This window comes from Balaenoptera ricei, chromosome 1 (assembly GCF_028023285.1).
Source record: "Balaenoptera ricei isolate mBalRic1 chromosome 1, mBalRic1.hap2, whole genome shotgun sequence".
Classification (NCBI taxonomy): Eukaryota; Metazoa; Chordata; class Mammalia; order Artiodactyla; family Balaenopteridae; genus Balaenoptera; species Balaenoptera ricei.
In genome coordinates, this window is record NC_082639.1 from 84,907,786 (window position 1) to 85,051,964 (window position 144,179).

At 37.6% G+C, this 144,179-nt stretch overlaps 1 pseudogene; it reads left to right on the plus strand.

The window, feature by feature from the left end:
* Positions 1-37,886: 37,886 nt before the first annotated feature.
* On the plus strand, positions 37,887-38,482 carry LOC132350802 (bifunctional 3'-phosphoadenosine 5'-phosphosulfate synthase 1-like; annotated as a pseudogene).
* Positions 38,483-144,179: the final 105,697 nt, after the last annotated feature.

Consider the following 144,179-nt stretch of genomic DNA (forward strand, 5'->3'; position numbering starts at 1 on the left):
GGAATTTAAAATATCATTCTGGTTCCTACTCCTGTTTCCAGGAAAAGGGACTACTTCTAGATTAACACTGATGATATCTTCCCTCATCTTCTTACTCATTCTTTTTCATGGAGGGAAAGTGAAATAACTGATTGATGTGTCCACATTTAATGAATGGGTAGAGACAATCTACTAAAAATGACTAAGGATTCATTCTCTTTTCTTCCATCTCCAACTCTGACCAATGTAACTCAGCAATAAAAGTAAGTGTGTCAGCTCTTCCAATCCAAACTTACTTTTAGACAAGTGTCTAGACTGGCAGTAGGTGACAGTGCCAGTAGGCCTATTTACCTACCACTGTGTCATTACTTTCAACCAAATGTTTACCAGTAATTAAGGTGCAATATTTATCTCATTTATGGTGTGTTTCTTGTTTTTTTAAAAAAATCAAAACTAGGATAGAAAAGAGAAGATGGTTATTTATCGACCATGTAAAACCCAAACAGCTCTTATTCATCAAAATCTATTTGTCCCTGCTGATATGGTGACTTACTTCCACGAAACAGCCTGATAACCCCACAAAATGTATAACTGCACTCAGCTCAGGGCACTTCAGCACAAGCAAATGTATTCTCTATATTTGCAATAAGCCAACGGATATACCCATTTGGAGGCTAAGTGAACTTTTACACTTGAAGAAATCAATAATACTCTTTATTCATATTTTTTAAAGTTTGTTTATTTTTCAAAGTTGGGCCCTCAGAAGTCTATAATTTAAAAAAAAAATTCGTTGCCTCAAGAAACTGTCCAATATTTACAAAAAATATTCATAACAAAACCCTGAACTATCATTTTCTTTTTCTTCTATATTTTAAAATATTGCCTGAACATTGCTGAAGTTTTTTTTTTAACATTTTTTAAAAAGTTATTTTGTTGTATATAATACAACATTTATTCAACCTTGACAAGAAAAAAAGAAAAAAAAAAAAAAACCCATATTGTGGGTTTCTCAAATGCTATCTACTGCTGATATGAGAAAATTTTTCACCTTTCTTAAAAATCATCTTTTCCTCTCACTGTACACTGGGAAACCATCTACTTCATGGCTTTGTATTCCATCTCTATATTTTTGACTCATGATATTTGTACAGTTTCATTTTTTCATTAAAATATTTACTCATTTGCTCCATCTTATAACACGTAAAAAATAATTTTGGAATTGCTTCATCCATATCACTACCAAAACAAACCTTGTAAGAAAAGTTCATAATTTTTTTCAGTTCTCTTTATCTTTAGAATGAATTCCTCTGAGGATACAGAATACAGTATTCCAAGGTTACATGGATTAATATTTTTCTTGTTTGTGGTTATCTTTTCAGTGCAATATGAAATTAAATTTATCTGGTTCTGCTTGTCTTCAGTATGAGGTTTCTTTTCATCTCCATCTTTGTTGATTTATTTAATTATATTTATTTATTTATTTTGCAAAATACATGGATCTAAATCAAAACGATAAAATATATACTCAGAGAAACCACAGTCACATCTGTACTCCTTCTACCTAATTCATGTGGTAATCAACTTCATTACTTTCTGGTTCATTATTCCTGTACTTGTTTTAGCTAAATTAGGCAATTATCTATATAGTCCCAATTCTTGTTAGCATATTATATATATGCAGTCACGTTTTGCTTTTTCCATGTAATAGCATATCCTAGAAATTTCTCCTTTTTACCTTAAAGAGATCTCTATTGTTATTTCTATTTATTTGTTTTTTAGCAGCTATGTAATACTCCAGTGTGTGAATGTGCCAGAGCATATTAAACTTTCTATGTGGTATTTAAGTTGTTTTCCAATTTTTTGTTAATGCCACAATGAGTAATCTTGTGCATACATTTATTTGTATTTTTACGGGTTGCATCTTCAGACTAAATTCCTAGAAATGGGATTGCTGGGTCAAAGAGTAAATGAAACAAAAATATAATTGTATAGCACAGGGAATTATCGCCATTTTCTTGTAATAACTTTTAATGGAGTATGATCTGCAAAAATACTGAATCACAATTCTGTATGCCTGAAATTAATATAATATTGTAAATCAACTATATTTCAATAAAAATATACATAATTATAAAAATTTTAAAGAGTACATGAATATATAATTTTTATAAGTAATACTAAATTCCTCTTCACTGTGGTTGTACCACTTTGTACTCCCACTAGTAATGTGTGAGAGTGTCCTTTTTCTCTACCCCTCTCAAACAGAGGCTATGGTCAATCTTTTTTTTTTTTTTTTTTTAACATCTTTATTGAAGTATAATTGCCTTACAATAGTGTGTTAGCTTCTGCTTTATAACAAAGTGAATCAGTTATACACATACAATATGTTCCCATATCTCTTCCCTCTTGCATCTCCCTCCCTCCCACCCTCCCCATCCCACCCCTCTAGGTGGTCACAAAGCACCGAGCTGATCTCCCTGTGCTATGTGGCTGCTTCCCACTAGCTATCTATTTTACATTTGGTAGTGTATATATGTCCATGACACTCTCTTACCCTGTCACATCTCACCCCACCCCCTCCCCATATCCTCAAGTCCATTCTCTAGTTAGGTCTGAGTCTTTATTCCCGTCTTGCCACTAGGTTCTTCATGGTCTTTTTTTTTTTTTTTTCCTTAGATTCCATATATATGTGTTAGCATACTGTATTTGTTTTTCTCTTTCTGACTTACTTCACTCTGTATGACAGACTCTAACTCCATCCAACTCATTACAAATACCTCCATTTCATTTCTTTTTATGGCTGAGTAATATTCCATTGTATATATGTGCCACATCTTCTTTATCCATTGATCTGTCGATGGACATTTAGGTTGCTTCCATGTCCTGGCTATTGTAAATAGAGCTGCAATGAACATTTTGGTACATGACTCTTTTTGAACTATGGTTTTCTCAGGGTATATGACCAGTAGTGGGATTGCTGGATCGTATGGTAGTTCTATTTGTAGTTTTTTTTTTTTTTTAAAGAAATTTTTCTTTTTTTTTTTTTTTTAAAGATTTATTTATTTTATTGATTGATTGATTGCTATGTTGGGTCTTCGTTTCTGTGCTAGGGCTTTCTCTAGTTGTGGCAAGCGGGGACCACTCTTCATCGCGGTGCGCGGGCCTCTCACTATCGCGGCCTCTCTTGTTGCGGAGCATAGGCTCCAGATGCGCAGGCTCAGTAGTTGTGGCCCACGAGCCCAGTTGCTCCGTGGCATGTGGGATCTTCCCAGACCAGGGCTCGAACCCATGTCCCCTGCATTAGCAGGCAGACTCTCAACCACTGCGCCACCAGGGAAGCCCGTATTTGTAGTTTTTTAAGGAACCTCCATACTGTTCTCCATAGTGGCTGTATCAATTTACATTCCCACCAACAGTGCAGGAGTGTTCCCTTTCCTCCACACCCTCTCCAGCATTTATTGTTTCTAGATTTTTTGATGATGGCTATTCTGATCGGTGTGAGATGATATCTCATTGTAGTTTTGATTTGCATTTCTCTAATGATTAATGATGTTGAGCATTCTTTCATGTGTCTGTTGGCAATCTGTATATCTTCTTTGGAGAAATGTCTATTTAGGTCTTCTGCCCATTTTTGGATTGGGTTGTTCGTTTTTTTGTTATTGAGCTGCATGAGCTGCTTGTAAATCTTGGAGATTAATCCTTTGTCAGTTGCTTCATTTGCAAATATTTTCTCCCATTCTGAGGGTTGTCTTTTGGTCTTGTTTATGGTTTCCTTTGCTGTGCAAAAGCTTTTAAGTTTCATTAGGTCCCATTTGTTTATTTGTGTTCTTATTTCCATTTCTCTGGGAGCTGGGTCAAAAAGAATCTTGCTGTGATGTATGTCATAGAGTGTTCTGCCTATGTTTTCCTCTAAGAGTTTGATAGTGTCTGGCCTTACACTTAGGTCTTTAATCCATTTTGAGTTTATTTTTGGGCATGGTGTCAGGGAGTGTTCTAATTTCATACTTTTACATGTATCTGTCCAATTTTCCCAGCACCACTTATTGAAGAGGCTGTCTTTTCTCCACTGTATATGCTTGCCTCCTTTATCAAAGATAAGGTGACCATATGTGTGTGGGTTTATCTCTGGGCTTTCTATCCTGTTCCATTGATCTATATTTCTGTTTTTGTGCCAGTACCAAACTGTCTTGATTACTGTAGCTTTGTAATATAGTCTGAAGTCAGGGAGCCTGATTCCCCCAGCTCCATTTTTTGTTCTCAAGATTGCTTTAGCTATTCGGGGTCTTTTGTGTTTCCATACAAATTGTGAAGTTTTTTGTTCTAGTTCTGTGAAAAATGCCAGTGGTAGTTTGATAGGGATTGCATTGAATCTGTAGATTGCTTTGCGTAGTAGAGTCATTTTCACAATGTTGATTCTTCCAATCCAGGAACATGGTATATCTCTCCATCTATTTGTATCATCTTTAATTTCTTTCATCAGTGTCTTATAATTTTCTGCATACAGGTCTTTTGTCTCCTTAGGTAGGTTTATTCCTAGATATTTTATTCTTTTTGTTGCAATGGTAAACGGGAGTGTTTTCTTAATTTCACTTTCAGATTTTTCGTCATTAGTGTATAGAAATGCAAGAGATTTCTGTGCATTAATTTTGTATCCTGCTACTTTACCAAATTCATTGATTAGCTCTAGGAGTTTTCTGGTAGCATCTTTAGGATTCTCTATGTATAGTATCATGTCATCTGCAAATAGTGACAGCTTTACTTCTTCTTTTCCGATTTGGATTCCTTTTATTTCTTTGTCTTCTCTGATTGCTGTGGCTAACACTTCCAAAACTATGTTGAATAATAGTGGTGAGAGTGGGCAACCTTGTCTTTTTCCTGATCTTAGTGGAAATGGTTTCAGTTTTTCACCATTGAGGACAATGTTGGCTGTGGGTTTGTCATATATGGCCTTTATTATGTTGAGGAAAGTTCCCTCTATGCCTACTTTCTGCAGGGCTTTTATCATAAACGGGTATTGAATTTTGTCGAAAGCTTTCTCTGCATCTATTGAGATGATCAAATAGTTTTTCTCTTTCAATTTGTTAATATGGTGTATCACATTGATTGATTTGCGTATATTGAAGAATCCTTGCATTCCTGGGATAAACCCCACTTGATCATGGTGTATGATCCTTTTAATGTGCTGTTGGATTCTGTTTGCTAGTATTTTGTTGAGGATTTTTGCAGCTATGTTCATCAGTGATATTGGCCTGTAGTTTTCTTTCTTTGTGACATCTTTGTCTGGTTTTGGTATCAGGGTAATGGGGGCCTCATAGAATGAGTTTGGGAGTGTTCCTCTTTCTGCAATATTTTGGAAGAGTTTGAGAAGGAGAGGTGTTAGCTCTTCTCTAAATGTTTGATAGAATTCACCTGTGAAGCCATCTGATTCTGGGCTTTTGTTTGTTGGAAGGTTTTTAATCACAGTTTCAATTTCAGTGCTTGTGATTGGTCTGTTCATATTTTCTATTTCTTCCTGGTTCAGTCTCGGCAGTTTGTGCATTTCTAAGAATCTGTCCATTTCTTCCAGGTTGTCCATTTTATTGGCATAGAGTTGCTTGTAGTAATCTCTCATGATCGTTTGTATTTCTGCAGTGTCAGTGGTTACTTCTCCCTTTTCATTTCTAATTCTATTGATTTGAGTCTTCTCCCTTTTTCTCTTGATGAGTCTGGCTAATGGTTTATCAATTTTGTTTATCTTCTCAAAGAACCAGCTTTTAGTTTCATTGATTTTTGCTATTGTTTCCTTCATTTCTTTTTCATTTATTTCTGACCTGATCTTTATAATTTCTTTCCTTCTGCTGGCTTTGGGGTTTTTTTGTTCTTCTTTCTCTAATTGTTTTAGGTGCAAGGTTAGGTTGTTTATTCGAGATGTTTCCTGTTTCTTGATGTAGGCTTGTATTGCTATAAACTTCCCTCTTAGCACTGCTTTTGCTGCGTCCCATAGGTTTTGGGTCATCGTATCTCCATTGTCATTTGTTTCTAGGTATTTTTTGATTTCCCCTTTGATTTCTTCAGTGATCACTTCGTTATTAAGTAGTGTATTGTGTAGCCTCCATGTGTTTGTATTTTTTACAGATCTTTTCCTGTAATTGATATCTAGTCTCATAGCGTTGTGGTCAGAAAAGATACTTGATACTATTTCAATTTTCTTAAATTTACCAAGGCTTGATTTGTGACCCAAGATATGATCTATCCTGGAGAATGTTCCATGAGCACTTGAGAAAAATGTGTATTCTGTTGTTTTTGGGTGGAATGTCCTATAAATATCAATTAAGTCCATCTTGTTTAAGGTATCATTTAAAGCTTGTGTTTCCTTATTTATTTTCATTTTGGATGATCTGTCCATTGGTGAAAGTGGGGTGTTCAAGTCCCCTACTATGATTGTGTTGCTGTCGATTTCCCCTTTTATGGCTGTTAGTATTTGCCTTATGTATTGAGGTGCTCCTATGTTGGGTGCATAAATATTTACAATTGTTATACCTTCCTCTTGGATCGATCCCTTGATCATTATACAGTGTCCTTCTTTGTCTCTTGTAATAGTCTTTATTTTAAAGTCTATTTTGTCTGATATGAGAATTGCTACTCCAGCTTTCTTTTGATTTCCATTTGCATGGAATATCTTTTTCCATCCCCTCACTTTCAGTCTGTATGTGTCTCTAGGTCTGAAATGGGTCTCTTGTAGACAGCATATATATGGGTCTTGTTTTTATATCCATTCAGCCAGCCTGTGTCTTTTGGTGGGAGCATTTAATCCATTTACATTCAAGGTAATTATCGATATGTATGTTCCTATTCCCATTTTCTTAAATGTTTTGGGTTTGTTATTGTAGGTGTTTTCCTTCTCTTGTGTTTCTTGCCTAGAGAAGTTCCTTTAGCATTTGTTGTAAAGCTGGTTTGGTGGTGCTGAACTCTCTCAGCTTTTGCTTGTCTGTAAAGGTTTTAATTTCTCCATCGAATCTGAATGAGATCCTTGCTGGGTAGAGTAATCTTGGTTGTAGGTTTTTCTCCTTCATCACTTTAAGTATATCCTGCCACTCCCTTCTGGCTTGCAGAGTTTCTGCTGAAAGATCAGATGTTAACCTTATGGGGATTCCCTTGTGTGTTATTTGTTGTTTTTCCCTTGCTGCCTTTAATATGTTTTCCTTATATTTAATTTTTGACAGTTTGATTAATATGTGCCTTGGCGTGTTTCTCCTTGGGTTTATCCTGTATGGGACTCTCTGTGCTTCCAGGACTTGATTAACTATTTCCTTTCCCATATTAGGGAAGTTTTCAACTATAATCTCTTCAAATATTTTCTCAGTCCCTTTCTTTTTCTCTTCTTTTTCTGGGACCCCTATAATTCAAATGTTGGTGCGTTTAATGTTGTCCCAGAGGACTCTGAGACTGTCCTCAGTTCTTTTCATTCTTTTGTCTTTATCCTGCTCTGCAGTAGTTATTTCCACCATTTTATCTTCCAGGTCACTTATCTTTTCTTCTGCCTCAGTTATTCTGCTATTGATCCCATCTAGAGTATTTTTAATTTCATTTATTGTGTTTTTCATCATTGCTTGGTTCCTCTTTAGTTCTTCTACGTCCTTGTTAAATGTTTCTTGCATTTTGTCTATTCTATTTCCAAGATTTTGGATCATCCTTACTATCATTATTCTGAATTCTTTTTCAGGTAGACTACCTATTTCCTCTTCATTTGTTAAGTCTGGTGTGTTTTGACCCTGCTCCTTCATCTGCTGTGTGTTTTTCTGTCATCTCATTTTGCTTATCTTACTGTGTTTGGGGTCTCCTTTTCACAGGCTGCAGGTTCGTAGTTCCCGTTGTTTTTGGTATCTGTCCCCACTGGCTAAGGTTGGTTCAGTGGGTTGTGTAGGCTTCCTGGTGGAGGGAACTAGTGCCTGAGCTCTGGTGGATGAGGCTGGATCTCGTCTTTCTGGTGGGCACGTCCACGTCTGGTGGTGTATTTTGGGGTGTCTGTGGCCTTATTATGATTTTAGGCAGCCTCTCTGCTAATGGATGGGGCTGTGTTCCTGTCTTGCTAGTTGTTTGGCATAGGGTGTCCAGCACTGTAGCTTGCTGGTCGTTGAGTGAAGCTGGGTCTTGATGTTGAGATGGAGATCTCTGAGAGATTTTTGCCGTTTGGTATTACGTGGAGCTGGGAGGTCTCTTGCGGACCAGTGTCCTGAAGTTGGCTCTCCCACCTCAGAGGTATGGTCCTGATGCCTGGCTGGAGCACCAAGAGCCTTTCATCCACACGGCTCAGAGTAAAAGGGAGAAAAAATAGAAAGAAAGAAAGAAAGAGGCTATAATATAGTGAAGTAAAATAAAGCTATTATAAAGCAAAGCTATACAGACAAAATCTCCCCCAGAAGCATATACATATACACTCACAAAAAAAAGGAAAAGGGGAAAAATTAATATATCCTGCTCCCAAAGTCCACCTCCTGAATTTGGGATGATTCGTTGTCTATTCAGGTATTCAACAGATGCAGGCACATCAAGTTATTTGTGGAGTTTTAATCCGCTGCTTCTGAGGCTGCTGGGAGAGATTTCCCCTTCTCTTCTCTGTTCGCACAGCTCCTGGGGTTCAGCTTTGGATTTGGACCTGCCTCTGCGTGTAGGTCGCCTGAGGGCATCTGTTCTTCGCTCAGACAGGACGGGGTTAAAGGAGCAGCTGCTTCGGGGGCTCTGGCTCAGCCAGGCCGCGGGGAGGGAGGGGTACAGAGGAGGCGGGGCGAGCCTGCAGCGTCAGAGTCCGGCGTGACGTTGCACCAGCCTGAGGCGCGCAGTGCATTCTCCTGGGGAAGTTGTCCCTGGATCACGGGACCCTGGCAGTGGCGGGCTGCACCGGCTCCCGGGAGCGGCAGTGTGGAGAGTGACCTGTGCTCACAGACAGGCTTTTTGGAGGCGGCAGCAGCAGCCCCAGCGTCTCACGCCCGTCTCTGGGGTCCGCGCTGATCGCCGCGGCTCGCGCCCGTCTCTGGAGTTCTTTTAGGCGGCGCTTTGAATCCCCTCTCCTTGCGCGCCGTGAAACAAAGAGGCAAGAAAAAGTCTCTTGCCTCTTCGGCAGCTGCAGACTTTTTCCCGGTCTCCCTCCCTGCCAGCTGTGGTGCGCTAACCCCTTCAGGCTGTGTTCCCGCCGCCAGCCCCAGTCCTCTCCCTGCGATCCGACCGAAGCCCGAGCCTCAGCTCCCAGCCCCGCCCGCCCCGGCGGGTGAGCAGACAAGCCTCTCGGGCTGGTGAGCGCTGCTCGGCGCCGAGCCTCTGTGCGGGAGTCTCTCCGCTTTGCCCTCCGCACCCCTGTGGCTGCGCTCTCCTCCATGGCTCCGAAGCTTCCCCCCTCTGCCACCTGCGGTCTCCGCCCACGAAGGGGCTTCCTAGTGCGTGCAAATCTTTCCTCCTTCACGGCTCCCTCCCACTGGTGCAGGTCCAGTCCCTATTCTTTTGTCTCTGTTATTTCTTTTTTCTTTTGCCCTACCCAAGTACGGGGGGAGTTTCTTGCCTTTTTGGAGGTCGGACGTATTCTGCCAGCGTTCAGTGGGTGTTCTGTAGGAGCAGTTCCACGTGTAGATGTATTTCTACTGTATCTGTGGGAAGGAAGGTGATCTCCGCGTCTTACTCTTCCGCCATCTTCTCCGAAAGTCTATGGTCAATCTTTTGGCAGTAATTTGACAGGTAAAAAATGATACATCAGTGTATTTTATGTGTTTTTTTTTTCTCTTTATGACTGACATTGAACATTTTTAATCATATATTAAGGGGTCATTTGTTTATTATTTTGTATAAATTTTTCATGACTTTGTCTATTTTTTTCTTTTTTTTTCCTGTTATTCTCCATCTTTAAGAATTCCCTATGTATTAGGTCAATTTTTCCTTCATGGTCAGTATGTTATTTTCTTAGCCCTCAGTCATAAATATAGTTCCTTATGTAATCCTCTACTGACACTGTTCAATAGAATTTTCTGCAGTGATGGACATATTCTACATCAGTGCAGTGACTGCTAGCCACATGTAACTATTAAGCACTTGAAATGTGGCCAGTGCAACTGAGGGACTGAATTTTTAATTTAATTATAATTAATTTTAATTTAAATGGACACATATGACTAATGGCTACCTTTTTGGGCAGCACAGCTTTAGACAGATAACTTAACTTTTTACCTTAAGAATTTATATGTTAGGTGTGATATAAGTGTAAGGTAGCAGTCAGTTTTATTTTTTTTCCCATGTGGACACTCAATTGATCCAGTACCATTTATTAAAAAGACCCAGTTCTACAGGGTCAAGTTGTAATAAGTCAAGTAACCATAAATATAGTTTTGTTTCTGAATTGTTCTGATCCACTAATCTATTTTTCGATCCTTGTACCATTAACACACTAATATAATTAAAATGGCTTTATATTAACCTTAACATATGGTATTATTAATATTCTTATTTTATTATCTATAAAATACTATCTTGGGCCCTTTAATTTTTTACACAATTTCTGGAATTATATTGTCACTTTACACAATGGGGGAATTTTAATTGATACATCAGCTTGCAGAGAATTCACATCTTAAAATATTGGATCTTGCTATCCATGGACATGGTATATCCTTCCATTTATCTAAGTTTTTTTTTTAATGTGACAATAATATTTTGTAGTTCTTCTATTAGAGATCTTGTGCATCATTTTAGGTGTATTCATAGATACTTAAAATATTTTCATGCTGTGTAAATAGTATGATTTTAAAATATTTCTTTTTTTCTACTTATTTTGTTGCTGGCAGATAGAAATACAATTGATTTTTGTATATTAACCCTACATTTATAAACTTTGCCAAATCACTTACTAAGTTAACGGCTGTATCCATATATCTGTTTGGTTTTGCCTTTTTCAGTAAACACAAACATGTCATATATGAATAATAAAAGTTTATTTTTTCTTTCCAGTCCTTAGCTTTTACCTCTCTTTCTTGATTTATTTCATTGGCTAGGACCCTCTGTCTTGTTGATTAGAAGTGGCAATAGCCATTTTAGGGAAAATTTTCCTAAATTTATCATTAAGTACAGTATTTGCTGCAATTATTTGTAGATAGCCTTTATCAAACTTTTTTAAAAAAGCATCCTTCTATCTCTAGTATATAAAAGCTTTTATTATGAATAAAATTTGAATTTTATCAATAATTTTTCACTACCTATTGAAATGATCTTGACATTTTGCTCCTTTATTCTTTTAATAAGGTGAAGTATATTGACTAATATTTTAATATTTCATTTTATAAAATTTCAAACTTACTAGGAAGTTATAAGAACAATCCTAGAAAGTCTTTATACCCTTTAACTAGATTCACCAATTGTTTACATTTTTCTGAATTCATTTTATTATTCCTTTTTTCTCACTCTCACTTACTCTAAAATGTATACATTTTTTTTTTCTGAACCATTTGAGAGTAAGCTGGAGACATCATAACCCTTTATCGCTAAAATCTTCAGTGTTATTTCCCAAGAATAAAGATGTTCTCATATATGATCAAGTAAACTTAACAATGCACATTTCTCCAAATAATGACTTGTTTTATTTATTTATTTATTTATTTATTTATTTAAGAATAAATGCATTGCATTTAGCTCAAGTCTTTTTGGTATATTTTCTTGACCTTGATATGTTTTAAGAATTCCTACTAGTTTATTTTGTAAAATATTCCACAATTGAGGTTTGTCTAATATTTTCCCATGATTAGATTCATGCTATGCATTTTTGCTGAGAATACCTCAGAAGCAATATTGTGTCCTCAGTGCACCAGCAGATAGATGATGTTAGTCTGTCCCCATAATGATGATACTAACTTTGATCACTTGGTTAAAGTTGAATCTGTCAGATTTTTCCACTGTAAAGTTAGAAATACATTGATTGATTTTTTACTATTAAGCAAAATATGTATTCCTGTAAAAAAGTCTAACATGGTGGTAACATATTATTATCTTTTATATACATTGCTGAGTTTGGCATACTAATATTATTTTAAGATATTTAATTCATGTTCATAGCAAAGCTTGGCTGGTAATTTCTTTTTTTTTCAAGTTTTGCATTAAGATTATGCTGGCCTCAAAGATTAGTTGGAATTTGTTCTTTCTTATTTTTGAAAAAAGTTTTATAGACAGGATTCTGACTTCATTTTCTGTAAATTTCCAGTGTTGGGAGCAAGAAAGTGTTCATAATATTTATTGATTATCTTTTAATGTTTTGTAGGCTCTATTATAATGTCCCTCCTTTCATTCCTAATATTGGTATTTTGTTCCTTTCACTCTTTTTTTTTTTTTTTCGGTTAGTCTTACTAAATATTTACCAATTTGTGGCTTTAAAAAAACTAGCTTTTGTTTTGCTGACTTTATCTGTTATGTGTTTTCTATTTCATTAAATTCTGTTCTTTATAATTCCCCTCACTCTACTTTATTTAGGTTTAAATTGCTGTTCTTTTGCTAACTTCTTCAGATGGATACATATACATCATTGATTTTCAGGCTTTTTCTTCACGTATGTACTTTGAAGGCTAAATTTTTTTTCTCTGAAGATGTTTTTAGTCCTATACCACAAATTTTATATATTCTTTTTTCATTATATTTTAACTCAAAATATATTCTAATATATTATTGATAATTCTTATTTTACTTATGTGTCATTTAATTTTCAAACTTTAGGAGATTTTCTAGTTATTTTTTAATTTACTGATTTCAAACTCAAATCTGCTGTAGTCAGAAAACACACTCTGTATTATTTCAATTATTTGAAATATGTTGAGACTTGCTTTCTGTATATGTAGTCCAGCATATGAAAATTTGGGGAAATATTCTAAGTCCACTCATGTATATTGTTTACTCAGATGCAGTGCTCTATATTGTCAATTAGGACTAAGTCAAGCTTTTTTTCAAGTATTCTGTATTTTTACTGATTTTTTTTTTCTGCTTTATCTATAACTTTCTGGAAATTATACATTAAAAATCTTTCACTATGATCATGGATTTATGTATCTATTAAATGTTTCAGTGTTTGCTTTGTAAACTATGTAATTAGGTATGTACAAATTTAAACTTATTATATATTCTTGGTGGACTGACCCTTTTATCATCATGAAATGACCCTCTTTATCTCCAGTAATGCTTCCTGTCTTAAAATCTATTATATCTAATATTGGCATAGTAATATAAAGTTTATGTTAGTTGCTGTTTAAATGTTACACTGTTTTTTCTTTTACTTAACTTTCCAATATTCAATGTGTCTTTATATTTAAGTTTTTATCTCTTGTAAGCAGCATGTAACTGCCAGTAATTGTCTATACTGGTAATTTTTGACTCTTAACTGGAGAGTTTAATAACCTTATTACTAATTTAATTAAATATTGATACATTTAGGTTTAAATATACTATCTTAATATTTTATTTTATTTCTCTCACTTCTTTTAGCTTTCCTTTTTCTCTCCCTTTCTAACTTCTTTTGGGTTCATCAAGTATTTTTCATTATATTTCCTACTTTTGCATTATTCTTGTCATGTATTTTGATTAAATACCACAGTATATTATTATTGATTTTTATAGTCACTATTTATTTGAATATATTCACATCTTCACCACTTACATTGTTAGTCTTCCCCTCTCCACTTCCATTCTTTCCTATGAGGTGGCATTTCTTCTGTTTAAGCAAATATTTTAGTATTCCTTCTAGGGGGTTTTACTGGCATCAAACATAATATTTTCTGTCTGGCTTTTTGCCCTCATTTTTTATAGGTATTTCCACTAAGAGGAGAATTCTAATATAGCAATCTGTTTTTTAGCATTTAAAATTTTCATACAGGTCTCTTCTGGTTTCTACATTTTTGCTTAAGAAGTAAGTTAAGAATTGTAGAATTGTTACTTTGAAAGTAATTTATCTTTTTCTTCTCTATTTCTAAGATTTTTCCTTTTACCATTACTTTTTATAAATATTACTATAATGTGCCTGAGTGTAGTTTTATTTGTCTTCATCCTGTTGTTGTCTTCTAGTGTTTCTTGAATCTGTGGCTTAATATCTTTCATCAGTTTTGGACAATTTGGGGCCTTTATTCTGGTCTTTCTTCAGTCTTAAAAGTCTGTGCATCACAAATATAAATTCTCTATGTATTAGATGCCTCTTATTTTCTTTTCTATATTCTCAGTCCTTTTGAATAGTTTTTACTGATTTGTCTATCAGAATCACTAATATTCTTTCTTGTGCTTCTTTGGTAGCCAGTTAGTGAGGAAGTTGATCACCTTAATGTAATCAGGGATTAAGCTACTTGTGACTGGTTTTAGGCTTGGTCTTCTAGTTTGCTATTATCCCTAGTATATACTCCTTCAAGAGGCTTAACTAAATACCTAGAAGATTTGATGTAGTCAAATCTTGCTAGACTTTGAACTCCATTTTTAATCTCCAAACAGCACTGTAATTCTCTGCCTCTTTGCACTCTTTGCATCTGTCTGCTTTTAGCTTCTGAGTCTTTCCACCCACACTGCATATGCACTAACAAATGACTCGAAGGGAAAAGCTGCCAAGAATAACACACTTAACTAGTTTTCCTCCTCTCTGGAACCCAGGGTCTCCAAGTTTTTGTTGCCTTGATTGCTTTCTGGTGTGTTCCAACAATTTAAAAAGCATATCCAGCTTTTATTTTTGCTCTCAGTGGGAGGGTGGTCTGCTACAAACTAGTTCTTCCTAGCTAGAGTATGAAATTCTAGATATTTTTATAAATCTATGTTAATGATGACTCCTTCATGAAACTTTTTTCTTATCATCTCATCAGAAATAATTTCTTCCTCCACTAAATTCCTATGAATATAGTGATTAGTAGGATAGAACCTGGAGCCATTTGAATCAACCTTCACCATGACTTTGGACAAGTTATCCAACTTTCTTTTCCCTTAGTTTTCCCATTTTTAAGATGCAGATGAAATGTGTACTTATTTCACAGTGTTGTTACAAAGATTAAATACGATGATATATGTAAAACACACAGTAAGCATTACATAAGTGTTAAATATTGTTAGTAATATTATTAGTAATATGATAGCACTTTTCATTAAGTACTTTGTTATTTGAGCATATATGTACCTGACTAGACTGTACATTTTCTGATAGGAAATGTCCTCTTCATCTTTGTTTATTTCCCAGCCTTGAGATATGCCCACATAGAATGTCTTTTCATTGCTTTAATGAATGAATATAAAATTAACTGTAGACACCTAGATTGGTTAATTCAATGAAACAAAATGGTAATTTGCTTTGAAAAACCCATGGCAAGGGGAAGAAGTTTAGTTATTGCAAATGAGAATTGGATCTGTAGATTTCCCATACCCATTTTAATACTATTTATCTTCTTAAAGGCAGAAATTGGGTTTTTGCCATGTCTTTATTCTAGCACTTAGCTCAGTTCTTGGTTAATGACAGACACTCAATTAGTGTTTGCACAGAGACTGAAGAAATGATCATTCTGTCTTATTTATTACTACTGATTATCTAAAGTTGTCTTACTGTAAGTACTTGTTTATTTAGATTTCAACTTATCAGATCTTCTCCAAAATTGAAAAAACAAGTTCCAATTTTTCTTTGAAGAGTCAGATTTATTTCTCCTTTAGTGAGCTGTATTCCACTGACTATTTTAAATGCCATTTGTATATGATTTGCATCAGGCAGGTGTGCTTCTATTATGCTGAACTCTTATCATGCAAGTGTGACCCAGATGTCCATAGACCAAATAATTTAAACACCTTCTCACATGCTACAGAATACAATGACAGACTTTTCATATTTTTCTTTTAAGCCAAGATTGTCCTTTTAAACTTTTGATCCTCATCTTTATTTTTCACAACATTAGCCAAAGTCTTATGGATCTTATTTTCTATATGTTGCCTTCCCAGATGTCCTTTGATGACGAAAAGAAAATGTTCAAAGATTTGATCTGGACAACAGAGAACCACACGGCTGTGAAGCTCCTTTTTTCCTCTGCTTTGACCTTACCCTGAAGAAAGCACACGTTTAGGCTCAAACTCTTGAAATTTACTGAAGTGTCTCTTAGGATATGCTTTGGTCATAGAAAAAAATCATTTAAATTCCATTCCAGGTACAGCCTCCCTTTACTTTATAGATTAAAGTGGGTAGTACCATTGGGAAGGGAAAGGGAATCATGAGTACTTGAAGTTTATCACAAATGAGAAGTTGGTGAACAAAGCCTGTCCATGAGACTGAGGTTTGTGTTACATCAGTTCTTGAAAGCAATCTGCAAAAAGAAGTACACACCATACAATTGCACCAAAGGAGAAAAATCCAGTACATGCCTCATTATCACCCTGGAAAACGCCAGCACCAGTGGTCTTTCTTTAACCTCTTGATCACCTTTTGACATTTTTCCTTTAAGTCACATAAGCTTTGTGGCTCACACAACAGAAAAATTATTTTTTTAGTCAATTATAATTGATTTTTGTTTTCTTTCTCACAGGTTTTTGAAATGAGGAAAATACATGAGAAAAATATTTCTTAGATGAAGAGAGAAAGGAAGTATCTGCCATAAAATGACTCACTGCCAAGGTTACTATTTTACTAGACAAGAGAATCAGCAATCTTCAAGTAAGTTTTTATAATAACAATGTTAAGTATTCATTTATCTATTCGACCAACATTAATTAAAATATGCTATGTGCCAGATACTGTAAAATGGCAAGTGAATTTATATTTGTCATGATGCCGATTTGATCCAAGTTTGCTATAGTCAGCATACAAACTGTAAAACAATGCTATTGGGTGAGATCATATAAACCCTATACTATAGTTTTACAGGGAAATAAAACAAAACCACTCCCAATTATTTCTCACTGCAACTGCTTTTATCATACTACATACCAAATCATAGAATCCACTGGTGAATAAATGATGTGCAATCCACTGTCCTTATTTTCATTGGAAACATAGTATCCATTCAGTGATTCTTTTATTCAACAAATATTCTGATTCTATTGTATGCAAGGACAATCTATATGACTACATCCTCCACTTCAGCATATTCTATTCAATATATGGTTGAGGTTATTGGGTCTAAGACAGGGATCAATACATTTATCTATAAAAAACCAGGCAGTAAATATCTTAGGCACCAGAGATCACATAGCTCTCTCTTGCAGATGCTGCTGCTACTGCTTTTTCTTCTTCTTCCCTTCCTCTGCCCCTGCCTCTTCCGTTTCCTCTTCAACCTTTTAAACATTTAAAAATCAGTTTTAGCTCACGGGCTGTACAAAACAGGCCTTGGGTGGGATTTGGCCAGCAGGCCATAGTTTGCCAGCCCTTGTTCTAAGGAATGTCTTTATCAAGATATAGGTTGTGTTTAACACTCACTCTCGTCCTCTTTAGGGTCCCTCTGTCACCATAAGGGGAATATTGACCTTCATGTTGCTCTTCCCATCATTCAGTTTCTGCTTCAGTCTCCAGAGGGTAACTGATTAAACTAGGGAACACACATTTATATTTAGGAACCGTTTTTGCAGTGAAACATAATCTTCATGGTTGTAACTCCACCCAAACTGAAGACCCCTTCAATTTTGTGATGCAGAGCAGTTTTTCTCTCTTGATTTAAAATCTCTTTAATGAAATCTAGGGTTTTGATTTTCTTCTCAGATATAGCAATCCTACTCAGGCGATCTTTCATATAAAAGAAACAGTGTGTTTTAAAATATAATTCTTCAGGAACAAAAGCATTGCTATTTTAAAATGTTAATGCCTAAACTCTAGAATCTCTCCTCTAAGATTCCAAAATAGTCTTGAGTCCAGGCTTAGAAAGTGTAAATAGTAACACACACACACACACACATGGATTTAGAAAACACACACTGACACAGAGATCAACACATGTTGTGACAATGAAGAAGGTAGATTGAATTTTGTATTACCGTTCTTGGAATCAATATCACTTGTTTAGTGTTATATCTAATATGTGTGTATATGAGTATGCTGTATATGTATGTTTAGTGTTATATCTAATATGTTTGTATATGAGTATGCTGTATTAGGAATACTAACTGCCTATATTGGTGAGGACACATAGTTATATAATAGACACCCCAAATAGTGATGGCTTTAACAAGATAAGCATTTATTTCTCTCTCACTTAAATGTCCCATTGTAATTAGTCTATGGCTTGTATGGCAGCTCCATAGTCATCTGGGACCCAGGCAATACCTGTTCTTCTGCTTTTTTATCCCCAGGATGCGTCCCTCAACCTCATGGTCCAAGATATGGCTTCAGCTCACAAAGGGCAGGGGAAGGGTCATATCCCTTTCATCAAAAAGAAACTCCAGAAGCAGCACATCAACTTAGCCAGAACTTAGTCTCAAGGTTACAGTAGGGTTGAGAAATACAGTTTTGTAAGAGACATGAAAACATGTGTTCAAGAGGAGAACAGATATTGAGAAGAAAACAACTGTCTTTCCCTATGGTGATCAGAATGTTTTGAGATCAGTTAGAGACATTTAAAACTAATGGAATTATCTATAAAGGAGAAAACCATAGAGGTACTTCTGACACAATAAGTAGAACAAATAAACAGCCATTTAAAGCTACTTGCAAATATTCAGTTAAGGTTTAAGAACCTTAATTAGAAGACACTAAATGACAAAATCAATATAATACATTTTTACATTAGCACTAATTGTGATATTTCTAACTAGCATTATAAACGAGAGGGGACATTTGAACTTTGGAGTACCCCTTATCCAACTTCTTTTTGTCTGGTTAGCTGCATCCCCAGTTTCCTTTGAAAGACTCACCTCTACTCCACTGTGTACAGTCTTGGCGGAACTACCAATAGATGCTCTACTCAATTGATGGTTGTGAGAACTAAGTTAAGCCAATGAAGTTCTTGTCAGATACACTGAAACCAAATCAAAATGACACCAAGTTGGGAGGAAAGATTGCAGTGGTTCATCCTGTCACCTTCTGATGAGCTCTCAAACACATAACATCCCCAATTCCCATTCTATTTGGATCATACATTTATATACACATTTCTTTATTTCACTGAAATACCCCAAATTATTCCAATGAATTCTCTTTTCATTTGTGTTAGGAAGTTTGTGTTAGGAAGGATTATATCTTGCTACTTACAAACAAAACAAAAATCTGGCTATTTCTGAATGATAAACTGTGTACTGGATGTGAGCATAAAATATATATATAAACACACATATACACACTAATAAGACTCTTGAAAAAGAGAACAAAATTTACTGTATTGCCTTCTGTTTTATGTGTACTTAGTCTGTTTTGTTTTTCTGCACTTATATGCTGAAGGATGAAATATCCTACTCTTATTGTATGAGAAACAATTGGAGGAAGTGTTGATAACCGGGAGAGAAAGCACATGATTTGGTAGATGAGGAAAGGTAAGATGAAGCATTTTTAGGCCAGATGGACTATCTATAGAGCAGCTGAATGATCTTAGGAAAGTAATTTTTCTGGGTTATACAGAAGTCTAATATTTTTAAAGCTCTTTTTCCTAAGGATAAAATCGTGCAATACAAATGAAAACACAATGTGTGTATTAAATGCCTCTGGTTGTATGAATACTGAGGGCTTTTTTATGTATGTGTGTGTCTTTATTATTGCTCTTGCATTGTCGTTTCAAAAAATGAATTTCTAACAGAGCCCTTCTGAAAGGTACTTTAGGCTTAATGGCTACAGCAATTCTAAAAGTGTTCGTAGGGTCAAACTGATTCAATTATTTTCATCTAGATAAAAGGAACAAACATTTTTGAGAGCCTACTATGTTGGTTCTTAACCCTATTTGAATATTAGATTCACCAGGCAGCTCTTTAAAATACAGATTTCCAGAACATTTAAGTCCTCCTCCCCATACTGTGATTTTGATACTTCTAGTAAGTGCTAAGGATTGTGCCGTATACGTTATACGTAAGATTGTACAGAGTAGTGGAGCAATTAAAAGGCCAGGCTCTGGGCCCAGATTTCATTCAGATCCTGCTTGAGCACAAATTAGCTAGATAACTTTGGGCAATTTACTTGACCTCATTGTGTTTTGTGTTCCTCTGCTATGAAATGAGGACAGTGTTAGCACTTGCTTCATTCCGTTGTAACTTCTATGTGGTTAGCATTCATTACTGTGGATTACATAATAACTGATTTTAAATCCTTTTAAAAACTTATTGAAATTACTATTATTTTCATTTTACATATAGGGAAACTGAGGCTTAGAGATGAAAAATGACTTTCCTAAAGTTGCCTAGTTGCCACCAAGCTAAGTTACATTAGCAATGATGGAGAATATATGATATAAAATTACTGGGGTGAGTTTTGTTCATGGTGACTTTGGAATGGTTACGGAGTGGCTAGGTAGAGAAGCCTAGTAATAAGTCAATTGTGTCATGTGGCTCTGGGTCTCAGCAGAGTGGTCATGGCACAAGAATATTCATTTGGGGTCTTTGACATGTAAATCGTGATTGAATACATGAGTGGGAGTGAGCTCATTCAGGAATCATATACAGAGGACAGCAGAAGGCTGGGGGCACAGCTCTTGAGAATGCCAACATTTTACAGAACAAGAAGTCAAAGTTGAGATTAAAAGAAGACTAAGAAGCCAGAAACAATAGCAACCTCTGAGAAAGTGTTAACATAGACATTTAGAGAGAGAGAAGTTTCAGTAGGGAATGTTGCTTAAAAGTGTTAAATAAACCTGAGGGTTCAAGGAAAAAGGTGTCACATGGTTTGGGAAAAGTAAATGTTATCTAGGACCTTAGGCAGAACAGTTTCATTAGACTGAATTAGTGGGCATAGCAGGTATGTACATCCCTTCAAGAAGTTTGGTGCTAAAGGGAAAGAAAGAAGATTATAGATAGGGGAAGATACAGATAGGAGTTTAAAAAAAATAATGGGAAAGGAGGTAATGGATTTGTGGCTAAGTGACAATTTTCTCTGACTACTTCTTTTGAACTGAACCACCTCTGAATGAGTATACCATATGTGTGTGTATGCACAGATGCATGTAAATCAAAATTGTAAATATTTTGAAGACTTTGCTCAATGAGCTTATCAAACGTAATCACCTTGAGTCATAAAATGAAGCTACAAGTCAACACTGAGTAGGAAGATTCTTAAGGTGTGACAAATGTTACCAAGTAAAAAGAAGGAAACTTATAGTTTAGCTTATTTTAAACTTAATTGTATGTAGGAGAAAATTGAAGTTCTTATTTTTATTTAATTCCCAATAGTCTAGGATCCAACAAATTTTGGCAAGACATTGCTATCATTCTACGATGGTTTCAAGTTCATTTTCTTCATTACTGTGTTATTGGAGATTGTTCTAAAATTCAATAATTTTATATCACTATGTCAAACACTCAAATTTCTAGAGAATTAATGACTCTTTTTCTAAAATGAATGTATGGAGGTGAAAGCAAAAGGAATTTGTGTTTGAAGAAAAATTGTGGAGTTTTACAGATCATGTACCATACTTCAAAGAGACATGAAGATTCAAGCTTCCTTACTCTTATAGTATCAAAGTATCACATTTAAACAATTTATTTTACATTTTTCCCTTTTTATTTTAAAATTATATCTCTATGAGATATGCCTTAGCGGAAATACAGCTCAACATAGAGTTACATTCTTTTATATGATGTATTAGAATCATTCTATTTCCTTTCAGTTCTGTGAACAACAATCTTAATCCAAAGGTGGTGATGCTAGGTTTGCTGTTGATTTTGAGCTATTTCTTCAAGGGAAAGTTTTAACAGTGAGCCAATTATATTGCTTCGCTCAATGACCTGTAGTGAAAAACATCACCCAAAGACAGAGTAATGAAAATAATATGGGTGTCAGTCCTATTACTAAATGCCACGAGACAGTGGAGGGGGGAGGCCTCTGGAACAACTTCACAGAGTAGATACTGATTGCCTCCCCAGATGAGATTACACTGACGAAGTTGCAAATAAGAAAAGAAAGCCATCTACCAAAATGGATGTAACTGCATTTTAAAGAATATGTGTGTAAAAGAAAACCTTTTATGTAGGAATATCTGAATGATTAGATCAAACAAATATTTGTCAGTGGTCTCCTACTCAAGGACAAAAGTTGTGACTCAGTACTTGGTGAAAGAAATGTAAAACGGAGTGTTTGGCATCTTTCTGTTGAGTTGTGTGATTAGTTTGTATATCCTCTGAGAGCAAGAACTTACACATTCTTGTATTCCCTGCTCAGAAAGTCCCTTGACAATATTCCATGCTAAATACATGTTTGCTATTTAGGAAAATGTGGGCATTATAAGCATACAGATGGGAGTGTCTATCCTGACCTCACTAAATACTAGACATATGGGTCTTTGCAAGTTCCTTAAGTGTTCTGAGGTTGATCTGCTTCATTTCTGAATAACAATATATAGGTTGGGGGCTTCCCTGGTGATGCAATTGTTAAGAATCCTCCTGCCAATGCAGGGGACACAGGTTCGAGCCCTGGTCCAGGAAGATCCCACATGCCATGGAGCAACTAAGCCAGTGTGCCACAACTACTGAGCCTGCACTCTAGAGCCCGCAAGTCACAACTACTGAAGCCCGTGAGCCTAGAGCCCGTGCTCTGCAACAAGAGAAGCCCCCGCAATGAGAAGCCCGCGAACCGCAAAGAAGAGTAACCCCTGCTCACCACAACTAGAGAAAGCCCACGCGCAGCAACGAAGACCCAACGCAGCCAAAAATAAATAAATTAATTAATTTTTAAAAAACCAATATATGGGTTGAAGGTTTGTTGTGAGGAGTAAATAATGCAGCAATTGTGAAATAATGCTATCTCTTAACATAATGTTTAAGACTGATGACATTGAATAAACATTAGTTCTATCCTTTTCTTCCCTTTATGATTTGTTTTTATACTCAATTTTTGATTTCCTGTGAAAACTCAGTGACTTGCATTAATGTCACTGATTCTGACCCGGGGCAGTCCCCCTTTACTGATTCTTGCTTTCTGAGTCCAGGCCTCACATACGTTGTGAACAGCCATGATCCATGCCCCCGGGCCCACCCCAGATCCTTCATTTCCAGGACACTTCACTGCAGGAGCTCTTCCACCACTCCATTTATCCTGACTTGCTCCAAGCTCCTCTCCAGTCTTGACCCAACCCTCTGCGTACTGACACTAATGCAAGGCCCTGGCCTTAACTTCCCACTTCTCACATTGCTTAGTGCCTTCCTGGCCCACTCTGCGAATATCTTTCTTTACCATCAACTCCATTCCACATCCATAACTTTCCTTAAAGTGCGGTTCAAATATTACCTCTTCCAGAAAGGCTACTCTGATCTTAGAAACAAAGAACAAATTAACCCTAAACTGGCATCTGGGAGGTGACCCATTCCCCTCAGGTTTTAGATGTGTCATTTTTACAGTCAGGGAGGACTTCTGTGGACTTTGATGCTTGGAAGATTAGGGATTAGATCCAGGGTCAGCAATCCTGTGTAACCCTGGGCTAGTTACTTCACTTCCTTGGGGCTTAATTGCCTTATAACTAAAATGGAGAGAACACTTTCCTTACAGAGTCTCTCTGAGGATTAAATGAGATGATACAGATAAAACATTTAGCAGAGTTCCTGAGATAAAATAAGTCCTTAGTCAATGGTTATTGCTGTTAATGGGTTTGTATGTGGATGTGTGTGTATGTTTTATTACTTCTCATATTACCTTGCATTTGTCCATATGTTTAATCAATGTTGAATTTGTCATAATTTCTCAAAGAATGAAACTTTATATGTGTCTTTTGTAAATCCAACTCTTGTCTTTCCTGATTAAATACCTAATATGTTGTTGCTATGCATATGTTAGGGCCGAATAATTTCATAATGGATAGATGAATGATCCAGTTTATATCTACAAATGAAATTACTATTTTTATTGTCATGTTTAAGTACTACCAATCAGAGCTCATAAAATGTACAACCCCTAAAACTGAGCAGCTGAATCTTGAGACAATATGAAGATGGTCTTTGAAAGTAAGATTTATTTATATCTGAATATTATTTTATTTTGATATTGTCTGTATTTATTTCACTAATACTTTATTTGTTGATACTTTACAACATTCTGTAAAATTTTTTAACAACCAAATTTTTTGAATGTATGAGTAAGATAAGACATATATATGTATATAGTATAATATATGTATACACACATATACATATATATTTACAGCAGTAATATTTAAAATAACTTATTTGAACTTTTTATTTTTTCATTTGAAACCAGCTTCATCCAAACACCTGCTAAAAATGCAAAAAGACGTTGCCACATACACACATCATGGAGATAAATAGAAAAATGAAAGCAGCAGTAGTTTCCCTCATATATTCCACCAATCCCATCTGTTATACAAGAGACATTCAGAGAAATGGGCCTTAGCATCCAGATACTGATGTTTTAGTAGGAAAAGTCATACAGTTCCTGACACAGAAAGTAGAGCTAATGAGATTTCTACATAGTATGTATCTATATAGTATATGTATCTATCTTAGCTTTCGTGTACCACCCATTGTTCTTGGGTGAGTTGTTAGTAAATGACTATATGCCTCATCTATTTTTACTAGATCAGTATCTCCTATTTCACACTTTGAGCTCCTAGAGGTAACAGCATGGAACCTATATGACAGGTAAAAATGGAATTCCATTTTTATTGTTGTAAAAAGGAAAAGAGGGAGAAGGAAATACTAAAGGGATTAATATATACTGTAATTGTTTATTAAGTGAATCAAAATGGTGAATACTGAATGCTAAATATTAAGCAGCAAATAACAAGTGACCATGAGCATATTTCTCACTAAACCTTAGATTTACAGGACTTCCAGCTCATATAATTAGGCTCCATTTGTGGGAAATAGCCTGTCCTTGCAATTCAATGTTTATGATGTTAGATAAATGTTTAGAAGGATCTTCACCCCAAAGACGTGATGAAGGTGACCTGTTCAAAATGAGAAAACTAGTTATTCCTGAGCATCCACACAGAGTTAATGCATAGACTCAAATTTTTCCACCCAGCACTGCCCTCTCTTATGCCTCTTCTATAACACATCTCCCCCACAACCCATCCATTTCTCCCCTCTTTTCTTATGTGTTCCAGGAGCTTCTGAGTTAAAAGCCTTACCTACAGTTATTTTCTTCTTATCACTTGCCTCATCAAAGGGAAGTTATCTGTAGTCTTTGTCTCCTGAAGAGTCTTAGACAGCAGGTCTGGTCGCTTGACTATGAATATGCATTTGTTGGAGTACCCAAGTGTCCCAAACAGTGGTTCTGTCTAAGGAAAAGTAATACTAATTATTGTAATTTATCCAAATGTCTTAGAATCAGTACATAATCACTATACAACACAGTGACATTTATGCATATCTTATGCAGGTCAGATTAATTTCATTAGACATTTGGTTTACTTTTAATATTGAACGCAGATCATGCCCATTTCATTTTTATGGCTTATACACACCTAACTCTGCACAAAATTTGAAACGATTAAAGGAAACAATGATCAGGAGACCAGAGCCCTGCTCTGAATGCCACCATTAGGTAACCAGTGACTTTAGGCAGAAGATTCCATTTCTTTGAGCATTAGCTTCCACAGTTGTGAGAAGTAAGTAAATAAGAACCTGCTCACAGAATTCATAAGACTTATGAAGTGAAGTAAGAAAATAGATTACATGACTTTATACAAAATATAAATTACTCTGCAACTAAAAACACTCTATAGCATAAGAAATCTGGGAAGTTGAATTTGTTCATTCATTTAATCAACAAATTTTTGATCAGCTACTCTATGAGAGACAGTGTGCTTGGGTTACAGACTTCAACACCAACAAAAAAGGCATTGTCATATCTTCAGGAGACTTATAGCTCATGTATGTAAAGATTTACATGTTAAGTATAGTATTTCAACTTTGACAAATGATACAACGAGAGGTACAAGGTGACATAATAAACAATAATATCTGATGTAGGAAGATGCAGAACAATTCTCTAAGGAAATGATGATGGAAATAAGGTCTGAAAGAAGGGAAGTCAACTAGAGAATGAGTAGGAGAACATTCTCAGCAAGAGAAGAGCATATGAAAAGATCCAGTGACTAAAGGGAGAATGAATCTGAAGAGCAGAAAATGTGGATCATCACTGCAGAAGTGAGAAAGGAGAGGATGGAAACCAGGCCTGCAAAACCATGTAAGCCAAACTAAAAACCTTGGGATTTGATTTATCCTAAAAAGTCAAGAGTCACGTTGACAAAAGTCAACAGATATTTTAAGAAGGTTAGCCAGAGGCATGATCAGAATTTCTTTTTTTAAAAACTCACTCTAGATAGAGCATCCAGAGAGAAGATCAATAAAGTAATAGTAGTCTTAAATGACACAATAGACTGGTTGGACTTAATTGATATTTACAGGACATTACATCCAAAATTACCAGAATACATGCTCTTTTCAAGTGCATATGGAATGTTCTCCAGGATAGATCACATACTAGGCCACAAAACAAGTCTCAACAAATTTAAGAGGATAGAAATTATATCAAGCATTTTTTTCTAAACCTAACAGTATGAAACTAGAAATCAATTACAAAAGAAAATGGGGGAAAAAACAAACACATGGAGACTAAACAACATGATACTAAAAAATCAAGGTATCAAAGAAAGAAATCAAAGATCACAAAATACCTCAAGACATATGAAAATGGAAAGACAACTCTCTAAAATCTAAGGGATGCAACAAAAACAGTTCTAAGAGGGAAGCTTATAGTGATACAGGCTTTCCTCAAGAAAGAAGAAAAATCTCAAATAAACAACTTAACCTACCACTTAAAGGAATTAGAAAAAGAAGAACAAAGTCCAAAGTCAGAAGAAAGAAGTAATAAAGATCAGAGAGGAAATAAACAGAGACCAAAAAACCAGTAGAAAAGTTCAATGAAACCAATAGCTGGTTTCTTGAAAAGATAAACAAAATTGATAAACCTTAAACCACAGTCACCAAGAAGAAAAGTGGGAGGACTCAAGTAAACAAAATAAGACATGAAAGAAGAGAAATAATAACCAATATCACAAAGATATTGAGATACAAAAAATCTTAAGGAAATACTATGAACAGTTATATGCCAGTGCATTGGACAGCCTAGAGAAACAGACACATTTCTAGAAACATACAACCTGTCAAACTGAATCAAGAAGAAGCAGACAATTTGAACAGACCAATCACTAGCAGTGAAGTTGAATTTGTAATTTAAAAAATTTCCCAGCAGGCAAATGTGAAGGACCAAATAGCTCATAGGGGATTTCTACCAAACATATAAAGAAAAACTAATGCCTATACTCCTCAAACTATTCCAAAAAATTGAAGAGGACAGAACACTTCCAAATTCATTATATGAGGCCACAATTACCCTGATACCAAAACCAGACAAAAACACTACTAAAAAGAGGAATTTACAGGCCAATCTCTTTGATGAGTATAGATGCAAAAATCCTCAACAAAATATTAGCAGACCAAATCCAACAATATATAAAAAGGATCATACACCATGATCAAATGGGATTTATTCCAGGATGCAAGGATGGTTCAACATTCACAAATCAATCAATGTGATTCATCACACTAACAAAAGGAAAGATAAAAAGTACATAATCATCTCAATAGACACAGAAAAAGCATTTGACAAAATTCAACATCTACTCATGATAAAAATTCTCATCAAAGTTGGTATAGAGGGAACATACCTCAACATAATAAAATTGATTTATGACATACCTATAGCTAGGATCATATAGAACAATAAAAAAAATGAAAGCCTTTTCTCTGAATTCAGGAAAAAGATGAGGATGTCCACTCTCATCACCTCTATTTAACATAGTAGTGGAAGTCCTAGCCACAGCAATCAGACAAGAAAAAGAAATAAAAGGAATCCATATTGAAAGGGAAAAAGTAAAACTAATTATTTGTAGATGACATAATATTATATATAGAAAACCCTAAAGTCTGATCCAAAAAAACTATTAGAACTAATAAATGAATTCAATAAAGTTGCAAGATACAAGATTAATGTACAGAAATCTGTTGCTTTTCTATACAGAATAATGAACTGTCAGAAAAAGTTAAAAAAAAATCCTGTTTAAAATCACAACAAAAAGAATAAAATACCAACAAATAAACTTAGCAAAGGATATGAAAAGCCTATACTCTGAAAACTATAAAACATTGATGAAAGACATTGGAGACAGTGCAAAGAAATGGAAAGATATTCAATGCTCTTGTTAATATTCTTAGAATGGTCATACTACCCAAAGCAATCTGCAGATTTAATGCAATCCCTATCAAAATACTTATGACATTTTTCACAGAACTAGAATAAGTAATCTAAAGATTTATATGGAACCACAGAAGACCCTGAATTGCCAAAGTAATCTTGAGAAAAAAGAACAAAACTTGTGGCATGACCCTCCCAGATTTCAGATTATGCTACAAAGCTACAGTAAACAAAACAGCATGGTACTGGCACAAAAACAGACACATAGGTCACTGGAACAGAATAGAGATCCCAGAAATAAACCTATGCACTTATGGTCAATTAATGTGTGACAAAGGAGGCAAGAATATACAATGGAGAAAAGACAGTCTCTTCAATAAGTGGTGCTGGAAAGTTGGACAGCTATATGTAAAAGGATAAAATTAGAACATTTTTTCACACCATATATAAAAATAAACTCAAAATGGATTAAAGACTGAAAAGTAAGGCTGGAAACCATAAGACTCCTAGAAGAGAACATAGGCAGAACACTCTGCTGTAAATCATAGAAATATTTTTTTTTTGGATTTGTCTCCTAAGCCAAAAGAAATAAAAGCAAAAATTAAAAAATGGGACCTAATTAAACTTAAAATCACTAGCACAGCAAGGTGGACAAAATGAAAAGACAACCTACTGAATGGGAGAAAGTATTTGCAAATGATATAATTGACAAGAGATTAATATCCAAAACATATAAACAATTCATACAACTTAATATCAAAAAAAAACCCACAAAGCATCAAAAAATGGGCAGAAGATCTGAATAGACATTTTTCCAAAGAAGACATACAGATGGCTAACAGGCACATGAAAAGATGCTCAACATCACTAATTTTTAGAGAAATTCAACTCAAAACCACCATAAGACATCACCTCACACCTGTCAGAATGGCTACTATCAAAAGGACCACAAATAACAAATGTTGGAGAGGGTGTGGAGAAAAGGGAACCCTTGTACACTGTTGGTGGGAATGTAAATTGGTGTAGCCACTATGGAGATTAGTATGGAGGTTCCTTAAAAAACTAAAAATAGAACTACAGTATGATCCAGCAATTCCACTCTTGGGTATATACCCAGAAAAAATGAAAACACTAATCTGAAAAGGTACATGCAATTACATGTATTTACACTGCATATATTACAGTTAAGTGCGCTGGCCTAGAGGTGACACACATTACTCCCACTCACATTCCTTTGGTGAGAACCAGTCATCTAGCTCTGAATAAAAGCAGGGTTGCAGGATGGGGGTGGAGGTAAAGATCTTGGCTGGGCAGCTGCTTCCAAAATCTGGCTATCATATGGAAGACACAGCACAAGATAATGGTAGACATTTAGCTATTTTTGCCACACTGTAGATTAAATGGTATTAAAAAAGGCAAACTCTGTCCCAGTCAGATCGTTTGGAGCAGGAGGTCAGCACACTACGATCCATGAGCCAAATCCAGCCTATAACCTGCTTTTGTATCATCCATGAGCTAAGAGTGATTTTTAAATTTTTAAATGGTTGAATAAAAGAGGAGAAGATTTTATGGCACATTAAAAATATATGAAATTCAGGTTTTGGCTTTCCAGAGTTTTATTGAGATATAGACATATTCATTCTTATACAGATTATCTATGACCGTTTTCATGCTACAGTGACAGAGTTGGCTGGTTGTGACAGAGAAATATGCCTGCCAAGCCCTTTACAGAAAAAAATCTCGACCTTTCTTTAGAGCAATGCTTTAGTGCTAAAGAACTTCTGTGCTTTGAGCTAAAACTCAACTTTAATGGTCAAAGTTTTGAACCATTAAAATAATATTTAATGTGGCATTTTGCACAAAGCTCTTTTATTGATACATATTATTCTCTTGAATTATTTTACACTAGATGTTGTCTGCAGGTCCTAAGCACATATATGAAGCTGTGACACCGTTAAATTACCCAGGTAAAATGCCTCAATATTGCCAAAGACTGACCAGCTAGAGCTACCCATAGCTGTATAGCAGGACAGTAACTCACTTAATCTTTTTGAAATATATCCGAACCACCAAAGAAAATCTGTTAGTTTTTTATGAAATTGATGACAGAAGATACTGACATCATTCCATAATAAGCCTCACACACTGGATAAGTGCCATTACAGAAGCTACATTCAGCATTGGTGTCAACTGGCACTGAAGTATTACAATAATAACAATATTTAGTGACCAGGCAACATTTAATTTCATACCTGCTCAATCACTTGGCTCCTAGTTTGATACCACTAAGTATATTCTTGTGAATCATCTTTCCTAATTAAAGATATATTTTCCAATCCATAAAATGGGAGTATAATTATTTACTGTGTTAATGTCCTACGTTTAACTAAGTAATATATATAAAGCATCCAGCATTCTGTCTGGCACACACCATAGTGTTTAATTGTTAGTTGTTAGTTTCATTCTTATTCCACATTTTTCTCTGGGTTCCCTGTAATGTATCAATTAGCTGTGTAAAAGCTTTCAGAATTCCAGAAACATTTTTTCATTTCTCCAGAAATATTAGTTAGTTTCCCAAGACTGAATTCTTATACCAATACTTCAATGGTAATATTCAATGGTAAGAAAAACACATTATAATTCTTAGTAGAACTTAGAAACAAATGAAGGCACACAAATTGCTATAAAGTAATTTAAGCTACCACGTATAAACGTACCATCGTATAAACGATGCACACAGATTGGTTATGATTTACAAGTATGCTGTGTTTTACAAATTTTGTGGCAATGTCAATGATTTACATTTGAGAACACATTTTCCAAAAGAGATGATAATATGTGTGGAGGTTTAGGTCATAGATTACATAGGTCTAATTATTTCATTTATTTCTTTTCAACAAATATTTAATAAGCATCTACTATGTGTAAGATACCAGGTATTCAAATATGAAAGAATAAAATATAAAATAGTGAGCCATTATGTAACTTAACCTATAGACTCAACTAATTTATATATAAATACATATTGTAATAAGGCCTATCAAGAATAACAACAGTGTGCTAAAAGAGAAGACTGTTGAGCCTTTTTATAATGCTGTATTTAGGGCTTTAGGAAAACTTCTTTGGGGAAATAACATGTCAGCTAAGAAACAAAAGATGAGTTAGCCAGTTGAAGAGTTGGGAAGCATGAGATAGCTCTGCCCTGCCAAATCCACCCTTCTCTGCTCTGTACAGTAAGAGGTCAATCTATAGGGACTGCCTTAATGGGTTGCCTTGTCCTCTGGCTTCTTATTTCCTTTGGCCAGTGGGAGATAGGATAATATAGAGTGGGAAAGAATGAGTTTAGGTATTTTTTCCCCTAATTTTCGCTCCATTGTGTTATAGTGGGTGACTGTGCTCCTCTACTAAAAACTATATAGCTCTTGTCAGTTACCCTTCGCTATACAACTATCCTTTCTAGTTCTAGTATTCATTCCTTCCCATTGCCCTTTCAGGCCTAGGAATAGTAACAGCCTCCCACTCTTACTAGCCCTCTGGTCCTTCAGTTGGTGGCATGGAAGGAAGTACACCAGGAGAATAGACATTGGCAGAACAAATGGCTATGTCAATTGATTACTTTGACAACAATAATGATTATAATGATTATGAGATTAGCTGGAGACTTCAGATGACCCCATAAAGATTACTCAGGAAAAAATTTTCTAAATCCAAATCAGAGCTGAAAGTCATAAAGCCCTAATAATAGCTCTGAAGGGTCTCTCATCTTCCATAGTCACAGGTAAAGTACCGATGTAAACTAAACCCAAAGCCTGGTTATAAGGGCTATATCATGGCAGCACAGACTCAGAGCTTAACTGTCTTGTGCTAAAATCAAAGTACTAGTGGAGAAGGAGTAGAAACTGAGTGAAGTCTATTATGGTAGAAAATGCCAAATGAATCCCATGGAACTCCCCACCTTCCTCCACATCTGTCAAGAAAAGTAAACCTAAAGAAATTTTGCATTCCCCAAGGCATTATAGAGATTAGCAAAGCCTTCAAAAAGACCAAGTATTCTTATAATATCCCAATCTCTTTTAATGTATGTCTAGTTCACAAAACAAATGGGTCATGGAAAATGAAAGTCGATTATCACAGACTTAATCAGGTGGAGATACCAATCATAGGTGCGTTTCTGGATGTGATATCTTTAATGGAGCAAATCAACCCAGCCCCTGGCAGCTAACATGCAGCAATTGACCTGATTGACTCGGCTTTTTTTCTATATCTTTCAGCAAAGATAATGAGAAACAGTTTGCCTTCACAGGTACAAGAGTATAACCTTATGGTCTTGTATCAGGGTTATGTCAACTCTCTTGTGCTGTCATAACATAGCCCTGAGTCCCCTTGATCGTCTTGATATCCCATAGAACATGACACTGGTTCATTCCATTTGTGACTTTATGCTAACTGAATCTAATGAACACAAAGTGGCAAGCACTTTAGATGCCTTAGTAAGACATATGCATGCCAGAAGGTAGGAAATAAGACTATGAAAATTTAGGAGCATACCATATTCAGAGGGTCCAATAGTCTAAGGACTGTCAGGATATTCTCTCCATAGTGAGAAATAAGTTGCTGCAAATTGTATTGACCACCATGAAGAAAGTGGCACAGTTCTTGCTGAGTTTCTTTGTGTTTGGGAAGAAACATAAACCTTATTTGGTAATTTGTTAGGCTTCTCAGTTTCTTCTGTGTGCAAGTTGACCTTTTCATTGAATTATGACTTTTTGGACACAGTGACATTGAAATTGTCTGTGGCCGACAGGGATATCATATGAAGTTTTGCACAAGTCCAATAGGTGAATCACAGCTCAGACCACTAAGATTTGGGAAGGAAGCAATGCCCTTATGCTAGCTACAATTCTTCTTTTGTAAAGGAGCTCTTGACTAGCTACTGGGCTCTGGGCCTGCCCAAAATTTTGTCTATGGAACCCTAGTGATTTGTAATCTATAGACTAGATGTTATCTGATTCATCAAACCATCAACTTAGATGTGCATTATAAGCATTGCATTGTAAAAAAGAAATGATATATTCAACTTGGTTGCCCAAACAGATTTGGAAGGCACAAGTTAACTTCATTGGTGGCTCAGATTCCCAAGGTACTTCTACAGCTTTATCAGCTCTCCAACAACCCACATGTGGAACTGCATAGGACTTCCCTACCCTATGACCAATAAAGGAGAAGAGAAAACAAAACTATGTCTATAGGTAGACCTGCTTAGTATGGTAATTTAAGCTAGAAGTCGTTAGTGACTTTAATATAGTCCAACTCGGGGGTAGCCTTGAAAGACAGCAATGAGGGTAAATATTTCCTGTGGCAGAAATTGAGGTAGTACATCTGACTGTCCACGGTGCATGGAAGGAAATATAGCCTTAGGTGCAGATATATACCGATTCATGAGCAGTGGCAACAGGTTGTCTAAATGGTCAGGGACATGGAAAGAATTAAGTTGTTAGAGTAGTGATTTACGAGAGCGTTTCATAGAGAACTTCTTTTAGAAGGAATACAGAGTGTGAGATTTTTTTCCCACAGGAACAAATCCACCGTGGAGAATGCTTTCAATAGTCAGATGCACAAGGTGTTGTTCCCTGTGGCTATCAGTAAGTGTCTTTCTCCAGGCACCCCCGTGCTTACTCAAACGACCGATGTACAGAGTATTTCTGAGGAGCAGGGTCGAATGCTAGTCATGTGTTCTGTAACATGAATTTCCCCTCATAAAGCCTGATCTTAATATCACCATGCCAAGTGGTCCACCTGCCACAAGCAGCTCCATGTGGCACCATTCCTCGGCAGACTGGCCTGCTTCCTGGTGGAAGGTGATTAAAATAAACTTTTCTGTCATGAAAGAGAGAGTGACTTGTCCTCACAGACATAAGTTTATATTTCAGATACAGAAATCCCTTTACTGTCCACAGCACTTTACCAATACCATCCTTCCAGATACCTTATCTACAGCCATGGCATTCTGCACAATATAACCTTACAAGGGGTGACACATATTACAATGAAAGATATATGCCAATGGACATAGGCCTACATAATTCACTGGCTTTACCATGTCTCCCCATCAGAAAGCAGATGGATAAACAGAATGGTGAAATAGCCTGCTGAAACCACAATTATGGCATCAGCTAGAAAACAACATCATGGGAGGCTGGGGTTCTAGAACAGAGGATGAAGTATGTTCTTAAACTAGCAGCCAATACTTAGTACCACTCTCCCATGGCCAGAATCAAGTTTTACAGGTGAAAATGGTCCCTCTCAGTATTATATCAATAAACTACCAAAGAAAGTTTTTCTTCCCTTCATATTTGGTTTGGGGAATGTTAGTGTGCAGTAGAGGAAAGTTGGTGTCCAGTAGTGGATCTTTGTATCCACCAAGACACACAGTTATAGCCTCATTGAGTTAAAAGCTGAGACTGCTTCTAAAATTTCAGACCCTCATGACATGTAACAAACAGACAGAAAGAGTGTCACTGCATAGTCTGTGATGACACATCATGATTAAAAGTTGAAATTGGGTTACTGCTACCCATTAGGTACAAACTATGAATGGAGCCAGATAATTCACTAAGGCATCTACATATTCCTGGTGCTCAATAATTCTGAACTATGGAAAACTAGGACAACCCAGTAAATATGGAATCACCAAGGATTCAGAGCCTACAGATATGGAGGTTTGGGCCATCCCACCAAATAAATAACACTATTCAGCTGAGATGGATAATGATGGAAACATAAAATGGGCTGTGGAAGAAGGCAGCTACCTTTATCAACTTAAGCCTCATGTCTAACTATAGAAGTAGAGGATATAGTAGTTATGTTTTATGTTAGTTAGTGGCTTCTCTTGCACCCATTTCCTCCCTCCACACTCCCCCACTCCCTCCTGCTGTTAACCTTATATGAAGAACACCGGTGGTGGCTAAACATTACTTTCCAGGTAGGATTTTGATTGCATTGACCTACTCTATGATGAGACATTGGTTCAGGGCGGACATTTTGGGTGTCTCCTGTAGTGGGGAAACAAATATTTCACCTGGACAAACGAGGAGAGGATGCTGAGAGGCAAATGTACTTGGCTGTGCTAGGTATCTTCCATCTGACATTCTTGTTCTTGCTTCACCTTTCTACCTGGGCTATGTCCCAGGTATGAATTGCATCAACAAGCTCCTTTGCTTTCTGGTTTCCATTTGGGTTCCAACTGAACAGGAGTTTAAGGGGAAACAAGAGGCAAAAATTGGGATTTTTCTTTTCTCTGCTTATTCCTTATTGTACCACACCTTTCAGGGGCTATGTTCCTCTAAGGTCATAGTTCTTGTCCTGTGGCCTTTTCTTATGGCTACAGCTGTCTTTCCATCTCCAGATTCTGTTAATCTCTCACTCCCCTTGTTCCTTCAAATCTTTGGGCCACATTAAATCATATGCATATATGGACAATTGATTTAAGACATGTGGAGTATTGCTAAATAGTGTGAGAAAGATGCTCTTTCAGTCAATGATGCTTCATTAATTGAATATCAATATGGAGAAGAATAAAACTTGACCCTTAGCTCAAACCATACATAAAAATTGATTCTAGGTGAGTAGTTGACCTAATTGTCTAGAACATAACATTATCATGAACTGTAAGTAGGAAGATATATTTTTAACTAAGTAACCAAGAAACACTAACCAAAAAGGAAATATCAAATATTAACTGCATTAAAATTAAGAAATTTATTCATCAAAATACATTATAAATTAAACTATACAGTTTGAGAAAACATTTTCAACATATATAGCCAGTAAAGGACACTTATCTGAATATATTAAAACTCTTACAGATCTGATAAAAAGACAGCACAATAGAAAAATAAGCAGGGGCCTCAACAGGCACTTTCAAAGGAGGTTATCTAAATGACAATACAATATAAAAAGGAGCTCAACTTTGTTGTGAAAAATGCATATGAAAACAATAATGTGATACCACTGTAACCAAGCTAGTATGACTAAAGATATTTTTTAATGACAATACTAAGTTTTGGCAAGGAGATAAGGCAATGGAAATCTTTATATACTACTGATGGGAGTATCAGCTGATATAACTACATTGAAAATTCTTAGGCATTATCAACTAAAATTGAGCAGACATAAATCCTGTGTCTCAGCAGATCACTCCTATGTATAATCCAACATAATTGCATGTTTGTAAGAAACAAAATACATGTTCAAGAACATTAACAGCAGCAATTTTTATAATATTCCAAAAACAAGAAATAACCAAATGTCAGTGAATAAATAAATTGTTGTATACAAGCATACCTGGGAGGTACTGTGGGTTTGATTCCAGACCACTGTAACGGAGTGAATATCACAATAAAGCAAGTCACACGAAAGTTCTGGTTTTCTAGTATGTATAAAAGTTATGTTTACACTATACTATAGTCTATTAAGTGTGCAATAGCATTAGGTCTGAAAAAACAATGTAAAAATCTTAATTTAGAAATACTTTATTGCTAAAACATGAAAACCATCATCTGAGCCTTCAGCAAGTCATAATCTTTTTGCTGGTGGAGGATTTGAAATGTGAGAATTACCAAAATGTGACACAGAGACATGAAGTGAGCAAATGCTTTTGGAAAAATGACACCTGCAGACTTGCTGGACACAGGGCCACAAACCATTAATTTCTAAAAACTGCAATATCTGTGAAGCACAATAAAATGAGGTATGCCTGTATTCATTCAATGGAATAGTACACAGCAATGAAATGAACAAACTAAAGGTACAGGGATAAATTTACAAACATAAAATAAAGCAAGAGAAGCCAGACAAGAATATATTGCATATGATTTCATTTGTGTGGAATTCAGAGAACAATTAAAACTATAGTGTTTAGGAATATAGGCTTAAGGAAGTGTTTACCCTATAAGGCATGGTAATGATTACCTTTACAGGATAGTGATTAAAAGGTGACATCACTACCAAACTTACAGAAATAAAAAGTATCACATGGAAATACTATAAACAATTTTATGTCAATAAATTAGATAATTTAGAGGAAATGGAAAAATTCCTAGAAACACAAATTACCAAAACTGACTGAAGAAGAAATAGAAAATTTGAGTAGACCTCTAACAAAGAGAATGAAATAGTAATTTTAAAACTTCCCACAAAGCAAAGCTCAGAACCAGATAGATTGACTGATGAATTCTATCAAACATTTAAATGGGAATTAATACCAATCCTTCACAAACTTTTCCAAAACATAAAGGAAGAGGGAACATTTTCAAACCCATTCTATGAGGCCAGTGTTACCCTGATACCAAAACCAGACAAAGATATCACAAGAAAAAAAAAAAAAAAATCCCATATACCTCTGCCCTGACCCATATCAGAGGTACAGCCAACAAGCCACACAACCAGAATCTAGAGCATAAAGTGCCTAGGTCAGAGCATACCTTCCTGCTCTGCTCCACCCCCACAGGCCTCCCCTCCTCCTTCTAACCTTTGGGGGTTGAAAACCCCGGCACCCTGTGCACTCTCTACAGCCATGAAGGTCCTTGGGAACCTGTACGAGAAAGACATACTGAGCAATAACATGCAGAACTGGGGAAGGCAGAGAGCACCTAATGCCACCTATCAAGCTCACCATGTCAGCAGGAACAAGAGGTCAGGTGGTAGAGACCAGAGGTGGCTTTTTTGGTTGCACAGTTTGGCTAACAGGCTTATCTGGAGCAGGAAAAACCACAGTGAGCATGGCTTTGGAGGAATACTTGGTTTGCCAGGTTATCCGTGCTATACTCTGGTTGGTGACAACGTTCATCAAGGTCTCAATAAAAACCTTGGCTTTAGTGTTGAACAGAGATGAGAATGTTGGATGAGTTGCAGAAGTTGCTAAGCTGTTTACAGGTGCTGGCTTAGTGTGCATTACAAGTTTTATATTGCCTTATACTCAAGATCACAATAATACAAGGCAAATTCAGGAGGGTACAAGTTTGCCTTTTTTTGAAGTATTTGTTAAATGCACCTCTGCATGTTTGTGAGCAGAGGTTATCAAAGGACTCTAATAAAAAGCATGGGCTAGAGAAATTAAATGTTTCACTGGGTTTGGTTCTGAATATACAAAACCAAAAGCCCCTGAATTGACGCTGAAAACAGACTCTTGTGACATAAATGGCTGTGTGCAGTAAGAGTTATGGAACTTCTTTGGGAATGGGATATTGTACCTGTGGCATCTTGTGTGTGCCAGAAAATAAAGTTCATTTGGCAAAAACAGATGGAGAAACATTATCAGCATTAAAAATTAATAAAGTGGTTGTGCAGTGTGTGCAGGTTTTGGCAAAAGATTGGCGCATCTCACTGAATGGCTTTAGCAGAAATGGGAAGTACTTGCAGTGCCTTCATTTTGATTATCTTCTGGATGGAGACATCATTAATTTTTCAGTGCCTATATTTCTGACAGCTACTCAAGAAGGTAAATGCTGGACATCTGGACAGCTTTTGCTCTGATGTAGGAGGGTCACTGTGCAGCTCTTCTTCTTCAAAATCCAGAGCTTTTTTTTAACACAGGAAGGAGGAACGCTGTGCTAGACAGTGAGGAACAACATTCAGGACCACCTCTACATCGAGATTTGTTTTGGAACAAGGAGATTGGCTGATTGAAGGAAATCTTCAAGTCTTTGACCAAATTTATTAGAATGATGATCTTGATCAGTATTGTTTCACTCCTACTGAGCTAAAGCAGATGTTTAAAGATACGAAGGCTGATGCTGCCTTTGAATTTAATTATGAAACTCAGTCCACAATGGACATGCTCCATTAATACAGGATATCAAAAGCAACTTCTAGAGAGCGGCTTACAGGTGCCCTGTCTTTCTCCTTCACCCTCTTGGTGGCCTGACAAAAAATAATAATGTTCCTTTGAAGTGGCACATGAAGCAACAGGCTGTAGTGCTAGAGGAAGAAATCCTGAATCTTGAAACAACAGTGGTGGCCATCTTTCCATATCCCATCATGGACCAACTGAGGTCCAGTAGCATTGCAGAACACTGATGGTCGCGGGAATCGACTTTTATACTGTTGGGTGAGACTCTGCTGGCATGTCTCATCCAGAAAACAGGGAAGGGTCTTTATGAGCCAACTCATAACAGCAAAGAGATAACAATGGCCCTTGGCTTAATCACCTTGGAAATAGTTTCCCTTCAAGTTACAGTTTACGACAAGAAAAAGAAGCATATAGACTACCATGACTCTGAACACCATGAAGACTTTGAATTTATTTCAGGAACACAAATGTGCAGACTTGCCCAAGAAGGCCAGAAACCTCCTGAAGTGTCAGGACTCCCAAGGCCTGGACCGTGCTGATAATACTACAGATGCTTGGAGAAACCTTAAGCTGTTAACCCAGTCACTCTATCTTTGACACTTCACTAAGGAACAGAAGGGACCAATAGTTACTGTTGGCATTTCTTTGTAGTGGTGTCTGTCTGGACACCCTTTCTAAAAAACAGACCATTTTCCTTAATTAGCATCAGTTTTGGTCTGCCCTATGAGTTTTGTTTCGAACTTGTGTGGTACACTGCTAAGTTTAATATATCTTTTCCAGTTACTATGGTTAATATACCTTTAATACAATTTGAAAATCTTGCCTTTTTAATATTATATTTATGCTTCTGTGTCATGACTTTTTCAAGCTGTGATATTAGTTATAATCAATAATATACACATTGAATCTTATTTTTCATTCCTGAAAAAAGGAAAAAGAATCCACTAGAAAATAAATTTGGCTAGACCTTTTTTGGGAAATTTTACAAGACATCTATAGCAATTAGATTTTTGTTTAGCCAGTGAAAATATAAGTTACTTTCTTTATTCCTTCCTTCCAATCAGCTGTGGATCTTTCAGCTGTTATAATCTAAGCATTCTTATGATCTGCATAAACCCTGAGTAAACTTTCTTTATTCAGTAAAATTAAACATTTTGGTTTCTTTTTTTAAAAAGCAAAGCAAACCAAAGATGAATATCCCCTATGAATATAGATGCAAAAATTCTCAACAAAATGCTAGCAAACTAAATATAGCAATAAACAAAAAGAGGTGACAGTGTCCTTCCCTAATCCAACCACTGTGACAAGATTACAATGCCGATCTTCCTTAATTTGTGATGGGATTACATCCCATCCATCATAACTTGAAAATGTCAAAGTTGAAATGCATTTAATACATCTAACCTAGGAAACATCATAGCTTAGCTTAGCCTATCTTAAACATGGTCAGAAAACTTATGTAAAAATTAATAAACAGAAACTTCAATTAAATAGAGTTGGGAGACCAGAAAGGGGAGCTTTCATGCCTTGAGGCCCTACCCACGTACAAAAGGAAGAAGAAAGACTTCTCTTATATCCTGGAAAGGACTCAGCCAATAAAAAGTCAAGGACTCTTTGTTTACTATGGCCCTCCCAACTTCCTTTTCTCCTCTATAGAAGTGTTCTCCCTCCCTTGTGGCGGGGGGGGGGGGGGGGGGGGGGGGAGAGATGTGAGGGAGGGGAGCAAGTGGTGCTTGCAAGTGGTTTGCCATCTTTGCAGACTCCAAATTGCAATTCTCTGCTTATCTGAACCCATCTTTGCTGGAGAGATATATGAGAGTCTATCTATTTCAGGTCAACACTTACATTAGCCTACAGTGGGCAAAATCACCTAACTCAAAGCCTATTTTATAATAAAATAATGAACATCTCATGTAATGTATTGAATACTGTACTGAGAGTGAAAAACAGAATGGTTTTATGAGTACAGAACGGTGGTAAGTATATCGGTTTTTTACCCTCAATACTTCCCAGCAACATGAGGAAGTATTGTACCACATATGACTGGCCTGGGAAAAGATCAAAATTCACAATTTGAAGTATGGTTTCTACCGAATGTGTATAACTTTTGCACCATCATCGTAAAGCCAAAAAATCTTAAGTCAAACCATTGTAAGTCGAGGACCGTCTGTACTCTGATTTTAGACAACAAAGAGCCACCCCTGAAGCAGGACGTGTATTCAATTTCACCCAAACTGCATGGCTAGAAAAAAGGAGGGAGCAGATTTCCTCCCTAAATATAAAGATTCTCTTGGTTAAAAACAAAAACAAAACTGGGGAGAAGGGGAGAATAGATTCAAGGAAGGTAACAAAAAATATCCTTCAAAATGGTTCCAGGCACTATTCTATACTATGGTATCAAAATCATTCTATGTAGACCAGAAATCTTAAAAATTACTTTAGATTACTTTTCACCTGTAAATCAACAACAGCAAAAATAAACAATAGAATAAAGCCTTCCAAGGGAAAAAAAAAAAGTGGTATTTTATTTCCCTATACTTCATGATGGAGCAAAGTCATGAAACTGCGGTGGTGAAGGTTACGAGGGAAAGTCAGTGCACTGAATATATTGTCTATTCCCATCTTTCATTCACATTCTTTGCAGACATTAGTAAGGGTCACCGGAAGCACCCATGCTAATCAAAGAACAAAAACTGTGGTGTTGTATGCTACAGCCTCTATTTGTGGATGAATAAATAGCATTTAAAGTTGCTTGTCTTTCTTTATGTAGCCGATATCCTGCAGGTATTTTAAGGAAATAGTGTTCCTAAGACAGCCACATAAAAACGTTAGTGGAAATATGATTATCCATCATATTAGTCTATGAAAAGATATATAGTTTTTGCAATTTTAAATTACCAAAATATTCTTAGTAGAATAAAGCTATCCCCAAATAAATACATTAATGAAATTGTTTTGTTGCTTAAAATAAGAAGAAAAAGGAATACAATTATGACTTCCACTCTCATCTTGGTTTTCTCACTTCAAACGTACAAAGTATTTATAGCTGCCTCTTGCGTGCAAATGAACAGAAAATCCTGTGTTTGTAAAACTACAGACTATATAAAGATAGATTTTACTTTTAAATCATATTATAGTTAAGTTTGTCATTAACAATTACATAAAAAATATACAATCATCATGTTTCCATTGGCAAAAACATGATATGAAAAGCATTACATGCCAATCTTCAAATTTGTCTTTATATGTGAGGTACTAAATCAAAGAGGATTAAGAGTAATGCACATCAATATAAATATTCTATAGTACTCTGCTCGAAATCTAGAATATGACATAAAAACATTTGAGCTTATTGCTCATAGGATTTATTCAATGAATTTTATTTTTTAAAATAAGCTCACTTAAAACACATATTTTATTGTTCTTTTAAAAGTTAAAACTAAATGCTACAACCTTTTCCCCCCTATTTGTTGAATACATATTTCAAACTCATTTTCCCCATGCTTTAGAGGAAAAAATACAACACCTGAGGTTTAAAGAATTCCACTTATTTAAACTATGTTTTAAAATTACTTGACTTGAGCTATGAAATGTTATTGATTCATTGAACAATAGTATTCCATTCAAGGGATGAATAAGTGTGATCAACCAAGGCTCTGTATACATAACATAGAAAAAGCAGTTCAGATATTATATTAGTAAAAATTATTAGGCAATCCTAATGTTTGAGTTCATAATACCAAGTAAACAAATAATTGACTAAAATTTATTGCTTTCCTTATTCTGAAATTATAAAGATAGTCTCTTACAATTCCTCCAAAACATTTTAAACTGTTGCTGCCACATTTAGGTCTTTAATCCACACAGTATTATTATTATTATTTTTTTAAAAGGAATTCCTTTATTTTTATTATTTATTTATTTATTTTTGACTGAGTTGGGTCTTCGTTTCTATGCAAGGGCTTTCTCTAGCTGCAGCAAGCTGGGGCCACTCTTCATTGCGCTGCGCGGGCCTCTCACTGTCGCGGCCTCTCTTGTTGCGGAGCACAGGCTCCAGACGCGCAGGCTCAGTAATTGTGGCTCACGGGCCTAGTTGCTCCACGGCATGTGGGATCTTCCCAGACCAGGGCTCGAACCCGTGTCCCCTGCATTGGCAGGCAGATTCTCAACCACTGTGCCACCAGGGAAGCCCACACACAGTATTATTTATAGTCTTTTGTTAGAGACAGGGATTCTCATTTTTTTTCTCTATATTGATAATCGAAGTTCTAAATACTATTTAATCAATAGCCTATCCTTCTCCACTGGTAGGCAATGTTGCCTCTGTCATATATAAGGTTTCCATTCATGCACTGATCTATTTCAAGTCTCTGTTCAGTTCCATCGGTCTATTTTTCTTTCCTGGAGCAATGCACACTGCCTTTATTGTTTATAGCTTTATATTACTTACAGTTTATAATAAGTATTTGTATATGGAAGGAGGTCTCCTTATATTGTACTTCTTCCAAATTATTGTGGCTATTTTAGTCTTTTGGACTTCAATATATATGTTATAATCATTTTGTCAAGTTCTAAGTAGGTTAAAAAAAAAAAAAGCCAAGACGTTGATTGGAATTTTGTGTTATTTCACTGCCTCAGATATCCAGTTTTGATGCAAGGGGGGAGGCTGAGGCTTAAATATTATATTCATTTTCTTTGATCATTGAGGATTAGTCAGGATTTTAATTTCTTCTGAATCACTATTGGCTAGTTATATTTCTAGAAATTGAACATTTTGTCTTAAGTTTTCAAATTTAATGACTTGTTTATAATATCTTCTTTTAAAAAAATCTTTTTCTGTTTATGGGGTTATGACTTTTTTCACTGCTAATATTCTTCTTTGATAGATTCTCTCTCTCTCTCTCTCTTTTTTTCCGTGCTCAATCTTACCAGGGGGTGCCTATTTTATTAGACTTCTCAAAAAGTGAGTGTTTGGCTCTGTGGATCCTCTCTATTTTATTTTTTTTCTATTTAATTAATTTCTCCTCTTGTTATTATTTCATTCTTCCAACTTACTTTGGTTTTATTCTGTTGTTCTTTTTCTAACTGCTTTAAGTTGAAAACTTAGGTTATCAATTTTCAAACTTAATAATATAAGGAATAAGAATGTTAAAATTATTTTAAGTAATGCTTTACCTACATCTCCTAAATTTTAGATGAATTGTTTTCATCAATTTTCAGTCCTAAATATTTTCTAATGTCCATCATTATTCCTGTTTAGAACCAAAGATTATTTGCAAGTGTCTTTTATTATAATTTCCATATACATTTTTAAATTAGCATTTTTAATGATTTCTAAAGTAAATAAACTATAAACAGAAAAGATCATCTGTTTATCAATTCTTTGATTTTTTTTTTAAGAACCTGCTTAATGACGTAGAATATGGACATTTCTTATAAATGTCCCATGTGTATTTGTGAAGGATGTACATTCTCTAATTGTTGGATATAGAGCTGTTACTGAGTCCAAGCTTGTACCACTTGCCACACGACAGGTCAAAAAATGGAGAGACAAATTGTTAGGGCAAGAAGTAGTGACTTTATTCAGGAAGCCAGCAGACCAAGAAGATGGTAGATTGGTGTCCCAAAGAACCATCTTGCCAAGGTTTGGATGCTAGTTTCTTTTACAAAGAGCAGGGAAGTGAGGAGGTAAAGTTAAAAAGGTGATAAGCTGTTGCAAATATCTCCTGGTTTCGGCCAAACTCCAGAAGGGATGTGTTAATTCCTTCTTTCCTGCAGCCGTTCATAGGTGGGCCTGGTTAGGATGTTTCCTATGAGCTGAAAGGTATTTTAGTTCAGACATGGGAGGCAGTGTTCCTAGAGATGGGCCATTATGTATACTTTAAGTTATAGGCAGCATCCCTTTAGTGATTAAGTTGTAGCAAAAGCAATAGAATACAAAGGTTAAAGTAAAAGAAACAGATTCAATATGGAATCAGATTTGTTTCTCCCTATTACAGAGCTGTGTATGTGCCCACTGCATCAGACTTGCTAATCGTGTTGTACAAATCCTCCATGTCCTTAGCAATGTTTTTGTCTCTATCTCTATCATGCCTTATGAATGAGTTTAAAACTTCCTATCATGAATGTTAATTTAGTAATTTCTCTTTAAAATTTGGTCAGTTTTGCTATATATGTATTACAATATATTATACATATAGATAAATAAATATATATATATAAATATTATAGTGTTGGGTGTTTATAAATTCTGATTTTCTTCATCTTTCTGTAAGAATTGTACCTTCTATCATTAAATACTGACATTCCTTAGCCCCCCAAAATGTTATTTTGAAGTCAATTTTGTCTAATAAAGAGAGATGGATATATTTACACACCTACACCAGATTATTTTGTTTAGTGTTTGCCTAATATTTATCCTTTAACTTTTCACTATTATGTGTCAAAATGTTTAATGTTGTGTTTGAAAAGAGCATATATAGAGATTTTATTATTTATCCAAACTTGAAAATATTCTTATTTTGACTTGCATGTTTACTCTACTGACATTTATTGTGATCACTAGTGCATTCTGAATTAGTCCTACTACTTTATATTTACCCTGCTTTTTCTTTGCTTCTTTTCTTTTCTCTACTCCTTTCCTGCTTGCTTTTGAATCTCCATCAGGCATTTTACATTCCATTTTCCCTCCACCAATGGCTAGAAAGTTATATGTATTCAGGTAAAACTATCTTTTATAACTAGTCCCCATATGTTAGTGGCTTAACACAATACAGCTTACCAGGAGCTGAAGCCAGTAACTGGTATTATATGTGTTATATATGTTATATAATTATGTTATATATATATATATACATATGTATATGTAGGAACACTTAGATGGCAATCGATAAATTGCTGAAGGCTGAGTGTAGGCTAACTTGAGAGTTAAAAACTCCTAAAGGCCCCATCATAAGGAGGTCCCTGCACTTTCAAGAGTTCTAGTTCCAGGAGCTCTTATCAGAGGGAAAAATCCCCTTCTGCTTTGGGAAGGGGGGAGGGAAATTCCCCCTTTTGTAGCCTTTTGAAATACACCCAGAACCTTCTGCTCTGCATAACAAAAGCCCTGCCCTCAAGGGAAACTACTATTCTGGGAATAAACAGGGGTCAGTTTTCCAAGAAGACATAACAATCAATGATGTGGGCGTTCATTTGTATATGTATGGGTATACACTTATGCGTGTATGTGTATGTGTGCACCTACTAATCTGTTTATGTGTATATATGTTTATATATATGTATGTGTACAATGTATCAATATTTGTTTATCAATCTTGACAAACATACTCATGTAAGATGTTAATAATAAGGGAAACTGGGGTGAAGGTGGGGAAGAGTAGAATGTATATGGAAACTGTGTACTATCTGCTCAATTTTTCTGTAAAACTAATGCTGTTATAAAATATAAATCTGGGACAAAGTGAGAGAATGGTAGTATATATGTGGACATATATACACTACCAAATGTAAAATAGATAGTTAGTGGGAAGCAGCCGCATAGCACAGGGAGATCAGCTCGGTGTTTTGTGACCAGCTAGAAGTGTGGGATAGGGAGGGTGGAAGGGAGGGAGACGCAAGAGGGAAGAGTTATGGGGACATATGTATATGTATAACTGATTCAGTTTGTTATAAAGCAGAAACTAACACACCATTGTAAAGCAATTATACTCCAATAAAAACGTTAAAAAAATATATATATATATATAAATCTATCAAAAAAACAAAAAAACATTCTTAGCTCTCAGGCCTTATAAAACCAGGCTGCAGGCTGGATTTAGAGGGCAGGCCTTAGTTTCTTGATCTCTGATCTAAAAAAACCTTCATTCTGGGGTCTATTTCCATCTTCTTGGAGTATCTTAGAAATGTCTTTGGTGAAGTACAACCAACTCTGTTGGTGGAAAACTCTCATTTTTGTTCATCTGAAAACATCTTGTTTTTATTCTTTTTTTGAATAATAGTTTCGTTGAGAATTCAATTTTAGGTAGCCAGCAAGTTCTGCAAGAATTTTGAAGACATTATACTTCTGTCCTTTTTGGCTCTTGAGAAATCTGTTCTAGTTTTCCTTTCTCTGACTGCCTGTAACACTTCCCATTTGTCTCCAATGCTCTGTGGTTACTGGGATATGCCTAATTGTGTATTAATAAGTGGATTTCTTGTTTCTGTTTGAGACTTTGGGAGGATTGTTGATTCTGAAGTTTTATATCTTGTAACAATTCTGGAAAATTATCAGCCATTATCTCTTGGAATATTTCCTCTATCCCATTTTCTCTATTATTTTGGATTCCATTTAAATATATTTTAAAACTTTTTACTCTGGACTTTCATATTTTCTAGCATTTATTTCCTCTGCGTTGCACTTTGCATAATTTTTTAAATATTTATTTGATTTCACTAAATGTCTCTGTAGCTGTCTCTAATTCAATTAACTCATCCACTTGGACTTTGATATCTGGATTTCTTTTTCCCTCAAAGTTTTATTCAGTTTATTTTAAAATCTGCCTGGTCACTTTCTTAATGATACCACACTGTTGTTTAAATATTCTTATTACAGGCTTTATTTCTTTAAACATTCTTAGCAGTCAAATCCTGATATTCCTGTTCACAACCCTTTGACATTCACCTCTACAAGGCAGAGTCTGTTGCTGGAAACCAGCAGCTCTGTCTGTTTAATTTTTCCTGACCCTAGGAACACACTCAGCCCATGCACAAGGCAAATCCAAAGGATGGAAGAGTTAATGGTCCCAGAAGCATCTTTCTTCCAGTGATGGAAAGGAAGTAAAAGTCTAAATATCCTCATCTTCCTTGTCTCTCATTTGGGATAATTCTGAGGTATGTTCTACACCATCTGGCAGAGTGACACTGGATCCACTTGCCCAAAGTAGAAACTGGTTTAGTATCACCTTGTCTGCTGGCTTCTTTCCCCTTTGCACCTAATTTTCCCAGTCCTTTACTGGTATATCCTGGGGCCATTTACTACATAAACTACTTTCATTTGAGCCCTTCCCTTAGAGTCTGCTTCTGGGAGGAACTCAAAATTTTACCTTATATTCACCATTTGATATGCTCATTCTGTGGAACTCTTGAAGGATATGTCCCCTGTGTTGTTTCAATTTTGTTTTTCCCTCCTGATTCATGATTTTTGTTGACTTATTTATGTGTGTGTGTGCATTTTCCTTGTTATTTTTTGAACTGTAACTTTATGTTTTGCATGCTTTATCTATGAGAGTCTTATAATACATAAGTTATGGGTTCTTTTTTTTTTCTGAAGATTTGTTCTTTGTCTCTACTAGCTTTGTCAGTGTTATGAACCAAAAGTCAAATTATAGTCATTTTTAACTTGAATTTTCCAAATAATGCAGCACAATGCCTTATTTGAATCGATCCACGGCATTTTCTTGAGTGCAGTTGGGTTGCGCCTGGTCTCCAGAACTGCTACAGCTCCTGTGGAAAGTATAGAAACCATTAACAGATAAGGTGGTGATAACTGCAGCTAATACAACAGAGGCAACAGCTGGGGATCCCCATGAGGAAACAGCTAAGGTCTCCAGAGATGTGAAAGTCCAACCAGATCTGAGAAGGCACATAAATTGTGTCCAATGGATTGGGTCTTAGATACAAACTGTCAGAGAAGAAATTTCTTCTACCTTGAGCCCAGGTTAACAGAGCCAACTTGTTTTTGTTTTGTTTTGTTTTGTTTTGTTTTTGTTCTTGTTTTTCCTAACTCACCTTTTCACTGAAGATAAAGGCTCTTTTTCACTGAGGATAAAGGCTTTCACATACCTGGTTTTATTAAGAGTCTCAGTTCCAAGCCTTCATCTTGCACAGACCTAGGACTTTTTCTCCATTAGAAGTTGGGCCATTATAACCCAATTCTGCTCCAACTGCAGCCTTAGCATTAACACTAGCCTAACACTCAGCTTTCCTTTCACTTTTTATTTCTGGTGATTTCTATTAATTTCTCAGGCATTCTTCTATGCATTCAAAAGGGCTTTTAGCTAGTACTTTTGGCTATTGTTCTGTGAGCCTTTCAGGTTTCTATCACATTGTCAAGAAATGATAAGTATCTTTTCTTGTGAAGAAACATTTATGTGCAGTTCAGCAAATCTTTGGGTTTCATTTATTTTACTTCTGTTAAATTAAATTAAAACTAAATTCAGTACATGTTATTAAAATGGACAGTAATTATCATTGGTAACTCCCGTTTTCTTTTTATATTTTTGCATTTTAAAAATTTACTGTTATGAATTTGACTTCACTTGTAACCCAAAAATTTCTTTCAAAGTATACATAAATGTTCAAATATATACATTAATGTCACTTAATACCTATAAGCCAAATTTACATTAATAGTGGTTAGTTTAATCATAAATGTTGATCTACAACAATGGTTCTCAACTTTGGCTGCACAGTAGACTCGACTGTAGGAATTTTTAGAAATAGTGATTCCAGAGAGTCCGATTTTACCTGTGTGAGGTGAAGCCCACACATGGATAGTTTTATGAGCTCCTCAGGTGCTTCTAATGACCAATTATGGCCAAGAACCACCATATAGACCTATTTAGAGAAAGACTCCCCTGTAAGGAGAGAGAGAGATGACCAGACTTAGAAAGGGCAGGTTCCAATACGGTGAAGAATGTCTACAACTTGAATGGGCACGAGTATGTTAACTGTGAGATCCAGTGCTCCTTTATCTCTACAGCTGTGGCCCTGTTCTCCTACCTAAGACCTCTAGTCTGAACTTTGGAATCACCCCAGTCCTGCTCCAGCACAACCTAGGTCCTGTGTCACAGCTCAAGAAATCAGGCTCCTTTCTTGCCCCCATATCTTAATCTCCACCTTAACCTCCTATTTAAGGAAATTGGTTTCTGTTTTCTTCCCTTCAGATCAGTTTCCTGCCTTAATAACCAGGACTCCATCTGAGCTCCTTCATATTGAGGCTGTTTTCCTCTTGCTGGATTCCTTGAGGATTCCTACAGTGTAGTCATTAAGAGCTCTCAGTTCTGAAGCCTGAACACCCTGAGTTTCAGTCCCAGTTCTGCCACATGCTGGGATCTTAGGTAATAACATGAGTTCTCTAAGTCTTTGTCCATAACATGGCTATGGCAATAGTGCCTACAGTATAGCGCTAACGTGATAATGAATGTCTCTCTGCTATAACACCTGGCAGAGAGTAAACTCATAATATCATTATTTATGATGTTATTATTATTATTTAGGGTCCCTTGCAGAAATTCAATTTCTCCTGCTGCATCACCTCAGTTGGGGTAACTTTCAGGCCAGTCATTGCCTAATGCCTGATTCAAAGCACCTGACACTACCCTCCCCCTGCCTTCTCTGGCACCACTGGGTACTCCCTGACTTAGATGGCTCTTTATTCACTCAACATTTATTGAGTGCCTAATATGTGCTAGGACCTTTGCTGGAGCTGGGAATACACTGAGGAGCAAAAACTGTCATAGCCTAGAATGTCACTCCCCACATTTCACTGTATGTTCTGTAATAAGAGACAGAAATACGTGAATTTTGAAAATACCCTCCAGCTACTGCTAAGGATATTTAGCAGTAGCTGGAGGATATGCCTGCTCACTTCATCCCTCACCACACACACACACACACACACACACACACACATCTTGTTCTAGCTGGACATTTGTGTCCATTTTCTTTGCTAACTCAGCTTCCAAATGCTAGTTTACCTGTAGTGAACAAGTCTTTCCTTGCCATCTCCACCAGGCCCTTTTAAGCTCTTCTAAGATTCTAGGCATATAATAGACATAATATCAAACATATTAAAATATGCTCACATCACAATAAATGTGTGATATAGTAATTCCACGTAAGCTGGGCTGAGTTGAATTTGGAGCCGAAATTGTTTTTTTCAGGTCTCAAACTATATAATAGTTCTTGAATTTCTATACACCCTAGACACTGAGCCTACATGTTGTAATCTTTGCCCCACCCACTTCACCATCCTCTCAATTCTCCTCTGTTCTGAGGTGGCTCTCTGTATAACAGGGGTAAAGAAGAAATGAATGGACAAGGTTTTCATATGGAAACTAGGAAGGTGCAAATTTTGCCTCCTTTGCAATTTTGTCCAAGACCTTGGTAGTAACTGATATAAAATGCCAATGTGAAACTATCCATGTATATTTAGAAGGGGGAGTCCAACCTAGTAGGTGCATTTTGGAGCATTTATATAGTGCTTGATATTGGCAAAACATCCTCAATTTCTTTCATTCAACCCCTTAATCTTATAAACTAAATATAATTATAATCCCATATTATAGATTACAAATTGAAAATCAGAGAAAGAATATAACTTGCCCAGAATAACATAGACAGTAAGGGGGAGAGCCAGGACTTGGATGCACACATGATGTCATCCTAATTTTTTTCTTCTGGTTTTATTGAGATATAATTGACATAGAGCACTGTGCACATTTAAGGTATCACAACATAATGATTTGACTTACATACACCATGAAATGATGACCACAATAAGTTTAGTGAACATCCACCATCTCATATAGATACAAAATTAAAGAAATAGAAAAAAAATGTCCTTGTGATGAGAACTCCTAGGGCTTACTCTCTTAACAACTTTCATATGTAACATAGAGCAGAGTTAAATATATTTATCATGTTGTACATTACATCACTAGTACCTATTTATCTTATAACTGGAAGTTTGTACATTTTGACTCCTTCATCCAATTCTCCCTCTCACCTACACTACCTCATCTCTGATAACTACTAATCTGATCTCTTTTTCTATGAGATTGTTTGTTTTTGAAGTATAGACCTACAACACTGTTAGTTCCAGTTACACAGCATAGTGATTCAATATTTTTATACACTTTAAAATCATCACCACGATAAGCCTAATAAGATATGTCACCATACAAAGATATTACATAGTTATTGACTATATTTCCCACACTGTACATTTCATATGCATGACATTTATTTTGCAACTGAAAGTTGGTACCTCTTAATCTCCCTCACCTATTTCTCACCTCCATCCACCGCCTCTCCTATGGCAACAACCTGTTTGTTCTCGGTATCCATAACTGTTTCTGTTTTGTTATGTTTGTTTATTTGTTTTGTTTTTTAGATTCCACATATAAGTGAAATCATACAATATTTGTCTTTCTCTGTCTGATTTATTTCACTTAGCATAACACCCTCTGGGTCCATCCAGATTCTTTGTTCTACAACCAACTTCCTATATAATACAGGGTTCTCCCTCAGTGAGACTAGGAACATACGTATATATGCTCCCAGAGTGCCACTTCTGTCTTCTTAGAGCTTTTCAAATATATCCTTAAAATGCAAGCGTCTGCTGATTCTAAGCCTTGAGTGGATGGAACTGCACACACATGTGCCTATTTAGTGCCAGGACATTCTTTTACTGTTGTTCTCCTGTCTTTAGCAGCAATCCAAGACCAAGGCCCTCTAATCCCATTTCAAATTTTCACTGCATCAAGGTCAGCCTCTCTTTTTTTACCAAAGTCATAAATGCACTCTGCACTGTTTTAAACCAAATAATATCCACCCCGTACAGACTGGGTCTGACTTCAACATTATTGCTTTTTTTTTTTTTTTTAGGTCCATAACTGTCTTAAATTACTGTTCCCTTCAGCAACAGCAATGCTGTGAAATTTTCAGGGACAAGACTTCACTGCCTACCACTGCCTCCTGCTTTATTGTCAGTGGCAATTTCAATTCATTTCTGTGTCACTGTCACTCCAACTTCTATCTTCAGCCCTATGTGGTGTCCTGAAGCTCAGAGTTAATGTATAAACCTTTGCTTTAATAGAAAAATAATGTTCTTTGACTTTTTCTCTAACATGAATAGAGAGCCAGGCAAGGCCAGTCCCAAAATTCAGCAAAAATAAAATTCTTTTCAAAAGCCAAGAGGCTCTTCACTGTCTTTGTGTGAGTTATCGGGAGGGAAGGATTATCATCTATCTACAACAAAATAAAAAAACAGCATATCTTAGGAAATAAGTGGATTAGTTTTTTTGAGGCCTAGCTTCAGTTTCCTGTCTTATCATCGATTGGATGGACCTATGATTTCAGGTAAAGATCTTAATCTCTCTAAGTTTCTCTCTCCACCCACACTCGTGTAAAAATTGAGATACAGCTATTGCTATTTATTTTCCGCTCAGGGATGCTTTAAGTTTGAGCCCAGCGGAGAAGAACATAGTACAAATTGTTACTGCTGACAATGGATCTGATCTTGTACTGAGCTAAGATGAACAAAATGCTCTTTGGGGACGAGAAAAGTTCACCTATGCGAGGTAAATGAATTTCTCTGTGGCTCTAGGGAATGGTGAGATTATTGTATGGTATACTGATGCCCAAAAAAGTTTATTATCTTCAGCCCATTGGTGGATAACTTGCCTGACTTGATACAGAACCCAGTCAATAATAATGTCTTTTTGGATTTACACAGAAAAATTGGATAATATGTGTAGTCCTTTTTTTCTTTTTTTTACTTTGGTATTAATAAGAATGTTGTATCAGAGTCATAGAAGAAAAGGTGGCTATTTCTTAGAGCCAACATCTGCCCCTACCTTGCTCCCCTCCCCAGTCTAGGTCTGTGGGAGGACGGTATCTGAGTTGGCACCTAAAGTTGAAAATAAGGGGTGAAGAGGAGGGAAACGGAAGGCAGAAAAAACATAAATGTTGAGAGCAGATTTTCCCCATCTCTAGGTATCTGTTCCGTGCTTTCTCTCTCTGTAGGTCAAATGCACTGGAAAGAAGGAAATCAATCATAAAGAACTTGGGGGAAAGTAAGAGATTTACAAAATTATACTTATTTCTGGGCAACGGATAGTGTTTCTGGAAATAAACCATGGAAAGGATGAGTCATATGACTTATGGTCTTTACACTCTGCAATGCTTGAGTCACTGCTGTAGAACTGAATGAATCAATCCATATTAGAAATAGGGTCTTTCCTGGAAAATCCAGCTGTATGACTTCATTACCTCTGACCTGTCCCTGAGAATGAAAACTTATCACTCCCAGCTTCTGTCTCTCTTTTCATGCAGCAAGTATATTAAACAAATACTTACATCAAGATAATAATAGTACTGGAATTTTCTCAAGCACTTGGAAAATTACAAATTTATCATTGGTAGAATGACTTTTACTACAGGTTACCTGAGTCTTCAAAACTGTCCACTCTTTATTTAACCTATAAAGAAATAGCTTTTCCTTTCCAGACTTCATAATTTCCACAGTAAAATTGAAATTTTAAGAAAGCATGGTGGCATTTTTTTTTCTTTAATCTAACAGAGGTTACTTTGTTGTTTGTTCCAATATATGTTGAAATTGTAGATTTTCCCACTTCCTACCACTTTCATTTCAGAAGTGTGTCATTCCCAGATGATACAGAAATTTATATTGCTAGATATCTTTATCTTATACAGATTTGTGTTCTTTTTTTATTTGGTCTTAACTTTAAAATATACAGTGAAATAGAAAACAAAAAAAGCAGCTACTGAGCACTTGGAATAATTATTTTTCTATCAACAGTACATTTGCATTAATGGTAAACAAGTGTGCATAGTGATAGGGACTAATCAGTCAAGACTTTTTTGGCTATGAGTAACATAAAACTCCAACTGAAGTTATTTAAATTATAGAAAATTAATTACATCACAGAACAAGTGTTTGGCAGTAGGTTGTTCTGGACTTAATTCAGCAACTCAATGATCTCAATTTTCTCTATGATTCTCTTGGATTTTGCTCATGGTCACTATATGGCTGCAGTGGCACCAAGTATCACAGCCTTACACAACAATATTCAAAGATTTAAAAACCTACATTTTTATTAGGCATCCCTTTTTAAGGACAAGAAAAACTTTCCAAGGTGATCCCAGAAGACTTCTTTTTCTATTTCATTGGCTGGGGTGTTACCACATGTTCATGTCTTTTGCAAACATGGGAATGAAATTATCATGATTGGCTTCAACATTCATCCCTCTAAGTTTAGAAAGTAACCCATGAAGCACTTGGGAACCTAATGCTTGAAAAAAATCAGGATTCTATTAGGAAGAATGAGGGTGGGAGCTGTTTACCAATGGTGTGGATCTGATTGAGGAAAAGCATCAAAAGATGGGGTAGTACCTGCAGGCTAGGAACAGTGGGAACTGTTACCATACCTACCATGAAGAGTCAAGGGAAGGAGAGAAAAGGCTGTGAAGCATGGGCTACCTTGCCCTTCAGAGAGCAAGGCAGCCAGTGCACTATAATTCTGCAGGGAAGAGCCAGGGAAATAAATACCTCGACCTAGCTCCTCTTCCTCTCTCTGGTCTCCTCTATTGACCAAACCCACCCAGGAGACTGAAAGCATGAAACTCAATGACTTGTCCTATGTGTCTGCGTCCTGAGACACAGAGCAGGAGTGTAGAGTTTAAGGAAGAGACGGAAGTCGTCTATCACAACTATCATTAACTGAGCACTTATCCTGTTCCAAGCAGTACGATAAGCAATTGACATGCATCAAACAGGGATTCAACATGGCAACACTAAATAGAATAAAGATATTTTTCACCACACACCCAGAAAGAGATAGCAGCACTATTTATAAAGACCCTGTGAGGTAAAATGATGTGGGAAATGCCCAAGATTGAGTGGAAGAAGCATGGAGGGATAGAGGTCAAATATTGTGAATTCAAGGAAGGGGGAGATTCCCCAAGCCTGGGGAGGGACTGGAGGCTTCCGCTGATTTTGTACATAGTAAAGATTCACACCCAACTCAGTTTTAACTCGCTCAGAAAATGTATTACACATTTACTAGCTCTGTGTCAGGACCGGGGAGGGGAATGGTGCCTGCCATACCTAGGGCCACTAAATGCCTAAGCTCTCAGCCTTCACAAAGACCCCCATAACCAAGCTTGATACAGAAATAGCAGAGCCTCTCGGGTTTCCCTGGTGGCGCAGTGGTTGGGAATCCGCCTGCCAGTGCAGGGAACACGGGTTCGATCACTGGTCTGGGAGGCTCCCGCATGCCGCGGGGCAACTGGGCCCGTGGGCCACAACTACTAGAGCCCACGCAACTAGAGCCCATGCTTCGCAGCAAGAGAGGCCACCGCAATGAGAGGCCTGCATACTGCAACGAGGAGTGGCCCACGCTCTCTGTAACTAGAGAAAGACCGCGAGCAGAAACGAAGACCCAATGCAGCCAAAAATAAATAAATAAATAAATAATTTTTAAAAAAAGAAATAGCAGAGCCTCTCATATTTGAATGGATCATATAGACCTAGACACTGAGCATCTAAATAACACCACAATGAGTCCATGAGTTAAGGCTTTTATTCTTTGCAGCCACAAAATAAGATTCAAACTCTTAGACAACATTTATCTGTGGCTAGAGGCAGAGGAGAACAAATATGAATGATAATGACTGTCTCACTATCCTGGTGAATGAGTGTTTAGAGTGAGATTTAATTTTTATTTAGAAAAACAATATGACATTTCTTATACCCATGCATGATGGAGTAAATCAATATCCTCAATACTTAGATCATCTGCTTTATCATAGCAACTTTGTGAAGGAAGAATTGCTATTTCTCTTTTATCGATAATGAAGTAGGTTTAAAGAGTTCCCATCACTTGGCTATGATCATGGGACTTGTACTTCGGACAATGTGCTCCAGGGTCTCTGCTCTCAATCTCTTTCCCATTTTACACAGATAGAAGTGGACAGAAGTGTGGTTGTCTTATCCAGGCATCACGGAGCACTCTGTATGAAACACCAAATAATTCCATTGGATAATATTTGCTGCTACTGTGCTTTAAATAAATAACAACACAACAGAGTCTATAACCACCATCCCAGGATCATCCCAGTTGATCCTTATATTTGATTCCTGGAAGACAGCCAAAATGCTACCACCATCACCACCACCCATCACCGCATTGTAGAGGAGGAAACCAAAGTATAAAAAAAGGACAGAAAGAAGGAAGGAAAAAAGAAAGGCTACCTAACTTGAGAAACCAGGGCAAGAACCAAAACGCTTCAACTCCTAGGTAAGTACTCTAACCCCTCTCTGCTTTAAATGCAACAAATTTTAAAAATCAAAACCCAGAACATTGGTTTCTTCTTTCCAGAGCACAGACAGTGATTCAGTGTTTGTGCAATGAGACCGAAAAGGCAAAGAGCTCTGTATGTATCAGTGTGGGAATGCCAACAGACTGCTAATAGAAGCTAGAGAGAATGGGTAAATGTCACACAAGGATCAGTGACTCTTTGAGGATCCCTTACCTTTTCAATATGGATCCAAATCCTTAGTACAAGCTGCTACTATGCCACATTTGTCATATCATCCCTCAATTCCATCAACAATGTCAAAGGATGGCAAGTCTTCCAGTCCCTACTAGGACTACAACTCCAGCCGTAAATGCTACATCTGTAACATAAGACTTTTCTTCTGGGCTATATTATTACAGCCTGAAAAACCTTTTCTTTTCGCCTTCTCTATTCTGCCTCTTCCTGGATTACTCATCTTGATTGATACCATTGTGAGTCCCTCAGTTTCCCAAGAAAAAAATTTGAGTAATCATCCTTGAAATTTATTTTCCATGACTCCTCACAGCCATTATCAGCTCTATTCTATTTTTGAAATGACCATTAAATCAGATCCTTCTATCCTTTTCCTACCACCATCATTGTTATCCCCTTAGTCTAATCTTATATCTTCTCTTGCCTGACCTTGCCTGACCCCCTCTGATTTCTTTACCATAAGTCCCACTCTAATTTATTACATATGCTCCTCCCTGAGGTACATTCAGAAAAGAAACTTTTGATCACATCAACTCCCTTGTTTAAAAATTTATTCAGTGATATTCACCTATTGATTAAAACCTAAGTTCCTCAGAATGGCCCACAAGGCCTTTACAATCTGATGCCAATCTCCCTTACCAGCCCATCTCTTCCCATCTTACACCCTCTGCTTATATTCTCATCCTAGTAATTTCTCTTCAGTCCCTGACTGCATAATTCCATGCCTTTGCACATGTCATTCACTCTGCCTTCACTTTTCTCTCTGCCTTAAATTTTCCAACTTATCCTTTGAAACAAGCTGTAATATCATCTCCCTCATGAAATCTTTCCTAATTCTGTAAGCATGTTAGTCAGTCCTGTGTCAGGATTATAACAGTACTTTTGCATGCAACTGGGGGTAACAGCTGGAGCTTTATGTTTATGGTGGGATTCAGCCATACCTCAGCAAGGCTGGCAGCCTGGAGAGGAAAATCTGTGGAAGCTCTTTGCATGAGGAGTCAGGTGCCTTACAAGTTTCAAACCCAGACACTGGCCAGATCCGATTTGAGGAGCGAGGGGTGGGCAGTGAGGTGTACACAGCACTGGTCTGTTTCTCAGATTTCTACCTGGTCCACTACTACCCTAAAATCCTATCTAAATCTTTGGGAATGAAGGTTGCAAAAAAATACAAAGTTATCTCGCTGACAGTTCTGTGGGACACCAAAATCATGACTCACAGATGATTTGATTTTAGCCATGAAAAGCAAAACCATTTTCCTTAGAATTATATGGAAGCAGATCTATGGATTCACTGATCTAACTCTAGAAAGCTAAAAGCAGCTTTGGAAATGGCAGTGCTAGAAGTGTCCATTGCCTGCCTCTCTGTGGTAACAGTGGGGGGCAGAGGGAGAGAAAGGATGGGGTGCAGAAACCCATCCCATGGGGCTATAGGACAAGAGGAGGTTTCAGCTCAGGGTACCCCTGAAGGGGACTGAAGCAAGAAAAAAGTGAGGACTGCCACGAGATAGTTCCAAAAAATTATCAAGGAACCTAAATAAGATACACCTTAGGCAAATTCATCCATTACTTTAACACTTATTCATGTCTGCTCTGTGCATTCACCATTCCAGATGCCGAGGATATGGCAGAGAATAGGAGGGTGAAGATAGATAATAAGTCCACAAGGACAGGAAAAGTCTATTTCAGGTGTCAATAGGTGCAACGAAAAAACAAAGGGGCTTCTGTGATAGAGTCCGGGATCAGAGCTGGTCTTGTTGAGGAGAGGTCACTCGATCTCAGACCTGAAAAATGTAGAAGAATCAACCATGTGATGAGCCTGGTGGAAGAACATTCCAGGTACAGTGAAGAGTGAGTTCAAAGACCTTAAGATAATAATAAGCTTGACATTTCAAAGACCAGAAAGAAGGTCATTATGGAAACCAGTGAGCAAGTGAAAGTGGTATGGGATGATTCATGGAGACAAGTAGATATTGAGTCATGTAGGAACTTTCAGAACACGTTCAGGACTTTGGATTGTATTCTGGGTGTAATGGGAAGATATTGGAGGTTTTAGCTGGAGATAGACATGATCTGAATTTTGATTTTAAAGCTTCACTATAACGTCTCTGTAGAGAATGAAATGTGGAGGGGAGGGGCAGCAGAGGGGGAAGCAGAGAGATCAGGATAGAGGCCACTGTAGTATTTCGGGCAAACAGTGATAGGTTTTCAGATGGAGACAGCAGTGGAAAAGGGAGGGAAACATGGCGGACTTGGAATGTATTTTGCAGACACAAAAGACAGGGTTGGCTGGCACACTGGATGTCAGAGTGGAGAAGAGAGCAGAATTAGAAAACACGGCACGGTTTCTGGCTAGAGCAATTCTGAGAGAAATGACCATTGAAAAGGGGAGAACTAGGAAGAAGTGTATTGGAGGAGGAGGAAAATTGGGCTGTTAATTTTGTGACCTATTAGCAATCCAGAGGACTTTGCATGCAAGCAATTGGATTTAAAAAAAGAAAAAAAAAAAAAAAGACTCTGAAGCCAAGACAGAGGTCATGGCTGCAAAGTTTAGGAGCCATAGAGGATCATGGGTATTTAAAGTAGTGAGAACAGTTCCAGAACTAAGTGAGGGAGAAGACAGGAAGCTAATTGAGGTTCCACAACCTTATGTGGGAGTGTCATTTGTAAGATAATATTAGTGTTTCTTAGAGACACTTAATAGGGGGGTGCTCATTAAGAACAAAGGGAGCTCTATGAGGCACCAAGCCAAAAGGACAGAGGACGGAAGCTGGAAAACATTGTCAAATCTGTGTTGCTCTTTTTTTTTCGTTTTGCTTCCCTAACTTGTGATATTATAGCTCCCGAATATTCTACCTGGTTTTCCTTGAAGATACAACATTTTGTTCAGTATTTTTAACTTCTATGGCATCTCCTTGTCTGATTACAGTAATACTATCTGGGTAGAATTGGAAAAATTCAGCAGTTATTTATTTAACGAGCAATACTTATGTGATTTAAGAAAGACACATATAGAATGGTAAAATGTCTTGCTAAGGGACTAATTTCTAAAGCCAAAAAAGGCAAAATTTCAATAACCAAAAATTATTCTTGAAAATCTCCTAAATTGCCCATAAAAAACAGAATACATGGTTTTAGATATGAACCCTATACAGACACCCATCTCCTATAAAGTCCAAAGCAGTCTACTTTTCCTCTAGTGTTAATAGAATGCTGTGGTTGTACCAGATGAAGCTGTAAATTGTACCCCAAAATACCACAGGCAGAGAAATTCATGAATGTTCAAAGGATGTATGAAGTGACTCCACATTATCTAATACTGGTTTAAGAGTCTCCATGGTCAGATATCTAGATGATAAAGGAGATTTTTCCAGTAGTGATGGAGGGGAGCTTTATGCACTAAGGTGTCAAGAACCATAAGACACAGAAATGAGGCTGCTGAGAACATGTGTGTTTGATTCAGGACCAAAGGTTGAATTTGCATGTTACTGAGCACAGGTGTAGTGATGTGTGAGAATTTGTTAGCCATGATGCAGGCGTAATGTCACATTTGCTCATCGTTGTCTAAAACACGTTTTATATGCTTTGAGTTCCCACTCCAAAAAGCTGGCAAAAATTCAATCTTCATTATCATTGAGGCTGCTGCTACGCAAAGACTCTGGGATCCTTTGTGGCCAAGCTCTCAAGGTCCTCTCATTTCCTGCACAGGAAGTTCACTGCCTCTATGCTCATTGTTTAAAGCAGCAGGGTCCCTTGAGAGTGGGGCATCCAGCAACACAGAACCTCCCAGTTCCTGGGTGCACCAGATAGTGACTCCTCTCAGAGAATCTATGGCTACGCAAGGCAGGAAGTGTGTGCAGTTGTAGAAACTGCAAAGCCCTGACCTGGCCTCTCCCTCCCCCCATCCCCCCACCCCCACCCGAAAGGATGCTTCAACCTGTAAGCCCCGCCCTCAAATTCACTTGCATTACTGCCCCTTCCAGGGAAGACCCAGGACAATCTTCTCATTGAGGTTGGACTTTTAAAAACAAAATAACTTGTCTTTGCGCCCACAGTGTAAAAGGCCCTCAGAAAGGGAATCACTAAGCCTTGGTACGTAGGAGGGAGAATTCATGCCAACAGAAGCACCCTACAGCACAAATTAATGTTTTCAAAATTATCCTAGAACTATTTTTATGATAGAAGGAAATGGTTTTATTAAATGAGGATTGCAGTATTTTACAAATATGGAGAATGGATCTAATGTATTAAAACTACAAACACATACAAATCCAACAGCTTTCTCCAAACTTAGTCCTTTGAGCCAGGCTTGAGCTGGCATATTGCTTTTTCTCACTCCTAAAGAACATTCCCCAAGTAAAAAATTCTTCTGGACATAGACAGGTTAGAATGGCTTTGTTCTTACAACATTGCCCTGGAAGCACAAGAGGTTACAGCTACAGAAAAAGAACACTGGCACTGGCAAGAATCTAACGCCACTTTCAGGCTGAATTTGGTGAATAACAGGATGCATTCTAGTCTGCATGCAGTCTGGTGGGAGACACATACTTACAGCTAGCACATTTGGTATGTGACAGCATATTTTATCTGTCTGCAAGTCTGTCTGCCCTACCAGACTATAGCTTCCTGCCCACTTAAGACTAAAAGCCTGGTGTACAGAGGACACTCAGTAATTGAACCACACTGCCAGGGCTGGGAAGGGGCTTTCCCACTTAGTTTTCAGCTTATTTGTCATGACTCCCCCTATAACTTGAGACCCTCACTTATTTCTTATACTCTGATCCATATACTTACTGGTCTGGTGGGCCAATATCCTTGGAGCTCTCCATGACAAAGTCAGCCAGGCCTCAGCCCCGTGGCCTTTCTCCCTGCAGGGCTAGTCCAGAAGCTACAGAGGATGCTTTTTTATCTTAGGCCCCCTGCTGCTCTTGGATTGACTCTGGTTTAAGAATGTTCCTATAATCCCATTGGATCAGCTTTTCTTCCTCTGTTCCTTATCACAAATCACTGTTAGATGGAAGACAAGAAATCCCATCATTTTGGTTAATGGGGTCACTAAGAACCAAAGTATTCCTACGTTCCTGCCCTGAAAGGATAATTAAAGCCTTGACTAATTAGTGTTAAAGTAACCTTAATTAACTAACCTAACTTACTGCTAATCAAGGGAATCAAGGGTCTTCTGAGAGATTGTGGATTATTTTCTAGTCAGTATACCATATAAAGTAATATACATATATACCCCTAGGGATGCTCTCATTAAAAAAAGATTAAAACTCTTCATTATTAGGAGTATAAAGTTAGAGGTTACATGTTTACTTGTTTATTTATTTATGCAAAGGATTGGACTCAGGACCTTATCCTGCCTTTTTACTCCAGAGCTCTTGCCATGCTTATGAGACAAGTAGGGATTTGGCACGTTCCTTACTTGCTATGGGTTATTAGTCAACCCAAGATAATTATTTCAGCACAATGACGCAGAGGCTGCTATATCTGATTTTCACATTATAGATAGTCACTTGTTATCTGTGTGACTTAGTATATGTCACTTTGCCTCCCTGGACCCCAGACTCCTTGCCTATAAAATGAGGCCAGTATATTAAAGCCCCTTCCAACTTTAACATATCTATTCTATGAGAATAAAGTTACTCTTGACCCCTAAGCACTCTGTCTTGAAAATTAAATAGATATGATATTATTCTATAACACAAAGAGTTATTTTCTATGACTACTCACAACTATTGGCCCTTTTCTTTTCGAAAATTTTCATTATACAATTTCCAAGACTGCCTGATGAGAAAGCAAAATAACAAACTGCCTCTAGCAAATAATTTCAGAAACACAAGAAAGGATCCACCAAAATACCTATCTTAGCTCTAATATCTGAAGTTCCACACTATTTCTAGAATGTAAGTCACCATGCATCTATCGATCATTTGGCGTTGATATGAATGAGTTTCCAAGACCATTTCCTTAGCACAGATTTGGAGTTAGAGAGGACCAAAAAAACCAAAAACCAAAAAACCAGCATTATGATACTGGTGTGAAGATACCAGTGAAAGACATCATAGTAAAAATAAAGGGAACCACCATCATCAGCTTTCTAATATTTCTTCAGTGGGCACCAGGGCCCCAGGGCATCCCTGCTTTTTCCATAATAAGAATTCTTATCTATTGTTGAAACTCAGGAGCCTGTAGTGGAAAAAGTAGTAATAAACACTAGAACTATCCTATAAAGGAGGCTGCAAAATCTCCTGTCCTAAACAGGTTTAAGAATAAGTAAGCTTTCTTTTAGTTTGGGATTGTTTAAAAGAAATCTGCAAAAAGCCTGGGGGTGGAGACGCCTGTGGGCATCCCTTCCAGCTCAGCGTTGTTCTGTTCCCCGACTGCTGGCAGCAGCAGCCGATTCATCACCTGACAGCCACAAATACCTGGAGAACATATTCTGTCTGTAAAAATAGATTCCACAAATTCTTCAAGTTGCTTCATTATGCTTTAGTCCTTGTTGCCTGTTCATAGTGAATGAATGAATGAATGAATGAAAAAGTGAGTGAGTAAATGAATAGCCAGGTAAATTAAAGTGTCTTCTTCCTTTCCACCTAAATAATTACATCTGTTTCACTCATCTGTGTAATGTGTGAAAAATAGACTGGAAAGGGCTTTTTTCGGGCATCATTGTCTTAGCGATTATCAAACTTTAAGTGTCCATAAGAATCACGCAGAAGACTTACTAAATATGCAGATTCTTGCGCCCTCGTACCTAAAGATTCTGAGTTAATAGATCAGGCATAAGCACAGGAATGTAAGCATTAGTAGCACGCAGACGCGCACACACACAAACACCCATACTTCAAAGTTGATTCTAATGTGGGTGGTTCACAGACCACATTTGAAGGAAAACTGCTATATAAGGACTATTGATCTTCTGGTCTGTCACTCTGATTTCAGAATCTTCAAAAAATTGTGAGTTGCAACCATCCGATCTTTGGACCCGGGTGAGTCAAATGGAAGCAAGCAACACCCAAATAAGAGAATTCCAGAGATTCGCCAAAGTACAAAGGGGACTTACAATATCTGACTTGAAAGTTTACTATAAAAATAATCAAGACAAGGTGATATTGACACAAAGATAGATAGATTAAGAGACCAATGGAAAAGAATGAAGAGTCAAGAAATAGAGACATACATATGTAATTAATTTTCAGCAAAGGTAAAATTAATCCATTGGTGAATAAATAGTCTTCTCAATAAATGGTGCTTGAACAACTGGATATCCATATACAAAAAAAGTGCTTCTATTTACCATATTCAAAAAGTAACTCAAAATGGATAATAAACCTAAATGTTAAACTAAAAGCATTAGAATTTCTAGAAGAAAAGATAGAAGAAAATTTTTTGTGATCTTGTTTTAGGCAAAGAATTCTTAGGTATAATACCGAAACCACAATCCAAAAACAGTAAAAGTCGGTACAGAGGAGTTTTCCAAAATTAAGAACTTCTCTTTGAAAACACTGTTAAGAGTAAAAAGACAAGCCACAGGCTGAAAGATAATACTTGTAAATCACAAATAAAATAGTATTTGCAGTCACTTATCTGATAAAGAACTTGTATCCACAGTATATGAATAACTCCCAAAACTCTATAGTTTAAAAAAATGGGTAAAGAATTTAAATAGATACTTCACCAGCAAACATGTATAGATAACAAATAAGCACATGAAAAGATATTCAACACGATTAGTCGTTAAGAAAATACAAATGAATCAGAGATACCACTACATACCTCTTAGAATGGTTACAGTTTAAAAGACTAAAATGTTTAGGATGTGGAAAAACTGGAACACTACAATAAAAGGGATGAACTATTAATATATGCAACATGGATGAGTCACAAAATAATTATGCTGAGTGACAAAAGGCAGACAAAAGAAGTGCAGATTGTAAGATTCTATTTATACAAATTCTAGAAAATAAAATCTGATCCATAGTGACAGAAAGTAGATGAGCAGTTTCCTGAGATGTGGGGAAGTCAAGAAAGGGAGGGAGGAAGGGATTAAAAGGCGACCCAAGTAATCCTTGGGGTTGATACATATGTTCAGTGTCTTTATTCTGGCCATAGTTTCATAGGTTTGTGATACATATGTCAAAGCTTATCAAATTATACACTTTATTTGCAAATTATTGTATGCCAATTATATCTTAATAAGACTATTTAAAAATTGATAGCTATTTAGAAAGATAAGGAAAAGGAGAAATTGAGGAAATAGTAACCTTCAAAAAATTCAAAAGTAGTATAAGAAAGAAGATACTATCACAGTACACTATTTGACTCACCAGTGAACAATATTCTTATCGCTGTGGACATATAAATAATGAATATTTATTTTACTCAACTTATCGCATAGCTTTATCTGTAAGAAAGAAGAAGGAAACATGAGGTTAGGTGGGTTAAGGGAGAGTGTTAGAGAGTTAGTTATCTTGATCTACTATAACAAGAAGTCAGGAGATAATGGATAAAACTATTACATCAAAAAAAGCAGAATGAGCAGATTATTTCGATATATGGAGGTAAATACCAGAAGAAACAACTAGAAGAGTCAAAAGCACTTACTTCTTAGGAGTAGTACTGGGAGACAAGAAGTAGTAAAACAGAGGCCTGCTGGTTTTCTATGCACATGCACACGTGCACACACATGTATAACTTATGGGTCATTTCACTATTTGACTTAAACAATAGTTGGCAGGTAATGCCATGAATATTCTCATATTTCTATACAGCCTAGACTTTATGACTGAATGGCAAACAGGCCTTGGAATTAGAGAAAGTAAATTGCTCTGGATAAGATTTAGAGATTTATCTTCCCTAGAGCCTTTTGCTTATATTCTAAGAGTAATAAAACCCGGAGACAACTTTCCCCTCTCATGCCAGATATTTGCTTATAATCCAGGGTGTTTCTCTCCAGAATTCCTGAAGAATTTGTTTACATTAGGCATAAAGTTCTGTCTCTCTCTCAAGAGGGGAGGAGGAGTAAATTGCCAGTTGCCCAACATAATCTCCAGGTCTCAATATTTTGGGGTTCCTCTTCTGTGGTGCAAAACTTCTGCACATGTTGGTAAATATCTGGGCCTCACTGAATTGCCTTGTAGGGAACTGAGGCATGGATAACCATCTTAACCATGGATAATATTCTTTGTATTCAAATCTCTGGACGAGAGAACATGCACACTGAGAACTATGCATATTCGTGCGCATGTGTATATGTATATACGTATACATATATATGAATGAAACTATGATAGGACAACTTCTTAGCTTGCAAGTAGAATAACATCTCATATCCTTCATAATTTTAGGAATTAATAACGTGAATGTATTATTTCTAAACTGTAATTAGAACAAGTTTAATTTAAACATCGTCTGTTAGATAGGCAATTTTTTAAAAATAAAAAGCCAGACAATAACAGTAATGATGCGAGAAAACTAGAAATCTCATTTCTCTTATTTTCTTCTGGTTGGACTATACACTCTTACAATTGCTTTATTTGTAAAAGTCATCTTATAAAATTTCATATGTGCACACCCTAGGTATTAGTCTTCTTTTGCTGTGTAACAAATTACCACAAATTTACCACCTTCAAACAACACAAATGTATCATCTCTTAGTTTGTGTGGATCACAAGCCTAGGTATGGGTGAGCTGGGTCCTCTGCTCAAGGTCTCACCAGGCTTAAAACCAAGATGTCAGCCAGGGCTCCAGTCTCGATCTGAGGTTCAAGGTCCTCTGGCAAGATCCGTGGTTGCTGGCGGCACTGAACATCTTGCGGTTGTGTGACTGAAGTCCCATCTTCTCACTGATTATTGGTCAGAAACTGCCATCAGTTTCTAGGGACTGCTCCCAGGTCCTTCTTACATGACCTCCTCCATTGTTTCTTCAAGACCAGTAAGAGAATATCTCTCATGCTTCACATATCGTTTTTTTCAGAAAGGGCCCAGCCCCTTTGAAGGACTCATCTGATTGAATTAAGTCCACCCAGGATAATTTCTCTTTTGATTAACTCACCTTCAACTGATTTTGGACCTTAACTGTATCTGAAAAACTGTCTCATCTTTGTCATGTAATATATCCTAATTGTGGGAATAATATTCATCATATTCATAGCTTTTTCCATACTCAACGAGAGCGGCTTAGTTAGGCTGTGTGCACTAGGGGATAAGGAGTTTAGGAGTCATCTTAGAGTTCCATCTACCCCATTATGACCCAGCACACCTGAAGACAGGTACCCAGGGAGGCAAGTACAAGGATGTACATCACAGCATTGGCGAGAACATGAGAACTTTTACCTACCATCCAAATGTCCAAAATAGGAAATGTATAGATAAAATGTAGAATATTCTTAAGTTGGAATAGTAAACAAAAGTTCAACAGTAAACAACGAGTAGCTAGGTGAAATATATGTATCTTAACATGCATGTTCCTTCTTTCACTGAGTATGATAGTAAGTGAAAATATAAAGTTGGATACGTAAAGTTTTAAAATACTCACAAAAGTATATCTTACTTATAGATATACTTTGTTGTATTAGTCATGCCTTTTTATTTTCTGTATTTCTAATACCTTGGCATCAGAGGCCTTGCTATAGTGGCGAGACCAGCCCACCCAGAGCTAGCTAGAGATAGAAAATGACTATAAGCTTCCTTCCTTATACAAACAAACCAACTCAGAGCCCATACCTCAACCACCTCCTCTATTGGGCTTTCACACCCAGGGCCACTATTTCCCTGCTTTAATCATCCCAGAGCCAGGAACCAGACAACTAGGGATGATCCCTGAGCCCACAGAAATTATTCAAGCCTGCTGATCCTAAACCTGTTCCCCCTGCCTTTCCCATTCCTTCCCATGGAAACCACAATGAAGGCTCTTGTCACTGTTTTCCCCTCACTCCCTCTGACTCCTGATCAACCCCGATGTCTCCCCATGTGGCTCTGGATGGTGTACTGTGCCCCTCCCCTTGGGAACTGTGGCAAACTATCTTTTAAGTGGCAGTCATTTCCTGATCTGTTGGACTCACCACACCTAAATAATAATAAAAAATGTATTTTAAAATGATTTTTATGAATATATATGTATGTTAAAGTATTTTTTAGAACACTGTCAGGATACACACTAAACCCCTCTAGGACTTAAAAGGGGAATGAGATGGGGGAGTTGGGATATCAGAGGTTCTCAACTTCACAAGCAGTCACTTGCTTTCATAAGTTAGGAGACTTGAAGCAAATATAACAAAATGCTTAAAACTATTCATTCTATGTGGTGGGTCAGGAGTGTTTATTATATGATTTTTAAAATCTTTATCTCTAAAATTTCTGAAAATAAAAATTGTTTTTTGAAAAGATAATATTGTATATAACATTCAAAAGATGTGGTTAAAAAATAATAATATAAAATAAAAAGCAAAGATAGTATTCTGGTGATCCGTACACAAGTTGAGATGAAATTTGCAACATAAATTAAGGTAAAAAATTCAGGGAGGAGACACAAGAGCAGGTGCTTATAGGTAAGTAATGGTATCCCACACACTTCCATTTATTTATTGACCACCTGTTCAGCATCCCTTCTCAGCAGAGTTAGTGTATCGGTTATCTATTACCACAGTAATGCTGTGTAACAACAACAGAAAACGCAAAACCTCAGTGGCATGCAGCAATAAACACTTGCTGCTCACAAGTCTTCGGGCTGACTGAGCAATTGTGTTGATCTGAGCTGGGCTCAGCAAGACTTACTCATGTGTCTATTGCCAGCCATAGCTCAATTAAGTCACTGACCATGGATGGCTTCTCACATATCTAGTCCCTCTTGGCTCTGTTCCACATGACTGTTCTCCAGCAGGTTAGCTTATTCTTATGGGGAAGAGAGAGGAGAAAGAGAGAGCAAGAAGAAACACACACAAGACCTGTTAAGACCTAGGATCATAATAAGCACACTCAGTTCCCCACATGATATTTGCCAAGGCAAGTATAGACGCAGCTTCTTTAATAAAAGGAGTTTTTAAAAAATCAAGACCATTACTACGATCAATATACCACAGTTTATCTATCTTGTGTTTAGTTTCTCCAGTTTACTTCATTCACTATGAGAATTAAGGAGACACTGAACAGAGAGAGCTCTGGTAAGTGTTTATTTGTTTAAAATGGGTCCTTATGTGTCCCCACTTCAGATAATACCTCAACATGTCAATATCTTTATCAGCTGAGCTAGACCTTCCTAAAGTATTATAACCCAAGAACAGCATAAGTCCCGGTTCTTCAGAAACCTGTCTCTATATACAGTCTGACCAGTAGATTCTGTTAACCAGCAAGAAGGGATGAACCAAAGAACTGTGGGAAAAGATGGTGTGAAAATACTGCATATGACAATATTTCCCCTTAGGAGGTCACAAGGCACATTAGTTTTAGACACTGACGGTCGCCCACCCAACATCCATTCCTTCTTCTTTTTCTTACTAAGAACACCTTGTTTTCACATGAGATATCATGCACCAGTAAAAAATAGTCATTATTCTAGACTCACTTAGGAGTAGGGATAGCCCTGTGACCTACTTCCTATCAATGAGATATAAGCACAAGTTAACTAGGAGGACAACTAAGAAAAATATTCTCTGAAATAAAGGGACATATTTTGCTGTCATCCACCTTATGTTCTTGATGCTTCCCTACTCTTCCTGCCTAGAATGTAAATATAATGCCTAGAAATACAGCAGCCCCCAGGTGAATGTGAGCTTGAGGAAGAAAGCCCCATGCTGTGCAAATGAGGGGGAAGGAGAGTGAGGGGAGAAGCCTGACTGCTAGTGGAACTACCATTCCACTCTGGGTGTAACCCAGCAAGACCCTATGGGGCATTTCTGGGACAGACCCCTCCCCCATATCCTCTGCTGTAGCTCCTAGCTGAAGTACCTAGATAATAACATCTGATGCATCTTGCCTGAGTTTTTTACAGATGCTAAAACCCCCACCAAATGGAAGAAATTAACGACTTGATGACCATGAACAGTAGCCCCCAGACCTACCTGCTCCTAAGGATTGATAATGTTAACCCCTGTGATACCACCCTGTTACCGCATCATCAACTAATCAGAGAACGTTGCACAAGCTGGTCACATACCCTGGGACGCCCCTCCCACATCTTGCCTTTAAAAAAACACTTTGCTAAAACCCATTGGGGAATTCGGGCTTTTGAGCACTAGCTGTCCCAGATTCCTTGTCTGGCACCTTACAATAAACACTGCACTTTCCTTCAACACAACCTGGCGTCAGTAGATTAGCTTTATTGTGTGAGGGTGAGCAGACTCAACCATGGTTCAGTAACAGGGATGCTTATTTCAGCATTTAGTTTTCCTACATGAGAAAAAGAAACCCCTACTTGTTTATACCTACACAATCAGGTTTCTGTCACATGCAGCCAAATGCAAATCTAAATAATATGTGGGTTCTAAGAATTTCTGCATAAAGAAATCAATCTTTCCTAAAGTTATTTACACCCAAGCATTTTTTTAAAAATTATTTATTTTTACTTCATTTGATATAAATTGCCACAAAACAATGTTCCATAGAATATCTGTTTGGGAAATGCAGTTTATCTCCTGTTATAAAAACTTTTATAATTGCCAGTCTGTTTTGCTGCTTAAAGTATTGAATTAATGAGATCAAAGCATAAAACTGGTTTTCATATGGACAAATTAGTTTCACCTTATAACACTAGCTATCTTAGAAAAGACATTATGGATTTATCCATGAGTCATTGATCCCTAAAATATTTATTGGTTACCCAATGAATTCCAAGTTTTCTGCAGGTTCTGGGGATACAAAGATAATTTAATCATGTTTCCAAGTCTCAGTTATCTTAAAGTAAGTGTGACTAAACAATTCATTATTATGTAATGCATCTAACATTCCATTACTATAATTTAAGGACAATTCCAAACATTCAGGACAAGTCATAATTTTTTCTGAATCAAGAATACTGGCTTGGGCCTCCCTGGTGGCGCAGTGGTTGAGAATCTGTTCTGGGAAGATCCCACATGCCGCGGAGCAACTGGGCCCGTGAGCCACAATTACTGAGCCTGCGCGTCTGGAGCCTGTGCTCCGCAAGAAGAGAGGCCGCGATAGTGAGAGGCTCGGGCACCGCGATGAAGAGTGGCCCACGCTTGCCACAACTAGAGAAAGCCCTCGCACAGAAACGAAGACCCAACACAGCCATAAATAAATAAAAATTAAAAAAAAAAAAAAAAGAATACTGGCTTTACACGCTATCAGGCTCCTAGGAAAAACTGGGTTCCTTAACAAGAAAGAGATCTAAGCTAACTAGCCAGCACTGGCATCCCAACTCAGCTTTGACTTTCTTTAATTGTCCTAGGACACACAATGACACATGTCAAAGGACAAAGATATCAATTCTTTGTGAAAACTGTAAATTAACAATGTTGCTGATAAAAGTGAACAGATCTGATATGGAAAGAAGAGGAGAAAGATGTAATTATAACTAAAGGGAAGTAGGGTTCAAATTAAAAGGACAGATACCTTTAATAGGATGAAGGACATAAGCATGTTTTCAAATTGCAGGGGAGATGTTAGTGGAAATGCAGAAGATGAATGTGCCAAAAAGAAGAGTTAGTTGATGGAGCAAAGTCTCAGAGGAGATAGGAGGAGTTGGAATAAAGAACATTGAATTAACCTGAACAGAAATAGAATCTTATCCTCTGATTCAAAAGGAGAGCAATAAGGTGAGAGTGGATGTCAGAGGTATGGATATGAGTTGAGTTGTGTCACAAAAGTATACACTGAAGTCCTTACCCCACTACCTGAGAGTGTGACCTTATTTAGAGAGAGAACCATAGCGGACGTAATTAGTTAAGATGGGATCACCCTGGAGTAGAGCAGGCCCCTAACCCAATATATCTGGAGTCCTTATAAAAAGAGTGACTTCTGGAGACAGACACACAGAGATGGAAGAAGACATGAAGACACACGAGGAATGACAGCCAGGTGACAACCGAAACAGATTGCAGGGATCCATCTACAAACCAAGGAATACCAAAGATTGCCGAAAACTCCCAGAAGTTAGGAAGAGGCAAAGAAGAATGCTCTTCTACAGATTTCACAGGGAGCATTACCCAGCTGATGTCTTGATTTCAGATTTCTAGTCTCCAGAATTGAGATGGTAAATTTCTGTTGTCATAAACCACGAAGTCTGTGGTACTTTGTTACAGCAGTCTTAGGAAACTAATGGATGGATACTGTGGAAAACCACAGTTGTAGCCTTATCTTATTGATGAAGAAGGGGTTCAGGGAGTAGCAGGAAGGTTTAGAAGGGAGTGTTGAGCTGTAGTGAAGTTCTAAACTAATACCTGAAGGGAATGGAAATGGAAGCCAAGCATGAAGATATAAAAATGAGTAATGAGAACATGGCTGAAGTCAGTAACTATGAATTTATGGCAACATTAATATGATAAAAATCCCAGACACAAATATGAATTTAGTACATAATAAAGGTGGTATTTCAAGTCAATGTATAAATGATGGATCTAGCACAATATATTTGACAATTTGGAAGAATAAATAAGGTTAAATATCTACAGACAGAATTGCCTATCCCCTTAAATCTCAAAATAATCTTTAAAAGTTGTTTATAATAATAGTAAGAGAAAATAAAATTTTTTTTAAAACCCTAAATATTAAATAATTGGAAATAGCATATAAATGATATTTGGTTAACAAATTCTCCGTAGTGAGAATATATTATTTTTTTACTTGAAAAAAATGTCAATACATGTTATTTTCAACTACAATTACAGTCTTCTTGTAAAATACATATACATACATAATGTGTCTGTATCTCTATAGAAAATAAATGGTGAAATTCTATCAAAAATAAATGGTAGAACTATAATACAATGCTATTGACTTATCTCTAAATGATGGAATTGGAAGGCTTTCTTTCTACATGATTTTATTTACCAAATTATACAATCAATACATGGCTTAATCATTTTTAACTTTATTTAGAAAACAAAGTGCTATATCAATTGTGATTCCAGAATTTTAGGGTCTTATACACAGCTGTATACATATTTGTGTACTTGAGACCTCGTAGCTACATTAGAAGATGGTGACTCTCACTTCCTCTGCATAGCATGGAACCCTTGTGAAAAGTGAAGAAAAATAATCTGCCCAAGGAATATATGTATGTTTGTACATATACCTATAAATATATATTCAAGTGCAATATCTATTAAAACATTTTTAAAAATCTTTATATATATGTTAGTTGCACATCCCCAGATTCAATGAAAATAGAAGTTCTGCTGAAAATAAAATGTTCTGAAAAAGAAGAAGCAGGTCAGTTTAAGAACAATTAGGCTCAAAAAAGTTTGAGTATTATCTTCCTGGTGGGCGCAGTTGTGTTATATAATCCAGAAAAAGCACTAGTTTGTAGAGTTTTTGAGATGTTTTATTTTAGTGCTTTCATTTTCTATAATGAAATGAGATAATAAATCCCTATTTGTGTCTGAGTATCCCAAAATAGCTTGTAAGAATAGAAAAATCCGACAGTTGCTGAGGAAAAAAGGAAAAAAAAAGTAGTGAAAATAGCTGAATCTGTCCAATCTTGTATTTATCCATTCAGGCTAAAAATGGTGTTATTGTTGAAAAGAAATTAAGAAATTTTCTTCAGAAAAGGAAAAAAAAACTTTTGTGGAGAAAAATGGCATTTGTTTTTCACTAAATACAAATGTGCAAAATTAATTTAATTCTTTTATTGGTAACTAAGTAAAAACATAATAGTGGATTGTCATTCTTTCATTCTGCAAACACTTAGAAGTCCCAGCCCAGGCACAACAGTGATGGAGATGGACTCCAGCAGGAATAAAATGTAGTCTCTGTCCTCAAAGAACCTTATAATCTTCATAAATTAAAATCATGACAAAGGGCACAAACAGGCAGTTCACAAAAGAAGAGAAGCTAATTGTCTAGAAACATATATAAAATATTCATCTTCAGTAGTAATCAAGAAATTCAACTTTAAAATAGCAATGAGATACTGTTTTTCATCAGGCAACTTAGAAAATAGTTTCTAAGAATTTTACACAAGATTGGTACATAAAAGTAGGACCTCTAATTAACTAATAACTAAACATAAATTAGAAAATCTTTCTGGAATATAATCTCACAACACGTATCAAAAGAATTAAAAGTATTCATATTCTATGGCATAAATTCACCTCCAGTAATTTCAACTGAGAAAATAGATGATTGAAGTTCTCATAAATGGATCAACAAGAATGTTCATCACACAGTTTTCAGTAGTTTTTGATAGCTAAAAATATATATTAAGAACCAATATACCATGAAATGGAAAATTTGTCAAAAATATGGCACATTCTTATACTATGTTGCTATTAAAACTTAAGTAGTAAAATAATATTGAATAATATCAAGAATTTTATGATATAATTTGTGAAAAATAAAATCACAAAAATTGGGTTCAGCATGGTGCCATTGTAAATAATTCTTGTGTATATATTGTAAAAAGATATACACACAAGTGGTAAGATATACACGAAAAAGTTAGACTTGTTATAATAGAAAATAAGATTGTAGGTAATTTTATAATGCTGAAATTAAATGTTAATGCAACTGAACATGTAACATTTCTTCTGTTAAGAATTAACTTTTAATTAAACAACTTTTTTCTGTCTATGGTTTAGACACAATCCTTGCATGCTTTCTCAGACTCCATTGACTGCCTCCTTTCTCTCTCAGCTGACTACCCACCTTCATCAAATCTCCCTCCACTCTTATACTTTGATGCAACACCATACATGGGAGTGTGGGATTTGGCTTCCTGAGAAACTCCTGCAGAGCCAGATGAAAAATTAATTATTTCCCATATGATAAACCTTGCCCAGTAAGAACTAGGAGATGAGAGAAAGTCAGACAGATTAATTCTCACTTCTTTCTCTCATACATACATTACATTACTCTGAGGTGTGAATCCTCTTTGTAATCTGTCTGGTGAAGTCTCATGTACTGAGTACACATGTGAGCTGAAAAATGTGCTGTCTCTCATCATGAAGTGTAGTTGTCCCTCAGTATCCTCAGGGGATTGGTTCCAGGACCCCACCACAACCGTAGATACCAAAATTTAGGGATGCTCAAGTCCCTTATATAAAATGGTGTAGTATTTGCAGATAACCTATGCACATCTTCCATATACTTTAAATTATCTCTAGATTATTTATATCTAATGCAATGTAAATACTATGCAGATAGTTGCAAATACAATGTAAATGCTATGTAAATAGTTGCTGGTGTGTGGTAAATTCAAGTTCTGCTTTCGGAACTTTCTGGATTTTTTTTTTTTTTAATACTTTTGATTCAAGGGTGGTTGAATCCACAGATGCAAAATCTTGGATACAAAGGGCCAACTGCAATAGATTTGAATTAATGTATTTTTTCTTGGTTCTCTTCTCTTTTTCTTCATCTTGATTGCCTTAGACTTGTACCACCCAGATAAAATGTCAACACCTTAAATTTTCCCCCAGAATCTCTAAGGCTAATGTAGTCAAAATTGGAAACGGAGATATGCACAAATATCCATATTGCAAATATATTACAAACTCCAGGTGAGAGATACAAATTGAGTACTAGAGCAAATACAGTAAGAGGTCACTTTCAATAGGGATTTGGGTATATTCTCTTAAAAAGATCACCTAAGTTGGACTTTACAACATGAGTATGATTTTTGACAATGGAAATGTAAAAACAGTTAAGGGATTCCATTGACCTGAAGTCTTGTCAAAATTAGAAATTTGTATTCAGCTACATAGGAAAACTAAAATAGCATCTTCTTAACTAAATAGGAATAGATAATTCCTATTAAGTTTGCAAGTAGACAGTTTCTGGCATTGCTTGAGTAGTTCAAGAATTAAGGGCCAAGATATCTGCAATTCTCTTGGACTTTCCTTTGGGGTGAAAAGATGGTGGCTGTAGCTCCAGCTATTACATCATACTCCAGGAAAGGGAGGGAGTGGGGAAGACAAAAATGGCTCATCCCAATTAAAATGTCCATGTTTTCAAAACCTCATTTTTTACTCAGAGCTCCACCTAACAACATCTGACATTGATTTATTTCTAATTGACCAGCAATGTGGCATGTGGACACCCATGTATGAAAGTGAAACTAATGAATGAAGTTTTCAGCTGGGCACCTTGAAACTAATAATCAAGTCAGGATTTTGCTACAAGGAAAGAAGGAGAAAATGCATACTGCAAGCAAGCAACTAGCAGTATCTACCACATTATATGAAGGCCTTGGGAATGGAAAGCAGCAAGCCAAAGAAAGACTCAGAGCATCTGGCTGCTTACGTGCTATGAAGAGTGCCAGAGAAAGAGAGAAGTCAAAGACTGAAGTTTCCAGGCTGTCTGACCATGAGGATTATTATCTACTAGCACTGGTTTGCCATGACTAACTGAGTTAGTTACTTAACTTTTTCAAGCATCAGTTTCCTCAACTGAAGATGGTGATACTGTATATTATGAGTGTTTTGAAGTCCATATATATATACAACCAAGAAAATTGAAAACTTATGTCTACATACAAAAACCTGTATATGAATGTTTATAGAGGCATCATTTATGAGTCAAAAAGTAGAAACAATCCAAGCGTTCATCAACTGATGAATAGATAAACAAAATATGGTAAACCATACAATGGAATATTACTTGGCCATAAAAAGGAATGAAGTACTGATACATACCAAAACAGTGATGAACCCTGAAAACATTATGCTAAGTGAAAGTAGCCAGTCACAAAAGACTGTATATTATATGATTCCATTTACATGAAATGGAAAGAATGGGAAAATCCATAGGAATAGAAAGATTAGTGATTGTCAGGGGTCAGGGGAAGGAGAGAATGGGGAGTAACCACTAATGGACAGAGGGTTTCTTTCTGGGGTGGTGAAAATACTCTGAAATTATATGGTGGTGATGGTTCTACAATTCTGTGAATATACTGAGTAAAAACCACTGCCCTCTATACTTCAAAGGGTGAATTTTGTGATATGTAAATTATTTCTCCATAAAGCTCTTATTTAAAAATATTTTGTAGAGATCAAATATGATAAGCTATGTGAAGTCCTGGACATGATGTCTGGTATAGAGTCAGCTCTCAATAATAAATATTAGCTATTACTATTTTAGATTGGTTCAATTTATGAAGTTCTGGGTGATGATAAAGTCACTGAGAAAAAAATGGGTGTGTGTTGGGCTGCACCCTGCAGGCAAACAAGGTCTGTGCTTACCCAGCTTTAAGACCGAAGAAAGAGCCCGGAGTCAGCAACAGAGACATCAGTGGTTTAATGGATGGGGAGCTTACATGTCTGAAGCAAGGTCCTGGAGTGACAATACCCCATCGTATGCAGCGGTGGCGGACAGAAAGTGGTAGCAATCTTCACTCCCAGGGGGTGGGGCCAGTTATAGGGGAGTTACCAGGGAAATCAGCAAAGGGGCACGCCCCTCACAACCCCTTTGATAAGAACAATCACTAGCTGGGGACTGGGACCAGTAAGTAGGAAGGTCAGTCAGGTGAGTAGGGTGTAGGTGAAGCAGGCACTGGTCGGGCAGGGGATGTACAGAGAACAAGAGAACATCCATCGTGAGTGGCCTGATCATACAATGAGTCAACTTGCTTTTGTGGAGGAGAAAGTGATCACAAATTATGGTGTGGGATCCCCTGTTCTATTGTGACATCTCATCCTCCTGAGGCAAGCTAAGGGGGGCACTGTCTTGGTGACACAGGACAGAACAGGGTGAGTGCACAAACCTGGCACTTTCCTGGCCGGTGTTTGTCAGATATGGACAGAACTTCCCATTGTCTTAATGCTGGATCAGAGAAGTGCAGGCTTCCCTGAAGCCAATCTTGATGATAAGAAACTACCAATGAGGGGGAAATTTCCCACGGAATGTCAGATGTTTTAACCAATGTCGTGAACACAACTCCTGCTACCAAGAGAGGAAGGGGGATTTAAGCAGAGAAGAACTACTTTAAAGCTGAGCTTTCCACACAGTCTGGATCTATGTAATCCAATAAAAGGGCTTAATGCTTTTGCAGTATGTTCTGAAGGAGCCACTTTACTGTGACAAGATGGTCTATTACATACACAGGTCCCTGAAGGGGCACACAACCGAGGATTAGTTAGTTATTAGATGTGTTCTCTTACTTACTTTTCTTGTTAAAAGAAGGAGAGAATACATGAAAAAAGACTTGTAAGAGACAGAGAAAATTATCAAAAATGCATATTTTTTTTTGCTCAAGAAGCTCCAAAATCACTCTTTACAAATGCCCTGCTGAATTCTAACATTTAAAAATTCAAACAATTTTAGACCATTAACCAGCACAATAAGGACTAAATATTTATCTAGCATTGCCAATGTTCCTTTCCCTGTGAAAATCCTTAAAAATGTGGACAAATTAATTCTTAAAAGTACTCTGTAAAAAATCAGTACTAGGGTTTATTTATATAAGAACTGGAGTTTTCCCAACCTGAATCTCTCTTTACTTGGTTGAATCAATGATAAATATGATGCTAAAGTATGTTATAAAGAGAACACAATAAATGTGAAAAGACTCTAATTGTATGGATTATTAGAATGATATTAACAATAAAAAACAGTTCTATCATTTTACTCTGAGTTTTGATGATTGACAGTAATGCCTGTCTAAAGGTCACATAGCACTTGAGTTCTAGATAAAGAGAGATCATTGAAATTGCACTGCTCACGCACATACATACATATTACCTATGAATTCAACACCAGCTTTTATTTCCAATTGTCAACACTTTTTGTTCTTTTCAGCCAACCTTTACAGAAGCCTGCTGTATACTTGTCACCATGCTAGACATTGGGGGAAACACAGATATTGAGCATATGGTGCCAGCTGTCAAACGCATGCAATCTCATAGAGAAGTTACAGAAAGAGCACTAACCTTCCCATTCTGAGGCCCAATGCCAGTACCAATAATAAAAGGAAAAGCTATAAGAGCACTGACAAAGACTGGTTGTCAGAGGGGAGGTTAATGAAGAGTTCATAGGTAAAAGGGCATTTGAGGCAGTTCTGTTATAGTAGAAAAGACCATGAGCTGGGAGAACAAAAATAGTTCCAGTTCTGATATTGTGCTCTGTGTATCCTTAGAAATGTCATTTAACCTCCATAGGTTTTCTCACTTATAAACTAAGGGGGTGGAATTAGATAATGCCAAGGGAACTTCAAACTTTAACATATACCTATAATCAGCAAAACATGTGGTTGTGCGTTCAGTAGGAAAATTTTTGTTTTAGTTATTCAAAACTCTCACCAGCGTAGTAAGATGGAGAATTCCATTTAATATTCATGTGGAAGTATCTTTGTTAAAACGTTCTAGATTTCACATGGTGTGGGATGGGGCAAGGGCAGGGTGCAGGGGTGTTGTCTCAAAGGAAGACCAGCAAGAAAATTTTCCTAAGAAAGTCAAATATGAGTGAAATTTTGAAGGTTAAGTACAAGTTCTCCAGTGAAGAGGAAGATAAAGGGAAAGTTTTGCAGGTTAAATCGGTATAGCCAGTATAGAGAACAGTATGGAGGTTCCTTAAAAAACTAAAAATAGAATTACCATATGATCCAGCAATCCCACTCCTAGACACATATCCAGAAAAAACTCTAATTTGAAAATATGCATGAAGCCCAATGTTCATAGCAGCACTATTCACAATAGCCAAAATATGGAAGCAACATAAATGTCCATTGACAGATGAATGGATAAACAAGATGTGGTATATACAAATACACACACACACACACTGGAGTATTACTCAGCCATAAAAAAGAATGAAGTAATGCCATTTACAGCAACATGGATAGACCTAGAGATTATCATACTAAGTGAAGTAAGCCAGACAGAGAAAGACAAATATCATATGATATCACTTATATGTGGAATTAAAAAAAAAAGATACAAATGAACGTATTTATAAAACAGAAATAGACTCACAGACATAGAAAACAAACTTACGGTTACCGAAGGGGAAAGGGGGAAGGAGGGTTAAATTAGAAGGTTGGGATTAACATATACACTACTATATGGGCCTACTGTATCGCACAGGGAACTCCACTCAATATTTTGTAATAACCTATAAGGGAAACGAATCTGAAAAAGAATATATATATATATATACACACACACACATATATATATAACTGAATCAATATGCTCTACACCCGAAACTAACATGGCATTGTAAATCAACTATACTTCAATTTAAAAAAAATACATTTAAAAGAAGTGCAAAAGTGCATACTTTGTATACAGTCACAGGTCTAAGAGAATAGGCACAAGAAGGAAATGCAAGCAGCCCCATAGGGGAGTATAGAAGGGAAGTAGGGAAGTAGAAAGGAAAGATGTGCAATTCCCTCTTGCTCCGTACTGTCTTAGGCCTCTGTAAAAGCTATTTTATTTTGTATCCTGGAAAGGACAACTTGGTAGGAATGTGAAAGAAGGAGATGAAGGACTAGAGCCAAGAGATACCAAAGGCAGAAAGATCAGTCATGGAGCTACCACAGTAATCAAGTCAGAAATGATATGAGACTGAATTAACACAGTAACAATGTAGATAAAAGAGGATGACTATGTGAAATTACATAATACAGTATCTATGGGAAGTCAGACCTGGAACACTTTAGAACCACTTGTGGAAGCGTCACATCCAGAAGAACCCAGATAAAGTAGAGTTGTATTTATATCATCACCTCCACCAACATCCTGACACATCCTTTATATTTCCATCTCTTCAAGAGTGAGTGAAATAACATTCCAGATTAGACTAACAGCTAGTCTTTCCTTCTCTGCCCATGCTTCCTTCTAAGAGACTCTGCCTCCACTCCCAGCTCCTTCAGAAATGGTGATTCTATGTGGCCTCATTTGTACCACAACTGATGGAACCAGAGCTGTATGTGGGACTCAAGGTGGACCAATGAGTTTCTTCTCTATAGAACTTGTTCTAAGAAGTACAGAGAAATTGTGGAGGTAGAGACTGTGGTCTTCGGTATGTGGATTTAGAGGAGGAAGCCATTTTTAGCCGTGAGTACACTGACAAAAGCAGAGATCATCTGTTGGTGGAGAGAAGCATGAGCGTTACTAACTTGGTGAAGAAGCAGAGACAAAGCTCCTCCGAAGCTGAGCAAGAAAGGGAGGTTTTTTTCTAACTTTCCAGTTCCCAGTCTAGGCTCAGTTCTATTCCTGGTAACTGAGTTCCTTGAGTTTGAGTTCACTGTTACCTGACATGACAGGAATTACTGTCTTCTCCTTGAAACTAAACCATCATTAATTCCCGCACAATCCAATAGATTGTGACTCTATCAGCACATGGCCTCTTTTAAAAACAACTAGAAGCTTGGTATAGCTAGACTTTTGCCAAGAAGCACTCGTCATGTGCCCCCTTACAAGCTACATTCCAGCTACATTGATAAACATCCAATATCTTACCTAACCTGGTGAGATAAAAAAAAGAGGTATTGCTCATCTATCTGAGGCAGTCTAACGTAGTGACTAAGAATGTAGGCTTCAGTGACAAACTACCTGAGCTTGCATCCCAGACCCAGGTCAAGTAATGTAACGCTTCTGTGCCTGAGATTTTCATCTGAAAATAGGCACAATCACAGTACCCATCCCATAGATTGTGTAAAGATGAAATGAGATCGTGTATGTAAACAATTCTTTGTACATGTAAGTACTCAAGAAGTTTTAGTCATTATAATTTTATTATTATTATTTATAACTTTCCATTTCTTTTCTACCACTAAGTTCTTTTAGTTCAGAGCTTTAATTCACTTCCTAAATATGCCACATCCATGCAATCTTTTCCATCAAGATTGCCCCGGTACTAGTCCAAGTCAGTGTTAGCACTTTTCACAGTGGTTACACTTACCTGCTATCCTTGGCCTCAGTCTTACCCATTCCAAATGCATCTATATACAAAACTAGAGTCATTTGACTACAGTTCAAATCAATTAATATCAATTAATATCTCCTCAATGAGTCCTCACTGGCCTCAGGATGAAATCTTATTCCTTATTGGTATGTAAGGCCCGTCATGATGTGACTGATGCTTAGCTGTCCAGCCTCATCTCTTGCCATTTACTCTCCCTGATCTAGTTTCTGCATTTAGGAAGTTCTCTCACTGGGCATTAATACACGACAGAACACTCGTCCCCCTTTCTTCACTCTACCTTCTGTTATTCCTCCAGTTGTCAGCTTAGACATAACTTCCTCTGACAATATCCTTTGATACTACAAGATTTATCTTTTTCCTCTACTTCAGTGTAAGCAGTTCAATTTTGAGCAAGGTCAATCATTCACCATTCTATTCCCAATACTTAATATAGTGCTTGACACCATTTTTAAGTGAATGAATGGATGGATGAATGAACAAACTAATTAATGCAACTTTGTAGTGCATGAAGCCAGTTGGAATACAGGAAATCATGTCCAGGGGAAAGGCCAACAGTGAAGCCAGGTTAATACATCTAAAACTGAGTTGTCAACCCAAGTAACAAGGCAGAGTGAGGGCCAAGCAAGGAGCTGAGCAAAGGCAGGTGCAAGGAGATACCAAGGAAGGATTCCCAAGGTAGAACAGCTCATGGTGACTTTTCATGGAATCCCTGAGCTGGTTTGAGTAGCATGTGGGATTCATTTAAAGGGACTCTAGTACAGTGCACAATAAGCAATGGGGAGATATTGAATGATTTTAAAAAGAAAAATGACAGGATCAACTTTGTTTTGGAGAAAGATGGCATTTTCAGCATTATAGAAGATGGTTTGAAGGGGCAAGACTGTTGTCAGAGACACTCGTTAAGAGACCATGTCAAAACCCAATGAAAAATAATAACATTCTGAACCAAGGCACTAAGGAAGGGGAAAGGACAGACAAAAGCAACTATAATCAAACACACATTTGGGCATATTCAATATATAATTAAGGTTTCGTTTGCAGAGGAAATTGCAGAAACTACCTTTAGAAAGACAAAGTAAATGTAAGAAAGTATAGGGTAATTGTGTCTCCTATGAATTTTGATTTTATATTTGAAACAGGAGAAGCTAACCATCACCTCTTCAGCCTTGTGGAACTACAATGACAATATGTTTAAAAACAAAAAATCGACTGTAGTTGAATTCACAAATAAGGTTTTCCAAGACCTGGACCAGGCCTAGGACACTGGGGTACATGCATTTAGTTTGAGACAGCCCTAAACTTTCCTATCAGCCCCTTCCAACAATCAGTTTCCAATGGTTATGGGCTCCTGTTTGAAGCACAACAGCTCTGTCACCCGTGCGAAGTGTCATCCAGGACAGAGCATGAAAGCTGCCAACTTCCCATTTCACTGAAGTCGGCACGCTTTTCATGCTTCCTGACAACAATGCTGCCATCATGCCCCGGGTGAAGAGACACCTTCCCCTGGAAAGTGATCCGTACAAGAAAAATGTGTTTCAAATCTCTCTAAAGAACAAGGAGCTAATTCAGCTTGCTTTTGTGGGACTTTCCTTTTCTAACGTTTAAACAAATGATTTTTGACGGAAACATCAGTTGAGGTTTCACAGTTAAAATTCTCCCCCAAATTATCTAACACTTGTTGGGGAAATTATCTCAGAAGGTTACAGGGTGAGACTTGAACATAAAATATCAAAGGACTGCTCACATATCCAGCTGAGCCCCCTGCGATGTCACAGGACTTCTGAGAGGTGAGAGCTGAGTGGTGAGAGCTTGTGCTAACCTGCCTGACAGCCAAGGTCTTGTTCCTTTCAGAGTAATCTCCCCTGAGCACTCCATGACAGGCTGGCTTAGGCGGGCTCAATCCAATTTAATGGATGATTTGACAATGGAAAATTGAGGAAAGAAGGAAATGATACATGCCAGATATCAGCCCAAGCGAAGCTGAAAGTGTGTGATACCTATCATTCATTCACCAAGTGGGAAGTGTCTGAATGAATAAATGCTCAGTACGGGGGGAAATTGTAGCAGAGTCTCTGGGGAGAGGAATGTCCATCTATCCTCTAATCCTCCTGCAGAGTATCCAGACTTTGGGGCATTACTCGGACAGTGCATCTCTGCCCAATTTGACACACTTCTTTTAGGATCTGCCTTGTCCCAAGCAGGTGTGAGAGTATCCGTATTTGTGGCCTCAGCTTTTATCTCTTCTCATTGCCAGATGTCTCCGTTACTAATCTCCTCCTCCTTCTACATTTTGGCTTATGCTAATCACCTGATCATCATTCCAGGTGATAATTCCCAGGTTCCATTGGTAGTGAATGGCTCCTAATTTGGCTGCCTTGGAACCTCTATTCTCATGAAGTGTTCTCATAGGCCTCCCTTCTGGACATAGTACGACCCAGGGGACTCAAGCCAATCCCCTCCTTAAAGCACTTTCCTTCCTATCCACATATCAGCTGGCATTACAGTCTGCCAAAGTATTAACATGAATAGAGAAGGAAATGCTTTAACTAGTTTTAGCTTTAACTGTTCTTTATCAGTTTTATGTGATTGCTTACTGCCATTCTACATGGGTAGAACAGATGTTGGTGTTTGCTTTTAAGAACTACATCTCCTGGGCTTCCCTGGTGGCACAGTGGTTGAGAATCTGCCTGCCAATGCAGGGGACACGGGTTCGAGCCCTGGTCTGGGAAGATCCCACATGCCACGGAGCAACTAGGTCCGTGAGCCACAACTACTGAGCCTGCGCGTCTGGAGCCTGTGCTCCGCAACAAGAGAGGCCGCGATGGTGAGAGGCCCGCGCACCGCGATGAAGAGTGGCCCCCGCTTGCTGCAACTAGAGAAAGCCCTTGCACAGAAACGAAGATCCAACACAGCCATAAATAAATAAGTAAATAAATAAATAAATAAATAAATAAATAAAAAACAAACAGTAGGTCTTTAGATAAATGAGGGGTCCAAGACAAGAGAACCAGGGGTCCATTGGTTTAAAAAAAAAAAAAAAAAAAACTAGATCTCCCAGAGAAGGTCAGCATAGTGCTCTGGGAAGCCTCCAGATTCATTTTAGAGGTCTTAATGACTCTTTTTCGTGCTTCTTTAAAATTACTCATCTCAAGCCTATCATTATATACCTCTTGTTTTCACTGGCGGCATTGGAGGCCCTCTTGGCATTATTTATTGGGCTTCAGTGGTATCAAAAGGAGGAGGGTCCAATTTCCCTTCAGAAAAGCAATCATTCATCTTTCTCTGCCCTAAGGATTGTGTTTGAGCAACTGTATTCTCTATCTACAGTTGGAATGCTGGTTAGAAAAGGAACCACTTACAGTCTAGCTGAGAATACATTCAAAAGGACAATTAGTCCACTCCCCTTTACAGAATCGGTAATAGCAGTACCTAACATTAACGAACACCTACTATATGCTAGATTGGCTAGATGGTTTACATGGATTATCCCATTTAATGCTAACAATTAAATTACTAAGTAGACGCTATAATTATGCCTCACTTATGCTTAAAGAAACTGAGCAGCTAAATAATTTTTCCAAGATCAGACGGCAAGTAAATCAGGGAATCAGGACCAAACATAAGTTGTATCTGTTGCCATAGCCTCGGTTATACTTCCCAAAAGGTAACCTTTTCTGTTCAGGAGACAAAAAGATGCTTTCCATGTAGTCTTTGCCCCTTTGAAGCCTCAGCCACTATCCCTGGCTTGCATTCCTGGTCCCTGACTCCAGTAAGTTCCTCTGTTCTCCTAGCGTCAAAGTTATCTCAGGAGTTGTAGTTGCCTATTTCCCAAGAAGTTTCTGTGGAGCTGGAAAAATCAGACTTTTAAATAAGGTTGCCAGCTTTCCAAAAACAATGAATCAGACCTAGAAATCATGTAAAAAGTGTCACTTCTACTTGGTGATCGCTATTAGATAGTTTTCTGTTTTTATACCATGTTTCACTCAGTTCCTGTCACTATCATGGATTGTGACCCCAAAGCAAGAAACTTCTTTGAATATTTCTTTTGTTGTTGTTACCTGGAAGCTAGGGGGAGGAAATGAATAAAAAATGATGTTTAGTATCTAATTTAGCATGGTTCAATTCACCCACTATTTTTTCTCTGTGTCTGTGAGATGCAAGACCTGGTGTTTGATGCTGGGCTGAATCCACAGAGGACAAGAACACACATTGTTTTGACTCACAGCAGCTGAGGCTAAATAGGGAAAAAAAATATATATCCACACATATGAATAGAATTTATCTTTGGCAGGTTGCTCCACAATAAGATATCAATTTACATATGAGACAATTATGGTAAAAGTGTGCAAGTGAAACAGTCTCCAGAACTTTTAATAATTCCTATTCTCCTACAGCAAGATAGGCTATGAATAGAAAAGAATGTCAAGGAGGAAAAGCAATCCAAGTTCAACATGGTAGTTTACATTTGTCTTCTCAAGTAAATAATATTCATTTCTAATGTAAACTCCTTAATCACGTTAAGCAAACACAAAGGCTTATTAATAAACTACAGAGAAATCTACTTAATCATGTTATCTCACTTTATTTGTGATTTCTTGCTCATGACCAATTCTAAATGTTTTGTAAACCATGTTATTCACGGTCATGGTAATGTGAATTCTAAACATCCCTTTTGCAAGAGTCACCATATTTCAGCAGTCTTTACATTATAGTTTGACCATTAAAATTCTTATATTTGAGTTTTTTGGTGCTTTAGAAAATAGATATACTTGAACGTTATTAGGTTGGCTTGAAGGTGCACTACGATTAACTACCAGAACAATGATCGTCTTGCAGAGATCAAATCCAGTACATAATGTAACCTTTTATGTAACAATAATGACCATGTTTATAAATACATTATGTAAAACAAGGCTTTTTTTTATAAGGGGAGATATAGAACAACCCCCAAGACTTAGCATCAAGAGACTAAACAGTGTTGGTAACTGTGTACAGGTTTCCCTTGCTATCCAAAAGGATAGCATTCCTATGAAATCTTTCGTAAACTGAAGAAGTAATTACCTAAGGGCACGTCTTGCTAACTAACAGAAAATAAATGGAGATAAAGCACAGATGGTTGCTCACAGACACAGTTCAGAGCTATGGGGCTTGATGCCAAGATGTTGAGTGCAGTTCCCAGGGAAGGAGCTTGGCGGTGCCACTCTTGCTGCTCAGGTGAGCACTGCCTCTGCAGTAGCTGGCTGTAAAACAAACGCTGAAGGCTATTGTGGCTTTCATATTTTCCATAAAAGAGAAAATCCTCTTTGGATTTCTTTCCGTTAGCAGAAACAGGTACAGTCTGTCCTTCGTATCCATGGTTTCCGCATCCACAGATTCAACTAACCATGATCAAAAATACTTTTAAAAAAATAATCCAGAAAGTTTCAAAAAGCAAAACGTGAATTTTCTGCGCACCAGCAACTATCTACAATTCAGCGGTCCCCAACCTTTTTGGCACCAGGGACCGGTTTCGTGGAAGGCAGTTTTTCCACGGACGGGGGATTGGGAGGGAAGGGTTCAGGCGGAAATACGGGCGATGGTTCAGGCTGTAATGCCAGCGATGGGGAGTGACGGGGAGCGGCAGATGGAGCTTCGATTGCCAGCCTGCTGCTCAACTCCTGCTGTGCAGCCGGGTTCCTAACAGGCCGGACCGCTACTGCTACGGGTCCTCCTCGGCCCAGGGGTTGGGTATCCCTGATTTACACTGTATTTACAACTATTTACATAGCATTTATATTGCATTCGGTATTAGAAGTGATCTAGAGATGATTTAAGGAATAGAAGAAGATGTGTAGGGGACTTCCCTTGGTGGTCCAGTGGTAAAGAATCCACCTTCCAATGCGGGGGATGCGGGTTCGATCCCTGGTCGGGGAACTAGGTTCCCACATGCTGCGGGGCAGCTAAGCCCGCACGCTACAACTAGTGAGCTCATGTGCCTCAACTAGAGAGCCCGCGTGCCGCAAACTACAGAGCCCATGCACTCTGGACGCAGCCAAATAAATAAGTAAAAATAAATATTAAAAAATAAGTAAATAAAAATATTTAAAAGAAAATGTGTATAGATTATAAACAAATAATACACCATTTTATTTAAGGTACTTGAGCATCCACAGATTTCGATATCCTTGGGGGTCCTAGAATCAATCCTCTGCCAATACTGAGGGACAATTTTACTTATGTAGGTCTTTCTTAAAAGCAAAGTGGTGTAAAGTGAACTTTTGAAAAGTGGGGGATCCCTGTATAGTGGGCAACCATTTATCTGAATAAAAGAATATAGGTACATTTAATATATGTTATAATTATAATATAATATGTGCTACAGAAAAATTACACATATATAATTTCTCCTGTGACAACTAATGAAATTTCTGTAATCACATTCTGAGGGTTTTATTTATTTTTTATTATTATTTAAGAATTTTGCTAGAAAGACAGGTTCTCCTGCTTCAGTTAGCACCTGTCCTTTGTTTCTATAGCTCTGGGTGAATTTTCAAGACTTTGCTTAGTGGCTTTCATCAGAAGAGATTTGCTAAGCCTTTAGCTGTGGGGAACGAAATACTTTGCCATATTGAGAAGTGTCCCTTCCAACGTCAACGCAGGAGGGCCCTCTCACATCACTCTTCAAAACCTGAAGAAATACTTCAGGGCAATAACACAGGCATCAGTAGGTGCTGACGGATGTTTGCCAGTTTACCCTGAACATTGTGATCTCTGCTCAACTTACTCATTATTATGGGTTCTGAAGAAGGCGAGTTGCGAGGTGAGGTCTCGCATTGCCTTAGGTATCTTAAGGACAAAGATATGCTGTCACCTGCTTTTGCTGAAAATGTAAAGGATTACGTTATCTTCTCCTGGCTGGAATCACGTGGGGCAGATTTTTCACTCTGACAATTGTCTAGTGATGAGCAAAGTCATGGGACACATGGCTGCCGTAAAGCCTCAGAGTGAGGTAGCCAAGTGACGGGGAGGAGACAGTTAAAAGCAGAGAGATTTGGAAAGGGCACGAAGTCAAGGTAAGACATCTCATGCCACTCACTCTATTCGTACCTAGAGCCGAAGCAACTCCAGAATCTCTGATTAGGAAGGCTGTGGTGGCGGCAGTTTGATAGAAAGTGGATGGAGAGGAGAACTTGGGCTGAAACTACAGTGTGTAGTGCGGCTGATGTTTTTACTTAGTCTTTCTACTTATTTTGTGTTTATGTCTAATGGCTTGAAGATACGTTATCCTAGCAAGCTCGCAATTGTTACTAAGATTACTAAGATCATGTGCTTATTTGGGGGTGATAAAGCAGTTGATGGAGTTTGTAGGAAGGATAAAACTCCTGCCCGATACACTGGCATATCCACTGAGCAGTACAGTTTGCAGAAATAAGTAGGCATATATTAAAGCAGAGGTGAAGGGGGCTGCCACTTCTGGGGCAGCTGCCAGGTCATTGCACCTGCCAGGTGCAGGTAACTTGAATTAGGTGCAGGTAATTTTGAATGGAAATTTTCAACCCCAGGTAGAGTGTGCCATAATGCCCCTGTGGTGGCATATCTGAAACAGTGCAGTTGAACCCTCAAAAAAGAAAGAGAGCAGAGGAGAGAGATGGGCTCACCATATTTTCCTGAAGTTACTTCAACTGGATAAAATACAGCTGCTATTACAGCTTTTACAGTGTTCTAGTACTCCAAAAAAAATATTTTATTTATGATTGTCAGATTTAGCTGGCTTTAATGCAATTAAAAGTTGTTTGACATCCCCTACATAGTAGAATGTAATTCACTACATCAGAGATCAGCTGTTACAACCCATCATTGATTTACTGATGTTCAAAAACAACTGACATCAGCATCCTTAAAATGAAGCATGTTAATGTCTTAGAGTCTCCAAAAGTAGGTCTAGAAATAAGGATTTGGATGCACATAGTTAATTTGGGTGTTAATCCTAGAAAACCCCTGTAGGGGGGTAGGGAAGTAAAACATAGAAGGGATAGAACACCATGAAGTTTGCATTATAGCTGAGTGGCAACTGAGGCTCGGTCCCACCAGGGAACTGTGGGAGACAAGGTAGGGAATGCCCCACAGTTACCCCTGCCAGGGAGCAAGATACTGAATTATTTATTCCTGAGTACCATCTGTCATAGGCTGAAGTCTGCCCCTGAATGCACTTCAGACCTGCCAAGATGAAACCCTCAGGAGGAGAGTAGCAAGAGCTTAGAATAGACCCCACTGACCAGTAATGGGAATGGCAAGAGCTGGAGTGTGGGTGGGTCCACAACAACATCTACCATAGTTGGGGGTCCCAGAGTGGTCCTGCTATTGGTCGTCCCAGCACCTCTAGAAGTGGAGCCCGGAGGACAAGCTTAAGCAGCACTTAAACTTCTGGGCCACAATGTTTACTTCCCCTCAGTCTGGCCAGACAGGTGGCTTAGGACAAGACCTCTGGTCATAAAATTCCTATTTAAAATCTTGATGTTAAAGATGGAAAAAACTGAAAATAAGATGTCAGTTGGCTCTGACTATGTGTCTGATCCCATTTCCTCACTGGAAGGCTGTCTGGAGGTCAGTGGCACATTATACCTGGTTGGAGAATGGAGCAACGGGAAGGGATGTGAGAAGGCCAGCGACAAACCTTTATCTATCCAGGACTGGGGCTTAGAGCTCACAAGCTCAAGGTGGAAGGGTACTTTCTTTAAAGCCTAATTACGCACAAACTCAAAAGCTAAGGCAATCAGTTAAGAAATAAGGTCACTAAAGCTAATAAGCCAGAGAGAAGCCATAAAACTAGCTGCCTCCATCAAAGTGAAACTATATGCTGTCCCCAGCAAACCCCCAATTCTCAGTAGCTTCAAGCAAGCGAGAACTGTTTCTCCTCTATGTAAAATCCACTGTTCTTCTCAAGCATGACTTGTGTTCCTCCTGTCTGTGGCTCCACCCTTTACAAGTGCCTTGGGCCTGCTGAATCCTCTGGCTCTGGCTCACAGATCTGGAAAAACAGAGGGTGAAAGACTGAGTAGGAAAGTATTATGGGATAGGCCTGGGAATGCATGCATTACTTTGGCCCAGAAACAATTGATGAGAACTTAGTCACATTTCCCCCACCTAAATGCAGGGGGGCTGGGAAAAATAGTTCCTGATTTAGACAGAACTTCCTAGCAAACTGTTTACGTTATAGAAGAGAAGCATGACTCTTGGTCGAGAATTAGCCATCCCTGCCACACAGCCAAACCGAAATACCTCAATAAGACAAAGCATTACTGAAAGTGGAGCTCCCTGAGCTTGGACAAAATGGACCATGTGCCAGTTCTGAAGCCAGCCAGAAACCAGATGCCTGTGGTATAAATATCCCTGCCAGTAAGGGCAGGACCCAATTGATAAAGTAAATACCAGGGTAGAATGAACAATGTGGAAAAACTAATCAGAGAACAAACCCCAGCATGAAACCCAGGATTTCTTTTTCCTCCCTTCCTCTCACCAAAGATGGGTTACCTGGCACAGAATTCAATCCAAATGTGAGTTCTACTTAATATCACAAATAGAATTTTTCACTGGGCTTGTTCTGCATTCAGTGATAAAAGCAGCACAGAATTATTTTCGATTGGACCAATGAGATTGTACTGAGAAGTCTCTGAAGATTGTCTGCTGAGTGCCAGTTGTTAATGAATCCCATTTGTCTTTCTTGATTAAGTCTGCTATTACCCCCGTTTAGTCCTGTCACCAACCCTTTAGCGAGAATTTTCATATCACTGTTTAGATGAGAAATTAGCCTATGAGAGCAGAACTCATCAATCAGAAGGCATTTTATTTAATACAGTTTACAGTTTATAAGTTCAAAAACTCTAGCCTCAGACATTAGAAATGGATCACTGTCCCAGGCAGAGACAATCAGGGGGTTCAATTCACTTGACAAGCATGGAGAAACGACTTTGAATTTGACGTACACACTTAGGGAAGGCCTGCAGTATCGCAAGCCTGCAGCTGATACCAGGAGGCTTTTTCTTCTGATTAGGAAATCCCCTTTGGTTTAAGCAAATGCTCCATTCTGGGTACTTAACCACACCTTCCTACAACACTACAACCGGAAAAATTAAAAATGAAATTTTAAAATAGCCTCACTTCTTTGTGATATCAAATCTTTTTTCTTGTTTGCAATATTTTGAAAAAAGCTCCTATAGAATATTTATTTGTTCCTTGAAATTATAAAGAGCAAGATGTCCCTGAAAATCTTAATTTTGCAAAAAATAACACTATTCAGCGGTCACGTATAAATAGCACAGAAGAAAATGGAGCTTTGGCACTTATAGAACAGAGCTAGATGGCTATGTGACTATACAAACTAGATGATTCTGGGCCCCGAGAGGATTTTAGAAGGGCCAGGTTGGCAGGATATGTTGGTTATTTAACGGTATCAAAGATCATAGTTATTTTAAGAATTTTATTTCACATCACCATGTAACAAGCCAGACTTACAGAACTGCTTCCTGTAATATTGCATTTAGAGCTATAGTTCCAAATTTATTTTACCCAGGACTCCCCTCTACATGTTATCCAAATCAATGTTTTAACAGCAAAGACTGTTATTTGCATACTTGGTTAAGTTTAGAGAAGTAATAACTGGCAAAAATTTGCTAGGAGCCCTCAATTCTTATCTTCCACTTGTTCTGTTGGCCTTAAATCTTAGAAAGGGAAATCCCTTAAAAAGACTTATTAGGCAGAGAACACTAGCTACTATTAGAGCATATAAACTTTGCCATCACTGTTACGCCTTGGTGACTATTTGGAGACATATAACTCCAACTTCTGTGACCTCTTTGAAATTCTTAATGACCTCATCTGATATTGGTTTCTATTTTAAAGAATAGTCTAGTTTTCTCCTTAGAATGATGTCTTTTATATTTAGGTTGGGGTATGTATGCCAAAGAGTATTTCATTGTAGTTATCCATCAAGTATTATTTCAGTCTTTATTTTAATTGTTTAAGTTGTTGTCTCACATAAAGAATATATGTTCATTGTAAAAAACGAAATGGAGGGCTTCCCTGGTGGCGCAGTGCTTGAGAGTCTGCCTGCTAATGCAGGGAACACGGGTTCGAGCCCTGGTCTGGGAAGATCCCACATGCCACGGAGCAACTAGACCCATGAGCCACAACTACTGAGCCTGCGCGTCTGGAGCCTGTGCTCCGCAACAAGAGAGGCCACAATAGTGAGAGGCCTGCGCACCGCGATGAAGAGTGGCCCCCACTTGCCACAACTGGAGAAAGCCCTAGCACAGAAACGAAGACCCAACATAGCAATCAATCAATCAATCAATCAATAAAGAAATCTTTAAAAAAAAAAAAAAAGAAATGGAACAATATAGAAGTATATGAAGTAAAATAATCAGTCTCCCTATCAACTCCTCATTTCCTCTTGTCAAGTGTAAGCACTTTTAAGATTAATGTGTATCTTTTAAACCATTTTATGCATGCATGACAAAACACTATAATTCTTAACAAAAAAAATGAGATTATACTACATATTTATCCTTCAACTTGTTTGCTTCATTCATACAACATTGTGCTAATCAGGGTTCTCCAGAAGAAAAAAATATATATATAATGAGATTTATTATAAGAAATTGGCTCATGCAATTATGGAAGCTGAGAAGTCCCCACAATCTGCACAAGCTGGAGACTCAGGAATGTCAGAGGTATAAATTCAAGCCTGAGTTCAAAGGCCTATGAACCAGGAACACCAATGGTGTAAGTCCTAGTTCAGAGCAGGAAAAGACTGATGTTTCCACTCAGCAGTCAGGCAGAGAGAAGAAATTCAACCTTCCTCCACCATTTTGTTCTATTCAGGCCCCCAATGAATTGAATGATGCCCACCCAACAGGGGAGGGCAAGATGCTTTAATGAGTTCACCAATTCAAATGATAATCTCGTCTGGAAACACCCTCAAAATACACCCCAAAATAACGTTAATCTGACCACTCAGTGTCCCAGTCAAGCTGGCACATAAAACTCACCATCACCAACATATACCATGAGCAATGTTCCATTTCAGTACATTCATATAAATCATGTTCTTATCGGCTGCTAAATGGATGTACAGACTTAGCTAAATCACTCCTCTATTGAAAGGCATTAAAGTAGTCTCCAGTATTTTGGCTAGAATGAAACAAAAATCGGAGATCTTTAAACTTTTTCTCTTGACCATTTATGTGCAATTCAGACTTGATGAGTTAAAGTCTATGTATTTTTAAACTTTATGTATTACTGGTAAATCTCTGCAAGATAAATTAGAATTTAACACCTTTTAACTTCTCACGCACTATAAAATTCAATTTTTCACAAGCTGATGTTCTTGAGCTGAGCTAGACTCATCTAACTCACAGTTAACAAAGATTCAAATACAGCACAAAACAAAACAAAACAAAATACAAGTAAAAATACATGCAATAACTCAACTGCTGCATATTTCTACCATGCTAAAGTAAGTTATTCTGTGGCTGTCTGTATTTCAGAATAATTTATATCAATGTTTCATGAAATTGAACAATGTTCACAGTACTTTGGAAAATGCACGAAGAGTGTATTTGGTTTTGAACCTACCCATTTATTATTGTCAGGATAGGCTAAGTTATGCCACAATAACAAATTAACATGAAAATCCCATTGGTTTAACACAATGACTTATTTCTTACTTACACTACATGATAGCATATTTTCATAGTACTGCTCAGGTCAGTAGGGGTCTCTGTTCTCCATAGTCTCTTGGGGACTCAGGCTCATGGAGGTTCCTCTTTTAATTATACTTTCTGGAGCCCAGGGCTTCCTCAGTCACTGGGGTAGGGGAAGAGTGACTGGAGAACTGTTCAGGGACATGTCTGGTTCTGTACCATCACTACAAAATAATGTCAGCCTCATTTGCTTTAATATCAGAATTACAGTTCTGAAAGCTCCTGGTCAGTGGCCATTGTCCTATTGCCCCCTCCATGTCAGTGCTGGATCACCAGTGTCTGATAGCACTGCTGAAACAGCAGTATGCAAAAATGGGATGTGAGTGGGCCACCTTCTCCTGCTGGTCCTATTCTTGTTTTCTCTTGCCACTACGTCTGCTGACCTCAAGCCATTGACCAAGGTCCCCATTTGTTCCTCTAGGTATGAGAGAGTACGCTCCCTCTGTGAGAATCACACTCAGAAGGTGTTTTCTACAGCGACCTAGCTATTATCGTTCTTGGGAAATAAAGCTCTTTCAGGTCAATTCACAGGATGACTTGGCTTGTAGAATGTTCCGGCCCCTTCCTAAGACCTATGATCTAGAATTAAGCCCACAAATCACCCCTCCCTTATGGTTAGTTCCTTCTCAGGGCTCCCTATCACCCCTTCCTGCCCCCAACATCAATGAGTCTGGCAGACATGACCTCGAAGGAAAAGAAAGGAGCAATACTCCTGTCCTTTTTCTCTTAAGAGGTTCCTCACTATTGTGTAAATCCCTGAAATCAAATAGATATACGTGAAAGGGCACTGCCTACCTCCACACCACATTATCCAGAGACCAAATGTCACTGCCTTTGCCCAACTAAATATGTTAAATGGACTATTGTTAATATATAAAAGTATCTCCCTTCCATCCTTTACTCTCATTAACACTGGCTTCTGCACATCCACAGAACCTGACCACTGCTTCTACAACACTATGAAAACAAATCCTTAGACAGCATTTGTTAGGGTCATCATTGTATGCAGATAAATACATTATGAAGAAGTGTTATTCTTTTTCTGTCTTCATAATTAGAAACAAAACACCTCAATGTTTCAGATCAAGAAATATAAAGTTGATAAAATCTTGATGATTTGTTTAAATAATCATAAGGATTATTTTAATTTTGAATATTTCTTCAACTTTAAAAATTGCACACCTGGCTGATCTCAACTTCTGTAGTTTATCGTGTGTCTTGTTATAATATGTTGGGTAATTTAAAAAGAATTTTCTAAACCATCTGATACATTTCAAAGTCAGAGGCAGGTGTGGGATTCATGATCAGATTTGGTCAAATAATTTATGATTGTGTAGAGACTTTATGCTATTTAAACAAAAGGAAAATTTTTTTGGAACTTTAAATAGCGAACAGCAGGTTGAAACAGGTATTGCTTTTTCTCCCAGTAAGAAATTCCTGGAAATTCCTGTTGCTGGCCAGGTTCTGCTGCAGATGTTCAGACTTACCACAGAGGCTCTCGAGATAGGATGCCAAAAACCTGGTGGGAAAGAGAAAGTGAGATTTATGCTCAAATTTCCCAAAGAGGCTTCATCACCCAGGATTCTGTACAGTCACATCATTTCATTACTCACATCTCCGGAATGTTTATTAAAAAACAATTCTCTCATGATATTAGCTATCTCATTCAGTGTTTGGCAATAGAATTGCTAAAAATACCCCAAACTGTGAGTCCTAACCTTAGGAAGCTCACACTTGTTTAGAAACAACTACAGTAAACTATTTTTTAAAAAAAAAACAAATAAAAGTTAAAAAGTAAAAGGAATTGATCTCCCAAGATTAACTCTTGACCTTTTTGATGCTACTTACATGGCAGATGTTCCTTCAAGCTGTGAAGGTTGGTGGTGTTCATTATGAGAACATGACACTGCATATGGGCCAGCGGCAGGATTTGCTGCCATATCAGAAGACAAATGACTTGCCGAACAGGATTCTGTGGAAGTAGAAAGGATTGTGAAAAGTCTCATGCTGGGATGCTCATGAGGGAAGCCAGAGAGCAGATAAAACTAGATAGGATAGGAGACAGGGCAAAGAGTTGGGGATTTCAAAGGGGACAACGTGGGTGAGACAGGCACACAGTGCAGCTTTCCATTAGCAGCTGGATTGCTGGCGGGGGCGCGGCGGGGGGAGGTGTCCAGGGTCCCAGTGAACTTCATTGCTGGTTTATTGATTAGGAGGGAAAATGTGCGTTAAAGGGGTGACTCTCAAATTTGTTGAGAAACTAGACATGGAATATTCAGAATATGGACTTTTAGCTGAGGTATAGAATTTATTTATTGAAGATAGTCACCTTGGTGCCATAGTCATTTCCCTCTTTCCCTATAGAACCTTCCAGTTGCTTCCTAAAGTCAAAACTAACAAGATCTGACCATCAACCTATTTATGCTAAAGCAGCCCAGTATAAGACAAAAAGCAGTGGACAGAAAGTCAGAAGTCATGGATGCTGATTTTGGTTCTGTGTGTCATTAGCAGTGTACCCTAACCAACAACACTTAACATCTTTGGGCCTCAGTGTTCTCATAAGGGTTTCCAAGAGTCTTCCCAGTTCTACTATTTCTGCTAGTTTCTGTGGTATGTTTTACCAATTTCATCTGTCAACAAAGTAAAAAAGCAAATTTTACCTGCTGGCATTGTTACAGTTTGCTATTTACATTTCCTGAATATTTGATTGTTAATGGACTAGAAGAAAGAAAATTGTAGAAGATTTCTTGTTGGAGTCATTTGAATATCATTATTAAATCTACAGCTCGTATCAAAGCAAACCATGACTCCTAGGCCTTCCTTTCAGAGTCATTCACAAATGAACACGTTTTATTTTAATAGAAAACAAGAACATTTTAATTGCCTAAGCTGAGTACGTTTATTTTGTTTTATGTGTGCAGTCAGAACCAGACCCTTGTGGATAATGTTAAAAGATGGATATTCTTTTCCCTGAGCTTTTTTCTTTTTGTGTGTAAATTACAACAATTGCTTGGGGGATTGGGCATTTGGACAAGCCATAAAATAATCAAAATTTTAATACTGTTTGGTGGCAGCCTAGGACTCTTTGAATTAGTGGCTAGATTAACCATTCACAGGTATAAGCACTCCATTCCTAGCTGGATTTAATAGTCCTGCTCATTGGGGGAATAAATTCTCCTGGTTGGTTCGAGGGTTTAACAAAATAATTTCTTGAATGTAAGCAAGTGACCCCAGCATTCACAACTAGGTTTTCTTTTGGTCTAATGGTATTTCTACCCTCTGACAAAATAACAATTTGAAAGTGAATTACTCATCATTCATTACTACAAAAGAACCAAGTCAAGAACCAGTTCAACCCCAAATCATTTAGCTACATTTGCCAAATTGTGTGTGTTGTTAAAAACCACTATCTCAAGAAAATTATCTTTAGGAATACCTATGAATACTAGAGTTCATTAAAACAACAAATATCTTGGCTTTGATCTTGGTCACTGTTGGGGGGTTTCAAAGGAAATCTCAGATAAGACAGACCTCAGCTCAATTTTGAGTATAATTAGTTTCTCTCTCTCTCTCTCTCTCAATTACTTTAAATCTATTCTGTCACTTTAACATTTCAAACTCAACTGTTTTATGACTGTGAAATATTGTCATAATATATTATGCTAATGGGCCTAATTAATTCCCAGGGCAACTTTCCTGTGGATTGTGGTAGAGTATATGATAATGCCACTAGTTCTCAGTGGTGAGTAGATTTTTTTTTCAAACTTGATGTTTACAACTGCTGCTGTATGATTTGTTTTCCTATGTCAGAATGCTAGTGAGCATATTTCAGTAGCTCCAATGTATTTATATTCTTCATCAAACTGCTGGTTATCAAAGTGCAAGTTATCACCTGCTTAATATCCAGGCAAGTATGAGAAACTCAGTAATTAATTCTTATGACTGTCAGTCTGTCCAGACTTCCAGCTACCATGGAACAGATAGCTATTGAGAGTAAGAAAATCTACAACCTGCCCACTCAGATTTCCCACCTTGAGGTACTCAAACAGAGAAAATTTTGGAAAGAGGTGGCAGAGTGGAGACGCCCTATATTCAACTTGAAACTCTTTATAACAAATAATTCTTTTTCCCCAAAAGTAGAATCCAAACTCTGATTCTGAGCTTTGCCAATTCTTACTGTGCTCTAGTAAAGACATCAGATAGACTGTGTTCTGCAGAGCTAAAGATACTTTAAAGAAGGAGACCGAACGTTCCGTTTGGATCTGAGAAGCTGGAGGAAATGGGTAGGATAAATTGTCCCAAGAATATAATAAGCTCTAGGTTGTCTACAGAATGCCGCACAGAGTGACCAAAACTTCACTGCACTGGGTGCCAGGAAACTTGTGTCTGAATCCTGGCTCTGGCTTGTAATGAATATAGACTACTTAATGTTTTTTGCTTTAGTTTTCTAAATTGGGCATAATATTTACCTTAAAAGGTGACAAACAAGCTAACGAACAAAAGCCTAAAAATGTATGGCACGAAGGGTAAACTGGGATGAAGTGAGAGAGAGAGTGGCATAGACATATATACACTACCAAATGTAAAACAGATAGCTAGTGGGAAGCAGCTGCATAGCACAGGGAGATCAGCTCAGTGCTTTGTGACCACCGAGAGCGGTGGGATAGGGAGGGTGGGAGGGAGACGCAAGAGGGAGGATATATGGGGATATATGTATATGTATAACTGATTCACTTTGTTATACAGCAGAAACTAACACACCATTGTAAAGCAATTATACTCCGATAAAGATGTTAAAAAAAATAAATAAATGTATGGCACGAAGTAGATACTTTGTATTATTTTCATCTCCTCCAGAAGCCTTTCCGCTCCTCTATGTCATAGGGTCTTTCCCTTCTTTGTGCTTAGTAGAATTTCTTATTTGCACATCACATTTGGGCACAGAATCAGGCACTGCCTGATAACAATAGCCCTTCATTTTACGTGACTACATATCTTCTCTTCCTGAAAACATGTTAATTTCTTTGAGGTCAGGAACTCCATCTTCTCATTTCTCTGCTCTGTCTACCACCTATCCCTGCAACAATATCCCTGTACAATGTACTGATAAATACTTGTTGAATTGAATTAAATTTTTTTCTCATTCTGCTGTCCCCCTCCTCCTGCTATTTTTTTGAGTATGAATTTACAAATGCGTTTATTGACCAGGTTAAGTTTTAAAATACATGGCATAGCCTTGTCTAATTATAAATGGAAGATTTATGTTGACAGTTCTATACATTGTATATATTGTAGACAATTGAGCATCACTAAATTAAAACAGCAACACTTTATTTGCAAGAAAATATATCAAGAGCTTTGAGCACTAATACAAGCCTATGAGACATCCAATATCAGCAGCACAACTACTGCCTTATCTGTAGACTTTCTACAAAGTGCTAGACTCACTTTGCTCTTCGCTAAAAAGATTACTCAAATTTTCTGGATAGGTTAACAGAAGCACCTATAAAGATGACTGCGTATAGGTGGTGCCAATGATCCCACCCACCCCCCCGCCACTACTTCATTTAAATAAACAACGAACAACCAAAAATAGTTTTCCACCACCCATCTATTAATGCCAACATACTTGGACACTCTGACACTGAGCAGGAATACTGAAACCAGGCCCTGGGGCTTGGGATACTGAGCCTAAATTGGGCACCAGTGTTATGTGCGCCATGTTGCCTAGTTGGGACAACAAACTGGGCCCACATATGGGCAGGCTGAAGCGAGGACCAGCCAGGCAGTAGATCTACCCATCGAAGAGTTTCCCATTCCCAACACTTGGCAGAGACCACCAACAATCCTCACATTTCCAATCTGAATAGACACTTCAGTTTGAATCTAGCAAAGATGACTGTCCATTGAAAACTGTGTGCCCTCTCTTCCAGAGTTTAGAGTGGTTTGAGGGAAGTGGCTGTCCAGTCAGGAACTACATAGTTCAGCCTCCCTTGTATCTAAGTGAACCCAGATGATTAGTTCTTTTCTATGGAATTTGAGTGGAAATGATGTGTGATACATCTGGGCAAATATAGTTAAAAAGCAAGTGTACATCATCTTCTCTTTGGCCACCTGCTAGATAGATACCGAGGACTACAGGATGCTAGGGAATGGCCAAGCCATATGATGGATAAATTCTCCATTTCTCAATCACTAAGTGGAGGAAAGTTGCCTGATAGCCAGGATTATCGAATGTGAGTGATTAGGGTAATAACTTACTGTGTTAAGTTATTAAAGTTGGGTATTTATAACATTTGTTATGGCATTTTGTTACCCTAACCAATACACTTATTAAATCAGCTGCACTTTACTCTGCTGATGGTGTATTTCTTGATATTTGCTACTGCCTGTAGTAATCCCATCCTCTCTTTGATCCCCTCCCCCACCATGCTGAATCCTTTTTCTCCATCTATCTCTTTTAAAGTTGGCATCCTAAGCCCATTGCCTGTGTTTGCCCCTTCTCCCCTCCCCACCAGGCAATCCTATTACAGCTTTAAGGCATATTGCTGACTTCCAAATTTTACCTCTTGCTTAATTTTTAGCCTGGCGTGGTCAAATGCCTACAGAACTTCTCTTCCTGGGTGTCCCATTGACGTCTCAAACTTAATTTGTCTGAAACTGAGATCAACATTTTTCTCCTTTCCTTCCCCATCTCTAGTACACCCCCTACTACATTCTCTATCTCAGTAAATGGCACCATCATTATCTCAGAAAAGAGCACTGCAAATTATCCCAGACTCCTCTTTTCTCCTCATTTTCCATATTCAGTGCATTACCAAGTCCAGCAAATTTTACCTACTAAATAGTTGGTAAATCCATTCTGTCGTCTCCACCCTGAATAACACTGTCCTGGTTCAGGGTCCCATTATTTTTCATGTAGTCCACACCAGAACATAGTGTTTAGTCACATGGACTTTGGAATCAGGCAGATCTTTGCTTACGTCTCAGCTCTGCAACTAGTTCTTGGCTGTGACATCTGGGGAAATTAACTATCGATTTAAACCCATTTCCTCTCATCTGTGAAATAGGAGATATTAATAGTACTTTCCAAATGGGGCTGTTATAAGCAATGAAGGAAATTAGAGGGACCTTAAAACAGCCTGACATAGAGTAAGGGCACCATAATGTTAGCTATTGTGATTGGAGACTCTGCTTCCAAACTCACCTCCATGAATCCACCCTCCTTAAGGGAGTGATCTCTCTACAATAGAAATTCTGCCATCTTTGACCCCTGCATTACGGATGGAAAGGAAGAGATGGGGTATGAGAAATTTTCAGAGGTAGAGCTGGTAGGAATTGGAAACTGATTAGGATGATAATTGATAAGCATCTTACTAGAAATGCCTATTGTGAAATATATAAATTGGATAAATTCGCCTTCGTGGGTAAATTAAATGTATTTTTAAGATTCTTTACTTCCCTTTATCTTCTCTAAATTGGATCTGCACATTAAAAACTCAGGTACTAAATTAGTGATTATCTAAGCTTAGCATAAACCCTACTCACTGCATAATGGCCAACTCATTTGTTTACTTACAGAACATGCATGACAGCTAAAAAATAGGAAATTCAAATTAACCAAAATTTCTTTCTGAGAGAACATAATACAAGGAAAGCTTTAAGTATAGTATATTTTCATTCTCATTACTATTCTCTTCACACACATCTCATTCCAGTAATATTTTCCTCTCCTTTATTTATCTCATCCACAGGGTATCCTGAACAGACAATGAGAGCATTTTGAAGATAAGAAATACACGGGTGATTAGAGTAGAAATAACTGAGGAGGAATCAAACCGAGACTCACTATACATCTACCATGTGCCAGACAATAGGGATGATCATCACATATGTTGTCTCATTTAGTTCTCAAAGTAAAACAAAAATCAATTAATTAATTAGTTAAAGTAAAATAAACTCTGTGATTTGTATATGTACCGCATACCATGAGGAACATATAATTCCTATTTTACAGAAAAGGATCTCAGTGAAGTTAAACTACCTGCTTGAAATCATATAGACAAGGTATTTATTTGCCAGGATTTGAACTTACTTTCATCTGACTCCAAAGCCCACTGGTATGATATTATAATATCCTAGATATCCAAACTATGAAAAAAAGTCTACAAAACTATGTATTTGACTACTCTGTACCCCTTTAGTGTGTATGTGAACAATAAAAGAAAAAGAAAGTACAGGTTGTGGATAACCACTTCGCACATTGTCACATTGTTTATATCTACATGGGAGCTGAGCCTATGAAACACAGAAACTTCCCTGAGGAAGAAACCAGTCACAAAAGCCACCAGAAGCACCAATAATACACACACGTGTCCTGGTGGGATCATCCTCCATCCTTGTGCCCTTCCCTCTTGATGAAATAAACATCCCCTAGCTTCCTGTGATTTGGGCTTCAGACTCTTCGGAGAGTAAATTCACATTCTTCTCTATCTGTGCCATAGGGAGAAGGAGTTCTATAAAGCAGCAGAAAACAAACGATTGGTGAATAATTTTTTTTAATCAGATTCTTTCTGAGACACTGATCTCATTATATGTTCACCAGACAAGCTCCTAGTAAATCTATTCACAATTAAAAAAAAAAAAATTACCCAGCTAGTAGTATTGAACTGTGCCTTAATTAGGGCAGCCAAGAATGTCTTGTATAATTAACTGGGCTTTGTTTATAATTATTTCCTTGTGGTTAGAACTGTTTTCTGCATGTAACTGGGGCAATGCTAATAGTAACACTAAACTTGGATTTTCATGTGAGAGTAACTGAAGGACAGGCAGAAGAAACAAGGCCAGACCTGGGAAAGCAAAACCAAAAAAAATGAAACACAAGATCTCTTATAATCCTCTGTTTTGCCTCAGGATGAACAGCGTCTCCCTAACCTCTGACCCAATCTAAAGTCTAGATGCTGACATCTGGGCTCCTTTATCCTTCTGTCAAGTAAAAAAAACTATTTCTTCACTTTTGGAAAATGGAGTGAAGCCTTTTCTCACTGAGGCCCATGTGTTGTTTTACCCCTCCAGATCCAGTCTCTCATCTCCCGGACCCAGCTGTGTGTCCTGTTGGATGACATCAACATCCTTTGACTTCCCGTTAGGTTTAGCCAACAAGGAACCCTAGTGAGATATCTGGAAGGAAGAAGGATGGGAGGGAGGAAGGGTGGAAGGACAGGTGGATAGGAGAGCAAGTGGAAACTGATGTCTCAGTACTTATTCCCCTGGCTCGTTCTCTGCAGTTATCTTGGGCAGGCTATATACAATCCCTAAGCCAAAGTCTTCATGCCTATAAACAGCCATCTTCAAATAACCACCTGTCTATGGACACCTGTAATCACTCTCTCCTCTTACCACTTATCTCCAAGGTTGGAAACAGTTATAATAACAGAACACTGTTATTACACTTGCCCTAGATACTATACTATCTCTTGTGGTTATCCTACACCCTACCAAAACTTTGTAAAAAAGTTCCTACTAAACTCTACTCAAATTATCATAAGTTGAGTGCAACCTCTATTCTTGGCTACCAAAATTGACACAGCCTGGATTTGTAATACCATGTACCCTTACCCATGCATATCCCCTTATATTCTAGAGGACTACAGGAATAATAGAATTCTTAGTTGTAAGGAATTTGGAAATTCCCTGGATGAATAATTAATCAAAAGTGTTGGAGGTACTAGAATGTGGCTGAGTAGACTCAGAGGCCCTTGGCCAAATAAGATTGTCCAGGTCTTGCTGAATAACAACAGGAATTTAAATACTGACAAAATAGATACTGACAAAGTAGGAATTATTTTTATTTTTTCCTATAAATCTTGTTACTTGTGGCTAGTGTGGTAGCATACACATCTAAACATTCTGTAAATTCTTATCACAGTCCTTCTGCTTGATGTTTCAGATACACTTTCTTAGAAAGAGAGGTCAAGGTAAAAGAAGTATAATAGAAATAAGGATAACTGAGCTCTATTAAACATATCACTTTTTGATCTCTGTGGGGTGTGGAGCAATTTGTTATGTAGCTAGGTTTCTTCCTTCAGGTATCTCATAGCTTAATAAGAGAGGCAGATTGCTATGGGGTATAAAAGAGAGCAAAAAAGAATTTTTTTGAGTAGTAAAAGTAATTTTAAATAGCTTGACAGAGAGGGTAACAATGAAGGAAAATCTGGAGGGGCCCCATCAGGTTGATCAAGTAAAGGATGGAAATTCCATACAGAAGAAGAGCAGTGCCAAAGGCAAGAAGGCTTAATAATAAAAATAATAAAAAATAATTGAAATAATTGTGAGTAGTTACACAAAAAAGACAGGATTTTCAGTAGTGGAAATTTAATAGAGCATAATATTCAAGAGGGAGAATGTTTAGAGATGAGACTAGAAAGCTCAGAGATGGTGAAATAATAAAGTTCCTACCAAAGCAGCACAGCTTAAGAAAGTCTTCAAATGGATTTGGAGTTTATACTATAGATAATGATGAGCTTATGAGGTTATTTTTAACAGAAGAGTGATGTGACTAAATTTGTTTTTAAGAAATGTAATTTCAGGGACTTCCCTGGCAGTCCAGTGGTTAGGACTTCACCTTCCAATGCAGGGGGTGCAGGTTCAATTCCTGGTCGGGGAGGTAAGATCCCACATGCCTCACAGCCAAAAAACCAAAGCATAAAACAGAAACAATATTGTAACAAATTCAATAAAGACTTTAAAAATTGTCCACATCAAAAAAAATCTTAAGAAAAGAAAAAGAAAAGAAATGTAATTTCAGGGAGAGCATATTAGGACCAAGAAAACAATTGGAAATCTAATTAAATAGTCTTTTTGCCTATACCAAATGAAAGTCAAAGTAAGTTGTTTCAAAGGACTAAACAAGTCGGTAAGCATCGAGAAGACAGACCAATAAAAGATGATAGAAGACACAAATTATCAATATCAGTAATGAAAAAGGAGACAGAACTAAAATTTCTCCATAGATATTAAAAAGATCAAAGAAGATATTATTAAAGTCTTTGTCCAATCAATTTACTAATTTTTGTGAAATGAAGAAAGCACTTGATAAACACAATTTATAAAAATGATACAAGAAGAAATAGAAAATTTGAATAGTCTCATTCTATTAAAGAAATTGATTTCATATTTGAAGATCTCCCCTGTGGGAAGATCTTCAAGCCAAAATAGCTTTACTGGTGAATATTTCCAGAGAATTAATGAAGAAATAATTCAAATTTCACACAAACTTTTCCAAAATTTTTTAAATTGTCAGTGCAATAATACAAGAAAAAAGAGATAGAAGCATTGAAAAGTAGGTAATAAGCAAACTGTCATTAGTCATAAATTACATAATGTTGAACATAAAAATTTTAGAATGACCTTTATAGATAAACTATTAGACTTATTAAGTAAAATTAGTAGGGTAAATATATAAACACTAATTGTATTTCTACACACTCCCTCCCAAAAAAATTTTAATAATATTATTAACAATAGCATCAAAAACATATTTATAGAAATAAATGTAACAAAATTATGTAAGACCTCTACACAGAAAATTATAAAATATTATTGAGAGAAATTAAAGACCTAAATACATGGAGAGATATATCATGTTCATTGGTTGGAAGTTTCAGTGGTGCAGTCAGTTCTCCCTATATTGAGTCAATGCAATTCTAATCAAATTTTCAGCATGATTTTGTGTTTGAAGTGGAAAAAAAATACACAAAACTCTAAAATTTATATGGAAATTCAAAGGACAAAGAGAATCAAGACAATCTTGAAGCAAAAGATTATATAGTTACAATTAATATAATGTAGTATATATATAAAGACCGTCAAATAGTCCAATGAAACTGACTTTGAGTCCAGAAATAGATCACATGTACATAGTCCCTTAAAATTTAACAAAAATGATACTGCAATCCAGTGATAAAGAATAGTCTTCATAATAAATTTTGCTAGGTCAACTGGATATTTCTATGAGGAAAATATTTATCTCAACTTCTTCTTTATACCAAACATAAAAGTCAACAGCAGATGATTGCAGATGTAAATGGAAGGCTAAAATACAAACAGTAAAATACAAATACAAACTCTTCTGGAAGATATAATATATAATATAAGAGAATATTTTTATGATTTTGGGGTAGGCAAAACCACACTTATGTTTCTTAAGCAAAACATTAAAAGGACCAACCAAAAAGGAAAAGATTGATACATTGAACTGTATTCAAATTAAGAATGTCCATTTATTAAATATATCACTAAGAGAATGAAAATTCAAGTCACAGAGTAGCAGAAGATATTTCCAAAATATATATTCAACAAAGAACTTATATCTGAAATACATAAAAAACTGCTACTTATCAATAAGGAAAATATAAGCCAATAGAAAAATGGGCAAAATATTACCAAAAGGATATGTAAATGGCAATATATGAAAATATGCTCAGATTTAATAGTTATCAAGGACACATAAATTAAAACTACAATGAGATACCTATATATGTATACTCACTAGAATTGTTGAAATATAAGGGACTAATTTCTCAAGGATTTGGAGGAACTGGAACTCTAATAAATTGCTGATGGGTGTGTTAATTGGCAGAACAACTTTGGAAACTGACAATATTAACCCAAGTTGATCATATATATACCTCGTAATTCAGTAATTCTAGTTTTAAGGATTTACCTATAAAAATTACATGCATATGTACATGAAAAGACACATATAACAATGTTCCTAGCAGCCCTATTTATAATAGCACAAACCCTCAAGTATCCATTGACAGAGAGCTGTGTCAACTTACACACACACACACACACACACACACACACACAACATAAGAGCTGTGAGTTTAAGTTTTATTCAGCGTCTTGCTGAGGACTATAGCCCAGGAGACAGCCTCTCAGTAGCTCTGAGGAAACTGTTCTAAAGAGGTAGGGGAGAAGCCAGTATATATATAGATTTTTGGCTAGGGAATGCCTGCAGTAAAGTATACTTCTTGCTAAAAGATTACAGCTAGTCACAAAGAGCAGATATCTCAAGTTAATGATTTTAGTGCTTTTCTATCTATGGGAAGATGTAAGAATCTGGGTTCATTCAGATTCTTCTTGAGATATACATCTAACTATCTAAGGTGCCTGTTTGGCCAAAGCACAGAGAGTTTCATTCTGTTATCGTCTTAATTTCCTCTCATTCTGTTATTGTCTTAATTTCCTTCATTCTGTTATTGTCACTGCACTGTCAGGCAGTGACTGCAGTGGGTTATGACTTAATCCTTGTAGAATTGAGTAGTGAGGAATCCTCTTTGTTCTTCTTTGTTTACAGGTGGATAAATAAGTTGTGACATATTCTGATAATGGAACACTAGAAAGCAATGAAAATAAATATTTCCTCATGCGCCAATGTAGATAAGTTTCACAAACATAATACTGATCAAAGAAGCCAGACAGCAAAGAGAACATTGCATTATTCCATTATACAAATTTCAAAATATAGGTAAAACTAAACTATGGTGATGAAAGTAAGGATAGTAGTTTCTTCAGTAGTAATCGGAAAAAGATGTGAGGAATCCTTCATTTGTGAACAGTCATGGATTATTTCCTGATATGGATAGTTTTATGAATTTGTTCACGTTCTAAAAATTCATTAAGCTGTGAATTCAAGATTCACTAACTTTACCATATATATGTAATACTTCAGTAAAAATGTTTATTAAATAGTTGCATGAATTGATCAATCTCTATGTAGATAAGAAGTAGCTCAGAAAAAGGAGAACCTATAGTGAGTGGTATCATGAAATCAAGAGAGAAGTAAATTTTAAGAATGAGCAGGTGATTAATAGTGCCAAGTGCTCAAAAGTCAAGGGGGAGGCCCTTTAAAAGGACACTGGCAATGGTATTGAGGAGGATATTGCATCCCTCTGAATAGTGCATCAGTTTCTAAGGGTTCCAGATTTAGGATGAGATGGTCTCACTCTCACACCACTGCCTGATGCTCTGAATAAGGGGTGAAGGTTACGATAGAGTTTTCTTGGCATTGTAGGGTGTTTTTGTTTTTTGTGGAGTTTTTAATGGAATTAACCAATAAATTAATCCAGTAGTTAATTGTTCCTTTACAGAGACACAGTAAGTTCTGGATTAAAAGGTATCTAACATACTTTGTAATTTTGGTAAATGGAATGAGTTTAGATTACTATTTTTGTCTGATGTGTGTTCAGGAAGTAATAAAAGGAATGGCTGCATTGCAATTCAACACAAATCAACTTGTTTAACTTCAGCTAACTTATTATAGCTCTGTTCCCTTATCTTATAAGAGTAAAATTATAAGCTACTTTTATATTCAGCTGAGCAAATATAAACCCATTACTAATGAAGTTAAGATGACAGTTAAGATGATCTTTCCATGAGGATCTCTTGGATGAGCCCTCAAACTCCAAAGCTCTTTATACATTAACTCTATCTCAAGTTTGTTCATGCAACAAATACTTATGGAGTGACCACCATGTGCCCTAAGAACCTAAAACACATTTACTGAATTTAGTAAACTCTTGAAATAGTACTAAACACTTCAGGCAAGAATTACTTTGTACTGTGCTCTCCATATCCTTACCTATTTTGTTCTCTCAACACCTACCTAATTTTCAAAAGTGGAGAGAGGAGAAATGAATTCTTATCATAGGATTTATGTGTATCTATTATTAAAAGTACTGAGTTAATGCTTTGAAACCAAACCACTGCAGTAGATTTTTAAAAATGGGTTTAATTCTACTTTGAAAGAGACCTTCCCCTCCTCTTCCTCCTCTTTAAACATAGGCATAATTAAATTGTTGATATCATGAACATGAAACTGAGCAGAATATTGTGAGGCCCTCCTGGGTACAAAAGCCTTTCGTGTCCCCCATTTCTTGTTTGTAGGAGAAAGGTTTCAGCCTCTAGACCTTCCCTGTGTTCCAAAGGGCAGATTCAAACAGTTACTAACTAGGGAAGGGAGGGAATACAGAAACAAAGGAGGAGCAGTCAAGAAACAATAGTGCAGTGACTCCCGCTTCCTCCTCAAGGAATATACATAACAATCAGGTACAAATCTCTGAGTTCTTCTATAGGAACTAAAGCCCCCCACCCAGGTGAAGGATGGTAACTTCAGGCTGAGCATAAGCCATGGACCCCAGACTGGTTGGATCCAGGCTGACGACTGAGATTCCTGGAACATCACCCTGTTGCCTACCCCCCAATCAATCAGAGGAAGGTCACACACCCTGCAGCCCTCCCTGCAAATTTTGCCTCTAAAAACTCTTCCCTGAAAACCTTCAAGGAGTTCAGGTCTTTTGAGAATGAACCACCCATTCTCCTTGCTTGGCCCTTGCATAAACTTTCTCTGTTCCAAACTTCAGTGTTTCGGTTTGTTTGGCCTCACTGTGCTTCAGGCACATGAACTTGGGCTCAAGAACAGACAACTGATGGTTGATGATGAAAAATGCATTATGGTACAATTTTACTCACTAGTGTATTTAGGAGTACAATTTTTAAAGTATGGGCTCTGGGGTCACACAGCTTTGAATTGGATTCTCAGTGCCATCACCCAGTTATGTGACCTTGTACAAATTACTTAGCATCTCAAAGTCTCAATTTTTATATGCAAACGGGAATAACAACTACCATAAAAGTTGTTATGAGAAATTCACAATATAAGATTTTAGCAAAGTGTCCAAAATGTAATAACTACTAAATAAATGGAAGCTATTCATGAGATTTTAAAATTTATCTTCAGATACTTGAAATGTTAATAAATATTTCTTTCCTGAGACTAGCCAGGTATAAATTAATGAAAAGTCAAGACTAAGCTCAAGGATCCTCTTCTACAGATACAAGTAATTGATAAAAAATTGAATATCCAAAGGAGAAAAAAAAGATAAACATTAAAGTAGAGCTTACTAGACAACATCCATGAGTAACCCTAGACCAGATGAAAAAAAAAGATTTTCTCAATAGTGTTCACAATTTATGAAAAAGAAATACAAATATACTTCAGTTGTTTTTCATCTTTATCCCCTTCCACTGTTTTGAAAGCTCATGTGAGTTCTAATTATTTGTTGACAATTTTTCATGGAGGAAAAAAGAGACAGAATGAAAGAATAAAGAAAAAGTGAGAGCTTTCCAGCTTAACCCAGCCTGCCTCTATGTGACATTAATGTCTCAGCCCTTCACAGTCTTATAATTCTACTTCGTGTCCAGACCTCTTGACATCTAAATAGTGTCCGATGTCCAAGAAATACCAGCTTCATGTGATCATAGGTGGTATAACCTTACTACATCTAGAACAGAAATCGGGTGAGATGGAAGAGGTAATCTCCTGGTAGAGATGTGGAAGTGCAAACCATGCTCATTTGACTTATTCTGTGTTATCTCATTCACTTCTTGCATCAATTTACTTAATTTTACTTTATAGTGGTATTCACAGAAAGACTGTTACAGCTATTGTTCCTTTAGATTCATATCCAAATTACTTTTAAGTGTTCATTTTAGATTTTGCTGATGTTCTTTGGAAAAGAAATAGTCAGGGGATGCTTTCTGTATTTAAAAGAAATTGATTCACATACAAAAGAATAAATTTTCTCTATGAATATGCAATATTTGAAAAAAATAGCTAAGAAAATTAAATGAAATATCCTTTGGTACCACTAAGGATTTGATGTAAAACTGAATCAAATGGTTTACAGGGGGAAAAATCCCAAATTTAAATAGATATTACTTTCAGAAACTCACTTTATTGTTTGGAATCAGCAGTATTGACAGAAAATTAAAAGAAGGAGCGCTGCATGTATTTGCTGGCACTGACCAGGATCTACACATCACAGCTCAAGAGAACTCATTGTTTGTCATGCTAAATCTCTGCTCTTTATTTTTGGTAACTTCTGTTTATTCTTTGCTATATTCTTTTAATGTTGAAACAAAAAAATATTGAAAAATAAAGCAGCCTATTAAATGATTTATTATTTTATTCTATAGAAAAAACTGTTTGACTATTTGTTTCTCTAATGTAACTGACCTGATAGGTTTTTTGTCATTAGGCAAATATAGCCCACATGGAGTACATTATAATAGCTGATTGTCAACTTAGTAATCATTTAATAAGGAATTCTTAAGGGATCTAGACTAGTTTTTTAATAAACTGCCCTGATGACTAGGGCCAAATCATTCGCTCATTCATTTATTCAACAAATGTACCTGGGTGCACCAGACCTTATACTGCAATGTGACAATTAGGTATGAAATTTCCTTGAGAGAAGAAAGTGTTTTTTCCACATTGGTATCCCAGTTACCCTGCTCATAACATCATATTGGCAATGGGTAAAGATTTGTTGTCATTGCTCTCATAATTACTTGTTATTACTGCTGATGACTGTAAAATAAGAAGGTAGCACAACAATGGAATTCATCAAATCTCTATATGTAATTTGGGAGAATTTATCTCTAAATGGGGTTCCTTGTCCCAGTGACAAAGGAAAATCCAAATAAAGACAGTCCTTCAGATGGCAATGTTTCGTTAGGAAGAGGCTACATCACTTTCTAAGTTAAAGAAAAATTATTAGCCCCACATTCTGGAAATACTGCCTTGCTCATTATATCAAACAATGTCTGGTCCTTTTAATCACTACTAAAATATTGACAGCTCTCTTTAATGCCTAGTCAATAAGCAGATTAAAACATAAGTGCCACTAAATATGCTTTAAATATCAGCTCCATTTAAATATTTCTAAGTTCTGTATCCTCTTAAAATAATCCCCATTCAAAATTGAGAGAAAATGTCAACCATATGAGTTTCTTCAGAATTTAAGCTCTGATTACACAAGGAATTATGCACTATAGCTTTGGAAATTGGATAATTAAAGAAGCACCAGACTCTTTGTTGATGACATTTTTAAGCCTAGAAAGTTTTTATCAATGCTACAGTCAAATTTCATTTTTAAGTAGTGTTGTACACACTGAGTACATTTCTAACCCTAATTAAAGCTAGCTACCTTAAGAGGGAACTGTGAAGAAAGGCAAAGATGCACAATCACACCAAACAAGTAAAGACCTTTCCCTACTAGGATCTACAGAACTACAAAAAGGCCATCTGCTTTGAGCAGGTCTTAGTAGGGAAAGGAAGAGAAGTATAAAATTATAAAGAAATAACTCTAACTTTCAAGGAAATAATAGTCTACTAAAGAAACTGAGTTGGTTCAAATGTGACTTGATTGACCCTCTTCAAATTTTATTATTTTAGTCTCCATTTTCAAATGATATACAAGCAGGAAGTCTTTCATAAGACCTCAGAATAAATCTGATTCTTTCTTGGGTGAATGTAAATAAAAGTGACCAAAATATATGTTCACATCTGATTCAGGGTAAGGGAGATTTTGGCATCATCTTCCTTATTATCAGAGGCCTTAGGAGTACTTTCACTAAAAGGATCCAACTTTGTCTTTTTATCAGTCTAATCACAATATTTAATTCCAATAATCAGGGACTGTATTACAAGTTCCTGAAATATACATTTTACCCAGGTCTTTCAAATGTTGCATGTTTGACTTCAGCTTAATAATCAATCTGCTTATATTGGCCAGTATTTGCATCTTACAGATGTGTAATAAATCTATATTTTTCTTTGTAACGTCCTTTGTTAAGGAAACATATGATCTACACATAATCCTATTAAAAGCCTAGAATCTAAACCCTAATATTTAAATCACCCACATTACTTTCCTTCTGGGGCTATAACCTTTTTTTCTCTCACACTGTCCTCCCTTCCCAACCAAATGCAGAAACTCATTGTTTCTCCCATTAAAATGGTGAGATTTCTCACTGTTCAGTCACAGATTATAGTTGGAGTTGGAGGTCATCAGAGATCATCTATTCTTTCATTTTGCAAGCGAAAAAACTGAGCTGCAGACATGTTAAGAGTCTTGCTTTAAGTCACACAGTTAGTCAGTGTCAGAACTTGGATTGCTTGTTGTATAACCTCAGGCCACCATTTAAATGGAAACTTTCCCACTCAGAGGTGTTCCCAGAAGAGAAGGAGAAAACATCATTGGAGTTGCAGTCCAAGAGAACCTATCTACGTGAGCAAGAGAAAGCCGAAACCCAACCCAGTGTCACTTGCCATCCTGTTTCCTGAGGGGTTGTGCTGCTCCAAACAGGCACTTTTGCTAACCTGCACCAAGGTACCATACAGGTGGGCGGTGGCTCTGATCATCATTAAGGTGCCTTTTGGAGCAATTTGATGGAAAGGTTAAGAGGGAGCTTTAGAAATCTCCTGAGAGCATTGACATCTGGGATTTCTGAAAGTGAATTAGTTGAACCTAACAGCAACCCAAGAGGAAAGGTCACACAGGTTTGGCTGAGAAATTCATGATTTGCAAATGTCAGCTAAGATTTGGATAAGCATCTGGCTTTTGGTTATATGTCTGAAAATGAATAAACACTGAAATCTGGAGGATTCATACTCACTGGACCTAATCCACCCAGGATTTAACAGCCAGAAAAGAAATGCTGGTTATGGCATGGATTCCATAAACTTTCAAATCAATTTACACACAAAAACAAAGAAGCACATATGTATATGTCTGTATACATATGTAAACATGTCTATACATAACTCACACACACAAATATGTGTATATTTCTACGCATTTCATGTATATATGCACGTAGGTTTGTGTGTGTGAGTGTGAGTGTGTGTGTGTTTAAATATTCCAAAACATTGGGCCAGTTGGCCATGCATCTAGTTTCTCTTGGAAAAGATTTGCTTCATATCTAATAGAAATATACAATCTGGTTAAATGTTGCTGGTAAAATGTCTAACACATGGGTGGATTGAGATTGTGAACAAGTAGAGAATACTAAAGCAGCCTGATGGAGATAGACCCTTTGAAGGGAGGCCAGAAAACATTCCATTCCAAAGAGAGAGGATACGCATCTATTGTTTCTCCAGCTGGCTAAGCAACGGCAGGGATGTTTCCTACTAAACAGCCTCATTAGCATAAGCATAACTACAGGGTAAGTTTTCAAGCTCATTCCAAGTGAATTCAAAGGGGTGGGGGAAGAAAGATGCCGTTAATATGCACAACTCATGCAGACAATGATATGAAGCTAATTCATTTCATCATATTATCACCATAGCATATTAACTTAAAAGAAATAATAAGACAACACAGAAATGTTTGCATATTAGAGAGAATTCTCGTTGTACCCTATTAGCACCATATCCTATTAGTATTGCATTAGGCCATCATGCTGCAATGCTAAAATGATGAAATCCCACTGTGAAAACTGATATTGAATTCTTGTAATGTTTCGGAATCATTTTTAGCACTGCATATAAATAATTCATGTGAGCAGATCTAATGAATTGATGGAAGAAAAAAAAATCCCTTGGCATTGTTAGCATATTTATGAATGTAAAGTCACGAGCAAGTTGCTTTCTCATGGAAGGTGGGCAGGGGCTGAAGTGTGACATCTATTCCAGAACCGGTTATTAACATAACAAAGAATTCTAGGTCAAGTCCAGCTGAAATATTCCTGAAAGCACATTTCCTTCGAGGAAAGACAGCACAATATTGATTGACACTCTCCTGTTTTTTTTTGAATCTAGATTGTAGATCAACTGAGGTAGGCACCCTCACTTAAAGACACTTGCTACACAGAATCCAAATTTAATAAATTGAGAACCCAAGTGAACTAGTGTCTTTTTACTCCCAATATCTTTGTCCAAGCCTTATCAAACTGTGTTACAATTATCTGATTCCTCATCTATTCGGACCACTAGACTGTACTCTCCTTGAAGTCAGGGATCATAATTTATTTATATCTGTAATCCTAATCCCTAGCACAATGCATGGCCCTGACTGGGTGCTCATTAAACATTTGACTGAGTGGATGGATGAATGAATGAATATGTTTATTCAATTCCAAAGATTCCAATTAAAAATTTGGAATAAAGCAGGGGGAGTGGGTCATTGAATTTTAAATCTGAGTGTTTTACTAAATTAAATCTTTATTTGTAATGTTGAGTTCAGTCAAAGCAGTTTCAATTCAGAAAGGCATTTTAACTCAGTGGAATTCTTCCAGGGTTAGATGCAATTGTTTAAGTTCCTGCCTTAGATTAAAGGTTTTTTGGTTTCTCATACCACATATTGCATATTGGTATCAGTACGCTTGCAGAGGAGTAGTCCTAATGCAATTTCAACTCCCCAGGATGGAGATTTCCTGCAAAGAGAGCTGTCATGTGAAGCATGTTCCCCTATGTAGAAATACGGCTGGCAGTTACTGTGAATTTCAGAGCAGAAGCCAATGACCTGTTTTTGGTTCTCTGTGTAGCTGGCTTGTGGGCACTGTGATTCTTTGCTACTACTCTCTGGAGTTCACTACACTTAAGCTCCAGATCCCTCACCACCTATTTCCTGCGTTCTGCTCAGCAGACGGATCACACATCGCCCCTAGTTCCAGGTCTTCTTTCTACACAGTTCCTTGTTTCAAAACTAGAGAAACTGGGAAAGAATAACTAATAGATTTTCTTGGAAGGGAAAAATGGATTTTTTTTCTCTTTGTCATACCGAAGAGAATATTCTAATGTGGGATTGAAATAGATCACTTCACCTTTCAACACCAGCCCTGCTGTGCTCAGTGCAAACACACACACACACGCACACACACATTGGCTCTTTAAATATGGTTGAGTGTTCATGCAAGCCTCAGAGTCATTTGCCCAGAAGAGTAGCTTTTTCTTTAGACCAAAAGGCCAGAGAGTGAGTGAGAAATGTGGGCTTCCTAAACAATGGCTCTGTGGAGAAAATGAAAGGTCATTTGTCGTCTGGTGGCTACATGGCTACAGCAAAGCTAGGTGAGCCAGACACTAGAAAGGGGTCCCATAGGTCCTTTTTCATGCTTTTCTTACCTTTGACTTCCCAAAGGTTTCCTGGGGTAGACTCAGTAGTCAACACTGAGGGAAGTAAAGGGTCCTTTGTGTAGGATGACAGTCGTTGGAAACAGAAGTCCAAATGGAGAACAAGTGTTCCCGTCTCTTTAGACCAGTTAACAAAACCAATATTTTTTCACTCTCTTCCCCATCCACTGGGGGTTTGCACATAAGCTGACAGGTCAAGTCTGATCATGCAGTAGTATATGAGTGGTAGTGAGATTTGTTTATAAGGCATAAGAAACAAAATGAAAACTCACAATCTTTGTTTCACCAATTAAAAAGCAATTTTATAACTATGCACCTCAAAATGCAACCGGAAAATGTGAAATGTAGTTGAATTTGAACCAGTTTGAATTAAGGAAATGATCAGCAATACGAGGTGGTATCCTTAAGCAACAATTTGTTCTGTTTTGCTAATGAATAGATGTGAATTACTCTGCTGTCCTTTAGTGGTTCCCAGATCACTGCAGGTAACCTGCTAAAGTTGTTTAAAGGCTGTAAAATACAGGTCAGAAAAACCTAATTGTGAGGTTTAAAAGGCTCATATTTTGTCTTTTTTGTTTGTGTTGTAAAGGCATTTTCTCCTACTGTTCGTTGCTAAGTATTTGTTGAGCACCTGTCATGTATACTATGCATTCATTATTTTATTTCATCTCCATTTTACAGATTATGAAACTGAGACTCAGAAATGTTAAGTAACTTCCTCAGGGTAACAGAGCTCTGTGAGTGGAGAAGAACAGATACCAATCAAGGTTTATGTTATTTCAGAACCTATGCTCTTAACTCTTTTCTCAGAATACCAACAAACAAGGCTTAAACAAGCACGAGCAGGTTTCAAGTCTAAAACATATCTAATGTTGATGAAATAAATACCAGTTCCTCATCTGGAAGCTACAAACGACTATCTGAGCCTAAACTGTTTCCATCATCCTGCGATGAACTATTAAATGTATATACTAGGTCTGAGGCCTTCCTAAGTGTTAAGAAAGTCAGATGGGTGATTGGATCAAGATGGCAGAATAGAAGGACGTGCACTCAGTCTCCCTTGCGAGAGCACCAGAATCACAACTAACTGCTGAACAATCATTTACAGGAAGACACCGCAACTCATCAGAAACAATACCTTACATCCAAAGACAAAGGAGAAGCCACCATGAGACAGTAGGAGGGGTGCAATCACAATAAAATCAAATCCCATAACTGCTGGGTGGGTGACTCATAAACTGGAGAACAATTATACCACAGAAGTCCACCCACTGGAGTGAAGGTTCCAAGCCCCATGTCAGGATTCCCAACCTGGGGGTCCAGCAATGGGAGGAGGAATTCCAAGAGAATCAGATTTTGAAGGCTAGTGGAATTTGATTGCAGGATTTCAACAGGACTGGGGGAAACAGAGACTCCACTCTTGGAGGGCACAGACAAAGTAGTGTGCACATCAGGACCCAGGGAGAAGGAGCAGTGACCGCATAGGAGACTGAGCCAGACCTACCTGCTAGTGTTGGAGGGTCCCCTGCAGAGGTGGGGGGTGGCTGTGGCTCACCATGGGGACAAGGACACTGGGAGTAGAAGTTCTCAGAAGTACTCCTTGGTGTGAGCCCTCCCAGAGTCCGCCATTAGTCCCACCAAAGAGTCTGTAGCCTCCAGTGCTGGGTCGCTTCAGGCCAAACAAACAACAGGGAGGGAACTGAGCCCCACCCATCAACAGACAGGTGGATTAAAGTTTCACTGAGCTTTGCACACCAGAGCAACACCCAGCTCTACACACCACCAGTCCCTCCCATCAGGAAGCTTGCACAAGTCTCTTAGATAGCCTCATCCACCAGAGGGCAGTCAGGAGAAACAAGAAGAACTATAATCCTGCAGCCTATGAAATAAAAACCACATTCACAGAAAGACAGACAAAATGAAAAGGCAGAGGACTATGTACCAATGAAGGAACAAGATAAAACACCAGAAAAGCAATTAAATGAAGTGGAGATAGACAACCTTCCAGAAAAAGAATTCAGAATAATGATAGTGAAGATAATCCAGGACCTCAGAAAAAAAATGGAGGCAAGGATCAAGATGATGTAAGAAATGTTTAACAAAGATCTAGAAGAATTAAAGAACAAACACTTAGAAGAATTAAAGAACAAACAAACAGAGATGAACAATACAATAACTGAAATGAAAAATACACCAGAAGGAATCAATAGCAGAATAACTGAGGCAGAAGAATGGATAAGTGACCTGGAAGACAGAATGGTGGAATTCACTGCCGTGGAACAGAATAAAGAAAAAAGAATGAAAAGAAATGAAAGCAGCCTAAGAGACCTCTGGGACAACATTAAATGCACCAACATTTGCATTATAGGGTCCCCAGGAGGAGAAGACAGAGAGAAAGGAGCCGAGAAAATATTTGAAGAGATTATAGTCAAAAACTTCCCTAACATGGGAAAGGAAATAGCCACCCAAGTCCAGGAAGCGCAGAGGGTCCCAGGCAGGATAAAGCCAAGGAGAAACATGCCGAGACACATAGTAATCAAATTGAAAAAAGTAAAGACAAAGAAAAATTATTAAAAGCAACAAGGGAAAAATGACAAATAACATACAAGGAAACTCCCATAAGGTTAACAGCTGATTTCTCAGCAGAAACTCTACAAGCCAGAAGGGAGTGGCATGATATACTTAAAGTGATGAAAGGGAAGAACCTACAAGCAAGATTACTCTACCCGGCAAGGATCTCATTCAGATTTGATGGAGAAATCAAAAGCTTTACAGACAAGCAAAAGCTAAGAGAATTCAGCACCACCAAACCAGCTCCACAACAAATGCTAAAGGAACTTTTCTAAGTGGGAAACACAAGAGAAGAAAAGGACCTACAAAAACAAACCCAAAACAATTAAGAAAATGGTCATAAGAACATACATATCAATAATTACCTTAAACATGAATGGATTAAATGCTCCAACCAAAAGACACAGGCTTGCTGAATGGATACAAAAACAAGACCCATATATATGCTGTCTACAAGAGACCCACTTCAGACCTCAGGACACATACAGACTGAAAGTGAGGGGATGGAAAAAGATATTCCATGCAAATGGAAATGAAAAGAAAGCTGGACTAGCAGTACTCATATCAGACAAAATAGCTTTTAAAATAAAGAATGTTACAAGAGACAAGGAAGGACACTACATAATGATCAAGGGATCAATCCAAGGATAAGCTATAACAATTGTAAATATATATGCACCTAACATAGGAGGACCTCAATACATAAGGCAAATGCTAACAGGTAAAAAAGAGGAAATCGACAGGAACACAGTAATAGTGGGGGACTTTAACACTTCACTTACACCAATGGACAGATCATCCAGATAGAAAATTAATAAGGAAACACAAGCATTAAATGACACAATAAGACTTCCCTGGTGGTGCAGTGGTTAACAATCCACCTGCCAATGCAGGGGACACGGGTTCGATCGCTGGTCCGGGAAGATCCCACAACCGCGGAGCAACTAAGCCCATGTGCCACAACTACTGAAGCCCATGCGCCTAGAGACCATGATCCACAACAAGAGAAGCCACTGCAATGAGAAGCCCATGCACCGCAATGAAGAATAAACCTCACTCGCCGCAGCTAGGGAAAGCCCGCACACAGCAAGAAGGACCCAATGCAGCCAAAAATAAATAAATTTATTTTTAAAGTAAATAAATAAATAAATGACACAAAAGACCAGATAGACATAATTGATATTTATAGGACATGCCATCTGAAAACAGCAGATTACACTTTCTTCTCAAGTGTACATGGAACATTCTCAAGGATAGATCACATCTTGGGTCATAAATCAAGCCTCAGTAAATTTAAGAAAATTAAAATCGTATCAAGCATCTTTTCTGACCAAAACGCTATGAGATTAGAAATGATTCACAGGGAAAAAAACATAAAAAACACACACAAACACATGGAGGCTAAACAATATGTTACTAAATAACCAAGAGATCACTGAAGAAATCAAAGAGGAAATAAAAAAATACCTAGAGACAAATGACAATGAAAACATGATGATCCAAAACCTATGGGATGCAGCAAAAGCAGTTTTAAGAGGGAAATTTATAGCAATACAACCCTACCTCAAGAAACAAGGAAAATCTCAAATAAACAATCTAATCTTACACCTAAAGGAACTAGAGAAAGAAGAACAAACAGAACCCAAAGTCAGTAGAAGGAAAGAAATCATAAAGATCAGAGCAGAAATAAATGAAATAGAAACAAAGTAAACAATAGCAAAGATCAATAAAACTAAAAGCTGGTTCTGTCACAAGATAAACAAGATTGATAAACCTTTAGCCAGACTCACTAAGAAAAAGTGGGAGAGGACTCAAATCAATAAAATTAGAAATGAAAAAGGAGAAGTTACAATGGACACCGCAGAAATACAAAGGATCATGAGAGATTACCACAAGCAACTCTATGCCAATATAATGGACAACCTGGAAGAAATGGACAAATTCTTAGAAAGGCATAACCTTCCAAAACTGAACCAGGAAGAAATAGGAAATATGAACAGACCCATCACAAGCACTGAAATTGAAACTGTGATTAAAATTCTTACAACAAACAAAAGTCCAGGACCAGATGGCTTCACAGGCGAATTCCATCAAACATTTAGAGAAGAGCTAACACCCATCCTTCTCAAACTCTTCCAAAAAATTGCAGAGGAAAGAACACTCCCAAACTCATTCTACGAAGCCACCATCACCCTGATACCGAAACCAGACAAAGATACTACAAAAACAGAAAGTTACAGACCAATATCACTGATGAATATAGATGCAAAATCCTCAACAAAATACTAGCAAACAGAATCTAGCAACACATTAAAAGGATCATACACCATGATCAAGTGGGATTTATCCCAGAGACGTAAGGATTCTTCAATATACACAGTTCAATTAATGTGATACACCATATTAACAAACTGAAGAATAAAAACCATATGATCATCTCAATTGATGCAGGAAAAGCTTTTGATAAAATTCAACACTGATTTATGACAAAAACTCTCCAGAAAGTGGGCATAGAGGGAAACTACCTCAACATGAAAAGGCTATATATGACAAACCCACAGCAAACATCATTCTCAAGAGTGAAAAACTGAAAATATTTCCTCTAAGATCAGGAGCAAGACAAGTATGTCCACTCTCGCCACTCTTATTAAACAAAGTTTTGGAAGTCCTAGCCGCAGCAATCAGAGTAGAAAAAGAAATAAAAGGAATCCAAATTGGAAAAGAAGAAGTAAAACTGTCATTGTTTGCAGATGACATGATACTATACATAGAGAATCCTAAAGATGCCACCAGAAAACTAAAAGAGCTAATCAATGAATTTGGTAAAGTTGCAGGATACAAAATTAAAGCACAGAAATCTCTTGCATTCCTATACACTAACAACAAAAGATCAGAAAGAGAAACTAAGGAAACAATCCCATTCACCATTGCAACAAAAAAGAATAAAATACCTAGGAATAAACCTACCTAAGGAGGAAAAAGACATGTACTCAGAAAACTATAAGACACTGATGAAAGAAATCAAAGATGACACAAACTGATGTTCTTGGATTAGAAGAATCATTTTGGGAAAATGACTATATTACCCAAAGCAATCTACAGATTCAATGCAATCCCTATCCAATTACCAATGGCATTTTTTACAGAACTAGAACAAAAAAATCTTAAAATTTCTATGGAAACACAAAACACCCTGAATAGCCAAAGCAGTCTTGAGGGGGAAAAAACCGAGGTGTAGGAATCAGACTCCCTGACTTCAGACTCAACTACAAAGCTACAGTAATCAAGACAATATGGTACTGGCACAAAAACAGAAATATAGATCAATGGAACAGGATAGAAAGCCCAGAGATAAACCCACGCACTTATGGTCAACTAATCTATGACAAAGGAGGCCAGGATATACAATGGAGAAAAGACAAGTCTCTTCAATAAGTGGTGTTGGGAAAACTGGACAGGTACATGTAAAAGAATGAAATTAGAACACTCTCTAACACCATACACAAAAATAAACTCAAAATGGATTAGAGACCTAAATGTAAGGCCGGACACTATAAAACTCTTAGAGGAAAACATAGGAAGAACACACTTTGACATAAATCAAAGCAAGATCTTCTTTGATCCACCTCCTAGAGTAATGGAAATAAAAACCAAAATAAACAAATGGGATCTAAGGAAACTCAAAAGCTTTTGCAAAGCAAAGGAAACTACAAACAAGACAAAAATACAGCCCTCAAAATGGGAGAAAATATTTGCAAACGAATCAACCTACAAAGGATTAATCTCCAAAATATGTAAACAGCTCAACAGCTCAATATTAAAAAAACAAACAACTAAATCAAAAAATGGGCAGAAGAACTAAATAGACATTTCTCTAAAGAAGAAATACAGATGGCCAAGAAGCACATGAAAAGATGCTCAACATCACTAATTATTAGAGAAATGCAAATCAAAGCTACAGTGAGGTATCACCTCACACCAGTTAGAATGGGCATCATCAGAAAATCTATAAACAAAAAATTCTGGAGAGATTGTGGAGAAAAGGGAATCCTCTTGCACTGTTGGTGGGAATGTAGATTGATACAGCCACTATGGAGAATAGTATGGAGGTTCCTTAAAAAACTAAAAATAGAATTACCATATGACCTAGAATCCCACTACTGGGCATATACCCAGAGAAAACCATAATTCAAAAAGACACATGCACCCCAGTGTTCATTGCAGCACCATTTATAATAGCCAGGTCATGGAAGCAACCTAAATGCCCATCGGCAGACGAATGGATAAAGAAGATGTGGTACATATATACAATGGAATATAACTCAGCCATGAAAAGGAACGAAATTGCGTCACTTGTAGAGACGTGGATGGACCTAGAGACTGTCATACAGAGTGAAGTAAGTCAGAAAGAGAAAAATAAATATCGTATATCAATGCATATATGTGGAATCTAGAAAAATGGTACAGATGATCCAGTTTGCAAGGCAGAAATAGACACAGATGTAGAGAACAAGCATATGGACATGAAAGGTGGAAAGCGGGGGTAGAGGATGAATTCGGAAATTGGGATTGACATATATACACTAATATGTATAAAATACATAACCAATAAGAACCTTCTGTATAAAAAAATAAAATTCAAAAAATAAATAATTAAAAATAAATAAATTGGGGCTTCCCTGGTGGCACAGTGGTTGAGAATCTGCCTGCTAATGCAGGGGACACGGGTTCGAGCCCTGGTCTGGGAAGATCCCACATGCCGCGGAGCAACTGGGCCTGTGAGCCACAATTACTGAGCCTGCGCGTCTGGAGCCTGTGCTCCGCAACAAGAGAGGCCACAATAGTGGGAGGCCCGTGCACCGTGATGAAGAGTGACCCCGGCTGGCCACAGCTAGAGGAAGCCCTCGCACAGAAACGAAGACCCAACACAGCCAAATAAATAAATAAATAAATAAATAAATAAAAATTTAAAAGGTGCTAATAATTAAATAATTAAATAAATGAATAAATAAATAAATTTTAATATGCCAAAAAAATAAAAGGAAGTCAGGTGGATCCCAAGTTAATCTATTTCCTTTCTTAGAAAGTGGCCTACTATGGGGGTAAGCATGTATTTATTTACTCTGATAAAAATTGCTTTACATCTCAACTTTGATGATTACTAAATGTATGATTTTAGACAGGTGTCAGTTTCTTTAAAGTCTTAATGTGTAAAACAAAGTTAATGCCTAATTCATAAAGTTGTGAAAAGTAAATGAGATCATCCCAGTGGCTGGCTCAATATGGTATGCAGCAATTGTTACTTCTCTTTCATCACTTAGCTAGAAGCTGATCTGGGTCAGCGCAGGAGATGCATTTTCCCTACTCTACACTCCCCACACCCATGCCTACAAACTCTCCAAATAGCTCTAGGTCTCAAATGCATTTTTTCAATCCAAAATTAATCTCCACCATGGTCTTAGGATTCCTAGAGGATTCAGAGCCAGGTTCAAAATGTAGACTTCCACTGTCAAGTGGTAACATGTGCCCAGCCTAAGGGCCTCACTTAAGTAATGTTTAACAGTAAGATATTCGTATAAAAATATTCCACCAAGAGGTATATAAATCCCAATGGTATCTTTCTTAATGTACCTGTCTCATAAAATGCCCAGTGCTTTTTTTTTCCTATTTCCCATTCCAGCTGATTTCAGTTTTTCCAATTTAGAAATAAATCTCATACTGAGCAAAATCCCTTAAGTCCCGAACCCTGATCACCTTAGCAAGATTTCCTAGTTGCCTTAGAGGCTGGCTTTCTTATGGATCAGTCAATGGCATGCACTTCAGGTCATTCTGGCCCTAGTTGGCACACGGTTGATTTCAAGAGTCCAGGAGAGTATGAGCCAATGTGGAAGTTCAAGCAGTGTCTTAGGCGCTAAATCTCACCAGAAATTCCAACCTAATCTCAGTCTTGAAAGGACTATTGGGGGATGTTCAGTATGCCCTGCCTTCACTGCACAAGCCAGGTCTCACCAGACAGCCACGTACTGAGTGTATACTTCAGGGGAGGGCTGACCTGCTGCCATATCACTGAAATCCAAAAATGTACTAAGGAACATTCACAGAGCCTATAAGGCCGTTGACAGTGCAAGCCTCCCTCCTATATTTCTAGCTTGCCAAAAATGTAATCTAAAATCATACACTAACCCTTGAACTAGGACTATCTGACAGTTATGTATGACATAATTCCAAACCATCATGGCAACTGCAAAGTTCTAAAATGCCGTTTTTAAAGGCTTATTAAATCTCTCTTCTTCATTAAGCCTTTCCTCAAAGAAGACTGGTAGCCTCCATCGATTCTCTGTGCTAATAAAATATTCAGAACACTTTTCTTGTAAAATCAAGACATAGCAGGGTGACCCCACACACCATCACAATTTCTCAAGGTATTTCACCTTTCAATTAACCAGGACAGATCTATGTTCATCACAGCAAGAAATTCTGCTTTTAATTGGATGCATGAGTAATATAGTAGTTAAGATGTGGAGTTATTGCTCTAGATTGTTTACATTTGCAATAACAGTTTTACCTAAATGTCTTCATGAAAATGTCAAATTTATTTCTCACACAACAAAATACATTCAATGGCTAATCATGTACTCATTAATATCTTGTGTTGCCATCATGTCATTATTGGTTCTAATAATACCTAATTGCAATAATAAATACCTAATTTGGGGGATTTGTTTATTTTCTAATTAGACATTTTTCACATTTCTATTCCATAATTATTCATGAGTAATTATTGTTAGTCACAAAATAGAATTATCGTTAAGCCTGTATAAACTGCAGCCAGCTTCTTATTGAAAAAAGGAATTAAACTTTTCCTGCTTTATGTTCTAATTAACTTTTTTTTCTATTTTGCGGAATTGTTCGAAACAATGTTGAGGGAAAATGTAAAGTAGAGGCTGATAACTCAAGACATTTTTATAATTATAAATTTGCTGAAGGAAGTTTAAAGAATCATATAATTGGCGTTTTATTCTTATACCCCTGCTTGGAACCAAATAAGGTTTTCTCAAAAGACTTTTGATTTGTCAAAAATTTGCTTATTGCTCGGTGACCCAAGGCCTCGTTCTCCTATGTTAAGGTACTAGGCAAATAGCAACAACACAAAAGCCTTTCTGGATCTGGATTTCGGTCTCACCCCTTCACCATCTCTTCACAGGCCATAAAAACATAACAGCCACCTACATAGAACTTCTAGCTGTTTCCAATGGGCCTTTCTACTTTCGTGTCTGAGTGTATATTCATCTTTCTTCTTGGAATGACCTCATTTTTTTCAGTCTCTAAGAGACTCATACTCATCATTGCAATAACCAATTTCTCCATGATGCTTTCCCAAAGCCCTTATGGAAACTTTTTTCTATTCTTCTTCCATTACAAACTTACCTCTGACATTACCACCTACCACTCTGGATTTTAAATATGGAATTTCTTGACTATGTCTCCCACTGAATTCTGTCTCCCAACGGAGGCTACAAATGTTTTTTTTTTTTAAATCCTTGCTCCTGAAAGTGAGACAGACTGGGACCTGGGACCCTTTACTACTTACACCTAGACAACCATTTTCTCGAGCAACAGAATACAAAGAAACTATAAGGGTCTAAAAGTAACTGCACACATGTGCAATCAGGACAAATTATAAACAAGAAGATAGAAAAGGGCCAAAACCCAGCTGCCACTTCTGAGGTGTCGGGAGCAAAAGCAGGGTACCGCGCATGCTTCCCACACACAGCATGACCAAGGCAGGGGGGCAGACCGCCTAATCCACCCTTCTGGCCTGGCCCACGGGTCCGCCCCTACCCTCAGCCAATTTAAGGGACCAGCTGGGCCCACCCCAGGGAGCCAGCAAGGGCACCTATAACTTCTTTTCACTCCCTGGTACTGTGGTACCAGTCTCAATAAAGCCTTGCCTGAATTTCTTGTCTGGCCTCGTATCAATTTCTATTGATTAAAGATTCCAAGAACTCAGGTGGGTAAAAAGTATCAATACAAGGGAATTAACACCGCCCTCAAGGCTTAACCAGTGAGGATGGCAGCTGGTGCATGATTACTTCCTCTTCCATGTCTTGGGCAGACATGGCATTATAGGTAATTCCTTGGGGGGTGTCCCCACTGGGACTGAGTCCCAGTTGCCCACAGGGGTAACCAGTTCAATAACGTGCTTTACTTTCCCCTCCTTTCCTGTTTTACTCTTCCCAATCACCAATTCCTTTTCCATTCCTCTTTTATTGCTGCTGTAACAAACTGCCACAAACTTAGCAGTTTAAAACAACACTAATTTACTCTCTTATCACTCTAAAGGTCAGAAGTCTGGACTAGAGCCAAAGTGGCGGCAGGCCTGGTTTCTTTAGGAGACACTAGGGGAGAATTTTCTAGCTTCTGGAGGCCACCTGCATTCATTGGCTCGTGACCATTTCTTGCATCACTCCAACTTCTGGCTTCCACTATGACATCTCCTACTTCCTCCTTTGACCTTCTTTCCTCCCTCTTAAAAAGACCATGGGAGTGTATTTAAGGCCCACCCAATAAGCTAGGCTAATCTACCCATCTCAAGATTTTTAATTGAATCATACTTGTAAAGTTCCTTTTGTCATATAAGATAACAGAATCTGGGGATTAGGTTGTGGATACTTTGGTGAGAGGGTGGGAAGACAATTATTCAGCCCACCGCACTTCCAGAACTTACCACATACCATAAGCACGCTCATATTTCAAGCTCTGCATTTGGGGGAAATTCAATCTAAGACAGAATCCGAAAGAAATTAGAACGTCAGGATGGGAATAGTTATAATTATTAAAAGCTACAGAGCAACAGGATGTGACTTAGAAAGATAATACCACATTTGCAATGAGGAGGTCATTGGTAGACTTAGAACAGTTTCAAACGGTAATTGCTAAACTGCAGTGGATTCAGAGTTAATTCTCAAAGTTGTCTGAAAATATAAATGCAAAGAAAGCTCAATCAGCCTGCTCTCTTCCATGAATCACGAGTGTTTATGAATATGAAAACAGCTCAATATTTTCACAGGATTCACTAGTTAGAAAGCTTAAACTTTATTTTTCAGGAAGGTCTCCCTGGCCTCGTCAATCTCATTCCTGACTACTGTGTACTTTCATAGCTTCCAATATTTTCTCTGTCCTCACATACAGCACCTTATGTAATAACTTAGGCTCTGGCTTCTCCCAGTGATTGAAGTTCTGTGATGGTAGATACCATCTCTTTCTTCTTCATCTCTTTTCATTCTCAGCCCCTCACATGGTTCCTACCACAAAGCAGACACTCATGAAATAATTATTAAATAAAAGAAAGTGCCAGCAAAAACTGTAAATATGATTTAAATGAAATCACAATCCATATGTTATGGGGTAGAGCTGAAAGGGAGCATGGAGATCTCTTTTTCAGGCTTGAATTTGTGGACAAGAAAGTGCGTTTTTTCAGTCAACAAATGCCTATATAGATCACTTGGGAATGTTGCTAAAATGCAGCTGTGTGTGGTGAGGCCCTAAATTCTGCATTTCACTTCAAGCTCCCAGGTGATGTCAACGCAGCCGGTTCTCGGACACTTATTTAATGAGGATCCTAGTTGAGTGGTTCTAAACCCCATGTGCGTGTTACAAAGCATCTTGGAAGATTTAAAACTGCATACCAGGGCTTCCCTGGTGGCGCAGTGGTTAAGAATCCGCCTGGTAATGAAGGAGACACGGGTTCGAGCGCTGGTCTGGGAAGATCCCACATGCCGCGGAGCAACTAAGCCCGTGCGCCACAACTACTGAGCCTGCGTGACACAACTACGGAAGCCCATGCACCTAGAGCCCGTGCTCCGCAACAAGAGAAGCCACCGCAATGAGAAGCCCGCGCACCACAAGGAAGAGTAGCCCCGGCTCACCGCAACTAGAGAAAGACCCCGCGCAACAACAAAGAGCCAACGTAGCCAAAAATAAATAAATAAAAATTTTTAAAAAGCAAAAAAAACCCTGCATACCAGTGCCAGGGCCCTAGGCACAGATTTTGATCTGTTGGTGGGGGTGGAACTCCAGCATTCCTTTTTTGTTGTGTTTTGTTTTTTAAGATTCCCAGATGATTCTTACAGGTAGCCATGCCTAAGAACCACTGGTCTCAGCCAAGGGCTCATTTAACATATAAAGAAACTGAGGTACGGAAAGAGTAAGCTAAAGGTCAAGGCCGAAGGGGATGGACTTGTCAGAACTGGGAGTGGAGCCCCGCCTCCTGAGTCCCTTGGCCGGCTCTCCGGCACAATGAATTCAGGGAAAATGGGGAGATACGTTTGCATTTAGACACAGCCTCAGGGATCCCAGCGAGCAGAGCCTGTGAGAGATGACTCAGATGTGAATTCCCTGCTGGCTCCCATTTTCATCCCCTTGGGCAGTGTGTAGGAGAGGTATAAACTGCATGAAGAGAGCATGGTCAAAGAAAATATCCCGGCTGATCTATTTTAGTTAAAACAGCTTTCTCCCCCCAGGTACTGTGAGATTGCTTGCCTGTCACGGTGTTGGCCTTGAGCGGGAGCTGGGCACCAGGGAAGGTGTTTTTAGTGGAGGGAAAAAATAGAAAAATAAAAGAGGGCTGAGCCACGGGGTGCCGTGAGCCACGGGGAGGGAGCCAGCGCTGTGTGCTAGGTGACTTGTTCTTCATCGCAAATATCTCTGGGCTAAAGCAGAGCCTCAGCTTTCACAGCGCAGCTGCAATTAGCATTTCCCACGTCCCAGGATGTGTCTAGCATCATCCATAGCATCGCACTGAACGCATCCAGTCCTTCCTAATTCTTTATGAATTTATGCTCTTTCCAAACTCCAGGCTGCTCTCTGCAAGCAGTGGCTGGATCTGAATAACAAATAGTGTGTGCAGAGTCCAGATGTCAGGATTTGGCCGCGTCCCTAATGAGCAGAGGCTAACATGGGGAGGAAGGGCTTCAGCAGCGTCTGAGGGCAGCGAAAGGGGAAGAATTCTGGGTGTCAAGGTGGCAGGGTGGGAGAAGGAGGTTCTAAAGAGAGGCCCCGGAGACAGGAAAGGGAAAATTGTCACTTATCTGTGACGAGGATGGTAAAGTGTTCAAACTGGTTCAAACTTCTTAACCTGAGGAAGATGGCTTGTTTCTCAAGTCAGTAACCCTTGGCATGATGGTAGCCGCCTTGGGTATGGACGTTTCACTGAATTCTTTGTTCTTCTCTCTTAATGGTAGGTGGCACAGATGTGACGCTTCCTGCCTGAGATTCTCTTTACAGGATCCTCTATTCCAAGATTTTAATGGTATCTAGGAATCACCTAAGGATTTTGTTGTAATGCAGATTCTTATTCACTGGGTCTGGGGTGAGGGCTGAGTTTTGACATATCTAATAAGCTCCTCAGGAGTTGCTAATACCGCACTCAAAACAGCAAGGTGATATTTTGCTTTAGCCCTTCCAGCCTTCCCCCATGCTAGGCCACATGCAGGACTGGGTAGGGGGTGAGGAGGTGGGAATAACTCAGGCGGACAAGAGGGCACCATGAAGGTCTGCCCCCACGGGGCTCGGCTTTGCCACACTTTGCAGTGAGGGACCCTTCTTCCCTGCTTTTGGTCACACTCTATTCCAACACACAAGGGGCTTATTGAAATCAAAGCTCAGAAAGGAAAAGAGCCTCTGGTCTTGTCCACAACTTTCTCTTCCCACACTTAAAAACACACCTGACCGCAAGGACACTAATGTTCCCCTCAGCGTGACTAAACTTTAGACAGACTTCTAGACTCTAGGCCTGACCTGCCTTTTCTTAGAATATTTACTTCAGAAAACTTGTCCTTGTAAATTCTTTCTCTACCCCTTGGAGATGTAAACCTTTTTAAAAGCCTCTTCCCAATTTTACAAAGCAAGAGTGTTTTTCTCAAGGACCTGGGAGCCATCTCTTTGAAAAGTATCAAGGAAAACAGCACCCCTCTTTCCCAGTTTCTATGGTAGGGAAGGAGTCTAACTTTTGGGGGTGTCTTTTGCCAAGTTGTAAATTACCTCCTGTCATGAAGATACAAGAAAGTTTACTTTTTCATTCGATAAAGCCAGTTAGCAAACAAGCGGCCTAGGATGACCCTCACCCCAACTCTTAAAAATCTCTCCCACCTTTTGTCTTAGCAGAATTGAGTTCAGACTACATTCTGGTCTTTCTTCCTTATTGCTACAGCTCTGAATAAAGTCTCCCTTGCTTGTTTAACTTCTTAGAGCTTTGGTGGCAGGTTTTCCATTATGTGTGCTTTTTCTCCTTGGTTCAGTTGTTCCCAAGACGTGAGTTTAAAGTAGCCTGACAACTAACTGTCTCCACTATTCAGTGATGAAGACTTAGTGAAAGGGAGTGTAACTCTTAATATACTCCAAGGAGTTTGTATTAAAATTGGAACTATATATACTGCATAAGATCATTTATTCAAATCAAGAGACAACGAAATTATAAACACATTTCTCCTAATCCTCGTTTCACCAATGACTGTTTTATGCACCTTTGAGTACATTTTCTTTTTCCTGTGTCCCTAATTATCCATTGTGCCATGGAGAAGCCCATTAGCTTGTCTAAAGAGAATTCAGAAAATGATTCTTGGGAGGGTACCTCAGGAGAGTGAACACTGGAGGAGACCTATCCAGTTGTATGAGGAAACATGCTGGAGTTCATGGTTGGTGTGTTGGAGAAATGAGAGGAGAAAAAAACAAAATAAAACAGATGTTTGACCTAAAAGAGGAATATTTAAGAATAAATATTCACATACTAATTAGAAGACCTAAAGTTATATATGATGTATCTGAAAATAGCATCTAGATAATGATTTGGTGAAAGGGATCAAAACAACCACAATAAACGTGCATTGGGGGAAGGCAGGCATATTAATAGAGGAAGATGTAGAAGATGCATCCGTACATGTGACGACCTGTGTTGGAATGTGCACGATGGCTTGTGGGTCTAGCATATGGACGGATGACCACTGCCCACATTTCAGAAAGCTTCAAAACCAGTAACTGAAATGCCAACACACTTTCAAAAAAAATTTTTGATGATGCAATTTCAAATTGCCCCTGGCTTGCTCTAAGCAGAATAAACAAAGCAATAAACCCATTAGAAGGTGCTTGTGAGACATTTTGATTTTAAGGGCCTTGCTCTGATGACTATGGAAATAGAACTAGTTCCCACTTGGAAAGAGTTTTTGTTATTGCGTTTAAGTTAAGTCACAGCTCACAGTCCTACAGGCTTTGAAAGAATCACAGTCATTCCCTGTTCTCCTGTAGGACCCAAGCTTTTCCAAATAAGAATGTTTAAGGGTTGATCTGCAAATGGGCAGATAACTATTTATGAAAGGCAACGTGTGTCACTTCAGTGTACATGTTCATGTGTAGCTTTGCTATTTGGTTTTCTCTTCTCATTCAAACTATCAGACGGCAAGACTACCATCTCCTCCAAGCTGTATATCAAATCTGTTGATATTTCCAGTGAATGCCGGTTAAACTCCCAAGAATTCAGAACTCAGAAAACGAAGGTTTGGAATTCCCCATCCTTTTCAACTTGGAAGCCAAGAAGCTGCCCTTCCCCTGTAGTCGCAATGTATGTATAATCACAACAAGTTTAAGAAATCATTTTCTGCTTTCTGAGCTGAGTCACAGTTTATTACCATTGTTTTATCAGTAGATGACTCAACCTTCTGTGGCAAAGAGATGCTTGAATTAATATATTGCTATTATCCAGTGCTTTGGGAAACTGAAAGTGCAGCGTAATGACAGTATTGGGATGCCTCAGTTTCTGTATTCGTATCTGTAGGAGGTTACTATCTACCTCACTGAATCACTGTGGGAATAGAATGAGATACAGGGTCTATAGAGCTCTTAGCATGTTGCCTTGCACATGGCTAAGTGCTCAATAGAAATAAGTTGCAAATGCAAAGCAGAAGTTCCATCACCACATTTAATGGACCAGTGCCAATCTGTGGCCTCGTCTCAACACACTTAAAGTGTAAACTGTGCTGTCCTTTGGCTTTCTGATTTTACAGCCCTCCTTGGATTGGCTCTAGCACACCAGTGAGATTCCGGGGTGAAAACCTTCTAGAAGCTAAGCACCCTTGAGGGTGAGAAGAGTCAGTTGCAATAATCATCCTTGTCAGCACAGCAGGATCCCGGTCTCACACATCTGCCTGCGTTCAACGCTCAAGACAGCATTAGACAAGTATCATTTTGTCAATTAACCTTTTTCCATTCTTAGTTTATTAGGGCCTAAGCAAATGCATTGACTAAACCGAGAGGGGCTTTCATTTCTTTGACGTGTTACTTGCAGCTTTAAACATAGCCTACCTGCACTTTCCCCTTATAACAGAGTCTCAGTTGCACCTCTCTGGCCAATCGGATAACCTTATGTCAAGCTGCATAAGAAAATCATTTTAATTTATGGGAGGCCTTGTTTTATTTAACATAAAGAGCAGTAGATGTCACAGTGTTTAACTCTGCTTTTCATCTCCAGCCGGTCTAAGAAAGCGGAGGGTATAGATGTTGCCTGTGATCGGTGACTGCTTACTCCTCTCTACCTGTATCCCCCTCAGCCCTCCTTGCTGGGTACCTGAGACAGGTGCCATGATGCACACGTGTCTACAATGCTACCTGATGTAAAAAGTAATCGTAATCTCCTACCTGTATTTTTCTGTCTAAATATGAACCCACACACACAATCTTCTAAGGAATATATAATAACAGATACCATTTTGCCAGCCCCTTAAAAGGTGCTAAGTTGTACTAGGTGCTTCTCATTCACTATTGCATTTTAATCCCCAAAATGACCCGCTACAGCAGGTATTGTTACTTCCATTGTACACATGAGGGAACTGTTAAAAGTCCTGTAACTAACCAGTGATCAAGCCAAGGTGGGAACCAGGGCATCCTAACTGCCTCCAACTCATGCAGTGGCTTGAATCGTAACTCCCAGCCTATACAAATATAAATAAGAAGTGTGTTCCTGCCACTACACAGCCCAAATCTCAATTGAATGTGATACCAACTAAGAGGTGAAGCCATAGTTAATAAAATAATTAAGAATAACTTTGTACGGTACTGTTTGGCAGTGAATGGCAGCATTGAGCATGCTACTAGAATGTGCGAAATTTCTTAAAGCACAACATATTTACTTAAGTAAGGAAGTGGAAATTCTTTTATACCTATGATTAATGTAAGAGGAAATAAATTTGAATTAAAGCAAGTAAATATTTGCTGATTCAGTGCTCTGGTTATGAAAGATGATGCCAGCTTGAAATTCCTCTCAGGACTGGCACGACCAGAAAGCCCCACTGCTCCTGTTTCTCCTTTCTTTTCTCCCCATGTGTAATACACTACCCCATTACCATGGCCCATTCTTGTCCACTTCTGTTCCCTGCCTTCTCCCTGGATTGGACTTGGATCATCTCCCTATTGCTGTGGCTACATTGGAATCCGCCTCCTTTTGTCTTCTGCTTCCCACCACCCTCTCCTACCTTATTACCATGGTTTCTCTTCCCTTTCCTGTTGTCACATTCATCCTTGGGCATCCCTACCCTCCAGCCGGTAGGTAGTTACTTCTGTCGTTCTCCCTGATGTTTATATCACTGTGGAGTTAGAGCCTCAATTTGAAATTATAAAATTTGACAGAGTCTGGTAAGAAAGCACATACTGGTTTAAAAAAATGAACTTCCCTATTTCTTAATTTTAAAAATAAATTCATCACTGAGAATTTGGGAAAATTAAGATCAAGTGTGCTTTTGTTGTAGAAACATGCATGTATACACAAAATATATCTACAAAGTGATGGTCTACAATTGTCTGTGCTCTCTCTGTGGCTTCTGAAGCAATAGTTAACAACTGAATCTCCCTGCTCCAGCTATGTTGACCTCATCAGTGAGTCCGGTAAGACAAACAAGGAGACAAATGGAAAGCCATTTAATTTTGAGGTCTATAAGGAAAAAAACACACAAAAACATTAACATTTTCCAAATAGACTCAATCAGAAGGGGAATAGGGAGGATATTTTCAAGATTGGAAGAAGTATAAACCATGGGGAGTAAAAATGGAAACTATAGAAAAAGAGTTATCATAATCCTAGCTTTGCATGTTACTGCAAAAGATTCTAATCATCAAGTTATCATTATTAGTATTATTATTGTTATTACCGATAATGAACGTAAGCTGGCTGCCAACGGGATGCCTGGCGCTGCACAAGAGAGAATTAGACTCTGTCCCTGCAGTGCAAGCTCACAACAGATTATAATTGCAATAGAAACTCATATTAATAGGGATTCAATATTTTATTAGAAAAGTAACATTGTATTTCTCCTCTCTCTGGGTTTTCTACCACCAAGTAGAATACTGACTCAAAGAATGATGGTTCCTGGACTGTAAAGCTAATAAATCTCCCACCAAGAATTTATCCTCTGTGATTTTCCAACATCAAACACTTCTTCACTTCTGCTTTCATACGATCCAGTGGAGTCATCCTACGTCTGTTCAGTTTTCTACCTTTTAGATTGGTGGATTCTCTGGCTTAGGTCGAGTTGATTGATTTTACAGCAGTCATCTTAAGCAGTGATTTTCAAACTGCTGGTTGCAGCCCATTAGTGGGTCTTGGAATCTGTTTAGAAAGTCACACCAGGATTCTAATAAAAATAATAGAATGTACAAGCATAGCATTACAAAAAATCCAAATATATTACATTTTGTAAGAGTATTTTTTCCTGAAACTTCTGTTTCACTTTTATTCATGTATGTGTGTGTGTTTTTAATGGGTCGTTAAAATTAAAAGCATTTCGTGCTATTGTTCATAATCAAAAAATGTTGAAAAAGCACTAAAGGTACAAAGATATACTTTCCACTCAATTTGAAGTTCAGGCTACCAGTCAATCAGTAAACATGACAGACAGTGAACACAATTTTCAATTATTCATTGTACCTCAAAAATCACCTAATATTTATTATGGTTACAGTGATCTTATATACCTGAATTAATTCTAATTTCAAATATTCCTTTCCATTGCCACCATGAATATGTCCAGACTTGTTAGACCCCAAGTCCTGACTGTTGGTACATAAAAAACACTCAACATATGATATCATTTATAAAGCTGTTCATTCATTCTGTATTTTCTCAGGGTGTCATAGGCCAGTTGCTTCATACACCTTTTTGATGACATCCACTGGAATAGCCAGTCCCTCCTAACATACACCTTGCTAAACCTGCAATAGAGCTTACTTCTCACCTACCTGCTCCACCCGCCGACAAAAGAAAAATCTTTCCAATCTGAATTCTAGAATTTAGCCATATAACTAATATATTGCAAGAAAAGTTCCCATCTGCCTCCAGTAGATAAGTCACATATTTATCCCACCTTGGTAAGACTGCTTTCCCTTTGCCTTTATTCTAGCTAGAATTCCTATGCTTTTTCTGTACTTGTATCATTGGATCTTTTTAAGTTTGTATAAGTTAAAGACTAGATTTATATGCTATCCCACACTTTCCTCTGATTTCTTAATTTAATCCAAGTAAAAGTATTTGAACTGGAGGTGGAGAGAAGGAAACATGACTGAATTATCAAGGTAATCTTCAAGTAAAGGCTCTGCGGGAGACTACAGAAGCTGGGATAGCAAAATATGTAGCAAGTGCCGTTAGTATGAAGAGGCTTGCCTGGTGATGTTTCAAACAAAGACAAACACAGCATTGAGAGAGCTTTTATAGCCACAATTCCAGGGATGCTTCTAATTGTTCATCCTAAATAAACATTTTCTACTGTTCACGGAAATGTCCCCTGAAATTTTTATATTCCAAGCTTACAAAAATATAATGATAATTCCAACATTGGCCATCGATAGGAAATACAGAGTTATATTCCTGCTTGGAAGGAAACTACTTGTTGATAAATCTGCTTATTTATAGTTTGTACTCTCATCAATATCAAAAAGGTAGACATAAGGGCAGTTTAAAATGCAATGGAAGATAAGGTATTTAGGGCTAAAACAGAACAAAGTTCCTCTCATACTCATAGAAGGAAGAAGAAATGCTTTCAGTCACTTGAGTTGAGTAAATTATAATACTTGAATAATAAATTTGGATGTACATTTTCTGGCAGCTAAGGTAAAAGGGAAAGATAAAAATTATCTGAATAGACATAATCTTTCCTGGAATTGAACTCAAGCAGAACTATACCATATTGTACTTGTTCAAGGAGCATTGAATGCGATGGCCTGGGTGCCACCTGGCTCTATTCACGGCCCCACTCCTAACTTATGTTGCCTTTCAATTATTTATCTATCTGATGGGGCAGTGGGGGAATGGAGGGCACTTGGAGCTAGAGAATTGCTAAAGTCTGTGTAAGCATTAAAATTCTGATTTTATGACAGGATAGATTTGAAGAAATAGGGATATTTTAAGCCAAGAACTGTATTAACCACTGAACAGTGCAGGAGTTGAAAAATAGCATGTGTGTAAAATTAGCCAGTTGTTATTTTTCCATATGGAAGTAGCAGAGTCGTTCTTTCACTCACAGTTCCAAAATCCATTGCTTCGTTTCAAAATACTGTATAGTCACCTGCAGCATCTAATCGGGTGTAGATCCTATTTGCTGTCTCTTGCGTTTATCCACTCGTTTCTCTCCCCATTGCAACCATTCATTTTCCAGCCCCTGCCTTGTCTCTCCACCTCCAGCTTTAGCCCCCTACTCACCTGCCACGCTGCTACAAGGGTGATTTCTAAAAAAATTAATGCCTTTCACAGTATTCTTCAGTGACTAGTCAGCACTAGCAGGATAGAGTCCAAACTTGTAGCTCCCCGTATGAAGCCCCATGACCTTGACCCTGCTTACTTCTCCACACAGTTCCCTTGAATCCTAATGCTTCCTCCAGCCATTCAGAACTACTCACAGATTCCCCAAGGACCCACATCTTCATGACTTCGCACATCTTGGTTCCTCCCCTAAATATTTTTCTTTCCCCCTCTCACTATCCCAGTTTACTTAGCAAAAGTTTCCTTATCTTTCAAGATTCTATTAAATTGTTTCCTCTTTTATGAAACCTCAGTTGATATTCTCTTCTCTAGAATTTTAACTACTCTTTCCTCTTGGCTTCACTGTATCTTGCACAAATTCTATCATAGTGCTCATGACATTTTATTGCTTATAGGTCTGTTTTCCTTCCTCAATCTTTAGCACCAGGAGGCATGAAACATTTACTATTTTTATCCCTGGTACTCTGGGAACGTTTGGGATGAATAAATGTTGGAATGTTGGAATGTTGGGTCCTCTTCCTAATTTCTAACTCTTAAAAAGCTGAACAAAATCCTTCTTTGTCTCTTCCCTGTTATTCATCATTTCAGTCTATCCTCATGTAGACTCCTGTCATAATGACATCTTTTGTTCTCCTTCCCCTACTCAGTGGGGTTCCTAGCCAGGACAGCCTGTGCGATTCAGTAGCTTACTTCACTTCACCTTCTTTAGACTTCTTTCTTCATCTGACTCGTTCACATTCTATGGTCCTACTTCATACATTTCTCATTGCCAGATTCCTCCTAGCAATTTTTATGTGTCTGTTAAATACTTTGCCCATTCCTAGCACTCCATAAATGCTGTGTGCTTGTTAAAAAGTAATAAAGTTTGCTGAATTGATTGTTGCTGTTAGGTCATATCTAGAAGTATTGCCTTTAAAAACAAAACCAGGGCAGTATAGCATAGTGGTTAACAAAGGCAATCCAGTAGAGCAGAGCTGTTAATGGTCTTGGCTCAGTAGTCGGATAGTCCTGAGTTTGAGCCCTGCCTCCAGCGGGTTAGCTGGGTGACTTTGGCCAAGTGGCTTAACTTCTGAATTGGTTTGCTTATCCATGAAAAGGAATAAGCACACCTACATGTTTGTATTATTGTGAGGACTAAATAAGATAACTCAGCAGGATGTGTAGCCAACAGCACATAATGAATAGTTGTTACAATAATAATTATCGATAACTGATGATGACAATGATGGCTGATTCAGTGCACCTCGGTGCAACATTGAAGAATATCTAGGATTATTTCCCCTTTGGGTTTGGGGTGTGGCCCAAAGTATGTTTGTAAACTGGTTTTCATTTTTCAGTATTAAGAGGCTTTGCTGCCCATTTGTTTTTTAACCAGGGCTTATGCTAATAGATAATTATTCCACAGTGATTCCATCTGGAGTCGATATTGAGCCCAACCCGCAATCAGCAGCTTCAGTGTAATCCTTGGTCCCCAAAGCCATGCGCCAGAGAATCTGTGGCAAACTGGAAGGCAGCATTAGCCTTTCTGCCTGCCTTTTCTGGGGTGGTCCCGTTATTGTTGTGGTTGTTATTTTTATTATTATTCTCTAACTCTTTTTTTCAATAAAGAGCTGAGAACCACTAAGAAAAAGGAAAAAAAGACTCAGTAGTCTCAAGAATGTGATAAAGCGTCATTGGCAGCAGGAATTTGCACGATCTCACTGCTGACACAGGTAACAGCTTATGACTTCATCTTGGACAAAGGAAATCACTCTCTCTGATGAACACTTTGGGATGATTTTCAGCTTCTGATCTTCTCTTGCTTTTAGCCAGCTACTGTAACAAAAGCCTGTAGGGAGAGCTAAAGCGTCGCCTACTTACAATAACCACATTCTGACTCTCTATTTAATTTTAAAAAACAAACTCAGAGCTCCAAATCACTCTCATATTTAATATTTTGTCTTAAAATAGCTATCTATTTTATTTTGCTTTTTTAAAATTAAAACACAGCTTTATATAACGGGCAGCAGGAAAAAAAGAGAGAGAAAGGAAGAGACAGAAAAAAATTGTGACAACGGGAGTGGCTTTAACAACAGAAGCTCATTTCTTCCTCTTTTGAGGCAATGAAGAAGGCAACAGCTAAGGCGTTGTTAGTTCTTTCATGCCAGCTAGAGCCCAGAATGACTACATGCCATCATTTTCAATAATGCCTGTGTGTTTCTGAGGAAATACACACACATATGCATACACAGTCATACTTTAAATAAATTCTAACAATGAGCCACCTGTCTGTTAAATATGATTACACAAATGTGATTTAAGATGCTTTCTGAGTATTCCCTTCAATTCTCTTTTTATAGACAAACTGAAAGCCACCTGTGGATTCCAGACCATGTTATGACCCCCTCCCTGGATTCTTTCCAAACTCAAAATCAGTAGCATAATTGCCAATCTGGGTTCAAGCCTTTGCCACCTCCTGAATAAGTTACTGACCAGTGAAATGATACATAGAAACACCTGCAAATCATATAACTTGGTCAATCACTTCAAAGAAGGCTGGGCTTCACACTGCCTGAGGCAGCATATTATGCAATGATGTTCCATGTTGCCAGTAAACCATGGTTTTATGCCACCATTCAGTACAGCAGCTCTATTTAGCTTTATTTCTCGGATTTTTAAATCCTCTTGTACAGTAGGTGTTGATCTCTCCTGAGGTTGTGATTATAGCTTTAACTATTGACACTTCTATCAGAGCCAACCCCAATTCTTCACCTTCAAGCTGATATAAAATAGTAATTCTTCCAACATCGCAGCCTCTGAGCCTTGAACCCCAGCTCCACCTACTTTGCCCCACACAGAGAGTACACAGCTGTTGGTTAGCTGGTTTCCTTAGCAAAATGTAGTCTTCAAATCGCTTTCCCTTGCTGTATTACTTCTTCAAAGAGTAGAGGTAAGTCTGTCAGGGTAAGTCTGACTGGAAAAATTGAAAGTGCTCTAAGACACATGCATCTAAAAAGCTGCCTCTTTCCCACTCAAAAATTTGGTGTTTGCCATTATCTACCTGGAACACTGTCTATCAAGTTATTGAAATAATTGACAGTGAGCACTTCCTTAGAAGAGATTCTACCTTTCTGTTTGTTGACGAATCTCAGGGATAAACTCTGTAAGTTCCAGCAGTTTGGGTATAATTAGAAAGAAACTACATTGAAAATCAAAATATATAAGTATCAGCTCAGCCATTAATTAGTTGTGTGACTCTAAGTAAGTAACTCAACTTCTCTAAGCCTCGGGTTACTTCATTTAGAAAGTGAGAAGACCTCAGCCTTCCTCCCAGCCTAAGTGTGAGACTTAAATGAGAAAGTGTGCATGGAAGTATCTGGCACACAGTGGATTGTCAGTCAGTTTTCTTCATGTCCTATTTTGCCCTTTGCTCTATCAGGTTTGCAAGACCAATTGTTGCTTGTGAAAAACTAAACAATCATTCTGTCATATTTCTTCACCCTAGTGTAGGTTAGATTAAAGAGTTTGATCTTATCACTTGAGCTAGTCCAGCTTGTATTATCCCTACTGGCTTTGCCTTGGTGCCTGGAATTCTTCTAGTGTTTACTCCTTTTGGTGGGAGCACTGATACAATAATACGGTAATGCAATGGGCCTTGATGGGTTTTGAAGCTCTTACTTAGTTGATCAGGGAACTTCCAGTTCTAACATTTGTTTACACTGGCTTTAAAATAGACTGTTCCAAGTAGGTCCAGGATCTTCTTAGAATACTCCTACTAAATTCTTACTGTAGAAATATGTAAGCCTTGCATATAAACCTTCCATGCCTCTGGCAAAGGAAGTCCTATTCAGGGTACCATAATTTCAAGAAGAAAATACCTAGAAAACTGAAGGGAGATGCGGTAGCTTTATTCCCTTTTAAGAGTTAGGTAGATTATCATCTCTTTGTTCGAGAGATCCAATTTAGTGGATGATTGTTTAGGTACTGGTTGTAGAAAGGCCTAACTTTGCTGTCCCTTTCTTCTTGCTTTTGAAATGTGGAAATGAGGGACAAGGAAATATTTAGAAAGAAAGAATGTATAAGAAATAAGCTAGATAACAGATTGTCAATGTCACTTGCTGTGATTTTCCTAAACACCAAAGAGCTTGAAGTTTCTAGAATTTTGATGAAGGCTAAGTACCCCTTCAGTGATATTGTTCATAAAATCATGCATGTCAGAGTTGGAAGTCACCTCAGAAACCACCTATTGTATGAATCCCTTTTGCTGTCCCAGAAAAATGAACATCAGGCTCTATTTGGACATTACAGTGCAGAGAACTCAGCTCCTGGCAAGAAACTCCATTCCACTTTGAACAGATCTGACTATAAGGAAACTAGATCTGTTCCTTACTTTGAATCAGATCAATCTCTGTTACTTCTACGCATATGTTCTCATTTTACCATCTGGAGTCACAAAGATAAATCTGAATCTTCCAAAATGTGAAGGCATTTATCACCTCCCACAGGTGTGTTCTTCTCTAGCATAAATATTCCCATTTTCTCTAACCACTCTTCTAATAACAAAGTTTCCTTTTCCTCAACACTCTGATCACTCTCTTTTGAATACATTATGGTTTTTCAATGTTTATATAAATTATGACACCTAAAACTGAACACAAGATTTGGCATGTGTTTTTTGTGGCCAACCAAAAGAGAGCAATAACCTCCATACCTTTTTTCTCAACACTCCATATATATATGAAGGCGTATTTAGCTTTTGCTATATGTGTCTGGTACTGTTCAACATGCTTTATGTACATTAATGCATTTAATCTCACGACAAACCTGTGAGATAGGTACTTTGATTATTCTCATTTTTTAAATGAGGAGACTACACTATAGTCTATATTAGTGTTTCTCAAGCTTTAATATGCATAAAAATCATATAGGATTTTTGTGAAAATTCAGATGCTAATTTAGTAGGATTTCTGTGTGTCCTGAAATTCTGCATGTCTAACAAGCCCCCAGGTGATATTGGTGCTGCTGGTCCAAGGAACATAATTAAAGTAGAAAGGGCCTATATAATATGATGAAATGATATGAAGTGATACAACAGAAGATCCTTAAGCTGCAGTAGCCAGAGGTATCTTTAACAGCATTTTAGGAAGTTTCAGAGAATTTATGTTTATTTAATTGGAGAACTGTTTTCAGTTTACACCGTAATTTGAAAGATGTTCTTCCTAGCAGCAAGAACTGGCTTATAAAACTCCTTCTACCACTTAAGTATGGAATAACAACAATAACTAACATTCATGAAGAACTTGCCATAGGTCAGGTTCTGTTCTAAGAAACTTACACACCCTATCATTTAATGTTTCCAACAGTCCTGTAAGGTAAATCCTATCATTATCTTGTTTTGAAGATGAGAAAACTCAAGCCAACAGGAGAGCAAAACTAACATCTCTAAGTTTCTGGTCAATGGAAACACAAAGATTTAGTAGATCACCGAGATCACACAGTTAGGAAGTGGCAGAACTGGGACGCAAACCTACCTGATACAAGAGTCCGCCTGCCTAACTATGAAGCAACACACCTGCCTGT